Genomic DNA, 121,896 nt, shown 5'->3' with positions numbered 1-121,896 from the left:
AGGAAAACAACAGAATGGGAAAGTCTAGAGATCTCTTCAAGGAAATTAGAGATACCAAGGGAACATTTCATGCAAAGATGGGCACAATAAAGGATAGAAATGGCAAGGACCTAACAGAAGCAGAGTAAGAAGAGATGGCAAGAATACACAGAAGAACTGTGCAAAAGAGATCTTAATGACCCAGATAACCATGATGGTGTGGCCACTCACCTAGAGTCAGACATCTTGGAGTGTGAAGTCAAGTGGGCCTTAAGAAGCATTACTGTGAACAAAGCTAATGGAGGTGATAGAAATCCACTGAGCTATTTAAAACCTTACAAGGTAATGCTGTTAAAATGCTGCACTCAATATGTCAGCAAATTTGGAAAACTCAGCAGTGGCCATAGGACTGAAAAAGGTCAGTTTTCATTCCGATACAAAAAAAAGGCAATGCCAATGAATGTTCAAACCACAGTATAATTGTACTCATTTCACATGCTAGCAACGTAATGCTCAAAATCCTTCTATCTAGGCATCAGTAGCACATGAAAAGAGAAATTCTAGATGTACAAGCTGGATTTAGAAAAGGCAGAGGAATCAGAGATCAAATTGCCAACATCCATTGGATCATAGAAAAGCAAGGGAATTCCAGAGAAACATCTACTTCTGCTTCGTTGACTATGCTAAAACCTTTGACTGGATCACAACAAACTGGAAAATTCTTAAAGAGATGGGAATACTAGACCATGTTACCTGTCTTCTGAGAAACTTGTATGCAGGTTAAAAAACAACAATTACAATTGAACATGGAACAATGGACTGGTTCAAAATTGGAAAAGGAGTACATTAAGGCTGTATATTGCTGCCCTGCTTATTTAATTATATGCAGAGTACATCATGACAAATATCAGGCTGTATGAATCACAGGCTGGAGCCAAAATTGCTAGGAGAAATATCAACAACCTCAGATATGCAGATGACACCACTCTTATTGCAGAAAGTAAAGAGGAACTAAAGAGACTGTTGATTAGGGTGAAAGAGGAGCATGAAAAAGCTGGCTTAAAACTCAACATTCAAAAAACTAAGATCATGGCACCCACTCCCATTGTTTTAAGGCAAATAGATGTAGGGAAAGTGGAAACAGTGACAGATTTTATTTTCTTGGCTCCAAAATCACTGCAGGCAGTGACTGTAGCCACAAAATTAAAAGATGCTTGTACCTTGGAATAAAAACTGTGACAAACCTGGACAGCGTAGTAAAAAGCAGAGACATCACTTTGGCAACAAAGTTGAGTATAGTAAAAGCTATGATTTTTCCATTAGTCATGCATGGATGTGAGAATTGGACCATAAAGAAGACTGAGTGCCAAAAAACTGATCCTTTTGAATTGTGGTGCTGGAGAAGACTCTAGAGGGTCCCTTGGACTGCAAGGAGATCAAACCAGTCAATCCTAAAGGAAATCAACCCTGCATAATCATTGGAAGGACTGATGCTGAAACAGAAGCTCCAATACTTTGGCCACCTGATGTAAAGTGCTGACTCATTGGAAAAGACCCTGACACTTAGGAAAGGTTGAAGAAGAGGGCAAAAGAGAATGAGATGGTTGGATGGTATCACCAACTCAATGGACATGAGTGTGAACAAATTCTGGGAGATAATGAAGGCCAGGGAAGCCTGGTATGCTGCAGTCCAAGGGATTGCAAGGAGTAAGACAGGACTTAGCGACTGAACAATAACAACAAATCAACAGTGAGAGTATTGGCAAAATGCAATTGGCTGGGGTTGATAATTCCATATGCCTCTTATCCTTATTCATCAGAAGGCAGACAGAATGAAGACCACAATCACAGAAAACTAACCAAATTGATCACAAGGACCACAGCTCTGTCTAACTCAATGAAACTATGACCCATGCTGTGTAGGGCCACCCAAGACAGACAGGACATGGCGGAGAGTTTTGACAAACATGGTCCAGAGGGAATGGCAAACCACTTCAGTGTTCTTGCCTTGAGAACCCCATGAACAGTATGAAAAGGCAAAAAGATAGGACACTGAAAGATGAATTCCCCAGGTCAGTTGGTGCCCAATATGTTACTGGAGAAGAGTGAAGAAATAACTCCAGAAAAAAATGCAGGGACAGAGCCAAAGCAAAAACAATGCCCAGTTGTGGATGTGACTGGTGATGGAAGTGAAGTCCAGTGCTGTAAAGAACAATATTGCATAGAAACCTGGAATGTTAGGTCTATGAATCAAGGTAAATTGGAAGTGGTCAAACAGGAGATGGCAAGAGTGAACATTGACATTTTAGGAATCAGTAAACTAAAATGGACTGGAATGGGTGAATTTAATTCAGATGACCATTGTATCTACTACTGTGGTCAAGAATCCCTTAGAAGAAAAGGAGTAGCCCTCACAGTTAACAAAAGAGTCCAAAATGCAGTACTTGGGTGCAATCTCAAAAATGACAGAATGATATCTTTTCATTTCCAAGGCAAACCATTCAATATCACAATAATTCGAGTCTAAGCCCCAAACACTAATGCTGAAGAAGCTGAAATTGAACAGTTCTATGAAGACCTACCTGAACTTCTAGAACTAACACCAAAAAAACATGTCCTTTTCATAGGGGACTAGAATGCAAAAGTAGGAGTTCAAGAGATAGCTGGAGTAACAGGCAAGTTTGGCCCTGGAGTACCAAATGAATTGTACAAAGGTGAATGCTAACAGAGTTTTGCCAAGAGAATGCACTGGTCATAGAAAACACCCTCTTCCAACAACACAAGAGACGACTCTACACATGGACATCACCAGATGATCAACACCGAAATCAGATTGATTATATTCTTTGCAGTTGAAGATGGAGAAGCTCTATACAGTCAGCAAAAACAAAACCAGGAGCTGACTGTGGCTCAGATCATGAACTCCTTATTGCCAAATTCAGACTTAAATTGAAGAAAGTAGGGAAAACCACTAGACCATTCTGGTATGACCTAAATCGAATCCCTTATGATTATGCAGTGGAAGTGACAAATAGATTCAAGGGATTAGATGTGATAGGCAGAGTGCCTGAAGAACTATGGACAGAGGTTTGTGACATTGTATAGGAGGCAGCAATCAAGACCATCCCCAAGAAAAAGAAATGCAAAAAGGGAAAATGGTTGTCTGAGGAGGGCTTACAAATAGCTGAGAAAAGAAGAGAAGTAAAAGGCAAAGGAGAAAGGAAAAGATATACCCATCTGAATGCAGAGTTCCAAAGAATAGTAAGGAGAGATAAGAAAGCCTTCCTCAGTGATCAATGCAAAGAAAAAGAGGAAAACAATATACAATGGGAAAGACTTAAGATCTCTTCAAGAAAATTAGAGATACCAAGGGGACATTTCATGCAAAGATAGGCACAATAAAGGACAGAAATGGAATGGACCTAATAGAAGCAGAAGATATTAAGAAGAGGTGGCAAGAATACACAGAAGAACTATACAAAAATGATCTTCATGACCCAGATAACCATGATGGTGTGATCACTGGCCTAGAGCCAGACATCCTGGAATGCGAAGTCAAGGGGACCTTAGAAAGCATCACTACAAACAAAGCTAGTGGAGGTCTTGGAATTCCAGTTGAGCTATTTCAAATCCTAAAAGATGCTGCTGCTAAAGTGTTGCACTCCATATGCCAGCAAATTTGGAAAACTCAGCAGTGGCCACAGGACTGGAAAAGGTCTGTATTCATTCCAATTCCAAAGAAAGGCAATGCCAAAGAATACTCAAACTACTGCACAATTACACTCGTCTCACACGCTGTTGAAGTAATGCTCAAAATTCTCCAAGCCAGACTCCAACGGTACATGAACCGTGAACTTCCAGATGTTGAAACTGAATTTAGAAAAGGCAGAGGAACCAGAGATCAAATTGCCGACATCCGTTGGATCATAGAAAAGCAAGAGAGTTCCAAAATAACATCTATTTCTGCTTTATTGACTATGCCAAAGCCTTTGACTGTGTGGATCACAACAAACTGGAAAATTCTTCAAAAGATGGGAATACCAGACCACCTGACCTGCCTCCTGAGAAATCTGTATGCAGGTCAAGAAGCAACAGTTGGAACTGGACATGGAACAACAGACTGGTTCAAAATTGGGAAAGGAGTACTTTCCCAAGGCTGTATACTGTCACCCTGCTTATTTAACATATATGCAGAGTACATCATGAGAAATGCCAGGCTGGATGAAGCGCAAACTGGAATCAAGATTGCTGGGAGAAATATCAATAACCTCAGATATGCAGATGACACCACCCTTATGGCAGAAAGCAAAGAAGAAATAAAGAGCCTCTTGATGAAAGTGAAAGAGGAGAGTGAAAAACTTGGCTTAAAACTCAGCATTCAGAAAACTAAGATCATGGCATCTGGCCCCATCACTTCATGGCAAATAGATGAGGAAACAATGGAAACAGTGAGAGACTTTATTTTTGCGGGGCTCCAAAATCACTGCAGATGGTGACTGTAGCTATGAAATTAAAAGATGCTTGCTCCTTGGAAGAAAAGTTATGACCAACCTAGACAGCATATTAAAAAACAGACACATTACTTTGCCAACAAAGGTCTGTCTAGTCAAGACTATGGTTTTTCCAGTAGTCATGTATGGATGTGAGAGTTAAACTATAAAGAAAGCTGATAACCCAGATAACCACGATGGTGTGATCATTCACCTAGAGCCAGACATCCTAAAGTCTGAAGTCAAGTGGGCCTTAGGCAGGATCACTATGAATAAAGCTAGTGGAGGTTATGGAATTCCAGCTGAGCTATTTCAAGTCCTAAAAGATGATGCTGTGAAAGTGCTATATTCAATATGCCAGCAAATTTGGAAAACTCAGCAGTGGCCATAGGACTGGAAAAGGTCAATTTTCATTCCAGTTCCAAAAAGGCAATGATGAAGAATGCTCAAACTACTGCACAATTGCACTCATCTCACATGCTAGTAAAGTAATGCTTAAAATTCTCCAAGCAAGGCTTCAACAGTATGTGAACCAAGAACTTGCAGATGTTCAAGCTGGATTTAGAAAAGGCAGGGGAACCAGAGATCAAATTGCCAGCAACCATGGGATCATAGAGAAAGCTAGAGAATTCCAGAAAAATCATCTACTTCTGCTTTATTGACTATGCCAAAGCCTTTGACAGTGGATCACAACAAACTGTGGAAAATTCTTCAAGAGATGGGAATACCAGACCACTTTTCCTGCCTCCTGAGAAATCTGTATGCAGCTCAGGAAGCAGCAGTTAGAACTGGACATGGAACAACAGACTGGTTCAAAATTGGGAAAGGAGTACCTCAAGGCTGTATATTGTCACCTTGCTTTTTTAACTTATATGCAGAGTACATCATGTGAAATGCCAGGTTGGATGAAGCACAAGCTGGAATCAAGATGGCCAGGAGAAATATCAATAACCTCAGATATGCAGATGACACCACCCTTATAGTAGAAAGCGAAGAGGAACTAAAGATTCTCTTGAGGAAAGTGGAAGAGGAGAGTGAAAAAGCTGGCTTAAAACTCAACATTCAAAAAACAAAGATCGTGGCATCCGTTCCCATCACTTCATTGCAAATAGATGGGGAAACAGTGGAGACATTGACAGACTTTATTTTCTTGGGCTCCAAAATCACTGCCAATATTGACTGAAGCCATGAAATTAAAAGACACTTGCAGCTTGGAAGAGAAGCTATGACCTGCCTAGACAGCATATTAAAAAGCAGAGACATTACTTTTTCAACAAAGGTCTGAATATTCAAAGCTATGGTCTTCCAGTAGCCATGTATGGATGTGAGGGCTGAACCATAAAGAAAGTTGAGCACTGAAGAATTTATGCTTTTAAACTGTGGTGTTGGAGAAGACTCTTGAGAGTCCCTTGGACTGCAAAGAGATCAAACCAGTCAATCCTAAAGGAAATCAAACCTGAATATTCATTGGAAGGACTGATGCTGAAGCTCCAATACTTTGGCGACCTGATGTGAAGAACTGACTCTTTGGAAAAGACTCTGATGCCAGGAAAAATTGAAGGCAGGAGAAGGGGACGACAGAGGATGAGATGGTTAGATGGCATCACCGACTCGATTGGCATGGGTTTGAGCAAACTCTGGGAGTTGGTGATGGACAGGGAAGCCTGGCGTGCTGCAGTCCATGGGGTTGCAAAGAGTTGAACTCGACTGAGCCCAAACTGTTCTGCTAATAACGGAAAGTAGATGAAGGCTGCTTCAAGGACTCTATACAATTTGTGCTGCTTTTTCATGTTATTGAAAATTCCCGTTAAAATGAAGTCTATCCATACGGGGTTCCTATTGAAACCAGATGAGGGGAAAGGCAGGGAAAGGTCTGGGGAAGAGGGCTGTGGGTGCCAGAACTGAGGCCTGAGACATAGCTAGCTGAGCTTGTTGATTGAAAGAGGTGAATTGGGGGGTGATGTCATGGGCCCTGGGAAGGGGTGTGGGCTTTATTCTATCACGGTGAGCCTGTTGAAGGACTGGCTGGGTCCATGTGAGTTTGGACACAGAGGCAGCAGGATCTGCAAATGGACTGGCTGTGGGATGAGAACAAAGAGGAGTCAAGAATGATGTGCAAGCTTGTGAGCAAAGTGTTTGGGTGGGTGTTGGTACCTTTTATGGACACTGGGAAGCCTGAAGGGGAACAGGGCCTCTGTGTTTGTGCTTGCTCTGTAGTTTTGTGGGAGCTGTGAGGTGGCCCTCAGAAGCCTCGGACAGTCCATAGCTAATAGCTATGGAGCCTTCTCTCTCCTGAGCCCTAACTCTCCTCACATCTCGACTGTCGTTATAGGTCAGGCCTTTCCCACAGATTGTTCACTTTCAGGTGACCAGCTTTTGGCCATGACTCAGTTCTCAGATACCTATGAACTTCTGAACTCTTTTCCCCTTCAGTGGTGCTAATACTGAGACTAATCACTAATCACTATATTTACAGAGAAGGATTAGTGTCCAAGGGGTAGGAAGATTGGGATTAGTTGAAAAAAATCATAAAGAAATGTGCTGTAATCTCCTTAGCATTCACACAGCAGGGAGAGTGAGGTGATGGCAGGCACCTCACATAATGAAGACCAAGAAAATCATCGCTGGCTGCAAAATTTTCTTTTCTTTTCCTTTTAATTGAAGCATTGTGGGGTTTTTTTTTTATAACAATATTATACTCCTTTCAGGAGTATAGCATAGTGATTTAAAAATTTTAATAGATTATACTGCACTTAAAATCATTACAAAATATGGCTACATTCCTTGTGCTAAACAGTATATCCTGTAGCTTATTTATTTTATACATAAGTTTGTATCTCTTAATCCCCTACCAAAGGGCTTGCTCCTCTTCCCTTTTCTCTTCTGTCTGGTATCCAGTAGTTTGTTTTCTATATCTCTGTTTCTGTTTTGTTATATTTAATCATTTTTTAAATGTTTTAGACTCCACGTGGAAGTTAGAACACACAGTATTTTCTTTCTCTGACTTATTTCACTTAGCATAATACCCTCTAGGTCCATTCATGTTGCTGCAAATTGTAGAATTTCATTATTTTTTATGGCTGACTAATATTCCCTTGTGCGTGCACGCTTGTGTGTGTGTGTGTGTGTGTGTGTGTGTGTGTATAAGGGTGTATATTACTTCAACTTTATCAGTTTATCTGTGATGGACACTTGGATTGCTTTCATATCCATAAATAATGCTGCTGTGAACATTTGGGTACATATATCTTTTCCAATTATTGTTTTTGTTTTCTTCAGATATATACTCAATAGTGGAATTGCTAAATCAATGGCAATTCATTTTACTTTTTTGAGCAATCTTATTGCCATTTTCCTTACTGTATGTACCAGTTTATTGGTACAGTACATTCCCACCAACAGCATTCTAGGGTTTTCTTTTCGCTACATTCTGGCCAACATTTGATAATAGCCATTTTGACAGATGTGAGGTGATAAACTCATTATGTTTTGACTTGCATGATTAGTGATGCTGAGCATCTTTTATGTACCTGTTGTCAATTTGTATATCTTCTATTCAGGTTTTTTGCCCATGTTTTAACTGGGTTCTTTGTTTTTTTCAAGTTTTCAAGTTGAAGTTTTTGAGCTATTTATATATTGAATATTGAATTATCAGTCATATTTTTTGCAAATATTTTCTCCCACTCAGTAGGTTGTCCTTTCGTTTGGTCCCATTTGTTTATCTTTGATTTTTTTAACCTTTGCCTTAAGAGACACATCCAGAAAGGCATTGCTACAATTTATGTCAAAAAATATTCTGCCTATATTTTCTTCTAGGAGTTGTATGGTTTCAGATCTTATATTAACACATTTAATGCATTTTAAAAATTGAAGCATAGTTGCTTTGCAATGTTGTGTTAATTTCTGCTGTATATCAAAGTGAATCAGCTATATATACATATATATATATACACCAGTAGCATATTAAAAAGCAGAGACATTACTTTGTCAACAAAGGTCCATCTAGTCAAGGCTATGGTTTTTCCAGTGGTCATATATGGATGTGAGAGTTGGACTATAAAGAAAGCTGAGTGCCGAAGAATTGATGCTTTTGAACTGTGGTGTTGGAGAAGACTCTTGAGAGTACCTTGAACTGCAAGGAGATCCAACCAGTCCATCCTAAAGGAGATCAGTCCTGGGTGTTCATTGGAAGGACTGATGTTGAAGCTGAAACTCCAATACTTTGGCCACCTGATGTGAAGAGGTGACTCATCTGAAAAGACCCTGATGCTGGGAAAGATTGAGGGCAGGAGGAGAAGGGGATGACAGAGGATGAGATGGTTGGATGGCATCACCAACTCAATGGACATGGCTTTGGGTGGACTCTAGGAGTTGGTGATGGACAGGGAGGCCTGGTGTGCTGCGGTTCATGGGGTCACAAAGAGTCAGACACGATTAAGTGACTGAACTGAAGTATAGGAGGGTTCCCTTTTCTCCACATCCTCTCTAGCACTTATTGTTTAAATGCAATTTTATTTATTTTTTGGTATATGTTGTGAGAAAATATTCTAATCTCATTCTTTTATGTGCTGGTGTCCAATTCTCTCAATATCACATATTGAAGAGACTGTCTTTTCTCCATTGTATTTTTTTTACCTCCTTTGTCATAGATTAATTGACCATATGAACATGTGTTTATTTCTGGGATCCCTATGCTATGATTTATGTGTCAATTTTTGTTTTGATTACTGTAGTTTTGTGCTATTGTCTGAACACAGGAAGCATGATACCTCTAGTTTTGTTCTTTTTCCTCAAGATTGCTTTGACTATTTGTGGGGTTTTTTGTATGTGTGTGGTTCTGTACTCATTTTAGGATTATTTATTTTGTTGTTGTTCAGTCGCTCAGTCATGTCTGACTCTTTGCAACCCCATGGACTGCAACATGACAGACCTCGCTGTCCTTCACCATCTCCCGAAGTTTTCTCAAGTTCATGTCCATTGCACTGGTGATGTCATCTAGCCATCTCATCCTTTGACATCCTCTTCTCCTTCTGCCCTCAATCTTATTCAACATCAGGGACTTTTCCAATGAGTCAGTTGTTTGCATCAGATGACCAAAATACTGGAGTTTCAGCTTCAGCATTAGTCCTTCCAACAAGTATTCAAGATTGATTTCTCTTAAGACTGACTGGTTTGATCTCCTTGCTGTCCAAGGGTCTCCCAGGAGTCTTCTCCAGCACCACAGTTCGAAGGCATCAATTCTTCAGCTCTCTGCCTTCTTTATGGTCCAGCTCTCACAACCATACACGACCACCGGGGAAGACCATAGCCTTGACTCTATGTACCTTTGTCATCAGAGTAATGTCTCCGCTTTTCAACACACTGTCTAGGTTTGTCATCGCTTTCCTGCCAAGAAGAAAACATCTTCTGATTTCAAGGCTACAGTCACCATCTTCAGTAATTTTAGAGCCCAAGAAGAGGAAATCTGTCACTACTTTCACTTTTTTCCCCTACATTTGCCATGAAGTAGATCAAATTGCCAATATCTACTGGATCATCGAAAAAGCAAGAGAGTCCCAGAAAAACATCTATTTCTGCTTTATTGACTATGCCAAAGCCTTTGACTGTGTGGATCACAATAAACTGTGGAAAATTCTGAAAGAGATGGGAATACCAGACCATCTGACCTGTCTCTTGAGAAACCTGTATGCAGGTCAGGAAGCAACAGTTAGAACTGGACATGGAACAACAGACTGGTTCCAAATAGGAAAAGGAGTACGTCAAGGCTGTATATTGTCACCCTGCTTATTTAACTTATATGCAGAGTACATCATGAGAAACGCTGGGCTGGAAGAAACACAAGCTGGAATCAAGATTGCCAGAGGAAATATCAATAACCTCAGATATGCGGAAGATACCACCCTTATGGCAGAAAGTGATGAAGAACTAATGAGCCTCTTGAGGAAAGTGAAAGAGGAGAGTGAAAAAGTTGACTTAAAGCTCAACGTTCAGAAAACTAAGATCATGGCATCTGGTCCTATCACTTCATGGGAAATAGATGGGGAAACAGTGGAAACAGTGGCAGACTTTATTTTTGGGGGCTCCAAAATCACTGCTGATGGTGATTGCAGCCATGAAATTAAAAGACGCTTACTCCTTGGAAGGAAGGTTATGGCCAACCTAGATGGCATATTTAAAAGCTGAGACATTACTTTGCCAACAAAAGTCCGTCTAGTCAAGGCTATGGTTTTTCCAGTGGTCATGTATGGATATGAGAGTTGGACGGTGAAGAAAGCTGAGCACCAAAGAATTGATGCTTTTGAACTGTGGTGTTGGAGAAGACTCTTGAGAGTCCCTTGGACTGCAAGGAGATCCAATCAATCCATCCTAAAAGAGATCAATCCTGGGTGTTCATTGGAAGGACTGATGTTGAAACTGAAACTCCAATACTTTGGCTACCTCATGCGAGGAGTTGACTCATTGGAAAGGACCCTAATGCTGGGTGGGACTGGGGGCAGGAGGAGAAGGGGACGACAGAGGATGAGATGGTTGGATGGCATCACCAACTCGATGAACATGGGTTTGGGTAGACTCCGGGAGTTGGTGATGGACAGAGAGGCCTGGTGTGCTGCGATTCATGGGGTCGCAAAGAGTCGGACACGACTGAGTGACTGAACTGAACTGAGTGGGGCCGGATGCCATGATCTTAGTTTTGTTTTTTGGTTTGTTTTTTTTTTATATATATTTAGCTTTAAGCTGGCTCTTTCACTCTCCTCCTTCACCATCATCAAGAGGCTGTTTAGTTCCTCTTTACTTCGCCATTAGAGTGGTATCATCCTCACGTCTAAGGTTGTTGATGTTTCTCCCACCTTTCTTGATTCCAGGTTGTAACTCATCCACCTGGCATTTCTCATGATATGCTCAGCATATAGATTAAACAAACTGGGTTTGTTTATTTATTCTTATTCTATTTCTGTGAAAAGTGTCACAGAGTTTTTCCTAGGAATTGCATTAAATTAGCGGATTGTTTTGGGTAATATAGACATCTTAACAATATTAATTCTTCCAATCCATGAATGTGGCCTTTCTTTTCATTTGTGTTTTCTTCATTTTCCTTCATCAATGTCTTATAGTTTTTAAGTGGATGACTTTCACCTCCTTGGTTAAGTTTATTTTTAGATATTTTATTCTTTTTGATGTAATTGTAGATGGGATTGGTTTCTTAAATTCTCTTTCTGATAGTTTATTATTAGTGTATAGAAATGTAACAGATTTGTACTTCCTAAACTTTATTGAATTCATTTACTATTTTTAATGGTCTTATTGGTGGAGTTTTTATTATTACTTTCTGTGTATAGTATTATACATCTGCAAATAGTGAGAGTTTTACTTTTTCCTTCCTATTTGAACATCTTTTATTTTTCTTTTCTGCTTATTGTCTCTAGGCCTTCTAATATATGTTCAATAGAAGTGATGAGAATGGACATCTTTGTCTTGTTCCTGACTTTAAAAGAAAAGCTTTCAGCTTTTCACTGTTGAGTATTATGTCAGCTGTGTGTTTGTCATCGATGGGTTTTATTAAGTTGAGCTGTGCTCTTTCTGTACCACCTTTGATAAGGGTTTTTTTTTTTAAATCATGAATGTATATTAGTTTTGTCAAATGCTTTGTCTATTGAGATGGTCTATAACTTTTATCTTTTCTTTGTTAGTATGGTGAATTATATTCATTGATTTGTGGATATTGAATCATTCTTCCCATCTCTGGAATAAATCCCACTTTATTATGGTGTTTGATCCCTTTTTATATATTTTTGAATTCAGTTCACTAATATTTTGTTGAGCTTTTTTCCATCTGTATTCATCAGAGATATTGGCCTGTAATTTCTTTCTCTGCAGTGAAAAAGTTTTCACTTGTTTTCCTTTGGTAGCTGGGTAATGGTGGCTTTGAACAATGATTTTAGGAGTGTTTCCTCCTCTTCAATATTTTGAAATAGCTTGAGAAGGATAGGTATTAGTTCTTTTGTGTGAATTTGGTAGAAATCCCCTCTAAAGCCATTTCTCTTTGGACTTTTGTTTGCTTGGAGGTTTTTGATTACATATTCAATTTCAATTCTAGTGGTTAGTCTGTACAGATTATATATTTCTTCCTGATTCAATTTTGGAAAATTATAAGTTTCTAGGAATTTATGCATTTCTTTTTCATTCAATTTGTAGGCATATAACTGATTATAGTATTCCCTTATGACTTTTTGTATCTCTGTGATACCAGTTGTGATTTCTTCTCTTTCACTTCTTTTTTTATTTCAAGTCTATTTATTTTCTTAATGAGCATGGCCAAAGGATTATCAATAATGTTTATTTTTTCAAAAAAGGTGCTAAAGAACATTATTGTAAACGGTGAAAAACTGAAAGCATTCCCCCTAAGATTAGGAACAAGACAAGGATGTCCACTTTCACCACTTATTATTCAACATAGTTCTGGAAGTCTTAGCTACAGCAATCAGAGAAGAAAAAGAAATAAAAGCAATCCAGATTTGAAAAGAAGAAGTAAAGCTCTCACTGTTTGCAGATGATATGATGCTGTACATAGAAAACCCTAAAGATAGTATCATAAAATTACCAGAGATAATCTGAATTTAGCAAAGTTGCAGGATACAAAATCAATACACAGAAATCACTAGCATATCTATATACTAACAATGAAAAATCAGAAAGAGAAATTAAGGACTCAATCCCATTCACCATTGCAACAAAAAGAATCAAATATCTAGGAATAAACTTACCTAGGGAGACAAAAGAACCATACACAGAAAATTATAAGACACTGATGAAAGAAATCAAAGGTGACATAAACAGATGGAGAGATATTCCAGGTTCCTGGGTAGGAAGAATTAATATTGTGAAAATGACTATACTACCAAATACAATCTACAGATTAAATGTGATTCCTATCAAATTACCAATGGCATTTTTCACAGAACTAGAACAAAAAATTTCACAATTAACATGGAAACACAAAAGACCCCAAATAGCCAAAGCAGTCTAGAGAAAGAAGAATGGAGCTAGAGGAATCAACCTTCCTGACTTCAGATTATACTACAAAGCTACAGTCATCAAGACAATGTGGTACTGGCACAAAAGCAGAAATATAACCAATGGAAGAAGATAGAAAGCCCAGAAATAAACCCATGTACCTATGGGTGTCTTATTTTTGACAAAGGAGGCAAGAGTATACAATGGGGTAAAGACAGCCTCTTCAATGAATGGTGCTGGGAAAACTGGACAGCTACATGTAAAAGAATGAAGTTAAAACACTTCCTAACACCATACACAAAGATAAACTTAAAATGGATTAAAGACCTAAATGTAAGACCAGAAACTAAAAAACTTTTAGAGGAAAACATAGGCAGAACACTTGATGACATAAAGCGAAGCAAGATCCTCTATGACCCACCTTCTAGAGTCATGGAAATAAAAACAAAAGTAAACAAGTGGGACCTGATTAAACTTAACAGTTTTTTCACAGCAAAGGAAACTATAGGCAAGGTGAACAAACAACCTTCAGAATGGGAGAAAATAACAGTGAGTGAAACAACTGACAAAAGATTAATTTCCAAAATATATAAGCAGCTCATACAACGCAATACCAGAAAAACAAACAACCCAATCAAAAAGTGGGAAAAAGACCTAAACAGACATTTCTCCGAAGAAGACATACAGATGGCTAACAAACACATGAAAAGATGCTCAATATCACTCATTATTAGAGAAATGCAAATCAAAACCACAATGAGATATTACCTCAGACTGGTCAGAATGGCCCTCATCAAAAAGTCTACAAACAATAAATTCTGAAGAGGGTGTGGAGAAAAGGGAACGCTCTTGCACTGTTGATGGGAATGTAAATTGATACAGTCACCATGGAAGATGGTTGGAGATTCCATTAAAAAAACTAGGAATAAAACCACCATATGACCCAATAATCCCACTCCTAGGCATATATCCTGAGGAAACCAGGGTTGAAAAAGACACATGTATCCCATTGTTCATTGCAGTACTATTTACAATAATTAGAACATGGAAGCAACCTAGATGTCCATCGACAGATGAATGGATAAAGAAGTTGTGGTAAATGTACACAATGGAATATTACTCAGCCATAAAAAGGAAGGCATTTGAGTCAGTTCTGATGAGGTGGATGATGAGGTTCTCCTAGAACCTATTATACAGAGTGAAGTGAGTCAGAAAGAGAAAGATAAACATCATATTCTAACACACATATACAGAATCTAGAAAAATGGTTCTGAAGAATTTATTTACAGGGCAGCAGTGGAGAAACAGACATAGAGTATAGACTTATGGACATGGGGAGAGGGGAGGAGAGGGTGAGATGTATGGAAAGAGTAACATGGAAACTTACACCACCATATGTAAAATAGATAGCCAACAGAAATTTGCTGTATGGCTCAGGAAACTCATACAGGGGCTCTGTATCAACCTAGAGGGGTGGGATGGGGAAGGAGATGGGAGGGAGGTTCAAAAGGGAGGGGGTATATGTATACCTGTGGCTGATTCATGTTGAGGTTTGACAGAAAACAACAAAATTCTGTAAAGCAATTATCCTTCAATAAAAAATAAAGAAAAAAAACTGAAGAAAATAAAAGGTGCTAAGGGATTGATTATTTTCAGGATTTCCATATGAAGGGAGAGTTAACCAGGCTTCCAGCCAAGTCCCCCCTCCACTTGTCAATTTTGCCGCTATCATTAAAGTGTCTACAGTGAGAGGGCAGCAAGAACTTTGAAGGCTTTGTTGGGTGAAGGGAATGCAGTGTGTTGTGGCATATTTCTTACTTGGAGGTATCAAGGGACTTACTTACCATAGACTTTGCCGGAGCCCAACTGATATCTGCAAACAATTTCATCCTTCCTTTTTTGATCTAGGTCAGATGCAAAAAATGTCACTTCATAGGCAACTGCAAGAGTAACATCCAAAGGTCTGTGTTAGAAGGGCCTCAGTGCTGTCTTCCCTCTGATCTCACAGTTACAGAAGTTCACCCAAAACTGAACTCCCAAGTGACTTCTATGAGGAAGCAGCTCTGTCTGAACCAAACTCCAGTTACCTCTTGGGCAAGATCCTCACTGAGCGTCCACTATGAGGCTACTGGGCTGGGCTTTGAAACCTTGAGGTGCTGCTACAAACCCTTCTGAACAGTTGAGCTAAAAGACACCCAGTCTCATACCCTCCACAGGGGAAAATCCAGACCCTGAAAAGCCATGCTCTTCCCTAAGTGGTATAGACAGTGCTGGCCACTGAAAATCACAGAGGAACCAAGACAACACAGGCTGAAGACAATCCTGACCCTTGTCTGAGCTAGGTGCCTGTGGGACTTTCTGACACTTGGGAATCTGTTCCTCCTCCCTGTATTTCTCTGTGCCTATGGCAGGGTGCTGACTCCAGGAGCAAAACCAGGTCCTGGGTGAGGCATGCAATGAGACAAAGACCCTGCACAGGAGAATCCCCCCTAGAGGGTGAAATCCTGTCTTAGCTGTGGTTCTGAAGTCTCCAGTGATTATTCTTCCCCTCCTTCTTCCTGCCCCTTCATGTGCCTCACACAACGTCCTACCCCCACCACAGAGATTCACCAAGCACTTCCTTTGGCCAGGGTGGTAGACACTGATATGCAGTTCTGGGCCATAGCCCCTCGCCAGACTATTGGGTCCCTAGTGGTGCTTCCTGGCAACTGAAACAAATACCAGGGGATCCAGAGAGGGCGGGTCGGGGGCCGGCCCCTGGGGAGCTGGCCAGGATAAGTGCAGGTCATCCTACTGCAAGTCCATGGTATTTAGCCTCCACCCCTGCATCCTGGCAAAGGTTGGCTAATTCCAATCGCATATACTTGATTTGCCCAAGATCAATTAACTTGAGAAGCATTCCTCAGAAGTGCCAGCACAGCCTTGGACAAGGCAGTCCTGATTCTTTCAGCTTTAGGTGTTCCTGCGGCTCCCATCATATCAAGGTGGGGTTTGCAAATTCTCTTTTGAAGTAAACAGATTCTTGGCCAGTTGGCTGACACTAGCCTGCTAACATGGTATGACAGACGTTTTTTAAGCAGAAACCCTCATGGGGGACCTAGTGGTCCCAGCTTCATGGTGAAGATTGAGCCCAGCCTCTTCCTCCATGTGGAAGACGAGGAAGGGCAGCAGCAGAGATCAGGGCCAACTGACAGTCCAGTGCACAGGCCATACTGGCTTTTGCCCTCTGCCTGGGTGCCTTCCTTCCTCCTTGGATCTCCTTCTGCCATCAACCCAGCTCAGGTGCTGCTTCACCTTTGCAGTGGAGTCCCTCTGTCCCAGGCATTGCTGCTTCCAAAGGAGGGCTTATGAACTCTGGCAAGTCTCCAAAGTGGAAAACAGGGTGATGGTTTTAATATTTCGGCAAAAGAGACTTAAAGGTAAAGGACTTTTGCTTTATCCAGAAAGCTGCTCCTTTTGTTTCCTAAACTCCTACCTTAGCACCCCAATTCTTCCAATAGTATCAACCACAGGAAGAAAATAAAGTGACAAGAATGTCTAAAATCAGCTTCCAGGGCTACGTTTGCTGCATTTCCACATACAGTCCACTGCCCACCAGCTCTCATGTGGCAGAAGGACTGACAGGCTCTCGAAGGAAGACTAATCCTTTCTGGAATGGAGAGCTTTCTCTCTGAAAGAAAATGTATATACCAGTCCACCTGGAGGCTCCAATGAGAGGAGCTGGAAAGGCAGGCCTCTTCCTGAGAAGGCTGATGGAGACGAGCAGGAGATGGAGATGAGCAGATGTCCAGGAAGAGGGCATCTGACTTGCTTGAGACTGACTAGGGTACACAGATCGATGTGACCTGCCCTGGGGAGGGCAGGTCTTGGAGCACCACGTGCTACTTGGGACAGCCACTTTGAGAGAAACTCGACACTGACCAACTGTGACCTGACTTTCCCTTATGGCGGCAGGTCAACTTCTGGTCCTTTCCCAAGCTCACAGAGAGGTAATTATCAAGAGGGTCCTACAGTATGACTTCTAGTATCTACCAATTAGGAACAATCTGAATATTGACCAAGGGAGAGTAATGAAATAAACTGGTCCATCCACAAAATGAAATACTGTGTAGAAGGTTGGAAAACACTATGAACTACAAGATGCCATGAATGTAAAAATGTCCTGGTCAAGTATAGTTACGTAGGAATTTACATATAAAAGGGCTTCCCTAGTGGCTCAGTTGGTAAAGAATTGACCTTGTAATGCAGGAGACCTGAGTTAGATCCCTGGGCTGGGAAGATACCCTGGAGAAGGGACTGGCTACCCACTCCAGTATTCTTACCTGGAGAATTCCTTGGCCAGAGGAGCCTGGTGAGGTACAATCCATGGGGTTGCAAAGAGTTGGACACAACTGAGCCACTAACACTTTCACATAAAAGATGAATTCTTTGTGGTTAATTCTGGAGACAATGGGATGGGACAAGGAGGGACCTTATCTTGGAGGAGGGGCAGCCTCTACGCAGGCTGGTTGCAGGAGTGTCCCTGTCGGCACAGTGTGTCCATCCTTCCTACTTCAGGTCCTCCTGCCCCACACAGCCTGCCCCACCCACCCCCACAGAGGGTATCCAGCCATGACGCAGAGTTGGACGCTGGACCTCAGAAGGAAGCCCTGCTCTGCACTGGGTCGTACTATGGGCTTCACTGCTCGTCTTCTCGAGGACACCCAGTCTGGTCTGGTCACATACAGTAAAAAGAGTAACCAGGTGCTGCCTCCAGCACCCCTTCCTGGGGTCAACGTCTGAGCAAACCCAGTAACACACAGGAGGGATGAATCCTCAAACCGTGGTGCCTAGTGCCCCAGAACAGAGCCCATGCTTACCCCTTGAGAGTCACTGGGGAGAGGTTCTAAAGCAGCAAGTTAGACTGCAGAGGAAGGAATCAAGGAGTAGCTGCCTCTGGGGGGTGGGGGCAGGGATTGCCCGGGAAGGGAGCTGAGGGGACACTCTAGGTGCAAATGTAATTCTCTGAATCTTCGTGGGCTTCGGTGCTGTGTGCATTTGTCAGAACTCATCAAATGATACACTTAGTTCTGCTGCATTTCAAAAACAGAAATCTTAATAAAATTGATTCCCAATTAAAGATATGTGGTGTAGTAGTCTGATGACTGTAGTTTATTTTGAAATGCATCAAAAAATAAGATGGACTGATAAAGAGAGACACAGAAAGAGAGCCAGATAGATTAATATGAAAGGGAATACAGTTAGATATTAATTGCAAATCCAGCTGGTGGAGATCGGATTGCCCACTAAACAATTGTTTCTACTTTCCTGGGGGTTTGAAATGATCCACAATAAAATCTGAAGCAAAAGAATTTACTAATGATAAAAATAAAGATGTGAACATAGCCAAGCAGAAGTCATGCTTCATACTGGGTGAGAAGCGACTAATGAGAAGAGCGATCAAGGGCTGTGGGAAACCAGGGGAGCCAGCTACCGAGGAAAAACTTCGGATTAAGGTGCTCTGAGAGTGAAGTCTCAAAACCTGGGTGGTCTAGATCCTGTAAAGTTAAATGAGGTTTTCCAGAAAGCCCAGGCCCATACCTACCAGCCTCTGCAGCAGGTGAACTTAGAGCAGAGGCTGGTCCTTGGAGGGTCTGGTTATCCAGCTTGGGGGCCTCAGCCTCCATGGTTAGGTGGGTTAGGGAAGTGGCCTTCTCAGCCCCTAATGTCCTGTGCAGAGGATGAGCTGGAGCACAGGCCTGGAGGCAGGGAGGCCAGCAGAGGTCTCTATTTAGTCCTGGAGGGAGCCTGAGAGGCTGAAGAAGTGACATGTCTCATGCTCACCCCCTCCAGGCTTCCTCACACCCAGCCCACTGACTTATTCAGAGTGACAGATTCTACTTTATTTAGTGTCCAGGTCCCTGCCTTGAGCTTTCTATCTCAGTGACAGTCATGCTGTGTGGCAGCTTTTGCAAAGATGGCAGCAGTTGTAAAGGTCAGGGCAGCACTGCTGGGCCTCACCGGCAGAGGGTGTGCAGCAGGTACTTGTCACCCCAACTAGGCCACCACAGGGCATGAATGACAACAGGCATCCTCCCCTGAGGTCTGCAGGCCCGTGTGTGTCCTGGGGACATAATCAGAGAATGGAAGCTGTCAGGTTGCAGCAAACTTGGATGTGCAAGAAAAGACCCTGCACATGTGTGGGGTCTCTCTCCATGTCCACACCTTGCATAGGTCACAGGGTCAGAGACAGGAGAAGTCAGAGAGCTTCCACCCACAGTGGGCTCCGCTGGAGATGCTTTCACCCTGGGTGTTCTTCCCTCCCCAACCTGAGCTCAGCAGAGAGGGGATCAGAGAAGGGCAGAACCAGGGGTCAGTGATGAAAGTCTTAGTACCAGCTCCTGTTGGTGAGGGCCACCAGTTTCTAGATCCTGTGCAGTCACCGTGAACTCCATTGCTTCTATGTCCCACTGCAGATCTGATAGTGGGTGGTGGGTGGTGTTATTTCGACTTCTTGGAGATGAAATTGGAGCTGGTAGATACTCCATAATTTGCCCCGGTTTTGTACCCATGAGCAGCAGAGCTCAGATATGAGTACTGCTCTGTCTGACCACAGCCTTCTGCACTGTGGTCTTGTAGTTCAGAGCACCACAGCCAGGACCAGCTTCCTGGGTCTATATTCAGTTGCATCCAGCTTGGTGCTGTTACCAGTGGGAGCTTGTGCTTATCACCCAACTCAACTCTACAAATCCCAGTGATATGAATGCACAAACTGGCATGCACACAGCTCATTCAGAGAGAGGGCTTCTAATAGAAACACAACTGCACAGGATCATCCCCACACTGATGGAGAGACCCTCTCAGGGGAGACATGGCTTCCTTGGATGCTTTTGTTAGGCTCTGTTACTAGCATGACACTGACCATGAACTATGTCCAATTCTTTTCTTTATCCACTGAAATAATCACGTTTTTCTTCTCCATTTTTTCTGATGGGGAAAATCACATTGATATTTCATATATTGAATCAGGCTTGCATTTCTGGTGTGAGCCCTAATTAATCTTGATGTATTATGTTTTTATGGGTAGTTTGAATTCATATGCTAAGTATTGTTGAGAGTTTTAAGCATCAATATATGTTTAATTTTTTAAAGAAACTTTTTGGTTTTATATTTTAAAAACTAAATTTATTTATGGTCACCTTTTTGCAATATATGTATGCAAGTCTGTACCACTATGTGGTATACCTTAAAATCATACAGAACTATACGTCAATAACCTCTCAATCAATTTGTGAGATAAAAATAATTACACACATCCACACAAAACACCTGGCATACATATGTCATACAGTCACGCATGTATATATCAACGCATACTCCCATGCTGGACAGATTTCCATACAATCGTGTCATATATACACACACATCACACACTCACACAATACTCGCATGCACACCACACACACATACCATGCACAATCCACTCAGACCACATAGACACCACACACACAATCAAGCCACATACAGAAACACACTAATACACGTATGCCACAATCAGAACACCCACACCACTTGAATGCATCACATACACACACAGATCACACACACACATACACACACACAAGCACTTCTGTTTAGATTTGTGACGTGGGTCTTACCTCCTAAACAGACAAAGTGTATGTCCCCAGCCATGGTTTCCATACACGAATTTTCCACGAGCTGGAACGGAGGGGTGGCAGGGTCAGGGAGATTGATAGCAGGGACATGGGGAAAAGACAGCCCACCTCCCTTCTCATGTTTAGCCCACACTCACCGACGTTACAAATGTTTCTGCAGAAATGAATTCCTCTGTCCCATACATTTGGTCCTTTCTTTCTACAATATCATTCAACTACAAGAGAGAGGAGATGGTTGTCACACAGCCAGGAGTTGAGAACACAGCAGCCTAGTCTCAGGAGATAGACTCTTGTCTCCTGCCATGTTGGACTCCAAGAGCCACACCCTGGTGTCTGTCAGCAGCCCACCCTCAAAGAGTGGAAAACTCTACCCATACCTCTGGTGTGTAGGTTTGCACAACACTTGCTATTCATCTGCTGTGACTACCTGTTGTCCAAACATTTGGGCTAGGGTAGAGGGCCATTGTCTGGGTGACCTTGGGACAGCTGCCTTTGAAAGCTTTTCCCAGCTGGGCTCAAATGTGGCACTTGGTTATCTGTTCTGAATTACCTGATCTTTCTCATAGTCCTTTACACCCACGCAGTAAACCTTGGCCCCCATATCCCGAGCCTGTTGAGCCTAAGAGAAAAAAAGTTTTGAGTGGAAACATCCAAACACATGGAGTACAAAACTGGTAATGGTGGACAGGACTCACTTCCTTCTTTGTGTCCTGTAACGTCCTTGGTAGCAGTGGCCCCGCAGTTAGGGTGATAATCAGGCTGGAAGTATTCCTGTCTAGAGAGGAAGCAAGGGATGGCCTAGTTAGCAAGGCACCTGGAGTGACATGCCTCAGGTTGTCAGGCCTGCAGCTCTGCTCCTGTACCTCCTCCTCCTGGGGAGAGGCCACCCTGACCCCAGAACTGCCACCCAGAGTGCCTGGAGGGACAGAGGACTTAGCCTAGGACTTACTTGAAAGATGAGGAGCCTGAGACTGGTTCAGAGTGCTTCCTAGTGGACCCTCACTAGGGGCAGGGGCACAGCCTTTATCCTGAATGGCAACTGCAGCTACTTCCCTGGCGAGGACAAGCCTCTCCGCTGAGCTCAGGGAGGAGCAGCCAGACTGACTGCCAGAGGCTTGAGCAGCGGCCCCTGCCCAGCTCCCTGCCTTTCCCCAGCAGCCTATGCATCTTTCCTGACGAGGGCTGCAATGCTACAGTCTACATGCAGATGGTTCTGGGCCAAGAACAGCCTTTCCCACTGTTGGAAACACAGTCACAAGACGAGAGGAGAGAGGCTGAGGGAAAGGAGGCAGAGCCAGAACCGCGGTGGACGGAGTGTGGGCAGGCAGGGGACACCAAGGTCTCTGCTCCCTAAACTGAACTCTGTTTACTCACTCACTGTCCCTGGAATTTCTCTTCTTTTTCATGCAGCCCAACTGTGGGTCAAGCACTTGATATCTAGTAAGAACCAGGAATGTAATGGATGACCCCATGTGGTTCTCAGAAACATCCCTGGTGGAGCTTTTCATCCTCACTGCAGGGAGGAGGAACCTGCAGCACAGAGAGGGCAAGGAACTCGCTCCAAGAGTCAGCGCTAGGAGCTGGCCAAGGAGGGTCTGCACCAGCCCTCGCGGAGGCCTGGGCCTGGCTCTGTCCCACCTGAGCCCAGTGACATCAACAGGCAACTTACTATTGGAGTAAACGCTTTCAATCTGCTCATTTGCCTGCAACAAATTGAAAGAATGTTGGCGGATGAACCAATAATACTCTTAAGAACTTGACAAAGCAGAATAAATTTTCAGAGTTGTCTTGTACCTTTTTTAATCCTTCCTGCATGTTTGTGGCTCCTGTAGGCACTATATCCTGAAGTCTTTTAAGACCATCACGTATTTTTGCTCTAAAAACATATCAGAAAAGAGGATAGAGGGGGAATAAGGGTTGATGGCTACAAAACAGCCCCAGCTGTCCTGGCACCAGTCCTACTTGAACTGGAGAGGATACAGCTGATCCTGTCCTGACCCTTCTGCCCATGTCTTTGATGCTGACAGGACTAACCCTAATCTTTCTTTGTCCCCTACTCAGTGAGTGTGGAAGATGCTGCTTTGTTGGTCTCATGAATATGGCTGCCTTTCAACATGCTCATCCCTGTCTCAGGTATCCAAACCTCAGAGACTCAACAAGGACCCTGCTTTGACTATCCATGGTGAGAGGGAACACCTATGGATATGGCACTCCCATCATGACTGGCCACATTGCTGGCATATAAGGGGTCCCTAGTAAGGTCATTATCTTCCAACAGGGAAGGCTGAGTTTGGGGAAGTCCCTTTGCTGATACTCCTGCCCCGTCCCCTCCTCCCCTGCCGCAGACCCCTGTAGTGGACTTGGTCCCTCCAAGCCACTTCCCTCACTGGATCGATGTTAAGGGAAATAGTCAAGTTGTTCCATTAGAGTCTAGGGCTCCTGGGCTTCATGTGCTCCTGAAGAAATAGGCCATAAATGGGGAAGAGGCCTGAGGAGTGACCATGCAGGCTGAAGAGCAGTGACCCCAGGCTGCCACAGGGATCTCTGTTGGCCTCTGTTAATGCAGGTTACAGGGGATGGGACTGGGACATGCCAGGGGGTAGGGCTTAGGTTCAGGTTTATCCTGTGTGATGGACTGACCTGTCACAGCAAGTCTTAGAGAACATGGCACCTGAAGGCTGGTTCTTGCCTCAAGCAGAAGGGATTTTGCCATGAGCTGAAATCTGAGAGCCCCTGGTCCTGCCCTGCCTGACCCAGCACAGGAACTGAGGAGGCCTGTGACCAGGACTAGTGGAGGCCAAACCAGGCCCTGCCCATCCCACCCTTCCTGTCACTTTTGGGAGGATTTCTGTTTCATTGACAGCACCTGCAAATATGCTGGAACTCGCATCCACCAGCCTTTTCCTTAGACTGCCCTCCCCGCCGCCTGCTCAGTCTCGACTCCCAGCTCCATGTATGGAGAGGACACTAGCCTGCTTATATCCCCATGAAGCCCTTAACTTCTTAAAACTCCATCACCCTTTTCCGATCCCCTCATCCCACTTCTCTTCTGACACTTTCCCTTGAGAAAGACAGCCTCACCTCCACTCTCCAGAGAGGACTGGGAGCCCCTCAGAGCCTCCCCCACAGGTCCCTTGGTTCAGACTGAATCCTCTGCCTAAAGCAGTCAGCAGTCCTCCTCTCCCCCATGGGCAGCTCCTCTACCAGAGGCCCCCGTCTCTCTTTTTGCTACTTGCCTGACAACTCCCCACTCACTTGCTGCTTGGACCTCACACTCACTTAGGTTGTTCTCTCCAAAATGCAGAACACAGGGACACACAAAACCATACCTTCCCCAATTCACTGAATAGGAAGCCCCAGTCCCTGTTTCTCCTGGGAGCCAGGCCTGGGGAGTGCTGTCTCCACGCACTGGCACCACCACACTCTCTGGGTTTCAGTCATTTGCATCATGAGCATCTTAAGCTCCTGATTACTTGTGAGCTCCGTATCTTCCACCTCCAGGCCTTTGGGCACACCTAGGATGCTGGTGTGTCACGCTTTCCTCCTGACCCCAGCACAGCCTGGTATTCAGTCCACTGAAGATCTAGCACTTCATCATGCCCATCCCTGCCTCCTGGTCTGATTCTGCCTCCCCACTTCCCCCACTGGCCCAGAGCAGAGACTGACACAGAGCAGGAGCCAATACAGGACAGTGTTCACAAAGGGCCCGCACATCTGCTCCTCCAGGTCCCAGGAGTCCTCATAGTGAGCCAGTTCTAAGAAACGAGAAGAGGGCTGAGAGGACAGGACAAGTGGAGGGCTGGGCTTAGCGGAGGTGGAGATATCTAGCAGCATGCAGTCTACCAATGCCAGCTCAGCCAGAGGTCAGTGGGAGGGAGCCAGGATTGGGGGTCAGAGCAGACACTGACAGTCCAGGATGGCCTAGTCTGCACCTAGTGGGTCCTTATGATGTCTCAGGGAACCCTCAGTTCCCTGGCTTTTCCTGTGACCCCTCCCACCATGCCTGCCTTGGGGGATTAAAAGAGCACTTACCTGTCTGAGGTGAGCTTCATGACAATGTTGCCCCGTGTGGAGTAGGTGATGAAGGACATCCGCAGGTCAGGGCTGGAGAAGAAGTATGCAAACGAAGCCAATGAGCAGCCACGAAGGGGGTGCTTGCCAATTTCTCTGCTCCCATTCCAACTCTTTTGCTTTGGGGTTATTTCCTGAACCCTGTAGGTTCCTATAACTTAGTGAAGGATTCTGAGGCCTCTGGAGATGTGGGACCTTCTTGCTCCATCCCTATACTTCCATCCCCACTCCAAATCTCCTTCTGTCTCTCTCTCTCTCTCTCTCACACACACACACAAAGGCATGCACATGGCATGTGCACCGAAAGATAGGCACTTTTGCATGAGCCTCTCAACTGGCCTCTTTTCTACTCTAATATTCTTTGTAACTTCACTCCTTTTCCCTCCTTGCCCACCTTCCCATGTCCTGGTCATATCAAAGAAATTATTCTACCTCTTTTCAGCCTTTCACACATCTCTCCCTTCTCTCTCCTTCCACTGTCTTGTGGTCCATTGACCCACATTATTTTTATTTTATTTGCTACCATAGGTCCCTAGCTATGCTCTTTGCTGCTCTTGGTTTTTGTTACAAATCATTTTAACCACTGTTAGCAGACTTTTGTACCTGGAGGACATCATGCATCATATTAGACACTTGCTCAAGGATCAGCTTATAGCTCCCAAATGCTCACAGCAGGAATTTTAAGCCCCTTGGCTTGGCATTATGAACCTTAAAGGTTTTGGCCCCATGCTGACATGTCCCAGTTCACCTTTCAACCTTCCCCATGGTTAACTGTACTCTCTAGTCAAACAGACCACTCATTTGACCAGAAATCTGCTATTTGTACACATTACCCTGTCTTTCCCCATTCTTCAAATCTAGTCCAAAATTTCAGATCCCCTAATAAGTCACACTTGACTTTCAAAAAAGAAGAATACTTGCTTTTTCCTTAAAGTTGGAAGTAATTCTTTTGCACTTTTCTTTTAACCCTTGGCATCATTTAACTCGGTATTTGGTTACTGCTTTGCCTGTTTCTTAATCTGTGAGGTCCTCAAGGGCAGACTGTGTCCCTTACAATGTGGCCTGACTCACAGGCAGGAACCAAGAAAGCTGTTAAGACCTGATAGAACCAGATTGTTCTTTCTGCTTCAGAACACCCCTGCTCCAGGCTCTGTGCCCCTGACCAAAGGGACTTCTATGCCCACCAGATCTAGAGAGCTATGTACTCAGCCTGGAAGAGGAAAACACCAGCCGTACTTTGTGTACTTCATCGTTATTTCACCCACTAGTTGGCAAATGTCCTCCCAAATATCTTTTGCCTTCTGTGACCTGAAAACAAAGAAGACCTGAGTCAGAGACATGAAGAGCATCCATCCAGTGGATAGAGTTTCTGCCTCCCCAGATTCCAGTAGAAACTTTGGCAAATCCTTCCCATCCCAGGTAGTGCAAGGCTGCCACACTCCCTCAGTGACCTCAGTGGGTCACCCTAGTGGTGACTTTCATCACTGTGAGTGCTGGGGAGGGTGACCAACCAGACCCATGTGCAGGGGGATGAAGAACTTCGGGTGGCAAACCAGGAGGGTCAAGCATTTTACTTAAGGCTTCAAGACAAGGGAATAAGGAAAGATGCATTGAAAAATTCTGCTTTGTTGGCTTTCATGTCCCTCACTTATGGGCATCCAACAGGCACCACGGCCTCAGGCCAAGGAGAGTGTTACAGCATTTTATTTCCATTTTCTTCTCATCAGCTTTAAAGCTGAGCCACTCTGGACACTGAAGGCCTTTTCTGGGACCACTGTCTGGGGAGGGGCTGAACATGGCCTGGGACACTGCTGTCCTGGCATCATGATACCCAACCAGCAGGGAAAGCTTCAGGCCCTTCCTGGTTCTTCTTCCAGTTGCTCCCTTTGTCTTTAACTTCAGTGCCAGGATGGAGACTGAGGACGCTTAAGACAGTGGGGCCTGAGGAATGTGCCGTGCTTTCAGATAAGTCTGGCCTATTCCACTGTAGCCATATTCCAGACTTACGTCTCACTGATGACCTGGGGTTGAGAAATGGGTGTGTAGGGCTCTTTCTTGGAAACCCTCAGCTCATTTTCCCATTTGTAGAATCCAAGATTCAGTCCTGTTATTCTCACCAGCCTCTGGACTACTTCATCCAATGTCTAGGAGCCTGTCCTCTTTCCAGTTGATTACAAATGCAAATATGTTCCCTACTCTACCTCCATATGTTTTAAAGATAGCAGATGTGCATTAAAGGAATTTGGGGACTGTAAAGTGCTTCAGTGATATTGAGAGTCATATCATTGCTACTACTGAGTGAATAAAATTTATTTATTTTTCCTTTATGACAATATCAAGTGTCATGAGGAATGTGAAGCTAGGAAAATCTAATAGGCTCTAGGGAGAAGTATACCAGATTTCTTCAGTTCCAAAACACCATTTATTTCCAATACTCCATTATTTTAAGTACCACCCCAAAAATGCTTTTGATCACTTCTAATGTTTATTTTGCATGTTGAAAGATCTAGACTTATTAGAGAAGGATTTTTAACATAGATCACTCTTCCTTTATGCACATGAAAATGAAGAAAATAAAATAAATTGGTTAAGTTATTTCCAAAAAGCTTTAAATTCACATTCTTAGCTTTTTAATCATTTTTTATTTAGACTTGTGTATGCCCACATAGAACAGAGAGAAGCCATTGCCACTCAACCTTCTTTAATGTGACTCAATTTGGGTTAATTTGCTACACAGGAGAAAATAACTGAAAATATCCCACATTCACAAAGAATTTTGACATCTTTGCAGGCCTTCTTCCCCTTCTAGATCCTTCTATCCATCCACTGGGTCACACAAGTGACCACTGCAGCACTCCAGGCTGCCAATTTTTGACCTAACAGTGATGTCCTTATGTAAATCACGTCAGCCGCCTTCTTTCAGTTGACAAAAAGACAGGCTTTTTGAAGGAATTATGGTCTCAAGGAAGCCCTGGGCTTCCTTGGTAGCTCAGATGGTAAAGAATCTGCCTGCAATGCAGGAGGCTTGAGTTCAATCCCTGGGTCAGGAAGATCCCCTGAAGAAGGGAATGGCAACTCACTCTATTATTCCTGCCTGGAGAATTCCATGGACAGAGAAGTCTAGTGGACTACAGTCTATGGGGTCGCAAGGAGCTGAACATGACTGAGTGATGAACACACACACACACACACACATCATCAGTCCCACAGAGGTGTTGAAAATGGATCCAAGGCAATCTCCCCAGTCTGAGGACCTGCCCTTCCCTTTCCTTCCTTGATTGCCAGAAGATACTTAGTAAGAGGCCCAGGTTTCCCAAGGTCATAGGCAGACAGACCAAACAGTTCAGAAAGTGCACACAAACATTCACGTGGGTGTCCAAATTATCAAAGAAAGCAACAAAACATTTAGAAGCTGCAAATCAAAGGACTTGTAAGCAGTGACACCCTGAGAATGTTTAACAGATGACAGGACAATCTCTCTGCAGGCAGTAGAAATAGAAGTCACTGGGGTAAATAACAAAACAGAAACAAAACAAATCCAGAAATCACAATGAGCTTCTCCCAAATGCTGAGAAGACAGCACTTGGCCATCAGCTGCCCCTCCAGCTGATTAAGGGACATGCAGGTCACAGATCCAGGTCAAGCTGATGGAGAGACTGACAGCCATCCAGAAACCCTGTGGTGTTTTGTTTACTTTCCAAAATATAAATGTCCCAGGGGACAAAGGCCCAGGGCACTTCTAACTCAGGAACAAGGAGGACACAGAGGTCTATTCCTTAGGTCTAATTAAGACTGTTCTTGTCTCATCAGTGGCTCTGCCACTGCCATGAAGTGGTCCTATAGACAGAGGTTCCCTGAAGAGCACCTGGGCCAGGTGGGAGAGCCACTCACGCGTCCACTATGAAGTACAGGTCAAAGGCACCCTTGCAGGATTTCAGCTTCTCCCAGTTGCTTCCGTGATGTCTGGTGCCCAGGTGGAAGCTTCTCCAGCTTGGGGGTTGGTGCAGGAATCTCCCTCGGCTAAGCGGTAGAGGCTGCAGCCAGAGCATCAGAAAGAGTATGGAGCCCAGCATCCCAGGCCCAACATTCCCCATTTTCTTTGGCACCCGCCGTGGTCCCACTGGACCCTGGCCACTTCAGGCCGTCTCAGGCCGTGGCGTCTGCTACCTCTGCTGGTTCCCAGGGACCACCACTCCTCCACCCTTTCACCAAGGTGTACTGCTGCTGTAGGCCCGCCTGATATCTGCCTGAGTGCAGAAGAGGCAAGAGGCTGGCCTTGGGGGACGGTCCCACTATTTGCACAATCCTCCTCCACCCCAAGGAGGCAGAATTTGCTGTGATGTCCCTTATGAGGGACAGGATGGTTGGCATGGTGACTTTGTGACCCGTAGGTCTGCTCAGTGTCCTGCCTACTAGCAATCCCCATAGGGAGGCATGGTTGGGGAGTAAGATAAAGCTTCCATTTGTTCTTTATCCCAAACATTCTCAGGAGGCCATAATTCCTTCAAAAAGCCTGCCTTTTTGTAAACTGAAAGAAGGCAGCTGATGTGATTTACATAAGGACATCACTGTTAGGTCAAAAATTGGCAGCCTGGAGTGCTGCAGTGGTCACTTGTGTGACCTAGTGGATGGATAGAAGGATCTAGAAGGGGAAGAAGGCCTGCAAAGATGTCAAAATTCTTTGTGAATGTGGGATATTTTCAGTTATTTTCTCCTGTGTAGCAAATTAACCCAAATTGAGTCACATAAACAAGAACTATTTTATTATGCTCCTAGGTTCTGTGACCAGAAATCAGAGAAGGTTGAGTGGCAATGGCTTCTCTCTGTTCTATGTGGGCATACACAAGTCTAAATAAAAAATGATTAAAAAGCTAAGAATGTGAATTTAAAGCTTTTTGGAAATACTTTAACCAATTTATTTTATTTTCTTCATTTTCATGTGCATAAAGGAAGAGTGATCTATGTTAAAAATCCTTCTCTAATAAGTCTAGATCTTTCAACATGCAAAATAAACACTAGAAGTGATCAAAAGCATTTTTGGAGTGGTACTTAAAATAACTGAGTATCGGAAATAAATGGTGTTTTGGAACTGAAGAAATCTGGTATACTTCTCCCTAGAGCCTATTAGATTTTCCTAGCTTCACATTCCTCATGACACTTGATATTGTCATATTTTATGTATTTTCCGATCAATTTAGCATCTCTTTGTGGTCATCATTTGTATTCCCCTCATTATGATGTGATTGATCTTTTTGAGATTTAGTCCCCTGTCTGAAGGAGACAACACGTGCCAGAGCCTTTTCCAATTAGTTCTTGAAAGTCTATGTGCTTGGTAAGCCTGGAATGTGAACCTACATGTGGTCAGCAGCCTTTTACAGAGAATGTTCATGTGTTAGGACCCCATGTCTTAGTACCTAGAGTTGAAAGTCCCAGTCATGATTTTTCTTACAGCCCTGTCCTCATCAGACACTTCTTGATGTTCCTGAGAGAGGACTTTGATCAGAAAAGCAACTACACAGGATCCTCCCAACAATGATGCAGGCCCCCTCTCAAGGCAGAGATGGCTTCCTGGTCAAGTTTCAGATCTCAGAGAGACACCATCCCCATTGAGCACTGAGTGTAATGTTAGTTGTGAGAATGCATTTTGTGTGGATGCCTTTTGTTAGGCTGTTCCTATTGTGATGGTGAACTTGAACTGTTTCCAACTACTTTCTTCCTTTTTTGAGATAATCATGTTTCCCTTCTCCATTTTGCCAATGTGGTAAATTATATCGATACTGCAAACCTGAATTAGACTTGCATTACTCCTTGGCAGGAAGGTTAAGGCCAACCTAGATAGCATATTTAAAAGCAGAGACATTACTCTGCCAACAAAAGTCCGTCTAGTCAAGGCTATGGTTTTTCCAGTGGTCATGTATGGATGTGAGAGTTGGACGGTGAAGAAAGCTGAGCGCCACAGAATTGATGCTTTTGAACTGTGGTGTTGGAGAAGACTCTTGAGAGTCCCTTGGACTGCAAGGAGATCCAATCAATCCATCCTAAAAGAGATCAATCCTGGGTGTTCATTGGAAGGTCTGATGTTGAAGCTGAAACTCCAGTACTTTGGGCACCTCATGCGAAGCATTGACTCATTGGAAAAGACCCTAATGCTGGGTAGGATTGGGGGCGGGAGGAGAAGAGGACGACAGAGGATGAGATGGTTGGATGGCATCACCAACTCGATGAACATGGGCTTGGGTAGACTCCAGGAGTTGGTGATGGACAGGGAGGCCTGGCGTGCTGCGGTTCATGGGGTCGCAGAGAGTCGGACACGACTGAGCGACTGAACTGAACTGAACTTATGGGGTGAACCATAATTAGTCTTGATGTATTGCCCTTTTTGTACTTTATTGGATTTCATTTGCTAGTGTTATTTTCAGGGTTTAAGATATATATTTTCTTATTTTTTAATTTTAATTTTGAGTTTTAAAAAAGTAATTACTCTAGCTTCATCCCAGCTCTAGTTAGGCACTGGTAGATCTGGAAAGGACTGTGAAGATAGTTTAACCCAAATTCAGCATAATGATGAGAAATTCAGTCTGAGAGAGGTAAGTGATCAGTTCAAGGTCACTCAGTACAGTGATGTGTCTGCCTCTGTCTCTCTTCAAGGAACATTGGCCAGCACTAATCTCAGATGTCAACGGCATCCCCTTTGAGGAATCAGTTTGGAAATAATATTAGGAGAGGCTCAGATGCTGATGGTGGCACAGTGTGGATATCCTTTCAGGATGACAAAGCACATGAGACCCAAAGACACATATTTGGGTGTCCTATATCTCCTCAGGAGCTGTTAGAAGTGCGAGGAAGTTAGACAAATAATCTGACTAGTTCATGGAGTAAATAAACACTCAGGAGAAGTTAGAGTTAAGGTAGGAAAGGATGCTTAAACTCTCAGTGTGCCCTCATTTGGTGTTTGGGTCACATGGTTAGTTTGCTATTCATCACAGGGGGCTCTGGGAGGGTAACATGGCCAGTGCAACCAAAGCAGGCTTTGGGGACACACACTTGAGTTTCAATCCCAGTTGCGCCTCCTCCTTGCAGGGGACATTGGGCAGGATGCTTAGTAAGGCAGGATCGGGGCCCTCCTCATCTATGAAGGATGATGATGACCCTCCAGGTATATGGAAGATGAAAGGAGGTGAAATATGCAAAATATATGTCACAAACACTTGTGTCAAGATAGTGAGAAGGGCAGGTAGTTGTGATGCCTCTTACGGGTGGGGCAGGAGGCAGGGCAAGAGGAAGAAGCTGAGTTGAACCTAAATGATGTCCCTGTGAGGAAGGAGCAGAGCTGCCCACTCCTCAGGTCCTCCTGGGCTCAGGACACATATTTCATAATGATAAAAACTCAGAACACTCAGTGGAGTGTGGTCCAGCAAACGTCTCACAAACTGAAGAAACGCTTCAAGATGGGTATGCTAGCTTCAAGAACTTGCTTGTGGAGTTGATCAGGGAAAGGCAGGGATGAATGCAATGCCATCTTTAAAACAGTCTCAACAGAGATTGCATTGAAGGCATAGATGGCATTAGGGAGTCTGGACACTTTACCAATATTGATTAGTCTGATCCATGAACATAAATCATCTTTCCATTTATTTATGCCTTCTGCAGTTTCTGTTATCAATGTCTTATACTCTTAATATACAGATCTTCCATCTATCAGTTAAATTTATCTTTAATTATTTTATTGATACTGTTGTGTATGGGATTGCTGTCTTTCTTTTTCAAATCCTTCATTGTTACTCCATAGAAACGCTAGTAATTTTTCTGTGATCTTTTTATTCTGCAACTCTACTGAATTTGTTGATCATATCTAATGTTATTTTGTGGAGTCTCTAAGATTTTTCTGGCTCAGTGGTAAAGAATCTGCTGGCAATACAGGAGATCTGGGATCGATCAACATCAAAGTTGATGTTAATTTGTGAACAGTCATATATGGACTTTTTTGTTGAGGTAAGGTCCTTCCATACATGTGTTGAGAGTTTTTATCAGTAATGGATGTTGAATTCACTTAAATGCATTTTCTGCATCTGCTGACATGGACATATGACTTTTTTCTTTCAATCTATTAATGTGACATCACATTTATTGTTTGGTGTGTGTTGAACCATACTTGCATTCTACTAACTTTGTGCTTATTTAGTTCCTTAGGCTGAACTATTTCTTTTTCCTTAAAATAGTAATTTACTTCTATAAATGTCATCCTTAGAAATGTTTTTGATGCATACCACATGATTTGGTTTACTTTTTCATTTTTCAAGATATTTGTCTATTTTTGTTTTGAAAATGTCTTCTCTGATCCATTGGTTACAGATGTGTGTAATATGTAATTTTCATGTGTTTGAGGATTTTCCAGCTTTCCTCATGATATTCATTTCTAGTTTCATACCACTGTGGTTGGAAAAACTACATGCCATGATTTTGATCTCCTTAAATTTATCAAGAATTACCTGGAGCCTAAAATATGATCTACTTTAGAAAATGGTCCATAGGTGCTTAAGAAAATTGTGTAGTCTGCTGCTATTGGATGAAATATAATGTATATGGCTTTTAGGTCTGATTTTATTCAAATCGGCTGCTTCCTTATCAATTCTCTATTGGATGATCTTTCCATTGTTTAGAGTGGATGTTAAAATCTCCACCTATTACTGTATTATTTATTTCTCCTTGCGTGCATGCTAAGTTGTTTCAGTCATGTCCGACTCTTTGCGACCCTATGGACTGTAGCCTACAGGCTCCTCTGTCCAATGGGATTCTCCAGGCAAGAATACTGGAGTAGATTGCCATGCCCTCCTCCAGGGGATCTTCCTGACCCAGGGACTGAACCTGCAACTTCTGCATTGCAGGCGGATACTTTACCACTGAGCCACTGGGGAAGCCCTTATTTCCCCATGTGTTCTGTTAATAACTGCTTTATATATTTAGATGCTCTGATGCTGGGTGCATAAATGTGTGCAATTGCTGTTTTCTTGATAGATTGACTTTTTTTTTATCATTATACAATGACCTTTTTTCCTAGAGCATTTTTAGCTTAAAGTCTATGTTCCCTATAAGTATAAGGTATAGGTATTGATGTTGTCTTTTGCTTACCATTTGCTAGAGTCTCTTTTCCCATTCCATCACTGTTAGTCCTTGTGTGTCTTTAAGGCTAAAGTAATTCTCTTATGGGCAGCATATTGCTGGACCTCTTTTTTTTTTTGTCCTTTAAGCTATTTTATATGATTTTAATTGAATTTATTTTATGTTTAATTATTGATATGTAAGTACCTACCATTGCCATTTCGTTAATTTTTTCAACTGTTTTCTAAATCCGTTTTTCCTAGCTTCTTATTGTGCTGTCTTTTGTTATTTTATAACTTTTAGTAGGGGGTATGCTAAGATTCCTCTTTCATCTTTGGTATATCTACCAGAGGTGATTTCTTTGTGGTTATCATGAAGCATACCTAATATATCTGATATTTATAATGTCCTATTTTAAACTGATAGCATACCTAAATTTTTCCTTCATTTCTTCCTCCTTCATGTTTGGTTATCAATATGACAACTCATATATTTTATGTTTTGTGTCCAGTAAGAAATTATTGTAGTTATGGTTGTTTAATATATTTTTTAACCTTTTCACTGGTATTCTGAGTGAATTATGCACTATCATGACAATATTACAGGATTGGCCATTACTGGTGAGTTTTACAAACTTCTTACATTTTCACGATACTAATTATTATTCATTTATTTGTGCTTGATGAAATTTCTGCAGCATTTCTTATACAGCAGATTTTCTGGTGATGAACACTTCCAGCTTTGTCTTGTTATTGTTTCTTTGGTATGTTTTCAATATCTCTTTCATTTCTGAAGAGTAGATTTCCTGGATGCAATATTCTTCCTTGACAGTTTTATTTTCTTTCTATATCTGAATACATCATCCCTCTCTCCTGGTCTGCAAAGTTTCTATGGAGAAGTCTCTCTTGAGTGTTATGATGGTGTCTTACATGTGGTGACTCATTTTTTTATCTTGTTGCTTTAAAAATTGCTTGTATCTTTCACCATAGACTATTTATTCACAATGTGATTCCCTGTAACCACTGCAGGCTCAAGCTATTTGGGATTCTTTGGGCCTCATGAATCTGGATGTATTTCTTATTCCATGTTTGGTAAGTTTTCAACCATTTTGTTTCCAATATACTTTTCTTTTCTCTCTCTCGTCTCATATGGGACTTCCATAATTCACTATTGTTTCTACTGATAATGTCCCAGAGTGTATTGTCATTCTTTTTAATAATTTTTTTCCTTTTCACTCCTGTGACAGGATAATTCCCAATGATCTACCTTTTAGTTCACTGATTATTTCTTCTGCTTGCTTGAGTTTGTTGTTAAAATACTTTATTATATTCTTCAATACAGTTTTTTTATTTTTCAGCTCTAGTTTTCAGTCATTCTTTTGTTTTCTTTGTTGAACTTCTCATTTTGTTTATGCATTTTCCCCCTGAATTTCATGTAGTTGTCTGTCCATGTTTCTTGCATTTCACTAAACTACTTTAAGAGGATTGAATTCTTTATAAGAGCGTTCATAGATCTCTATTTATTTAGAGAGTTTTATTCATTTCTTTTCATTATCTCATGTTTACTTGATTCTTAATGGTCCCTTATTTGTTGCACTACTATGTACACATTTGAGCTAGTAGTCACTTCTCATCTTGGATTCTTTGGTCCAGGGTGTTGATTCATCTTCATAAATATGTTGTGTGATCTTCACAATGAATTCTTGTCTACTGATAGTCCTCTAGCACGTAAGTGTGCAAAAAAAAATCTGATCATGTCTTCAAAGGCTTCTTCAAAAGGGATCTGGAAAATTGGGAGGTCTGTCTGTTATCAGAGGAGCTGATGGTAAATTGGAAACTAGGAATTACCTTTATGAGAAAAATTAAGGTACAGGAAGGGAACTCACGTTTGTGAAGGACATAGTAAGTATAAGGACCTTTTCTGATGGTATCTTGGAGATTACATGAGTGGTGGCCTTTGATGTTAACTTACATGTGATTAACAGTTTTCAGAGAATTCTCATGTGTGCCAACCCTTTGTCATGGTATCCAGTGCTTAAAGTTCTAGTCATGATTTTTTCTAACATCTTTTCACTCACCACACACTTCCTGATGTCTCTGAGCTCATCATCGTCTCCTTCCCTGGGGAAGGAGAGAACACCTTAAAGACCTGGCCGCTGAGTCTTTACAAGTGATCTGGCCTTGTGCTGAGCAAGTTGCAGCAGTTACTGTCGCCCTCTTTTTAGAAGAGACACCATTATCCACATCTTTTCAGTAAGGAAACTGAAGTACAGGGGGATTAAGTAACTCACCCAGGAGATTAAGTAACAGCAAGCGAGTAATGGACACCAGACTATTTTCATATATCAGATATTTTGGGCTTTCTTGAAAGAGCATATTTCGTCTAACACCGCCTGGATCTTAACCCTTGGTGACAGATGGAGATCTGTCTTGCGGGAATGGGACTCATCATGTCTACATCTACAGGATACCAGGGTGACTTGTCCTGATAGGAGAGTACAGTTGCATCTCATACAGAGGAGCAGTGCTCCCCAGGTAAGAAACTCTCCTGCTGATCAGAAACTAATTCCAACTCCTTTTGACTATAATCAAAAACATAATATATATATTGTATTTTATATATATATATATACGTCTAATTTGCTACAAAAGGGGCTCTTAATTTTTCAAGGTTAAGTTCTTTAGATGCTGAGCTATGGGGGTGGGAGAGATACAGTATTTCTGTAGACCTCTGGGGGAGGGATCAGTGGTAACATCCTGGACGGTGGCTGAGAGCATATCGGTGGGGGATGTTGACAACGTGAGCAGCAGATATTGAGAGGGAGGTACTCTTGACTGGGTTGAAGGCAGATCTCTGAGCCACAGAGCATTGGCATGCAGTGAGGATTCATTAAGGCAAAGTCGATGCACCTCTCCTATATGAAGAAGAGTAGAAACAGAATATCACTGAGAAGCCACTGAAATTGGGAGCAGAAGGCTGTGGTTTCCTTGGTTTAAGGAGATCAAGCTCAGTATCCCCTTAGGATTCCCAGGGTAAGCCTTTGTTGATGCCATTCCTCTTTCTGGGTGTTGGCCTCCAGTCTTCAGTCCTATTTCTAGACTCTGTTCAGACATTGGAATCTACTTTCCCTTCTCCCATGGAGTCCTATTTTTCTGACTTTGGACCCCCTTTGCTCTGGTATTGAACTTGTCTGCTCCCCTGTGCACTGGGGGCCTGTGGAAGGATAAGTGCTGATTGCCACAGCAGCCCCAGCATTGACCAGGCTCTCTTGGTGACTGTGTGCTCAAAGGATGAGTCCTCACCACAACCTTCAGTCTGAGCTCTGGGCCCACAGGGCAAGGGCAGACAATGGTGCCCTCAGTTGGGTGATGGGCTGTTAAGGCAGCAGCACATACAGATCTTTCAGTGTGGGTTGAGATTGCCATAGACCCTTTGGGACAGCATAATCTGCAGTATCAGTTGCTTCTAGCTTTGCCATCATCTCTCACTAGTCCCCTGCTGAGAGTCCTGGATGTGACAAGAAGGGTAGCCTCAGCACACTGACCAGCTGACACCAACTCTGGGCTGCTTAGGATGAAGGCAATCAGATTAAAATCTTTCTTGGAACAACTTAGGTTACCATTTCTAAGTTATTATATAACTTAGAGATAATTGGCTATTATCTATCTTTGGAGTATCCTTTCTTACCGTGTTTTCCTTGCGAGCTCCTAATCACCTTTTAAGAATCACCCTAAGCCCAACCTTTTCCATGAATCCCCTTAACTATCCCCCTAACTTCATTTCCAACAAAAATGACTATTCCTACTCAGTCTATCTTATAAACCTTGCATGTTTCTTTTCTAGCAAGATGTCTGATCTCTGAGATTCCTTCATTACTTGTCTGTCCCTGGAGTGTTGTGACAACGGGGGAGTGGGCAAGGTTGAGCTCCTGACGTCTGACCTGGATGGCCTGCAGGCTGAGGAGAGGCCTGTCACAGTGACCACTACATCACATGGTCCAGTTCAACAAAAGACTGGACCACGATATGAAACAATTTCCTGCAGAATAAATCCCCCTCATTAATTGTCTTCTTGTTTGTACTTATTTTAAGGCACAGGTTTGAGACCATTATGTCTTTAGCACAAACTGGGCCCTAGCAGGAAGCCTTTTGAAGTGTACTGGAAGGCTGAAGCCCATAAGTCCATCCTAGCTTTGTTCATCCTCCTTGTAACTCATCACCCTCAATGCAATAATTGATTAAGCGTGTGGGGGAGGTACAGTAAGAGCCAGGAAAGGGTGGGCCCTTATCATCCTCAACTTCTTCCTGAGCAGCAGTAGGGTCTGTGATGATACTGAGAGGAGACCACCTGTGCTAGTCATTGTGTGAGGAAGAGGAGGTGACAGCTATGGGCTTCGAGGGTCTAAGCGACTTGCTAACTGCTGACCACTTCACCTCTCCCCATGGTTTCCACCAAGCACAATGCCAGCGCTCTGTCTCCCAGTTATCACCTCCTTCCAGACATGGTCCAACTCAGACCATGTTTTTTCCATTTCCTTCACTTTTAAGATTCTCTTCCTTCATTCCCATGAGCTCCACATTCTTTTTCATGCTAGGTGCTTTCACACACCATATCTTTTTTTATTTCTTAGGAAAAAGCCCTACAAGAACATAGGCTGAAATACCACAAATTAGAATATAACGCCTGGTGATGGAAGACTTTTCTGGGGTGGGAGATAAGTTGGTTCCCTTTCCCACTGTGAGGAGGGAGGTTAGGACAAAGTGGGAACCCAGAGGGCAAGTTCTTCTCCAGAATGGGAGGCGGAGAGTGGGTCCCTTTCTCCATTATCCTCCCAGCCAAGCACTGAGAGGACATGGGCATCAATGAACGTGGGAGATTCTAGACGTGCTACTGTTCTAGTGAGGTTTGTGTGAGCTAGAATGGGGAGCCAGAGTCACCCCTGTCTATAAGGATGCCACAGTGGTAACTACCACCAGATGTAAAATTTGGTAGGTAGCCATGGATCAGATTTGTCAATGGAACTCCAGGACCTCTGGACTCTGGATTATTGAGACTCACCTGAATCCTCCCTTGCCCTCACCAAAAATACACCTAACATTGTTCATAAGTGCATTATTGTTGGTTCAGTGGTATTTTATTATTTTATCCCTGTTTTGAGATGCAAATGGTAGGTCTTAGAACATTTAAGAAACTAAGTTTGCAGACTTAGTAGCAGGTTGAAGTCAGTAACTCCAGAAAAGGCCACAGGGACCTTTATTCATCCCTGCATAGTGCCTTGTAAAGCATATATCTGTGCCTTATTTCATTAGATCCCAAATGCTTATGCATGTCAGAGAAATGGACTAAAGCATCTAAAAAGAAACACATATGACTGGACGTGTCTATTCATTCATTCACCACCAGAGGACTCAGTGCATGTGTGGACCACATACAGTCTGGATTTGGTGCTCCTGTGATGCTCTGATCTGCAGGGCTGTTGCTCATCTGTTCCCCACACACCATAGGGTGACACTGGTAACCTGGGAGTATCTTGACCATTGGATTGATGAGAACAGTCCTCAGTTTCCAGCCTTTCGATTCTCCAGGCCTAACAGACCCAGGGCAGAAGCGCTGAATGTTTGCTTTGTTGGGAAGGACTTTGGATTTTCACTTCACCAACTCCTTTTTATCAATTATTTCTTAGCTTAAATGTCACCCTGTCACAGACTGTGATCTGGCCAAGCAGGCTCTCACTGATATATTCATGACTTTCAAGTCTCTAGAGAGCTATCGAGAGATACGTGGAGAATGGAGCTTCTGTGTAAGCAATGCTGGGACTGAGAGCTCTATTCTGATCCACAGCCAGGAGCCCAGCTGCACCCTGACACCTCTGTCACCAGAAAACGTCTCAGTTGGGCGTGAGCATGCCTCAGAGGTGTCCTCAACAGTGTCCAGAGGCTTTCAGGCCTGTCCAGAGCTTCTAAACACCCACCTGACCAGCCACCAACAGCCAGTGTTTGCCTGATTCAGTGTATATAATCAGTGCAACCCTAACTACAACCCTAGAAACAGAATATCCTCCAGACCCCTGGCCCAGTCTGTACAAACGGTCTGTGCATGAGAACACCCAAAAATGTGATGCCCAGGTGCTTTCCAGGTGAACCAGGAGCAGTACCTCTTTGAATCTGGAGGCTTGAGGAGGGCAGATCTCTGGTGGCTTGGGAGTAACCATTATGAGACTATGAGTACTGAACTGAAAGGGGGCATAGAGCAGTGAGAAGGGTGAAGCCAGGCTCAGAATTCAAGTCTAGCTATGCCCCTCTCAGCCTCTGTGACCTGGGTCAAGTCACTCAGCCTCTCTGTGGGTCAGTAGCCCCTTGGTAAAGCTGGGATAATAGTACTGGCACAGTTACTGGGAGAATTAAAGCATTGAAAACATTATTGGTTTAGCAACTGACCCACGGAAAGGATGCATCATTATTATTCATCATTATTATTAAATTCCAAGGAAGACAACTGGAATGATTTGGCTTCTCCCATTGTCACAGACACTCACACAAGGAAGGCATCTTTACAACCTGGTAAATGCAGTCAGTGTTGGCCAGACAACATTGGGGAGAGGGTGTCACCATGTCCACCACTCCTGGTACCTGAGCGACCATCCCAGGAGGGTCTGACGGATGGGGTGCAGCCAGCAGTCCCACAGTGGTGGGTAGGTAGTGGGGAGGGACGATGGATGGGAGGCCAATAGGCCTCATAGCCCTTTTTATTCAGGATTGGAAGTTCTCGGCATTGTTCTGGAGAAAAAAGATCCTGATATCCTTGAGATGACCATGCGGGGAAAATGCATGGGCACAATGTTGAGAATTATCTGGAGGCTCATGATGTCCAGGTCTCCATATCTTGGGCTTTCCTCTTAGTAGATGCCCCCAAAAGGCTCTCTGAACCACAGTCACAGGCAGTAACTGTCAAGACCCAAAACAAGACCCCAGCCCATGGGGAGCACCCTGTACCCAGCTTACCCTGGGTGGACACCACATCCATGGCACCAGGCTGCAGCGCTGAAGAAAGTTATAAAAAACATCCAGTTTTCCCTGAAAAGCAGATGTGGTTGTGAGGAAGCTACAGGCAGACGCTGCCTCCAGATGAGCAGCATCGCCAGCATCTCCCACAAGTCCCCAGGGCTGTGTCCCCACACACTGGCTGAGGCAGCACTGCAGGCTTCACCTGGGGCAGGGGGGTGGAAAGCCTTTTGTGTTTGTTGGGAGACAGTCTCTGTGGGTCACAGACTGTATTGGATTTTGGAACAAATCAGTGCTTTTGGTGTAGGAGGAGATGTTGGGGCTGCTTTTGAAAAAAAAAAAAACGTCAAAGGTTGGAGGAGGTATGCAGTAGCCAAGGAGAGGTCCTCAAGGAGAAACATGGTGGGCATGGAGACCAGGCAGGAGATTGAAGGAAGGGGAAGAGGGTCTGCATTTGGGGACACAAAGGGAGAAGGCAGGGAAAGACCCACTCCCTGCTCAGGGGGAAGGGTCCTGACACTGGGGAGAAAGAGAAAGATGAGGAAAACTAAGAACAGGCAAGAAAGTGGACCTGGTGGGAAGAGGATGCGGAGCCAGTCCTCTGAATGGGAATAAGTCCCTGGCTGGTGGCTTCCTCCCTCTTGGAAGGTGAGCTGTGGCTTTCCTGGGCCCCCACAGTGACTGTCAGGGGAGACATGGGGCTGGCCTTCCAGCTGCCATTTGAAGCTCCCAGGAGGAAGCAATGGATCCCACAGGGACAGAGGCAGGACCAGGAGGAGGAGGGCAAAACTGAACCCAGAAATCGTGGTTCTTTCTTCCTCACACCTGCCACCTTGGGCCCTCCCTGTCATCTCTCAGCCTCTGCCAGTGGGGATCTCAGTCACCCAGGGGAAGGAAGTGTCCTCAGGTTCTCTCCTTCTTCCTGTCACCCCATCTCAGGTGCCACAAGAATATGCAGTGAGCTCTCTGCCTCCCTCATTGAGCAGACAGGAGCGGTGGGCACTTCTTGGTATTTTAATGGTGGTAAGATCTTGGCTCAGAAGTTTCTTTTTAATTTTTTCTGACCTGTGAGTGGCTGTTTGTCATTATTTCTTTTCACTCATCCAGTCACTCTCTGGTGAAACTCAGGACATTGTCAGAGGAGATGACAATCTCTGTGAGAATTAGGAATTGACCGGCTGTGAGTCAGCCACCAACATCCAGAATCCTGGGCCTGTTCAAGGGGAAGACCCTGGTGCTGGGGCAGCTGGAGGCAGTGAGTGCCTGAACATTCAACTCTTTGTCTCACCCTGAGCCACTAGGGTGGGAAGAGCTTCTGGATTTGCTCTGTCACCAAGTGGTGGGAGACCAGAGCCCATAAAGCTCATCTCCATCCAAGCCAGGTCTTTTAGGCCCAAGCTCATGTGGATTGATTGGCTCCCCTGCTCCTCCAAACCCCCAGCTTTGAGGGGGTCATCCTTCCCTTCCTATGGGTCCTTCTCACCTCCATCTGTCTTATCCTGTCTTCTTGGCACTCACAGCAGGAGACAATCACTGTGGTCTGTACAGGGCACGGCTGTGAGAAAGAGAAATAATGGTCTGAGTCCTTGTCTGGCGGCTTCTGGGTGCAGATACACGACATCTGTTGCCCTGGCACCTGTCAAGTACTGGCCACTCAGCAAATGTTTGTTGGAGAATCAAGGACAAATGAGCAGCACCCGGCACGGTAAGAGAGTGGCCTCCGTGTGAAAACACACCAGCTCCATTTGTTCTAAAGATGGCTCTTCTCCAAACATCAGCAAACTCTATCCTGTCTCCTTGGTTCCCAGGGGGTGCCCTTGTAGGAGAGGCTGGGTGCAAGGCTGTGCCATGTGATGGAGGCTGTCAGGGGTGTAGCAGTAGCAGGTGACAGGGCTGCACTCACCTGCCTCTGGCAGATCCAGCCCCTCCAGGCCCCACTGCAGCCAGTGTTGATGCCAGCCCTGGCAGAGACCCTGTTTGCCACTAGATCTCAGACCCAAGTCTCCCTTTCTTGGGACATGAGCCCCTTCTCTACTTCTTATGGGCCCTGGTTTAGGTCCCCACCCTGGGTCAGTCACAGCATTTTTTCCTAACCCTTTGTCTCTGTGTTCATCTGGGCTGTGCCCCCCTCACAGCTCAATGCCAGGTAAGACTCCCTCCTCCTTCTTTAGTCCCCAGTCCCTAAGGACCAACCCTGCCAAGACCTCCACCCTGAAATGAGATTGAGAAGATCAGGGAAACAGAGCACAACATACATCAGAGTGCGGGGAGAGAGACCACGTCCCCGAAACCTGAGGATCCTTTTCCAAATGCTCACCTGTATCCTGGAAGTACCAACCTATAAACACTCCTTTGGGAACTGACAAAAAGCTCACTGATTCCAGGAGGGATCATAGGTGTTTCTAAAACAGGCTACCCCACATTGCTAATTCATTGATAAAGGCCCTATATCAGGTGGTGTTGGGAACTGGGAATGATGTTTTGCGGGTGACATATTGTGAGTCCATTTCTCATCTGCATCCCTCTCTGCCCACTGTCACCCTCTTCTTTCTGCCAGTTCTCTCTGCTCAGATAGGTGGGAGATGGAAGGGTCGGGGGGCATAGCCCTATACACATCAGGGGGCCTCACTGTGCAGGGGAGTGTGTGCATCAGGTGTGCTCTCAACATCAGTCAAACACATCACTCACCTTTTTTGGATTCTGGGCTGATGGTGGCTCCTTGATGACCTAGGATGTTAAAGAGACATAATTAATGTGGAAAGGGCATGGACAAGACTGGCTCAGCCATGCAGACATTGGGACTCTGCTCTGCAGCATTAAGTGGTCAAAAAACCGGCTTTAGGGTATCTCTTAGGTGCTCATGACCTGTGATTATCTTCCTAAGCCTTAGACTTCTCAGATTTCAAAGGGGAATCAATACATCCATGTAGGGTCAAGGTGGAGAAAGGCAGATCAAGGCCCCTGGCCCCTGGTAGAGGCCGCACATGGGAGTTTTCATCAGCAGCCCTGACATAATATGAAGACAAGAGAACACTCCCCACACCCCACCCACCTCCCCTCTTCTCCCATCCCCCTGTTGCCCTCCCTGCCTCCCAGCCCTCAGGGATGATGGTCCACCTCCATCTCCCCATGCTTTCTCTCCTCACTTCTCATCTCTTGCAGAAATCTAATCTGCTAGCTTCTATGCTGCTTTGCTTATCCTTTCTCAGCTCTGCGTTTTCCTCTTCTTCACCAGCTCTGGCCTGTGTCTTTGCAAATCCAGCTGGCCATCCCCTCTGTCTCCCCTCCCTCCCCAGGGCCAGTCTCTACTCTTTTCATTATCAGGGTTCCTAACACACCCTCTTAAGGTGACATTTACCCTCAGTGCCCCCCAGTTACCAATACCAGACCAGACACTGGGCAATGAGCTCCTGTGGGCAAAGGTGGCAGCCACACATCCTGGTGACTTATTATGACTGATGAAGGAGTGACAGAAGGTACCAGAGATGGGCAGGGATCCATGCTGCTTTCAAAGGCACAGCTATCTCTGAGGTTAGCACTCTCCAGGCCAGCATCCTTCTCCCTTTGGGCCATCAGTGCCCATGCAGACCCCTCTTCTTCCCCCAACAGCAGAGACTTCTGGGGCTTTGGTCTACCTGAGTCCTTCAGGAGTCTGATTGCTGTGGGGCAGCCTTGGTCTCAGGGGTCTGGACAATTCAAAGGCCCCTTCCCTGTGAAGTTAAAGCATGAGGCAGGTGGCCCCCTAGAAGCCCAGGCTATGTCTATGCCCAGAATGGGAGGATAGAGTCTGCACCTCATTTGCTGGTGTGAGGGCACTGGAGCTGACAGAAACCTTCCCATAGGCAGGGTTCTGGGGCTGGCACATGCCCTGTCCCTCAGGGGGTTGGTGAGGGCTGTGCAGAGGCTGTGCAGGCAGGGGTCACTCACCCTCTTGTAGCAGCAGATGCAGATAAGCAGCAATGGGATCACAGCCAGGGATGGGATAAGTGTAGGGTACAAGAGAGGAACCGGGCTCTGGGTGACAACAATGGACACTGTAGTCTCTGGGACAACTGTACTTTCTGTGGTTGTGGTGGTTGTCATTGTAGTGACAGTGGTAGGCACTGTGGTGGTTGTCGTCATGGTAGTCGTCGTCGTTGTGGTAGTCGTCGTCGTCGTGGTAGTCGTCGTTGTCGTGGTAGTAGTAGTCGTCATTGTTGTAGTCGTCGTAGACGTTGTTGTCGTTGTCGTCCTCCTTGTTGTTGTTGTCGTCTTCCTTGTTGTCGTTGTCCGCCTTGTTGTGACAGTGGTAGGCACTGTAGTGGTGGTAGTGGTGGTTGTCGCCGTCGTCGTCGTTGTCGTCGTTGTTGTCCTCCTCGTTGTTGTTGTTGTCGTTGTCATCGTTGTTGTCGTTGTCGTCCTCCTTGTTGTGACAGTGGTGGGCACTGTGGTGGTGGTGGTGGTGGTGGTGGTGGTGGTGGTTGTCGTCGTTGTCGTAGTTGTTGTTGTTGTCCTCCTCGTTGTTGTTGTTGTCGTCGTCGTTGTTGTCGTCATTGTCGTCCGCCTTGTTGTGACAGTGGTAGGCACTGTGGCGGTGGTGGTGGTGGTGGTGGTGGTTGTTGTTGTCGTCGTCATTGTCGTAGTAGTTGTTGTTGTCCTCCTCGTCGTTGTTGTCGTCGTCGTTGTCGTCCTCCTTGTTGTGACAGTTGTAGGCACTGTGGTGGTGGTGGTGGTGGTTGTCGTCGTCGTTGTTGTTGTCGTAGTGACAGTGGTAGGCACTGTGGTGGTGGTGGTGGTGGTGGTGGTGGTGGTGGTGGTGGTCGTCGTCCTCCTTGTCGTTGTTGTCGTTGTCGTTGTTGTCGTCGTTGTCGTCCTCCTTGTTGTGACAGTGGTAGGCACTCTGGTGGTGGTGGTGGTTGTTGTCGTTGTCGTTGTTGTCGTAGTGACAGTGGTAGGCACTGTGGTGGTGGTGGTGGTGGTGGTGGTGGTGGTGGTCGTCCTCCTTGTCGTTGTTGTCGTTGTCGTCGTCGTTGTTGTCGTCGTTGTTGTCCTCCTTGTTGTGACAGTGGTAGGCACTGTGGTGGTGGTGGTGGTTGTCGTCGTCGTCGTCGTCGTTGTTGTAGTGACAGTGGTAGGCACTGTGGTGGTGGTTGTCGTTGTCGTCGTCGTTGTTGTTCTCCTCGTTGTTGTCGTTGTCGTTGTTGTTGTCGTTGTCCTCCTAGTCGTCGTCGTCCTTGTTGTTGTTGTAGTCCTCTTTGTTGTTGTCGTTGTCCTCCTTGTTGTTGTCGTTGTCCTCCTTGTTGTCCTCCTTGTTGTGACAGTGGTAGGCTTTGTGGTCGTTGTGGTAGTTGTTGGGATAGTTGTAGGCTCTGTAGGCTCATACTGTAGAGAGCACACATGCCAAAGTCCTGGGGTTAGCCTGAGTGACCACTTCTTGTGCACCCAAAATGCACTTCCCACACTAGACCCTACAATTCCCCTTCTCCTTAGGTTCCCTCATCTATAGGGACCAGAGTTGGGCTAGGAGGAGATCATGGCTGGTACCCAGAGAGCCACTGTGGAGCCCTGGGCCACAGAACCCCATCACTGGCCCTGCTCAGAAGCTCTCCCCAGAGCCCTGTCAAGGAAGCCCAGTCCTCCAAGGAGTGACAGCCCAGCCCTCACTGCCTGCTTTGGCTGAGAGCACTGGGGTTTTGCGAGGACCACAAAAAGCTATGACACACAGATGTGTGAGGAGGGCTGCGGGGCCTCTGAGAAGTGGGGGTTCGAGAGAAGAGGCAGGAGACCTACCCGTAGCTTCTCTTCCCTACTTCCCAGCTCTGCAACCTTGGGTAAAGCTACTCTCTGAGGCTCTATCTCACATCTGTGGTGAGGAAGTGTGGGCACTTGAAAGCATTAGAGAGGGGCTTTAGAAAGTCCAGTAGTACAGGACATGTTCACATGGGAGCTTATGGAGTGAGTTCTGTTCTCTTGTTCATAACCAAGGCTGCGTGTGCTGCATACATGGACCTGCACTGCCCAGCTCTTCCCCACATCAATTGCTCTGCTGGAAAGAAGCAGAAGGGAAGGGGGCAGAGAAAGCCACTGTCCAGGAAACAGGGCTGCTGAAAGGAGAGGCCCAGTCAGGCTGAGAGTCACCCTTGTTGGGCATGGAGCCACAGGCACCTCCAGAGTTCTCTTCTCAATGTGCCCATGGACAGACAGCAGTTAGGTGGAGGAACTCCTGGTGGAAAATGTGGAGATTCAGGCTCAGATCCTCAGGAGGATGTGAAGGGCCCAGCAGAGATGGACACATAAGGACCATCACACTGAGGGAACCCTCACCAGCTGGGACTGGACACAGGGGCAGTGGCATTAGGCACAGGGATCCCTCCTCCCAGAGAAGTCTCACTCCAGGCCGACAGGCTCTGCAATCCATCCTGGGCTGCCCCAGGCTAAGCAGCCTGGATGCTGTAGAGCTTGGAAAAGCAGACCCCTGGGAGCAGCACTTTCTTTCCAGCTTTGTCTCCTTGTGCTGAGCCCCAACCTCCCCACGACCCTGCCAGCTCCCCAGGAACAGAGGGCAGAGTCCCCCTGCAGAAGTCAGAACCAGTTTGCAGAGAGGGGCAGAAGAGGAACATGAGAAATGAGGAGAGGCAGAAGGGAGGCTGATGACCTCTGTAAAGTGATTGCCTGTGTTCCTCAGTCTTGGGAGGCTGGGATTGTGAAGGTAATGAGTGGGTTCAGAGCCCTACCTGCTGCTGCACCAACTCAGTGAAGACACACCCTGGGCATGGCCACAGCTGCTCCCACCCTCCAGACCCCTGTGCTTGGGACTCCAATTTGGAGGGCTTGGGGGTCTCAGAGGGCCTGGATTCTGTCTCCTAGTATGCAGTGTCCCAGCCTCTTACATTTACTCCAGCTGGAATCCAGGCTGGAGCCTGGAGTTACCCACCACAAGCCCTGGGCCAGGAGAGGTGGCAATGTGGGTCCAGGGTGGGCAGAAGCTCAGAACCATTTTTGGAGTTGCTTCGAGCTTGAGTTGGTTCCTTGCACATACCTTCAACGATACTTGGTTCACAGAGAAGGCAGTTTCTGTAGGACCCAGATAGCCAGCTGTACCCCTAAGAGACTCATAGAAGCATCCCAGTGAATTTCACAAGCCAGAGTTGTGGGGACAGCTCCCTGATAAAGAACTCAGGCACCAAACTGGCTGTGAAATGCTACCTGAAGTGCATGTCTGCACAGATTACTTGCTGGCCCTTTCCCAATGATGTTATTCCCCTGTCCTGCATCCTTGGTTGTATCTTCCTCCCAAGCAGATTCTCTTACAGCCCAACATTCACTCACACAGTCCTTGCTGGTAATTTTCAGGCTTCGCTCACTCCAGGTATTTTCCCTGTTAAGAGAGTAATCAACGACGACCACCCTAAAGCACAGAAAGGGCAAATGGTGACAAGGTGACAAGTGACAGTTTTTGCACTTGTCTCAATCTGTTTTTCCCAGATCTCTTTATTGTAATGACTTCAAGCATCAGGCATTTGGAGCTTCCAGGGAGCAGGAAGCATGGGCAAGGAAAGCTCATGCCCGGACAACATGAGATTGACCTCTGAAATGAAGGCAGACCAGGCAATGAGGAGCCCTGCATGGGGTTAGATGTCCTCACGACCATGGACTAAGTGACTAAGGATGGCTGTATGTGTCACCATCCCAACTCTCTATGTACACAGCATGTTGGCTTCATTTGGAAAAGCTTCCTGGAGTAAAGGTACCATTCCTAGGACACACCATCTCCCACATCCTGCCCTCCTCAGCAGAGCCTGGGTCACAGCCCACAGCGGATCCCTGAACACCTCAGGGGATTATCAACCAGGACAGGGGTGGAGGATGCCTGAGCCCTCCTGGAGACAGACATGTGCTGCCCTCAGTAAATGGGGTATCCTGCACTCTGGACTCCTCACAGTGGGGAGACCTGCCCAAAGGGCCCCGGAACATAAACACTTACTGTCCAGCCTTAAGAAAAACATGTCCTAGGCAGACTAATCTTTCTCCAGTCACTGAGTCGGGTGGTTTAGCTAAAAGACAATCATATGAAAAGAGTGTCAATGGGCTTGTCCATCCATTCACCCCTCCCTTTCTGCCTGCCCTTGGTAAGCAGAGCTACCGCTCTGGCAGAAGCAGCTTCTCTTCTCTGCCTTCTTCTGACACCTACCATGCACCAGGCTCTGTGCAGGGCTCTGGTGTTTAACGGGAACAAGGCAGACCAAAGCCTTGCTCTTAAGGGACTGACATTTGTGGGACTGGAGAGGGAGACGGACAATAAAGTAACAAACAACAAAATGAATGCCAGAGAGAAAAGTGCCATGATGTCAACAATCAAGGGAAGGAATATGAAAGGGAGTGGAAGGAATAACTGCTTAGTCTTTTAGAGACACAATTTCTCTTTAAGAGAAAATGAAATATTTACACAGGACATGATGGGATATCTGGGATTTGCTTTATAATAATCAATGGTGAAAATATGAGCAAAACCAGATTAGCCAGGGATGATAATTAATGAAAGTAGGTAAGGCTGCTTCAAGGGCTCTATACAATTTTTGCTACTTTTGTATGTTATTGAGAATTTTCACTAAAGATAAGGTCTCTCTGAGGCAATGTTTCTGGAGCTGAAACCAGATGAGGGGAAAGGCAAGGAAAGTTCTGAGGAAGAGTGTCCAGGCTGTGGGCACCTGTGCCATGGCCTGCGGCATAATTAGCTGAACTTGTTGACACAAAGAGATGAGTGGTGGGAAACTCGTGGACCCTGGGAAGGGATGTGGGCTTTATTCTAAGTACAGTGAGTGTGTTGAGAGGCTGTCCAAGTCCAGATGAGTTTGGACACAGAGTCAGAAGGACCTGTAGGTGGCCTGGATGTGGGATGAGAATAAACAGGTGTCAAGGACAACATGCAGGTTAGTGAGCAGAGCATCTGGGTGGGTGGTGGTGCCATCTGTGGACACAGGGAAGCCTGAGGGGGAACAGGGCCTCTGTGTTTGTGCTTGTTCTGTAATTTTGTGGGGGTTGGGAAATGGCCCCCAGGAGCCTCCGACAGTGCATAGTGAGTAGCTGTGGAACCTCCCCTCTCCTGAACCCTAACTCTTCTCATACCCTGACTGTGCCCACAGGTCAGGCCTTCCCTCTCAGATGGTTCCCTTCCCAGTGACCAGCTTTGGGCCATAACTCAGTTCTCACATTAGCTACAAAGTTCTGAACTGTTTTCCCCTTCATTGGTACTGATATTAAAAAATTAATCACTAAGTTTATTTAGGGGGAAGGATTTGTGTCTGAGGGGTAGAATGGCTGGGATTAGGGTGAAAAAAAATCACAAGAAAATGTAGTATAATCTCCACAGTGCTCACACAGCAGGGAGAGTGAGGTAATGGCAGCCACCTCATATACCGAGGGTCACAAGAACAGCATGTATAAAGATTTCTTAATATGTGAAATCATGACACACTTAAGATAGACAATACAAAGCATTCAGAAATATTGGTTTTAAAATTAATCTTTGTCAAGCTTTTCTGTATTTACTAAAATGTTTTCCCAGATGTTTTAATCAGAGTAAAATATGATGAGAGACTACCAAATGAATCCTCATTGGCGCTCATGGCAATCCTCAGGGCTCACGGCAATAAATAGTGCTGATCCACCACTCTGGTCAGCCTCCAACCACATCCAACATGGCGGTCAGCAGAGGAGCCCAGAACTGTGGGATAAGCTCTCCCATGTGAGATCTCTGTGCTGGTCCACCTCAGAGAGAAACTGATGACACCATGGGTGAGAAGACAGTATAGCCACCAAACCCAGAAGTGTCTGAATACATTTATTGGATGATAGGTTGTTCCCAACCTTTTTCAAGAACTGTCATCAGTAAGGCCAAAGACCCAGACTAGGCGGTCAGATCACCTGTGTTTGCTTTCCAGCTCTTGCTGCATCAGCTACATATAATTGGGTCTCATTTGAGAATTAACTGAGATAGTGCATATAAGCCACTTAGCACATAACCTGATGCAGCAGGTGCTCAATACACATAAGCTCTCCATACAAATGATTTACTCAGTACGAACCACTCCTGAGCAAGTACAGGCCATTTACACCCTGTGTGGTGTGCGAATGTGGAAATGGCAGAGCCCTGTCCATTCTATGCACTCATGTAAGGAGACAAGGTCCAGAAGTGTGCTGGTGGAGGGGACTCGCTCTGGGTTTATCAGGTGGCCCTGGAATGAGGAGTCATAGAACATAATATAATCATATCCAATCAATGTATCAGGGAGCTAACTGGAGAGCTGAGGAGGAAGAGGAAGTCTAACTGTCCCCAGGCACTCTCTGGGAGTGATCAGATCTACCTCAATGATGAGGGCACATCTCCTGCCCATTCTGTGTACTTTCTCAGGCCGCTCCCCCATTGTGGAGGAACATCTAGTGCCTGAATATTTCCAAATAGTAGCTTTATGTATACAATAGGGCTTAGTTAGTGCACCTACCCTACTGACCCCATTTTACAGTACAGATAATAGAGGCTGAGAACAGAACATTCATTCGGTCAAAATCACACATGTAAAATGGGTCTGAGCCAAGATTCCAGGGCCCAGGCCTGGCCATTGGCATCCTTTCTCAATCCCAGTGACCCCACTCTCCTGGGAGAGCTCAGTGCACCTTGCACAGACTCAGGGCCCTGGGGCTACCTCCACTTCTCACCAACAGACTCATAAGATCCAAGTCCTTTCTCTCAAGGGGAGTGAGTGCCAAGGAAATTGTGGGAGAATGTAGCAGTGAGGGCAGAACAGCACCCCAAGCAGGGGTGAGCCTTTGTAGGGATAAGCCCTGATCCAGGACTTTCTTGACTTGTTGGGGATTGATCACTTCCCAGCATGAGATGAAGGGCAAGGTGGCCAAGTTTCCTAGCCAGGTCCCTGCCTCCACTTGTCCCCACTACTTCTATCCTCAGAGTGTCTAAGTGAATGGAAAGGAAGGGATCTGACGGCTTGGTTGGCTGAGGGAATGTAGTGTGGTGCGGAAAGTTTGTCATGTAGAGGCACCAAGGTGGGTTACTTACTGTAGACTTCGGTTTTCTCCAATTTATATCTGCAAGTATATTCATTCATTCTGTCTGGACTCAGTCCAGGTGTATAAAATCCAAGATGGTAGCTTTCTGCAAGGGCAACATCCAAATTTTTGTGTTAGGAGTGGTTGAGTCCTGACCTCCTTCTGATTTCACAATTATTACAGGTCACCCCATAATTGCATTTCCAGGGAACACCCCTAAGGAAGCAGGGTCTGAACAACCCGTTTGTCCCCTGGGCTCACCTGTTGTCACTGATGGTCCACTCTGAGGCAGCGGGGCTGGGCTATGAGAACTCAGGATGCCTCTCACTACTTCCCCTGACCCATCAAACTCATTAAGGGCACCCAATGTCATCCCCACCACAGAGGCAAATCCAGTCATGGGTTTCTGACCCACATGTCCCAGAGTCTTCTCTAGGAGTTGCAAGCAGTGCTCTCCACCAGGCCCTCCCTTACACAAAGAACAGGAACCAAGATAAAGCAAGCTGAAGATAGATCTGACCCTTGTTTGAGCTGAGCACGCAAGCCTGGTGCTTGTGGTACTTTCTTGCACTTGGGGTCTATTCCTCCTCCCTGTGCTTCTCTGTGCCTATAGCAGGCTGGAGACCTCAGGAGCAAGGCCAGGACCTGGGTGAGGCAAGCAAGGAGGCAAGGACCCTGCACAGGAGAATCCCCCATGGAGGATAAAATCTTGTCTTAGATGTGGTTCTGAAGTATGCAATGACTGCTCTTCCCTTCCCTCTTCCTGACTCTTCATGTTCCTCACACAATGCCCCCAGGGTTCACCAAGCACTTCTTTTTGCCAGGGTGAGAGACACTGATATGCTAAAGTGAAGTTCTGGGCCATAGCCTCTCTCCAGGCTGCTGGGAGGAATTTCTGGTCCCAGAGGCAAATACCAGGGGACCCAGAGAAGATGGCTTCCCTGGTGGCTCAGTTGGTAAAAAATCCACCTGCAGTGCAGGAGACCTGGGTTCAATACCTGGGTTGGGAAGATCCCCTGACGGAGGGCATGGCAACCCACTCCATTATTCTTGCCTGGAGAATCCCCATGGACAGAGGAGCCTGGCAGGCTACAGTCCATGGTGTTACAAAGAGTTAGACATGACTAACTGGCTAAGCACAACAACCTGGGGAGTTCTCCAGGATAACATGCAAGTCTTCCTGCTCTAAGCCCAAGGTCATTAGCCTCCACCTCTGCCTCCTGGCCAAAGTTGGTGAATTTCAATCCCAGATACTTCATTTGCCCAAGAAAGTTAACTTAAGGAGCATTCCTCAGAAATGCCAGCACAGACTTTTATCTGGCAGTCCTGATTCCTCCTGCTTCAGGTCTTCCTGCAGTTCCCATCAGATCAGGGCCAAGTTTGTGATTTCTCTGCTTGAGGAAAATATATTCTCAGCCTGTGGGCTGAAGCTGGCTTGATGATATATTTTTTTTAGGTTTTCAAGGGTTCTCCAAAAATTGCATCCCATGTTTAAAGACTTTCTTGACACCAAATAAAAATTTTTGGAGAAAGAACAGAGCTGGAGGTTATTATGTTTCCTATTTTTGGACCATACTCCAAAGCTACAGTAACCAAAACAGTATGGTACTAATACAGGAAGAGACACATAGGTATAGACAGCCCCAAAGCAAACCCATGCACATATGGTCAGTTGAACTATGACACAAAAGTCCAAGCACCTTCACTGCTCACCAAGACATGGGAATCTGTATTTGTCCCGGAAAAAGCAGTTGGGACTGTGTCTTGCACACACACCTTTGCCAGCACAACTTGGTCCACCTGAGCAGGGCAGCTACCCCTCAGTCTCACAGGGGATTGCTTAAAATTTACATTTTAGGATTACTTTTTGCAAAGAAGCATAGCTCTAAACTAATAAACCATATTGTAAGTAGATACAGGCAGAGAAAGGAAACCTTAACTGCCAGAATATGGAGAGGTCAGGCTCTGCTGCTGCTGCTGCTGCTGTTGCTGCTAAGTCGTTTTAGTCGTGTCCAACTCTGTGTGACCCCATAGATGGCAGCCCACCAGGCTCTACCATCCCTGGGATTCTCCAGGCAAGAACACTGGAGTGGGTTGCCATTTCCTTCTCCAATGCATGAAAGTGAAAAGTGAAAGTGAAGTCGCTCAGTCGTGTCCAACTCTTTGCCACCCCGTGGACTGCAGCCTACCAGGCTCCTCCATCCATGGGATTTTCCAGGCAAGAGTACTGGAGCAGGGTGCCATTGCCTTCTCCTGGTCAGGCTCTAGGTGAGGCAAAAATAGACAGTGTAGCCTTCCTTCCACAAACAAAAAGACAAGAGGACCAGAAGTGGGAAAATCCATGCAAGGCACTACCTGCTGTATTCATCCAAAATGATGTTCTCCACAAGCAAGCATCTACAGTGCGCCTATCAATCTTTACACTTCTTCCTTTAAATCTCCTGAATCCACAAGGTACACATGATCTACTACTCCCAATTTTACAGAGTGAAATTGGAGCTAAGATAGGGCAAGAGGTACCCCCTACCCCCTGGCAGGTACAGGGCCAGAATCTGAGCTCAAGTACATAACCCAGCACCCAACTACGCCACCTCTGCTCCTGTCTTGAAGTCACTCAGTCGTGTCCGACTCTTTGCAACCCCATGGACTATACAGTCCATGGAATTCTCCAGGCTGGAATAGTGGAGTGGGTAGCCGTTCCCTTCTCTAGGGGATCTTCTCAACACAGGAATCGAACCCAGGTCTCCCGCATTGCAGACAGATTCTTTACCAGCTGACCCACCAGGAAAGCCCACTCCTGTCTTAATTCTGAACATCTATCACCCTCCTCTCCAGGGACACTTCCTCTCTGATACTCTGATATGTGGATTTTCAGCTCATTGGACTGAGTTGGAACCAGAGAGCCCCGAAGGAGGACCTGGCCAGTCCCAGCCTCATGGTAAAGATTGGGCTCCACCTCTTCCTCTATGTAAGTGACAGGAGGAAGGGCAGCAGCTGAGGGCAGGGCCAGCTGACAGCCTGGAGCACAGACCATGCCAGCATCTTCAGGAGCAGTGCACACTGCCCTCTGCCTGGGTGCCTTCCTTCCTCCTTGGATCTCCTGCTGCCTTCAGCCCCAGTCAGGTGCTGCTTCACCTTTGCAGGAGAGCCCCTCTGTCCCAGGCAGCACTGCTCTCAAAGGAGAGCTTCTAAACTCTGACAAGTCTACAAAGTGGAAGGCAGGGTGATGGTTTCAGATTTTTGAGCAGAAGAGAGTTCAAAATAAACAAGTTTTCTTTGTCCAGGCAGCAGTCTCTTCTGTTTCCCAACATCCCATATCCTAATTCCTCTAACAGTTAGCCCCACAGGATGAAAATGAAGTTGCAAGAAGAAAATCAGCTCACAGGGCTTCATTTCCCATGCACAGTGCAGCTGCCCACCAGAGGCAGAAGGACCAACAGCCTGAGGGACACTGATCCTTTCTGGAGCAGAGAGCTTTCTCTCTGGAAGAAAAGTTACACATCAGGTCACCTGGGGCCTCTGGACAGAGTTATGGGTAGGCAGGCTCCCTGAGAAAGCCAGATGGAGAGGAGCTTGAAGAGGGCATGCAACCTGAATGAGACTGACTAGGATGCACGGATAGAGGTGACCTGCCCTGGGGAGGGCAGATGGTGGAGCATCACATGCAGCTTGGCACAGCCATTTTGAGACAAACTGGACACTACCCACAGTGAGCTGGGTGGCCCCTTAAGGTATCAATTCTACTTCTGGTCTTGATCCCAGGGATACTCTGACCCAAGAGGAGTAACCATCAGGACAGTCCCTGCAATGTGACTTGTAGTATACTTATTAGGAATAATCTGAATATTGACCAAGGGAGACTAATGAAATAGATTGGTCCATTCATGCAATGGAATACTGTGCAGAAGGTTGGAAAACATTATGTACTGCAAGATCCCATTAAAGTAAAAATATCTTTATAAAATATATTTAGGTAGGAATTTACATATAAAAGCGGAACTCCTCGTGATTGTTAACTCAGGAGATAGTGGGATGGGACAAGGGAGGACCTTATCCTGGAGGAGGGGCAGCCTCTACCCAGGCTGGTTGCAGGAGTGTCCCCGTCGGCACAGTGTATCCATCCTTCACGCCTCAGGTCCTCCTGCCCCACATAGCTCACCCCACCCACCCCCACAGAGGGTCTCTGGCCATGATGCAGAGCTGGACGCTGGACCTCAGAGGAAAGCCCTGCTCTGCACTGGGTCCTACTATGGCCTTTGCTACTGGGCTTCTTGCACTCACTCTGGTCTGGTCACATACAGGAAAAAGGGTGACAGGGTGCCGCCTCCAGCCTGCCTTCCAGGGTCAAATCCCAAGCAAACCCAGCAACGCTCAGGGTGGGTGAATCCCCAAACCACGGTGGCGAGTGCCCTGGGCCAGATCCTGTGCTCATCCCTTGTGAGTCACGGAGGAGAGGTTCTAAAGCAGCAAATTAGTCTGTAGAGGAAGAAATCAGGGAGTAGCTGCCTCCAGGGGGTGGGGGAGGGATTGCCTGGGAAGGGAGCTGAGGGGACACTCTAGGTGCAAATGTAATGCTCTGAATCTTTGTGGGCTTTGGTGCTGCGTGCATTTGTCAGAACTCGTCAAATGATACACTTAGGTCTGCTACATTTCAAAAAGAGAACTCAACCAAAAACAGTTACCAGGTAAAGTTATGCACAATGAAGGGTTTGGAGGTGAGGTAACCTCATGATAAATGATAATAGAAATGCTGTCAATCCAGGTAGTGGAGACAAGAGTGTCCATTGTACATCTGTTTTCACTTTGCTATAGTTATGAAAATTTCCATAATAAAAGGTAGGAAAAAGTGAGGTGAATGATAAAAAATAAAGCCATGGACACAATGAAGCAGAAGTCATGGTACCTAAGTGACAAATGACAGAAAGACATCAAAGCTGTGGGAAGCTGGAGTGAGTAGCTGACCAGGAGAGGCTTTGGGACTGAGGCACCAAGAGAATAACATCTAAAAGGGTGGTAAGCTGAACCCTGTAAAGCTGAGGGAGGTTTTTCAGGAAGTTCAGTCCCCTGACCCCACAGCCTCTGCAGCAGGTGAGCTTACAGCTGAGGCTGGTCCTTGGAGAGTCTGGTTATTCAGCTTGAGGGCCTCAGCTTCTGTGGTCAGGTGGGAAGGGAAGTGGCCTTCTCAGCCCCTCATGCCCTGTACAGAGGATGGACTGGAGCACAGGCCTGGAGGCAGGGAGGCCAGCAGAGGCCTCTACTTAGTCTTGGAGTAGAGTCTTAGTCCTGAGTGGCTGAAGAAGTGACCTGCCTCATGCTCACCTCCTCTAGGCTTCCTCATACCCAGCCTGCTGACTTATTCAGAATGACAGCTTCTGTTTGTTTCAGGTCCAGGTTCCTGCCTTGAGCTTTCCTCCAGTGACAGTCATGCTGTGAGACAGCTTTTGACAAGATGATGGTAGTTGTAAAGGTTAGAGCAGTACCACTGGACCTCACTGGCAGAGGGTGTGCAGTGGGCACCTGTCACCCCTGCTGGGCCACCACAGGGCATGAATGACGACAGGCATCCTCCCCTGAGGTCTGACAGGGCTGTGTGTGTCCGGGGGACATGATCAGAGAATGGAAGCTGTCAGGCTGCTATACAGCTGGCAGTGACACCAGAAAAGCAGGAAAAGACCCTGCACGTGTATGGGGGTCTCTCCTCACATCTACATTTTGCACTGCAGGTCACAGGGTCAGAGAGAGGAGGAGGCAGGGTCAGACATGACCTACAGTGGGTGCATCTGAAGACGCTTTCATTCTGGGTGTTCTGTAACCATTTCCTCCCCCAACCTGGGCTCAGCATTAGAGTGAGGGCAGAGCCAGGGGTCAGTGATAGAAGCCTTAGTACCAGCTCCTTTTGGTAAGGGCCACCAGCTTCCAGATACTGTGCCAGTCACTGTGAATCCCACTACATCTACATCTTGTTGCAGATGTGATAGTGGATGTTTGTTATTTAAACTCCCTGAAGATGAAATTGGAGCTGCCAGATACTCAGCAACTTGCCCTAGTTTTGTACCTGTGGGCAACAGATCTCGGATATGAGCACTGCTCTGTCTGACCACAGCCTACTGCACTGTAGTCTTGCAGTTTGGAGTACCACAACCAGGACCAGTTTCCTGGGTCTGTGTCCAGCTGCATCCAGCTGGGAGCTGTTTACCAGTGGGAGCTTGTGCTTATCCATGCGCCTCAGCTCTACAAGTCCCAGTGATGTGGATGCACAAACTGGCACACACAGCGCTCACTCAGAGAGAGGGCTTCTAATAGAAACCTGACTGCACAGGATCCTCCCCACACTGATGCAGGGACCCTTTCAGGGGAGAGAGGGCATCCTCGTCAAGTTCGAGACCTCAGAGAGAGATTATCCTCATTGAATCACGGGGTATAGTGTTGGCTGTGAGAATTTGTGTGGCTGCCTTTGTCAGACTTGAACTTTGTCCAATTCTTTTATTCATCCATTGAAAAAATATTTTCTTTCTCTATTTTGCTGATGTGGTAAATTACACTGATATTTCAAATACTGAATCAAACTTGCACTTCTGAGGTGATCCTTAATTAGTCTTGATGTACTGTCCTTTTTGTATATTGGTGGATTACATTTGCTAGTGTTCCATTCAGAGTTTAAAAATAAATTTTCTTATTACTTAAAATATATTTCTTATTAATCTGTGCTTTATTTTTCTTATATCTAAGTAAAACTTTTTAGTTTTGAATTTTAAAAAGGTAATTAGACTAATCTTACTAGTGTAATTATTTCCCAACGCATGTATGTGAAGTCGTTTGGTGGTATACACCTTCAATTTATACAGAGCTGTAGGTCAAGTATATCTCAATAAAACCAGAAGAAAAAGTAATTACATCCAATATCTACACCATAATCCATGGCAGACATGACTCACACAAACACACACTTACTTAAATACTCAGCACACAATAATATACCCGACATATTTCTGTAACAACACTCCATGCACACACACACACACACACACTTCACACTTACACCAAAGATACACACCACACTCAGACTCAGGCACATTCACACCACACATACACAAATGTCATTTACTCTCAAACAGTGACCCCAGCACGTACCTCCTACACAGGCATAGTAGGTGTCCCCACCCATAACTTGCTTACAGGAATTTCCCACGAGCTGGAAGAGAGTATAGTAGGTGGCAGGGTCAGGAAGAGAGACACGCATGAGCGTGGTGAGAAGGTACCCCGATCTCCTTCTCACATTTATCCCACACTCACCGATATAATAAAGCCTTCCATGTCATTGGGTTTGGGTACCTCATATGCCTGGGTCTTTCCACCCACAATTTGAACCAACTACAAGGAAGAGAAGATGACTTGGAAAACAGCCAAGGGTTGAGAACACAGCATTCTGTCCCAGGAAATAGGCTCTTGCCTGCTGTCGTGTTGGGCTCCAAGCCTGGCATCTGTCAGCAGCCCACCCTCAGGGAGTGGAAAGCTCCTTCACCCACACCTCTGGTGTATCGTTTACACAACACCTGCTGTTCATCTGCCGTGACTACTTGTTGTCCAAATACTTGGGCTGGGGTAGAGGGGCATCCACTGGGTGATGCTGGGACAGCTGCCTTTGAAAGTTTTCCCCAATCGGGTTCAAGAGTGGCACCTGGTTACCTGTTCTGAATTACCTGGTTTCTCTGAGAGTTTTTCATACCTATGGCGTAAAATTTGGTCTTAAAATTTGCAAACCTGCCGGACTAACAGAAAAAAAGACTGTGAGTACAAAATATACAACTAGATGGGACACAAAGTTGGAAATGATGGACTGGACTTACTTCTTGCTGAGAAGACATTACTGTCCATTGGTCCAGTGGTCCAGCAGTCACAGCATAAACCATGCTGGCGGCTTTCTTGTCTGCAGAACAAGCAGGGAGTGGCTCAGCAAGCACCTGCCTCAGGCTGTCAGGCCCACAGTGCTGCTCCCACATCTCCTCCTCCTGGGGAGGGGCCACCCTGACCTGAGTACCCACCACCCAGAGCACCTGGAGGGAGAAGGAGCCTTCGTCTAGGACTCACTTGACAGATGAAGAGCCTGGCTCAGAGCGCTTCCTAGTGGACCCTCACTAGGGGCAGGTGGACAGCCTTTGTCCTGAATGGCAACTGCAGCTACTTCTCCGGTGAGGACATGCCTCTCATTACAGCTCAGGGAGGAGCAGTCAGACAAACTCTCAGATGCTTGGACAGTGGCCCCCGCCCAGCTTCCTGCCTTTCCCAGCAGCCTATGCATCTTTCCTGACGAGGGCTGCAACCCTACAGTCTACATGCAGACGGTTCTGGGCCAAGAACAGCCTTTCCCACTGTTGGAAACACAGTTACTGGAAAAGAGTCTACCAAAGGGAAGAGGCTGAAGGGAAAGGAGGCAGAGCCAGAACTGTGGTGGATAGAATGTGGGCAACAAGGGGAACACCAAGGTCTCTGCTCCTTAAACTGAACTCCATCTGCTCACTGTCCCTGGAATTTCTCTTTTCTTTTTCATGCAGCTCAACTGCAGGTCAAGCATTGATATCTAGTAAGAATGAGGAATGTAATGCATGATCCCATGTGGTTCTCAGGAACATCCTTGAGGGAGCTTTTCATCCTCACTGCAGGGAGGAGGAAACTGCAGCACAGAGAGGGCAAGGAGCTCGCTCCAAGAGTCAGCGCTAGGAGCTGGCCAAGGAGGGTCTGCACCAGCCCTCACTGAGGCCGGGGCCTGGCTCTGTTCCACCTGAGCACAGTGATGTCAGCGGGCAACTTACTAGCAGAGTAAATTTTCGAAATCTGATCAGCTGCCTGAAACAAAATAAAGGAAAGGTGGGGGAGGACAGTGAGATGACCGAATAATTCTTTAAGAACTTGACAAAGCAGAATAAATCCTCTGAGCTATAGAGTCCATACCTTTCTCAATCCATCCTGCAATCTTCTGGATCCTGAGGGCCTTACCTCCCGAAGTCTTTTAAGACTTTGTTTTAGTTCATTTCTGAAAACAAGTCGAAAAGAGGGTAGAGGAGGAATGCAGGTTGATGGCTATAAAACAGCCCCAGCTGTCCTGACACCATTCTGTCCCGTGCAGACCTGCCTGGACCAGAGGGCACACAAGTGGCCCTGTCCTGACTCTTCTGCCCACGTCTCTGCCACTGACAGGACTAGTCCTAACCCTTCTTCATTCCCGACTCAGTGAGTGTGGAGGATGCTGCTTTTCTGTTCCATAAGTAGGACCTGGTTTTTAATATGCTCATCCCTGTCTCAGGCATCCAGACTTCAGGGGACTCAGCAAGGGCCCTGCCTTGACCATCCATGGTGGGAGAGGAGCACCCATGGATGTGCACCTGTGGATCTGGCACCCAGAACGTGATTGGTGGTATTGCTGGCACCCAAGGGGTCCCTGGTGAGGGCCCATTATCCTCCAACAAACAAGGCTGAGTTTGGCGAAGTCACTCTGCTGATACTCCTGCCCTGTCCCCTCCTCTTCAGCCACAGATCCCTGAGGTGGACTTGGTCCCTCCAAGCCACCTCTCCCTCTGGACCAGTATTAAAGGAAGTAGTCAACCTTCTCTATTAAAGTCTAGGGCTCTTGGCCTTCATCTATTCCTGAAGAAACAGACCATAAGCTGGAAAAGCGACCTGAGGGCTGTCCATGAAGGGGGAAAGAGTAGTGACTCCAGGCTGCCATGACAATGGGATGTCGTCCTCTGCTAAAGCCAATTGCAGGGGATGGGACTGGGATACACTAGTGGGTGGGGGCTTAGGTTCAGGTTTATCCAGTGTGATGGGCTGAGCTGTCACAGCAAGTCTAAGGAGTACATGGTCCCTGAAGGCTGGCTTCTCACTGCGGGCAGAGGAGTTGCTCAATGTGCAGTGAAATATGAGAGCCCCCGACCTACTCAACCTAGCCCATGAGAAGAGGAGACCTGGGACCCATTGCCAGGGCAGGTCAGAGCAGGCCTTGCCTAGTTGAGCAGAAACACATGTCTTGGCACTTTCTAGAAGATTTCAGTTTTGTCATTGACACCTCAGAATATGCTGGAACTCAGTGCTCGCAGTCTCCTGCCCAGGACCCACATCATCAGGCAAAGTTTTCACCTGAGTGGCTCTCTTTTCTGCTGCCCTTCCAGCTCTTCTCATACCATGACACTAGGCTTCTAGTACCCTCAGCAATCCTTCCTGCTCTAAAAGTATCCCACTCATACCACAGGAGCTCCTGAACCTCTTCCCAGTTCTCACCCACCCCCACCAGCACACCTGAGGCTTCCTAGCCCCGTGCTGTCTGGCTTCTCCAGCACCAGAGCAAGGCCTGTGTGGATGGTGCCCTCTCAGCCTGCTCTCCCTAGTGGACAGGGCTCAGAAAGCACCAGCCCTAGTCCCAGTCTTGCCCCAAATCCTCTGCAGACCCACTAGAGTCACACCTCTTATCAGGCTCCCTCAGCCACTCTGGACTCACCTTGTATAGCAAGACCCACCCCAGCCCTCTGCCACATCCCCCTAAATGCCTAGGCAGTTTTGGAAATACCCAACCCCAGGCTGAGATCAGCTCCCAGCAAGATTCTGTGGGGTACTTCTGAGCTGGAAGCATGAGGGTCATGGTTGATGCTGACCTGTTTTCCTAGGTATGTATTCCCCTCCCCACCCAAACATAGACACACACACAAAAACACACACACAGGATTTCACTTCTTTTCCTCTCCCTTGAGCTCCATTCCCTCTCCTGAACCCTCTTGTCATGGAAGATTTCTCTCCTTCACTTTCCAGAGAGGACTATGGAGGCCCTCCATGAGCCTCACCAAACCTCTCTTGGATTAGGCCTTGAGCCCCATGCCTTGGAAGAGGCAGTTGTCTTCCTCTCCTCCATGGGCAGCTCCTCCCCCAGAGGTATGTTTCCAGTCCTCACTGGACACCTCTCTGCCACCTGCCAGTATCCCTCCCCATGGACTTTCTCCCATGTCAAATCCACTCTGCTCTCTTCTAAACTCAAACATGCACAAAACCACACCTTCCCCAGCTCACTGAACAGGAAGCCTGGTTCCTGCTTATCCTGGGAGCCATGCCTGGGGAGTGCTGTCTCCATGAACTGACATCATCACACTTCTTCCCTTGAAACCTTGCTGTTCTGTTCAATCTGCTTCTCATGGCTTCTCTCCAAGGTCCTGAAAAGGACGCTGTGCCACAAATCCTGGACCCACTTAGTTCTAAATAACCTTAACCTCTCTTTGGTATTTCACCCAGTGAACTGGGTTCAGTGCATCAGGAGCATCTTTACCTCCCTGCTACTAGAAGCATGTCTTTTCACCTCCAGGCTTTTCGGCACACTTAGGATGCTGGTGTGTCGTGCTTCCCTCCTACACCCATTTCTGCCTGGTATTTGGAACCACACTCATGGGCTCCCTTGTCTCAGATCCACCAAGGGACCAAGCTCCCACACACTGAAGCTCCAGCACTGCAGCATGCCCATCGTTGCCTCCTGGTTCTGACTCAGCCTGCCCTCATGCCCCATGGTCCAGAGCAGAGACTGACACACAGGGGACGTGCCCAACACAGGCCAATGTTCACAGATGCCCCACGCATCTGCTCCACCAGACCCCAGGAGTCCTCACAGTGAGCTAGTTCTAAGTGATGAGGGCTGAGAGGGAAGGATGCGTGGAGGGCGGGGCTTAGAGGGAGTTGAGATGGTCCAGTAGCACAGGAGTCTGCTAGTGTCAGTACAGTTAGGGGTCAGTGGGGGCCAGGGAATTAGAACTGGGGTCAGAGTGGGCACTCAGGAGAGCCCAGGCTGGCCCAGCCTGCACCCAGTGGAGATCCTCAGCTCCTTGGGCCTCTCTGTGACCCTGCCTACCAGGCCTACCTTGTAGATTTAAAATGACACTTACCTGTCTGAGGTGAGCGGCAGAAGGACATTGCTGACTGAGGAGTAGGTGATGAGGGAAATCCTCAGTTTAGGGCTGGGGAAGAAGATAGGGCTCATAAGAAGCCATGAACACTGGTCAAAATTAATATCAGTGAACAGCCAGAGAGGCAGCGGTGCATATCAATGTCCGTCCTACCCATCCCAACTCGTTTGCTTTGGTGTGCGTTTCTCTAATCCTGAAAGTTTCAATACTTTTGTGAAGGGTTCAGAGGACTGTAAGATGTACAAGCTTGCTGAAAGTTGGTGCTAAGATGTCACCTTGGTCCATTTCTATATCCCCCCCACCCCAAGCCCCCAAAGTCCCTTTCTCTCTCTCTCTCAAACACACACACGCAAGCACACACAGAAACATACACATGCTTCCTGCATGCACAAGAAAGTAGACACTTATGCACTTGTGCATGAGGGCCTCTCCATGGACCTCTCCTCTAATGTAAAATTCTTTGGACCTTACCACACTTTCTTCCTCTCTTGTCTTCCATGCTTGCCTTTTATCTCAGGGAAATTTTTCTACCTCTCAGCAGCCATTCATACACACATCCTTCTCTCTTTCCCCCACTGTCTTCTGGTCCATTGACTCATCTTTTCATGAAATTGTTACCTAGCTGGGTTCCCCACTTCTCCTGGTTCAAGTTCCATCTCATTTAATCCATAATTATCAGACTTATCTCCTGGAGCACAATCTTGATCATGTCAGATCCCTACCCTAGAATAGTCTATAGCTCCCTATTGCTCACAGCAGGTAATCATAAACCTGGCACTATGAGCCTCCATAACTGTCTTGTTTAGCCTCATCTCTCAGTCTTCCCTTGAGTCAACCCTGCTTTCTAGCCAACAGACCACTCACTACGGAAGAAGTCTCTTGATGGTTTCCGTTACCCTGTCTTTCCTTATCCTTTAAGATCTAGTTCAATATCCCACAGTCTCTAGGAAGTCAAGCTTGCCTTCTTCTTTTTCTAAGAATACTTGCTTTTGCCTTAAAGTTGCAAGTAACTCCTTTGTTCATATCTTTTGGTCCTTGGCACCCTTTAACTCAGTGTTTAGGTATGTGACTTGCCTGTTTCCTAATCTGTGAGGTCCTTAAGGACAGAGTGTGTTCTCTACATTGTAACCTGATTCCCAAGCAGGAGTCAAGAAAGATGTTGCACATGTGCTTAGTTGCTCAATCGTGTCCGACTCTTGTGACCCCATGGACTGTAGCCCACCAGGCTCCTCTGTCCATGGGATTCTCCAGGCAAGAATACTGGAGTGGGTTGCCATTTCCTTCTCCAAGGGATCTTCCCAACCCAGGAAACGAACCCAGATCTCCTGCATTGCAGGCAGACTCTTTACCAACTGAGCTATTGGGATCTGGTAAAATCAGTGTGATTGGTAATTCTTTCTGCCTCAGAACACCACCTAGGGCTCTCTGCTCCTGAAACCAAAGGACTCCCATTTTCACTGACTGTAAAGAGCTGTGTACTCTGTCTGGTAGAGAAAAACACCAGCCATACTTTGTAAACCTCTTCAGCAACCTTTCTGTTAAATCACAAATTTCATTCCAGGTGTTGCCTTCGCCGTTTGACCTGAAAACAAAGAAGACCTGATTAAGAGGGATGAGGTACCTCCTTGTGGCGGGCAGATTTTCCGCCTCTCCAGTTTCCAGCAGACTCTTTAGCAACCTTCCCCCAACCTGTGTAGCTGAAGGCTGTCATACTCCCTTAGCAACCTCAGTAGGTCACCTTGGTGGTGACTTTCACCAGTGTGAGTGGTGGGGAAGGTGACCAACCTGACTCATGTTGGGGATGAGAGACTTTGGGTAGCAAACCAGGTTGGTTGACACACAAGGAATGAGGGAGGATACATTGGTTGGAGAAGTCTGAGCAATTCTAATACGTTTGCACCCCTGGTCCCCTAATTTTGACACACCAATAAGAGCCGTGGCCTCAGGCAGGAGAAGGATGTACTAGTTAGATGATTTTATTTTACTACTTTCTTATCAGCCTGCAAAGCTGAGCCACTCTGAACGCTGAAGGCCTTTTCCTGGGAACACTCATGGGGAGGGGCAGAACTAGGTCCAGGATACCGCTATCCTGGTGTCATGACACCACACTAGCAGGGAAAGTTGCAGGACTTTCCTATCGCCGCTTTCAGTTTCTCACCGCCATTGGCTCTGACTTCAGTTACCTGAATGGATAATGAGGAGGCTGGAGAGCCTCATGACCCCTTATGTCTAGGTGGGAAGAACTTCCATGTGCCCTGCTGGCCAGGGCTCAAAGGTCCTTGTAATCCCACACCTCTGCAGGCTGCACTCCAGGTTACGGAGGGCAAAAGTGGGTCTCTCTGGCTAATTGTTTTGTCAAGATTCTGCACATGGTAGTAGTGAAACTGAGGCTGGTGCCTTGTTCTGGGCTCTTCCTTGGTGAATGTTGGCTCATGTCTTTGATATGGATTGTGAGTCTGAGAAAACCACCAGGAGCTCCTTCTTTTTACCTGCAGTAATCACCATGCCCATAAATATCCTGAATATCATGTTTAAATGTGTAATTCCCATATACCCAAGAGCATCTTTCTCCTCTCTACTATTCCTTCTGACTCCTCTTGGCTGTATCTAAAACTGTTAAGAGATGGTAAGTAAACTAAGGATATATAATTCTAACAATACTATAACTATTATTCATGGAGTATGTATATACCAGACACATTACATGCATGATTTCCAATGCTAAACACTTCTATGAAATCATCATTATTTGCATTTTACAGATGAGAAAACAGAAGTTCTTACAAATCAAGGAATTTGCCAACATTTCCATGGATGTGAACCCCAAGAACTAGCTGTAAACCCCATGATTTACCCCCTCAACTTAGCAGACCTGGGAGACACTGCTGTGTGTGACCACTGTGGGTGACAAAGCATGAGACTGTCAACCTACCCATAATACGTACTTTGTCTTGGGAGCTCCTATACTTTTAGTGCAAGGCAACTCCTTTCCTAACTATTCATACCACATTCAGCTTTCCTTCTCATTACTCCTCTCCACTGTGTTCTCCCTCACTGAAGAGGATCTTCCAAAGAAGATAGCAAGGAAACTTAGGTCTTTAACCCACCCACCTACTCTGGGAAAAGGTTTCAGTGTGGGATTGTTTTGAATGAAGCTTTAGATTCTAGAATGTAGAAGAACACCGGTGTTTATGGCAGTGGAAAATGCGACAGGGAGTTTCAGGTCCCTAGGAAGGAGGCACTCTGGAACTGAGCAACCACATGGGCTTCTGACAAACCAAATTTCAATCATGACTTAGTGTCCTCCTCTTAAATGAGAATGGAGAGACAAGGATCACCAGCAATTTGAGGATATCTTTGATATTATGCTTGAGACCAAAACATCCTACTGAGATAACTATGATGGGACATTGGAAGTTGTTGGGGCAGGGTCATGTAGGAGAGCTGAACTATAAGAAAGCTAAATTTTCTTCCTTCCCTAATAAGAACTCAGTAGAGAAGGTGTAAACCTCAAAAAGCAGGAAACAGTAGTCAGTACAAGCACAGAATTGGAAACATGATCATATTATCAGAAGAAAAATCTGGAAGATTTTTCTTGGAAGTGAGATCACTTGGCAGCCTCTTTGGAAGTGAGATCAAAAATGGGGAGGAAAGGGTTAGGAGCCTCAAGACTTTTGCTGTGAACAGTAATAGTGTTTGATTTAAAATTTGTGTTCAAGTAGTTTCTCCCAAATGTGAAAATAAAACAGCAAACAAAAACTTATAGCAATGTATGGCAAAAACCACTACAATATTGTAAAGTAATTAGCTTCCAACTAAAATAAATAAATAAATTAAAAAAAAAAACTTATAGCATGAAGGATGTCATCAAAATGGCAGATTCTGAAAATCTAAGCCCTCATTCCCCTAGGGCCACACTGAACAAACAACCATACACTATCAGCATCAACTTTCTAGGAGCTCTAAAAAACAAAAATCAATAATAAAGCAAATGTGCAACCAACAAATAGTTCATTTCAAAATGGTAGGAAAGTTCTCTTGCATATTTCATCACATTTCTCCCACACCTTCTCTGGCATGGTGACATTTGATCACTGACTTTGTCCCATGTTGTCTTTGATCCAGAGGGAGGAATGTTGACCTTACTTACAAATTATTTTGTAAAACTCACCTTACCTGGCTGGTGTCAATTAGGATGTTTAAAATCAGCTGTGGGCATAGGTGAATTTAGAAACAGACACATATGCACAGCCCAAGAGAATGCTCAGGAAAGTCTTGAGAAGACTTTAAGTTTTCATCTCAGGCTGGTCCCTAGGCTCAGTGGTAGTCTGGCTAAGTGCTAAAGAAATGTCCTAGTAAAGAAACATTGTACAAAGAATGGTAGAGGTGGCTTCTCCCCACCACTCCCATGTCTTTTTACAGTTTTGTAGTGATTTCATGTTTGTTTCACACACACATACACAAACATGATATCACTACAAAACTGTAAAAAGACATGGGAGTGGTGGGGAGAAGCCACCTCTACCATTCTTTGTACAATGTTTCTTTACTAGGACATTTCTTTAGCACTTAGCCAGACTACCACTGAGCCTAGGGACCACAGAAGAACTGTACAAAAAAGATCTTCACGACACAGATAATCACAATAGTGTGATCACTCACCTAGAGCCAGACATCCTGGAATGTGAAGTCAAGTGGGCCTTAGAAAGCATCACTACGAACAAAGCTAGTGGAGGTGATGGAATTCCAGTTGAGCTATTCCAAATCCTCAAAGGTGATGCTGTGAAAGTGCTGCACTCGATATGCCAGCACATTTGGAAAACTCAGCAGTGGCCACAGGACTGGAAAAGGTCAGTTTTTGTTCCAATCCCAAAGAAAGGCAATGCCAAAGAATGCTCAAACTACCACACAATTGCACTCATCTCATATGCTAGTAAAGTAATGCTCAAAATTCTCCAAGCCAGGCTTCAGCAATACATGAACCGTGAACTTCCAGATGTTCAAGCTGGTTTTAGAAAAGGCAGAGGAACCAGAGATCAAATTGCCAATATCCGCTGGATCATCGAAAAAGCAAGAGAGTTCCAGAAAAACATCTATTTCTGCTTTATTGACTATGCCAAAGCCTTTGACTGTGTGGATCACAATAAACTGTGGAAAATTCTGAAAGAGATGGGAGTGCCAGACCACCTGACCTGCCTCTTGAGAAACCTGTATGCATGCAGGTCAGGAAGCAACAGTTAGAACTGGACATGGAACAACAGACTGGTTCCAAATAGGAAAAGGAGTACGTCAAGGCTGTATATTGTCACCCTGCTTATTTAACTTATATGCAGAGTACATCATGAGAAATGCTGGGCTGGAAGAAACACAAGCTGGAATCAAGATTGCCGGGAGAAATATCAATAACCTCAGATATGCGGATGACACCACCCTTATGGCAGAAAGTGAAGAAGAACTAAAGAGCCTCTTGATGAAGGTGAAGGAGGAGAGTGAAAAAGTTGGCTTAAAGCTCAATGTTCAGAAAACTAAGATCATGGCATCTGGTCCCATCACTCCATGGGAAATAGATGGGGAAACAGTGGAAACAGTGTCAGACTTTACTTTTTTGGGCTCCAGAATCACTGCTGATGGTGACTGCAGCCATGAAATTAAAAGACGCTTACTCGTTGGAAGGAAGGTTATGGCCAACCTAGATAGCATGTTTAAAAGCAGAGACATTACTTTGCCAACAAAAGTCCGTCTAGTCAAGGCTATGGTTTTTCCAGTGGTCATGTATGGATGTGAGAGTTGGACGGTGAAGAAAGCTGAGCACCGAAGAATTGATGCTTTTGAACTGTGGTGTTGGAGAAGACTCTTGAGAGTCCCTTGGACTGCAAGGAGATCCAATCAATCCATCCTAAAAGAGATCAATCCTGGGTGTTTATTGGAAGGTCTGATGTTGAAGCTGAAGCTCCAATACTTTGGCCACCTCATGCGAAGGGTTGACTCATTGGAAAAGACCCTAATGCTGGGTAGGATTGGGGGCGGGGGGAGAAGGGGACGACAGAGGATGAGATGGTTGGATGGCATCACCGACTTGATGAACATGGGCTTGGGTAGACTCCGGGAGTTGGTGATGGACAGAGAGGCCTGGCGTGCTGCAATTCATGGGGTCGCAGAGAGTCGGACACGACTGAGCGACTGAACTGAACTGAACATGTTTGTTTCAGATCCTGGCATTTGGGAAATCTCTGTCAATACATTCAGTGAATCAGAGTTACAGGAGCAGAAACTCTAGTGATCACACACAACAATAAGGAATATTCTTTGCAAAAGTAGTTTTGAAATGTTTCAGAATAAATGGACTATTACATGAGTCTATAAAAGCAAATACAACCCAGTGAGCTATGGTGAATTCTGCTTTCTAGATGTACCGCATTATAATAATAAAAATCCTAATTTTCAACAAAACAATCATAAAACATACAAAGAAACCAGACCATTGTTCATTCAAAGGAAGTAAATAAAATTACAGAAATCATTCCTGAAAAAGCCAAGGCATCAGACTTACTAGACAAACACTTAAAATCATCTTAAATATACTCAGACAGTGGGAAAATAAAGACAAAGAAATAGAGGAAATCAGGATAGAGATACATGAGCAAAATAAATATCATGAAGAACAAATTATTAACAAATCAAGGAGGAATTTTGGAGCAGAAAAGTACAATAATAAATTGAAAAAATCATAATTAGGGTGGTTCAATAAAAAATTTTACTAGGCAGAGAAAGGAATAAGCAAAGTGGAGGACAGGACAATTGCTACTGTCTAGTGTTAGGAGCATAAAGAAAAAAGAATGAATAAAGGTGGTCAGAGTCTAAAGGACCTGCAGGACACACTTAAGCAGAACAATATACATACTATGTGAATTACTAAAGCAAAAAGAAAAACAAACATTATTTGAAGAAATAACATCTAAAAATGTCCAAAATTAGATAAAATATATGATCGTGTAATTCCAAGGATCTTAAGTCCAAAAGAAATAAAATAAAGAGATTCACGTCAAGACACATTATAATCATACAGTTGAAGACAAAGACTAAGACTCTGGAGTTCAAATTCTGGATCTGTGTATTCTATACTGAGGCTTTGGTAGGTCATTCATCCCCAGGCCTTGAGCAGTCTCCTTGCCTCATGTGTAAAATGGAGATAATAATATTTATTCACATTATGAAGAAGACATGATGAAGAAATTGCTTTCCTCTCCTACCCCCATCTCCAATCTAGCAACATACCTGGCTCCCCCAGCCGCCTACCATCCACACTCTCTGGAATCCTGTAGCCTCTGATTTCAAAATAGCTCCAGAATCTGTCCACTCATCACTGCCACCCATATCTACTGGTCCACACCACCATCATCTCTTCCCTGGATTCCTGCACTAGGCCCCTACTTAGAAGCCTCTACTCTTTTGCCCTTCATCTGTGACTCTTTTAAACATGATCCAATCACACACCTCCTCTGCTCAAAAGTCACCCAAGTCTTCTTGACACCTTCTCAGTCTGTCAGTATAATCTTTCCTGGGTATCTCTTTAGAACATCCCTCCCTCAAAACTTCTCATTCTCCTGTCCTGATTTTCCCCCTGGTGTTTATCCCCATCTAATACCCTAGCTCCTCTGATTTATTTCTTGCCTCCTAAAATGAAAGCTCTATGAGGAAAAGGACTTTTTCAAGTTGTGTTGTCTTTGCTGCCTTATCTCCATTGCCCAAAACAGTGACTTGTGTATAGAAGTTTTCCAGTAATTATTTCAGTGAGTGGATAAGCAAGGGAACATGAGAATGAATAAGACTGCTCACCAATGGATGAAAGATTCAGACAACTTTGGGAGTGCCATCTAACCCGCACCCCACATCCCCACAAAGAGCACGTGAGAGAGAGTGAGCTAGGGAGTCAGGGCTGGATCAGGGGCCCCTGCAGTCCTGGGGAGTTCCCAGGGTGTGTGACTCTGCCTTCTGTTTATTTTAATGCCCATCCTCCATGACTTCATCTGACACATGCTAGGAAAACTATACTCCCATACTCCCAAACCAGACTCCCAAACCAGACTCCCATTCATCCTCATCACAACCTGGTGAGGTAGGTATGAAGATCCCATTGTACAGATGGGGATGCTGAGGCAAAGAGAGGTGAGGTGACTTGCCCAAGCTGCATGATTGATGAGTGGAGTCTGCTTGACTGCAAAACTGGAGCTGCCTCCTCAGTGGTTATTATTCCCCTCTCCCCAAGAGTAGCAGGAAGCAGCCACAGGAGGAAGGCGGTCCTCATCCTCCAAATATTCTCATCAAGATGGCTTTGAAGGCACCAAGGCTTTCTACAAGTGGACTGAGTGAGCATGGTTCCCAGGGAGACAAGGTTACTTCTCTGGGACTCAGAAAAGCCTCTGGTTTCAGAAAAGCCTTGCCTGGCCCACTGTAGACGTGCTCTAGGCCTGAGGCTGGGGAATGGGTATGTAGGTCCCTTTCTTGGACACCCTCTTCTCCTCCACCCATTTGCAGAATCCAGCAGGATTTGGTCCTGTCACCTCCATTGGCCTCTGTCATACCTCATCCAACCTCTAGGAGTCCATTTCCCTTTTCCAAGAGATTGCATAGGCAAATACATTCTTACTCTGTCTCCTAGGATTGTCTTGAGGATGACAGATGCCAGTGATGAGCTTTGGAAACCGTAAAACGTTTCTGTGATACTGAGAGTCAAGCCACTGTTACTACTAAATAAGTAAAGTTTATCCTCAGTCTCACAGAGGAGTTGAAAATGGAACCAAGCCAATCTCTCCAGCCAGAGGATTCACCCCTCCCTTTCCTTTGAGGGTCAGAAGGTACCTGATGCACAGCCCAGGTTTCCCAGGGCCACAAGCAGACAAACCAAACTGTTCTTAAGGTGCACACAAACTAAAATGTGGTTCCCCAACCTTTCAAAGAAAGCAGCAAAACAGTTGAAACCAGCAAAGCAAAGGACTTTCCAAGCAGAAACACTACAAGAATGCCTAACAGAGGACACAGTAATCTCTCTGGAAAGAAAATGAAACCAAAATGCACTGTGAGCTTCTCACAACTGCTGAGAAGGCAGCGTCTAGAAATCACCTGCCACTCCAGTTGTTTAAAGGTCATGCATGTGCATCACAGATCCAGGCCAAGCTGAAGAAAGAGAGACAGAGCCACTGAGAAACCTGATGGTGCCCTTTTTCCTTTCCAGAAGTAGAAATCCCAGGAAATAAATGCCTGGGGCTTTCTTTTTGCCTAGGAACAAGGAGGCCACAGAGGTCTATTCCTTGGATCTGACCAAGACTGCCCTCACCTCCTCTCTCACAGAGCCTGGGGATCCCTTGAACCCCTTCTTCCCGTCAGTGACCTTGGTGACAGAGGCGCCTTGAGAGTTGCAGGGGGCCAGATGGGAGGGCTACTCACGCATCCAAGACTAAATAGAGGTCGAAGGCACCTTCGCAGTCATGCAACTTGCTCGCCTTGCTCCTGATGCTCCTGTGGAGGCTTCCCCAGTCTGGGCTGAGGTAGCGGTGAATGGTTTTCCAGCCAAAGTCCAGGTGGCGGACATTTCTCCAGTTCAGGACATCATGCTGGAAACTCCCTGCACTCAGCAGTGGAGGGAGGAGCAACAGCAACAGGAAGAGCCCGGGGCCAGGTATCCAGGGCCCACTGCTCTCCATTTACCTGGCCATACATACGGCCCTGTTGGACCCTGGCCACTCCAGGCCCCCTCAGGCCGCAGCCTCCACAACCTTCGCTGCCCAGGGGCTTCCACCCCTCTAGCCCTCTAACCACAGTGCACAGTGAGCCTCCCCTGTTACCTCCCCTGAGGGTGAAGAGGCAAAGATGGTTTGCTTTGGGGCCCTTCCCCCACCCCAAGGAAGCAGAATTCCTTGTGATGACCCTTATAATGGACAGGAAGGTTGGCATAGTGACTTTATGACCTGCAGTTCTACTCAGTGTCCTGCCTGTGGACAGTCCTGGCGGGAGGCAGGGGATCTCTGGAGGGGCAGTAAGGTGAGACCCGTTTGTCCCTCATCCCTCTCATGTGACCGTTAAACTCCTAGAGAAATCCTACTTTTTTGTCAACTGAAAGAGGGCAGCTGAGATGGCTTAGATGAGGACATCACTGTTGGGAGGAAGTCTGGAAAGTGGAACTGTAGAGTGTTGCAGTGGTCACTCTTGTGACTCAGTGGATGGAAGGATCTAGAAGGGAAAGAAGGTCTTGCAAGGATGTCAAAGTACCTTGTGAATGAAGGACATGCCAGTTATTTTCTGTTGTTTAACAAACCACCCCAAACTGAGTGACATAAAACAAGAACTATTTTATTATGGGGCTTCCCTGGTAGCTCAACCTGCAATGCAGGAGACCCTGGTTTGATTCCTGGGCCAGGAAGATCCCCTGGAGAAGGAATAGGTTACCCACTCCAGTATTCTTGGGCTTCCCTGGTGGCTCAGGCAGTAAAGAATCTGCCTGCAGTGTGGGAGACCTGGGTTCGATCCCTGAGTTGGGAAGATCCCCTGGAGAAGGGCATGGCAACCCACTCCAGTATTCTTGCCTGGAGAATGCCATGGACAGAGAAGCCTGGCGGGCTATAGTCCATGGGGTCACAAAGAGTCAGACATGACTGAGCAACTAAGCACAAGCTTTTATTATGCTCATAGTTTTTGGGACCAGAAATCAGAAAGGTGTGACTTGTGTCTCCATAGACTAACCTTGGACATACACAATTCTGAGTCAAAAGTGTTTCAAAAACTCAGATTGTGAAGGTAAACATTTTTAGAAATAATTTTACCAATTTATTTTCTCTTGTTGGCACAAAAGAAGAGAGAAATATGCTGCAAGTTATTCTGTAATAAATATAAAATAGATCTTCAAATATTTATAACAAAAATACAAAAACTACAAATGTTTATGCATTGTGTTGAAGATTTTTGTAGTTCTTGTTGTTGTTCAAGTGGTGTTTTAAATAATGGAATATCTTAAATAAATGATATTTGGAATCGATGAAATCTAGTATAATTCTCCCTACAGCTTATTAGGTTTTCTTTGCTTCACATTCTTGCTATTGTCATATTGACACTTGCTATTGTCATATTTTTATATTGATTCAACATCTGTTTTAGTCTGAAGGGATTGATAGTCTGTTCAACAGATTTTGGGTAATTCATTTTCCCTCTTTTGTGAAATGCCTGTTTCTGCATGTATCCATTCTCCAATCTAGTTGTTTCTCTTTCATATTGATTCCTTAACATTCCATGTTTATTTAGGATACTAATGTTTTATCAATTGTTGCAAAGATCTTCAGTGTGTGGCTCTCTTTTTACTCTATTTAATGCCTTTTAATAAAACAGAAAATTTTGGCTTTTATAAATTGAAGTATAGTTGATTTGCAATGTGGTAGTTTCAGGTGTACAGCAAAGTGATTTATATATGTAAATATATGTATTCCTGAATAAGTGTGTATATATATATATATATATATATATATATATATATATGTATGCATGTATTCTTGTATTCTATGTATACATATGTACTCTTTTTTAAGTTCTTGATTTTAATGTAGCTGAATTTTGTCACTTTTTAGAAGCTGTTAAGTTTTGCATGGCTTATACCTTATTTAAGAAATTCTTCTCTGTTAAGGTGAAAGAGGTTTTACCTTAAAAGTTTTAAAGATTTGCCTTTCACACTGATGTCTTAAATCCACCTGGAATTAATTTATAAGTGATTCTTGCTACGGATCTGATTTCATGTTTCCCATATATAGAGCAAATTGTCCCCACATCACTTGCTGTCTGCTCTATTTTTTCCTTCATGATTTACACATCACCTCTGATGTGTTCAAAATCCATATGGTTGTGGGCCTGGTTCTGCACTCTCTGTTCCATTGCCTTTATCCATCTATTGGTTTATATCGAAAGTGTTGATACCACACTGTCTGAATTATTATCATGTGAATGATTGTATTAGTGCTTTTCACTGTCCCTTCCTCTCGTAGAGGACTGCTTCTCTGCCATATTCATGGCAGGCTTGGACTTGATTCCACTGAGGAAACATTAATAGAAGTTACATGTGCCACTTCTGAACAGAATGTTTAAGAATCCAGGTGTGACTCAAGTGGAACCAACAGCCTAGTAGCTGTGTGAGAAGAGCTGCTCCCTCTCAAGAATCTGGGATGGACATGTATATGTGGGACAGTGAGATATATAAGAGGGAAGTAAAGTTTGTGCTTTTCAGCTGATATATTTGGTGGGGTTTGTTATAATCTGATACACACAGCGTTCGATTATTATACCTAGCCTAACATACACAGAGAGCTAGAGAGAGCCTTGATAGTACAAGGTAAAACACCCATCGCATTTTTCTTAGGGTAATTGTTGGCCATTTGTTTGTTCATGCACATTTTAGAATCAACTCTTGATTTTAGAATTGACTCTTCACTCCACCAAAACCCTCTTGATAGTTGTTTATGATTCATTTTGAGGTATTTGAATCTGCAGTTGGGACTCCTCTTCTCAGTGAGCATGGGAATGTTTTCATTTATTTAGGTCTTTCTCAATATCTTTCATTTCCCTATGAAGATCTTCCCTTCTTCTGTCAAGTACCTTCTCTAAATAGCTTATTTTTTGCTGTTAGTGTAAGCAGTGCTTTTAAATAGAGTTTTAAGTTGTTTACTGGTATTGTGAAGGTACTTATTGATTGATAGAGTCACTCAACTTGCCAGGCTCTCTTATTTTAAAAATTTAACTATAAAATTCAGTGGGTCAGCACAAAAATAAAAAAACCAAAAAAAATATTGTCCTGACTACTCCAAAGAGTAGATCTATGATGGAGGTGTTCTTGATTTTTAAGAGAATGACTCTAACACATCACCATTAAGAATGATACTTACTGAAAGCTTTTGGTAGAAATACTTTATCAGATAAAGGTATTTCACTAATATTCTTGGTGTGCTAGATACGAATGAATGCTGAATTTTAACTAAATTTTTTTGTATATTTTGTGAGAAACATATTTTTCCAGTAATCTATTTATATGGCTAACTAAATTAATGTAGCTGAAACAACATTAACATATTGTCAATAGATTCAAATTGGCCATGATATTTTTTAACTGCTGGATTGAATTTAGTATTAGTTCAGATTTTTTTGCCTATGCTTACGTGAGAGGCTAGTCTGTAATTTCCTATTTTTGTGCTGTTCTTACCTGGATTTGCTATTAGGTAAGACTAGCCTCCTAAAATGCACTTGGGAGGGTTTTACATTGTCTTTGGAAAGATTTTGAACATGATCACAATGATTTGCTTCATGAATATTTGATATGGTATCTCCTATATCTGGTATTTTCTTTGTGGGAAGTCTTTTAAGTACTGATATAACTTACTTGATATTTACTGAGTGCTATGAACTGAATTGTGCCCTTACTGCCAAATTCATATATCAAGCCTTAATCCTTAATGGGACTGCATATGGATGTTGGGTATTTAGGGAGGTGACTAAGGTTAAATGAGGTCTTAAGTGTTGGGCCTAAGCCTAGCGTCCTCATAAGACAAGGAAGAGACACCAGAGATGTCCTTCAAACAGTCACTGTGAAAAGGCAGTGTTGGGACACAGAGGGAAGGTGGCTGCCTACAATTCAGGAAGGTTTCATCAAAAACCAACCCTACTGACATCTTGATCTTGGACTTTCAGTCATTGTTTCTTGAAACTCTCTTCTTTCATCTGGGTTCAATTTCCTTCCTTCTGAAACACATTCTTTAGTAGTTTTTTCACCAAGGTTGTGAGGGTGTTCCACTTAGGCTCTGTATTCCTGAAAATATCTGTTTTGTGCTCACTCTTGAATAATAGTTCGGTTAGATACAGAATTCTAGGTGGACAGATTATTTCTGAGGTTGTCCTAGAAGTCCTGTAATTCCATGAAGGCTGACTGAGCTGCATATTAGAGATTTGATTTCTCGTGTCCATATTAATTAATGGGCTCTCTTTACAGAAGAAAAGTTTTGCTTTGGGGACCGGTACCAGAACTCTGATGTCTGTTCTGAATTTCACTTTGCCCATCTCAGACTCATCATAATTTTGTTCCTTTACAATCTTGCCTTGTGCAATAGATGCTCCCAAATCTTTGAGAAAAGCACAGAGCTTTGTCACCTCATGAACCCACACTCTCCTTTCAGGGGCATCCAGAACAGTTATCGAGTGGCTGAAGGAAGGAAGGAAGAAGTGGGGACTCAGGGTTCCCTTTAGTCCCTCAAGGATTCTCTCTTCCCCTATCTGATCTGCTCTGCCTTTCTGCTGGGCTCAAACAATGTGACCCATACACCTGGATGCCACTGCAACCATTCAGGTTACCTGAGTCTCCACTCTCATCTCCTCTCACCCTCACTCCAGGGATATGTCCTATTTAGTCCACTATCTGGCATGAATGCAGTCACTTAGAAGGCATTTCCTCTTGTCCCCAACCCGTTAAGTCCTGGCTTCTCCCACCCTCCGTGGGTAATTAAGCTCCCTGACACCTGTGCATCCTGTGAAGTCACAGAACTCACCGTTATCTGGCACAACGCTGCCATTTCAGAACTGAGGCGGCTCAGGAAAGGCTGAGAGGCCGAGGGTCAGCTCCAGTGAAGTCTGGGAGATTCTCAGGGAAGCCACAGATATGGAGCTTGCACGGCCGCTCAGCCTGGAAGGGAAGGAGAGTCCATGCTGATGGGGGTCTCTGGGCAGGGCACAGAGGATCCGCAGCCGCATGGCACGGACCATCTGTACTGAATGTCTGTCGCCTGGGTCTCAGAGACCTAAGAGGGTAGAAGTCGCAGCACACAGATCAAGTAAGCCTCTGCCGTGGTCCAAGTGCCACCTCCAAAGGCAAGCCCGCGCGCCAGGACACCCTCCTCGGTCCTGAACTTGCGAGGCATGGGGCAAGACCTGAGCCAGCGGGGACTGCCGGTCGAGATAGGCGGAGCGGGGCTCGCGGGCGGGCTAGGCCCCGCCAAGTGGGCTAGGTGAAGGCATGCGGAGCGGCGTCCGGATCTGCGGCGGGCGGTGCCGCGAAAGCGGGTCTCCTAGGCCCCCCTTTCTGAGGACTCAGCCCACTCGCAGGCCCTTCCCAGAAACCCTTCTGCCCCTTACGGGCTGGACCCGAGGCCCCGCCTCTGGGGCGGGGCAATCCGGGGAGGCGGGGACAAGCCGGCCCCCACGGCTCGCGCGCCAAGCTCAGAGCCGCGTGTCACGGCCCCGACCGGGAGGCGGCCGGGGCTGCCAGCGCGTCCCCAGCGCCCAGCGCCGCGAGAAAGCCGAGGTGAGACGCGCTGTCCTGCCCCCGAGATGGGGCCACGAATGGGCGTGGGGGTCGGGAGTCATCTTATTTCTACTGGCCTTACCCCAGGGCAGGTTCTCTGTCCTGCCTTTAACTGCCCGGTTCTTGCCTCTGTCACCAGCTTTCTCCATCGCTCCTTTTCTCCCCACTCCCGTGCGACTCCTGTCCCTGCCCTCTGCCTCTGTCTTTTGTCTCCTGCTTCTTTCTGTATTTTTCTCTCATCTGTCTCACCTTTTCTTGTCCATCGTTGTTTTACCTGTGTCCCGCTCTGTCCTTTTCTCCTTCTCTCTCTCTCTCTCTCCCCTCCTCCTCCTCCCTTCTTCCCCTTTTCCTCCCCCCATCAAGAATTCCACCTTGGATTTTTTTTTTTTTTTCTCCTAGGTTGACTTTTTGGGCTGCAATTCTTTTAATTCATCCCTCCAGCCATTCACCCATCCTCTGCCGCTCCGTTATTAGCCAGAGTTTGTTCTGGGTACTAGGGTAATAATGATGCATTTGTTTCAGATCCTTTCTCCAACTGATTATATCAAAGATCTAGGCACGTAACCTGTTCAGTGCCTGTCGTGGGAAAATACATAAAGGATCAAGTTATAAATCTCTGAGTTTTCAGGATGAGCTGAAAAAAATACTTGGCTTGAAACAAGGCATTGATTGAATCCTTTTCTTGGCATTTGGCCTTTAGTAATAGACACACACATCACCAGGAAGCTAAATTTTGCAGGAACATTAAGGAAACATGGGGGCCCACACCATCCTTCCGTGCAGGCAGTACAAGGCCGGGTTGGTGGGGAGGGCGAGGGTGGGATTCAGAGAGCAATTGTGGGAAGACAATAGGCCAGAGCTTTGCATGGGAAACATTTGGGTGAGAGTTGAAACAGGAAGTTAACTGTAAATTTATAAAGTGTATACTTGTCAATGCTGGTGGTGTGCAGAAATTAGGTTTCATAATTACTGTTGAATGATCCAGACTTTTTATAACGATTATTGTGACATTGGAGAGTAATGGTTTTGTGCACATGAGGTAAGACCACAGTAGAAAGGTTTCATTTTCATATCCAAGATACTAAATGAAGAAATACAGAAAAACAAATCTGATTCATTTTTGAGAAATGAAGTAGAAAATATTATATAGCAAAGAAGTTTTTTGCTTCTTAAAAATTTAATCAGACATGGTTTCATTATTTGATGATATTTTTGTGGCATGTATAGCTATATGTTCAAACATGCACATACACATACGTAATATATATATATATATATATATATATATAAAATTGTAAAAAGGAAACTTACTTGGTTTTAAAGCTGCTAATTACTGCCCAACACTTGAGGCTTTTGTTTTTCATAGTTAATTTAACCTGCCCTTTGAGTTTGTTATGATTTTTAGTGATAATTCAGCTTATTTAACTTTTGGTTGATATGCAAAAGGAAATTTGTTAGTTCATAAATCACACAGAATTGAACAAAAATTAAAAATGATGGAAGAAGATTTCAGTGTGCTTATTGAAAGAAGTTTTTTTTTCCACTTTATATCAAAGAACATCGGACACTTTCGTAGGTATAAGCATGGCATTTTGATTTGGGAGACTGTTTTCTGGACTGAAGAGTTAAATTGTCTTTTGCATCATTTAACCTCTGACTTCCCAGGTATTAGAATTTTGGGAGGGAGGGGGAAGGGATGCTTTTTCAATGATATAGAACCATCATGTCTGCTTTGATTAGCAGATTTCTTTTTCAAAAAATCTAAGAGGTGACAACTTTTCTTTAAAACAGACGATCAAGTAATTTTTTTTATTCTAGGCAAAATCTTGAGCTGCAGTGCTTTTGAATTTCTTTTCCTTCTCCAATAGACTGCATCTCTTCTTCTTTCTAGCCAATGATGTTCTTGTAGGGTCTGACTGTGCAGTCTATTGTACAAACCATGGACTTTTCCTCTGAAGACTGCCACTGGAATTGGCTAAGCTGTGTTAGGACTGCAGCTGACCTCACAGTGGGCCTGGGAGCTGGCTACATCCTGGGAATCCTGCATTTGGTTTTGCTTGATCATAGCAGGCATTGCTACTAGAGGGATGTAAGCATAACTGAATGTGGAGCCTTCGAGGGCTGGCTGAGAAGTCCTTCTCTTCTTTCCCACCTCATGGCACCAGTAGCCAGCCTCCAGGAAGGCCTGGACAACTCTGCAGTTTTTCATTTTCTCAGGGTCCTGTGGATAGGAGGATGTCTAGAAAACATGCATGTGTCCCTTTTAGGAAAACCCAGCACCACACAATCCACATGTAGAAGAGGTAGATAGATGATTATCCTTAGAAATCTTCCAAAAAAGTATGAGAAGCATCTCCAGAGTCTGAGGAAACCAAAGTCTTGGGCACAGAAGACTTTTTTCTGTTCTCATTTGTTTTAGCTGAAGAGGAAGCAGTGGAGAAAGGCACTGTTGGTGGAGATGGTTTCACTGAATAAGGCCTAGTTTCTGAGCTGCAACTTGGGAAAATTGGAGGCTGGCTGGCTAGCTTGGGGTGGTGAGTATCTTCAGATATCAGTAACATGCTATCATTCAGTTGCTTGAGAAGAGTTCTTTTTCCTGTAAATGGAGGGGGAAGGTGGAAACTGCCCAGGCCATTTGGTCCCTTATTAAACACTATTGTGTGCTGGTCCCTAGCGGGGAGGGTCATGAGTGGAGGGAAGGCAGCACTGAGCCTGTCTTTAACTTTCAGAACTAGTATGATAATAAATTACTAGTATGATGGCAAACCTGGGCTTCCCCGGTGGCTCAGACGGTGAAGAATCTGCCTGCAATGCAAGAGACCCAGGTTCGATCCCTGGGTTGGGAAGATCCCCTGGAGAAGGAATGGCCACACGTTCCAGTATTCTTGCCTGGAGAATTCCACGGACAGAGGAGCCTGGCAGGCTACAGTATATAGGGTGGCAAAGAGTTGGACACGTCTGAGTGACTAACATTTTCACTTTCACATTTATTGAGGCTGGCTCTTTAGCACTCTAGGTATGTTAATCCATTTAATCTTCACAACCACCTCATGAAGTGGGCACTGAGGTGATCCACAGTGAGACAACAGAGGCAGGGAAAGGATCAGCACCTTGTCCAGGGTCACGGGATTGGCAAGAGCAGAGCTGTGTTTGACCTAGGCATTCTGACCCTAGAAACCCACACACTTAAATTCTCTGTGAATGTGAGGCTGGGAGTTTCCTGGGACAGCCTGGTTAGAACCTGAACAGAAACTTAGAATGTGACCAGTGCTGCTCAGATGAAGGAATGATTGGAGTCTGCAGCCAGTGCCCCAGCAGTAGATAATAAACAGAGAAACAAGCGCTTTTACACTATGGGGCAGGTGAGGCTTCACCTCTCAGAAAAGTTCATGTTTTGGTCAGTAGAACCCTGGTTGGTGGCCCAGAAGGACTGAGGCCTGAGAGAGAAGCATTCCCAGTGGTAGGGGAGGATAGACATGGTCAGACCAACTCTTGACTTGGGAGGCTCAGTTTCAGAAGTCTGCCAAGATCATTACTTCATCTAAAGGCTGGGAGAAGGTTGGAGAGTCTGGGATTGAAGTCAGATTGTTTCAACAGGAAGACCACAGGTGGTACTGAATGATGTCTGTATGGCTCAGAGGTTTGTCTTGCTGAGCTCAGACTGAAAGAACCAAGGAAGGCAAGAAGAGTCCCTTCTCAGGACACACACAGCAGAGTGACAAGGATGAGTAAATAGTGTCGGGGATCAAGAGCCCGGAATGGACTTAGGCTGTTGAGGGGTGTGGAGGACAGCAAAGGTCCTTTAATACTGGATGGGAGGGAAAAATCAAGGGATGCATAGATCCACTTGCTGCCAGAACAGCTGGTTTCAGCGGAAGGAGAAAGAGGAGGGAGCAGCTCTGCTTTGCTCAGTGATTGTCTGGACAGAAAGCCACCTTCCAGTTGCAAAGGGAATTGGTAGGTCCATGTAGGAAAGGGGGACAGAAGCAGCAGTGAGTGGCTGTGCCTGTGGTCCCCTGACCCCGAACAAGCCACAACAAACTCATATCATTTTTCATTTGAAAGACTTCCTTCTGGTGATTGTCACAGATGCAGTGGACCAAGGTTGGATGGGTCCCCAGAAGGAGTTTGGTAGGATGTTCTTTGCACTTGCCTGAGTGACCTTACCTGGCAGTGCAGCTGCATGTGAGAGTGGTGACCCTCAGGGAGGGTGGACAGCATGCTAAGGTCTTCCATCAGTTCAGCACCTTGGTCTCCACCTTTTCTTCCTTCTCCTCCTTGTTCTCATTATCACTAAGAGTTGGATGATAACACTGACAAGTGATTTTGGGTGGATTCAGTAGTTGACAGAATCCAGATCTAGAAGAATCTCAAAAAGCTGGAGTAGCACCGAGTTTATTGATATGGCATCTGTAGGTTGTAGATGAATACATTTGGATTGAGACCTGCAACATTCCTCATGTAGTTGTTGTGAAAATGCCATGACATATGATGTGTTAAGCTCTTGGCATCTCTGGGATGTACATTTATGTAGTCAATAAGTGTTGAGATGTATATTTATAGCATGAAGCATTCTGGTAGCAAACATTCCATCCTGTAGGAAAACGGCATGTTCCAAATTTTATAGCTGAGAAGGTCGTCTCATCTGTCATTCAGAACACTGGAAGTTCTGTCAGTGGGGTCTACATAGCTGTGGTTGTACAACGTTGCTTGAGCTGTGAGGGCAATGCAGAGGGGCTGTGTGCAGAGGGGTACAGGGGTGCAGCCAGACCTCGGTCAGCAAGGCAGCCTCCTGCCCAGCTGTGGGAAACATATCAGGTGGTTCTAAACTGTCATCTGGAAAACAGTGAGGGACAGAGAGTGAGAGAGAGAGAAAGGGGGAGTTTGTATGAGGGTGTATGTGCATTTGATTGTGTAATAGTGTGTATGTGTTTGAGTGTATGTGAGTATGTATGTGAGAGTGTATACATGTGAGATTGTGGGTGTATATGTATTGTGAACATATGTGTATGTGAGGATGTGAGTGTGCCTGGATGTGTGTGTGTGTGTGTGTGTGAGTTTATGGAAGCTCAGCAACAGGGCTTCAAGCAGACTGCTTATTCTTTGATAAAGAGGGAGAAATGGCTTCATCCCAACTGGAATCACACATGGTTAGATCTGGAAAGGACTGTGGAGGTAATTTGGTCCAACCCCAGTTGATAGGAAATTGAAGCCGAGAGAGGTAGGAAGGACAGCTCAGGGTCACTTGGTGCAGTGATATGGCCACCTCTGCCTCTTCAAGTAACATTGCTGCTGCTGCTGGTGCTAAGTCACTTTAGTCGAGTCCGACTCTGTGCGACCCCATAGACGGCAGCCCACCAGGCTCCCCCGTCCCTGGGATTCTCCAGGCAAGAACACTGGAGTGGGTTGCCATTTCCTTCTCCAATGCATGAAAGTGAAAAGTGAAAGTGAATTCGCTCAGTCGTGTCCAACTCTTCTCAACTCCATGGACTGCATTGGGCGGCACTAATTCTGATGTCAATGGCATCCCCTTTGAGGACTCAGTTTGGAAAAGATATTTGGAGAGGCTCAGCTCCCCCTGGTGGCCCATCTTGGAAGTCCTTTCAGGATGACCAAGGAGGAGACCGGAGTCACACTGGAGTGGGCTGAAGGGTAGGGCTGGCATGTGTTTCCTCACGAACTGTTCAAACTTCACAGGTTAAACAAAGAATCTGACTTTTTGATTGGGTAAAAGCTTGGGAGAAATTGGAGAGAAGACAGGAAAAGGAAGCTTAAACCTTCTATATACCTCCCTTTGGTATTTGGGTCACATAGCTGACTTGGTTGTTCATCAGTGGGGACTCTGGGAAGGCGACAGGGCCGGTGCAACCAAGCAGGCTTTGGGGGCACACACCTGGGTTTCAATCCCAGCTGTGCCTCATCTTTGTAGGGGACATTGGGCAGGATGTTTAGTATTGCAGGACCAGGGCCCTCTTCACTCATGAAAAAGGATGATGACCCTCCAGGTGTATTGAAGATGAAAGGAGGTGACATATGCAAAACACATGTCACAGACTTCTGTCACCAAGATAGTGGTAAGGAGAGCAGGTATCTGTGATGCCTTTTACAGGTGGAGCAGGAGGCAGGCCAAGAAGAAGAAGAAGCTGAGTTGAACCTAAATGATGTCCCTGTGAGGAAGGAACAGAGCTGCCCACTCCTCACAGTCTCTCTGGGCTCAGGACACATATTTCTTAATGATAAAAGCTCAGAACACTCAGTGGAGTGTGGTCCAGCAAACCTCTCACAAGCTGAGGAGACACTTAAAGATGGGTCTGCAAGCTTCAAGAATTTGCTGGTGGGCTGATCAGGGAAGAAGAGGGATAAATGTCTCCCCAGCAGGGCTGATGGCTCCCTCTCCTTCCAGGTGCCATCACATATGGCCATTGTGTGTCTCCCCTGCAGCCATGGGCACCTTGAGGGCAAAGCAGAGGCTGATTTCCCTGTTAATGCCAAGTAGGTTGGCACAAGAAGACCTCTGACAGTTGCCAGGTGAGCAGAGGAGAAGCAAGTGGATGAATGTATGAAGAACAAGTGTAGTCAGGATAGTGGTGAGGGGAGACCCACACTTGTTGCAGGGTCAGGGCCTGGTAGAAAGGTGGCTTCCCCCAGGTGTGGGAGCAGGGGCCAGGAACAGCTCCAGACCCAACCTGCCTTGCCTGGGTGTTTATTGTCCAGCTTTTACCCTCTGGCCACCTGTGCTGCAGAGTTCCTGTCCTCAAGTGCTTGAAATGTCCTGGTGTGTGATGATTTGGAAGAAAAATTATCACACTGAGCAGCAAGGAACAAAAACTGCTGTATATCAGGGTACGGATATGTTAGAGTGTCAACCAAGTCACAACTGACTTGTGGTAGCCTTGTGCTGTTGTTAACACAGCAGCTCCTACCTGGATGCTGATAGATGCAGGGCAGTACTGCGTCTGGCCTCTGGGTGGCAGCATTGTGCGCTGTGGTCCTTCCTCACTGAAGGAGTCCTAGTGTTGAAAACGTTGTGCTCTGAGTCAGGGTGAGTTGCTGCATCTGTAGTAGTCAGGATGCTTTGGGTGCAAAGGAGGAAAACTATTTCTGGCCAAGTTAGCCGAAAAGATTAATTAGAAGGGTAGCTCGTCTAACATCACACAGCTGAAGATTGGCAGAATATGGACTCACATGGACACTTGTCTGCCTTCAAGTTCATGCTCTTATCAGCAATTGGGCCAAGATACCAAGGTCCCAGGTGAGGGGAGGAGTTCTCTAAGTTCCTACAGCCTGCATGCTATGATATGTCCCTGAGTGAAGAGCACACTTTTCATGGCCTGTTGCTTCCTCTCTCTGCAGAGCCCTATGGTCCAAGTGTGCTGGCCCAGGCCCCAGGGGAGCCCTTCAATCTCACAGCCACTCCCTGGGCCAAGCCCTCCAGAAATTCCGGGGACTGACAGCTGCCGGAGGATCCACCTTACTCAGCTGGCTCAGGCCCTGTGGCCCCCATGGCTACTGGGAAGGGAGTTCTGTGGAGCCCTTCAGCTGAAAACAGATGGCGGCTTGGTGAGTCTGAGCAAGGCTGGGGCCAGAAGCCGGTGCTACTGGAGAAAATAAACCGCCTGGGCTCTGAGACTTCCCTGAGCAACAGTGGCCAGGATGAAGCTTGTGCCGAGATGGTACTGTCAGTGGCCCCAGGTAAGCTCAGGCTGGGAAAGCTGATGCCCCAGGAGACTTGCTGGGAACAGGGGCAGAGTGCCTTCACGGAGGTGCCTCGGCTCAAGAAGAGACTCGGGGGCGGGCAGGCCCAGGACAGGGAGCACAGTGGCCCTGCAGGCCAGCCTGGCCCCCAGCAGCTGACCCTCGATATCCCCAGGGACCTAACTGGAAGCACCTGTGTCTCTGTGTGGCCCAGTGGAACCCGCAGGGAACAGAGAAGTGCCTTCAGCAAGCCAGCCAGGAGTCCAGCAGGGAGACTGGGATCAGCCTGTGTCTTTCAGGCGGGCGAACATGCAGATACCTTGGGAGAGCTGCTTGGACTCATCAACATGGTTGACGTCACTTGCTGGGGTCGACTTTCCAACTCCAAGCTTTTGGTGGGTGATTTCTGGAACCTGCAAACGGTGCCACCAAATGCTCCTCTCTGCGGCACTTTCCTGGGCACCCCCACACTGTGGCTCAAGCATGCCACGGTCCAGATCCCCACACCCCCATCGTCCTCCTCCACCAACTCTTGGGCCCTGCTGCCCCCCACGCTCACCTCCCTGGGCCTGTCCACCCAGAACTGGTGTGCCAAGTGCAACCTGTCCTTCCGCCTGACCTCCGACCTTGTCTTCCACATGAGGTCCCACCACAAAAAGGAGCGTGTGGGGCCTGACCTGCATTCTAAGAGGCTGAGAGCAGAGGCCCTCACGTGCCCCATTTGCCACGAGTACTTCCGCGAGCGCCACCACCTCTCTCGGCACATGACTTCGCACAGTTAACAGGTGGTTTGCAGCAAGCGCTTGGCCATGAGGCCAAGCTGGCTCACAGGGCCTTCCTCTGAAAAGGCTGGTCACAGTTGTCTGCAGGGCTATCTCCTTGGGCATTTGAGGATGAACAGCTCAGTCATAATTGGAAAAAGACAACCAGTCCCCATGATGTGTTCAAAGGAAATAAAGTTGTAAAACAATGCACTTTGCTAATCACAGGGTATGGTGAAGAATAGGCACCGAGCGTTTCTGACATTTTCAGGAGTGGGGGCTCTTCTCCTGTCAACATAACTTTTGCTCCACATGGAAGCAAGATTGGCACACAACATGGGCTTTGGAGGCAGACAGACCTGGATTGGGATCCTGGCCCTTTCACGTACTAGCCCTGAGCTTGGGCAAACTGCTCTAACTGTCTGAGTCCCAGCATTCTTATCTATAAAGTGGAGATGGTGACACCTGTGTCTGAAGGATGTTGTCAGGATTGTACGGGAAGATGTGTGGGAAATGGCCATCACATGCCTGGCAGTGTCATCACTAAGTAAAGAGTGCAATTATCATGGTCCAGATTAGTCAACTGTTGTTAACTGACAGAATTTCAGTGGCAAACAGTGCAGGTCCCCTGTTTCTCGGTCAAGGGTCTGTGAGTTGGCTGGGGTTGAGCTGGGCTTGGCTGATCTTTGTTCCAAGTTGCTTTTTCTCTCAGGACTCATGAGCTACCACATCATGCTTCTCTCATGGTTATGCCAAGAGCACAGTAGGACAAGTCCAAATACACAAACACATTTCAAGCCTCTGCTTCTGTCACTTCCACTAACATCTGCTTGGCCAAAACAACTTGATGGCCAAACCCAAAGTTAAAGGGTGAGATGTGCATGGGGGCCAATAGGGAAGTCATGAGTGAGTGTATAATCCTACAGGGGCTGGAGGAATTGGGACCAGTAATTCAACCAACACCTGTTCCATGGTTATTCACATTCTGAATATGTGAAAATGGGAAAATGAAACAACACACACATACACCCCTTAGTTCTCAGGAAGCGATCATAAAACCTTAAGGCTTGAAGCACTGTGAGGACTGGGAGAGTTGTGGGTACCATTTATTATCTAATGCACGTTGTTTCAGTACCTATGCTGTTTTATTCAGTACCTATGCTGTTCCTCCACATTTGTCCTTATTCCTAATAATGCAAAATTCAGATCATAAACTCTGCTATAACACAAGCTAGTTTGTGTGAAAGCCATTTGTTGGAATCTCTTTCAAGTCAGTGCAGTTCTTTTGATTGGTTTCCACTTCACTTTTAAGATTTGCTCATTTGACCTGCAGACCTCAGTTGCAGAACTCAGGCTTGTGGATAGAAAGGAACTGGTGGGGGTCTCAGCTGGTAGCCATCCATCTAAATACCCCTAGACGTCACCTCTCTCCATCTCCACGTCTGGCTCCCACCTTGCCCGAGGCAGCTGCTTGTCCCTCCTGCCCACCCTGCCCCATCCCTCTCTTTCCCACTCCCCCCACTTCCCACCTACCCTCCCATCCACTCTCCATAGCCACCCATATATTCATTCATTTCTTGACCTCCTTGGGTACCTGGGCTGTGCCAGATTGTGTGCCAGGCCCTGGTAGGGCCACAGTGAGTTCGACTCATGGTCCTTGTTTGGAATGTGAGATGATGTGGGTGCATCATGACAGATGCAGAACAGAGAGGCCTGTGCTGGCACTGGGTACATCAAAGGGTATGACCAAGTCAAAGCTATCAGTAGGGGTGGGGGTACCCCTACCCTGAGGAGTGGGTGTGTAAGCTGAGCTGTAGAGTCCAGCAAGAGCTGGTGATTCAGAAAGGGTAGGAAATGCTAGGGAGAAGGCGGTCCTGAGTTATAGGTATCTGAGGCTTCTGCAAGGCACAGGTGGGCAGACAGAGTGAGGATGTGACTCTTGGAGACGCAACGGTAGGAAGGCATTGAAGGAAAGGAGTTTGAGCTAGGGTCCTGGAGGGCTGGCTCTGAGAAGCCCTTCCAGGGGGCCTCTGGCTGCAACAGGTAAAGTGGGCTGGAGGAGTGGAGATGTACCTCCTGAACCATTTCCTCTCCATCTGGAAGGAAGAAGCAGGGTTCCCTAGAGGCACCAAGGAAGCACCCCCATTTCTACAGAGAGACTTGGAGCCCAGGAGCCCTGCAGGCTGAGTCTCTTTGGAAACTGCATGGAGCTAGAATTTGCCTGCAGAGAGGTTCTGCCTAGAAGGAGACTGAAGCTTTGGGGAGCCTCCGTCCCCTCCTGTCCCATGCAGGGCAGGAAAGGACACCTCATGAGGTTGGAACCTGAGACTCCACATCGTGCAGCCACATACATTGTGTCATTTAATTCGCATGATATGCCCTGAAGATGGATACTTAATTCCCATTTTACAGCAGAAGAAACTGAACTCCAAGAGGTCAACTGATTTTCCTATAAGACTATGGGTTCTGGAGAAGCAGTACGAGAGTAAGCACCCAGACTGCCCCACTTGTGCTCACATCCTTCCCAGCCTGCCACGTGTCTGCTCAGCCCAGCCGGGTCATGTGGCATTGTGGACAATTGAAAAACTGGGACTTAGGACCAGGCATCGACTCCCTGTCTAAAAATTCAACTTGTACCCTGCCCTCCCCAACATTTTCTGTTGCCCTTCTCTTGAGCACTTTTCATTCTCTTGCATACTGTTTTTACTGAATTATCTTGTTTATTGTATCTCCCATCACTAGAATGTAAGGAATTTTTGCTGTGTTGTTTACTGCTGTGTCCCCAGCAACTAGAACAATGGAGGCCAATAGCAAGTGTTCAACAGACCTTTGTTGAAGGAATGAATCAGATGCCTGGTCTGGCCTCACCCCTGACAAACCAGCTTCTCACAAGGGTTTTGACATCTGTTAAACTGCATGCACAGCTGTCTTCCTCTGGCTTGTTGGATTACTCCATAATTTCTTTGGAATCAGTTTGACAGGTGTAAGTACACTAAAATAAAAAATTTTTTCTAAATAGAAATTTAGAATTGTAAGGGATTCTGCATTTCTGGTCCATCCCCTCACTTTATAGCAATGAGCAATGAGGTCTGCCAAGAGCTGATGTGCAAAGTGATGCAGGGGCAAGGGGTGGTGAGGTCAAGGCTGGGATGTCTAGACCAGTGTGTTGTCCCTGGCCCACCCATACTCCTCTGGGAAACTTGGCTATGGTTGCTAACAGAATGGTTACTAATAGTGACCACATCACTCATAAGCAAGAGAAACATTTTGAAAAAAATTTAATAAAGTTAATTTAATGAAGAAGCACAAGAAAACATCTCCCAACTTAACTTTTTAAGACAGAGTTCATTGTGGTAAAAATTGATGTAGATGCAAGTTGTTTTGCTGACATTCAAATTGACAGACTCCAAGATGACTTATGGAGGTGATGCCTTACAGTTTATTAATATGGCATTTCCTCCTTGTCACTAGGCTGGGTTCCCAAAGTCCCCATGGCAGTTGAAGACTGTCTCGTCCCTTTTCTCTCCCACCCTCCTGTATCTGCTGGAGAGCAGTCACTTTTAATCACAACTTTGCTTACACTCTCTGCCACCTTCCATCCTGGTTAAGAGTTGGTGGGTGAAGTTGCCACAAAACATCACATCAGCAGGTATGAATTTCACTTGACAATTCTGGAGTAAGAATGGCCACATTCCTTAAATTCTCTTTATATAATTTAATCTGTTCTTCACCCCAGTCCTATTCTGGTAGTATAGGCTGTCTGTCTTTTAAAAATCCCTCCCCTGTCTCTCCAGTTTACAGCAAGTTCCACAGCACCTCACACCTAAGAATACCCTCTCAGCATCAAACAGCCTCCGCATACTGTGCTGGTGTCTTTGCCTCTATCCTCCAATGTGCTGTGGATCTTCTCCCTGGATCTCAGCCCTGGTGGTTTTCTGGCAATGCCAGCATTAGGCAGGTAACACAGGAATCCCTGAGCCAATAAACAAAGTCTTGGCTTCCTTTTTGGACAATGGGAGGGAAAATATCTATAGTGGCTGGAAAAAATAGCAAATTATATTTTAATATGTGATCTTCCAAATAGCAGCCGTTCATTAAGGTTTTTAAAAGTCCCCCAAGTGTGCTAATGAGGCTAAAATAAGACATTCTGAATTCACATCCATTTTAGCTCTCAATTTTGACCAAGATCTGGTTGTCTTTCTGCTTTTATCTGGGAGAAAAGTAAAACCTTAACAAGATCAGGGTCCCCGATTTCTACTTCTGGCCATTTCCTGAATCTTAGACCAAGGAGTCTAGCTAAATGGCTATAAAATTAGGTTAAAGAAAGTGAGTGAAGCCCATCGGTCTTGGGGGAGGGTGGCAAGGGAAGAGGAGGTTGGGGAGGCCCTGAAACCTAGAGTGCGTGATTTCTGGGTGAGGGCTCCTTAGGGCCAGGCTGAACACAGGCCTCAAGAGAGGTCAGAAATCGGGACTGTATGTGACGTTAGTTATCATTTATCCAGTTGTCTTTTAAAAACTGATGGTCAAAATGGCACGGGGTGAAGGAAGCACATAAGTGGTGGTGGCAATGGGGAGAGGCAGGAACCACCAGATGGAGACCCTTAACTCTACTATGCTCCCAGTCTTTGAATCGACTAGGTGCTGGTCCTAGACTTGTAACCTTGCAATACCGCCCTGTTCCTCTGGCCAGAGAGAGAGACCCCTACAGAGGGGTGAAAGTCAGCAGGAGTTGTCCCAAGGTGAACCCTGTATTCTTTCTTTCCTTGGGAGGTGCTGGTGCCCCCTGGTGGCAGCAGGCCTCCCCTGCAGGTCACTTCTCTTAAGAGACTATTTGTATAATTTTTTTTTTTTTCTAGTAGAAGTCATGTGGGCGGTCTAAAGATCATATAGTAAGATATGAAAGCAGTAGAACGAAGCTTTTATTTAAAAAATAAATTATTCTCCAATGTGTTTTGATTTGTGCCACGTCCTAGAAAAGAATTTTGGAAGGCGATTTTGAATAGGGGTTGGGGAGGCAGTGCTTTCTGCAAAGAGGGTTGCCATTCTTTATGTTTAACCTTTTGTTCCCCAACCATCTCATGTTTTCCTGGAACTGGAGACAGGAAGCCAGTGGCCTCTGATACCCTTATTCTAAGCTGCTTGGATTATGCAGCTATTTTCACTGCCAGCCCCCCTGATCTGCAAGGTAGTAAAGAGGTCCTTAGGCCAGGTGGCAGCTAATCCTAGAGAAACCAGGAGGTGGGAGATGGGTGCCCTCCAGCGGGGACCTTGGAGGCAGGTTTCCTTGCTCATGACCGTGTTTCGGGCTGCATCCTTTTACTTTCTGAACTGTATCCTCTCTTTGCATTAAAGCTGTGTGTGTGGTCATGACCCTCCCTGAAACACAAACATGTTTGTCTGCTTCGTGTTGGGCTATTTGGCAGATGCAGGCACACAGGAAGCAGGGGGGTGAGATGGGAGAGAAGCTGGTATCCTATCCTCTGGTGCTTCAGCATGGTGCCTGAGACCTGGGCCCAGCAACAATCCTGATGGTGAAGGTCCAGAATGTCTGTGACTGGGTATATCTTGGGAGAGGGGGTACACAGCCTCGCCTAAACCCTCTCACGGCACATCAGTGGGTGCCTTGAGGGCTTCTCAAGCAGTGGGAAATGTGAGAAGATTGCATGGCAAAACAATGGCCCTGGCTACAGGCGGGATACAGAAGTGGAGCAGAAGGCTGGTGGGGATTCGGGCACTGAGCCAGGACCTCAAGACAAGGGAGGGGGAGGGATGATGCAGTTCATTGTATGAAAACAAAGTCTGTGTATGGTTGAAGCAGAAAAGGTTGTCTTGAGAGGAGCCAGGGCTTCACCTGGTGTCGGGTGGGCAAGCTGGTGGCCCAGGATGAATAGTAAGCAGAAGCAAGGAGCTACTTAGCAAGACCTCAGCTGTGGTCAGGCACAGGAACTGCCTCTGGAGGGTGCTGCCACTGCCCCTGATAAGTTGGGGCATGGCCGTGCTGCCCTGCACGCTTGACAGCTGGCCATCACTGCTACCCAGCTTCCCTGAGTCACTTGCTGCAGAAATTAAAACAAAACAAAACATCCTGTACAGGGGCCTCTGATTGGCCCAGGCAGGAACACATGTCTAACAGAGAGCTGGAAAAGTGCACTTCCAGGGTATCTGGTTTCTTGGTGGAGGAATGGTTATAGTGGACATTGGCCAAGCATGAGATTAACTCATTCAATGTACACAGCCCCAAAGGTGCTAATATCTTGCCCATTGCATGGAAGAGGAAACTGAGGCACAGAGATATGAAGTAAGTTGCCCAGAGTCACACAGCTGGCCTTCCCGCCTGGGCAGGCTCAAGCTGGAACCTGGGCTCTCAACCACCTCTCTGCTTCTGAGTGAGCCTGTTTCCCACAAGTTCATATGGAGCAATTCTCTGAACACCCAATGTGGGTGTAAATGCTGGTGGCCTAAAGGAGGGCAAACAGCCACTGTGCTAGATGTGTGACTGCCGGTGAATAACCGCTGATGTCTATGGCTCTGAGGCAGAGTCGACTCTGTGGAGATGGTAATAATAGATGTCCAGGTGGTGTGAAGCTTGGGAGAGAGATCTATGTATGTCACTCACCCCAAGAACTGCTCCACCCCTTCCCCTATTTAAGACATTTAAGACCCACCAGGATCTTTGCCATCTGCAGACCCCACAACGCCTAGAAGACACTTTAAACAAAATAAGCTATAGTAAATGTCAGTGGTGCAAATCAAAGAAATCCCAGTGACGTGAAAGGAAAACTCATAAAAGATAAACAACTGCTAATGATCACTATGATAGTAACTCAGTTATAGAATTTATTTTATCTTATTATATTTTTGGAATAATGACTGCTGCTGCCTAAAATAATGATATATGCTAATCATAAGAATTTAAGAAAAAGAGAAAGTATAAAGAAGAAGAAAGTTAAAATATCACCCCAAATACTACCATCTAGAAGAAACCATTGTTTGCTTTAGGTAATCATCAGATAGCTATATATATAATGTATATGCATGTATATGTGTGTATGTGTGTGTGTGTGTGTGAGAGAGAGAGAGAGAGAGAGACAGAGAAGAGGGAGGAGAGAGATTCCTAGAGTGTAAGCATAGAAGGTGATCATACATTTGTCTGGATGGCAGTAGGTCTCACGAAGAAAAAGGTTAGATCACAGTATATGCTAAGTCGCTTCAGTCGTGTCCGACTCTGTGTGACCCCATAGACGGCAGCCCACCAGGCTCCGCCATCCCTGGGGTTCTCCAGGCAAGAATACTGGAGTGGGTTGCCGTTTCCTTCTCCAGTGCATGAATGGGAAAAGTGAAAGTAAAGTCGCTCAGTCGTGTCCGACTCTTAGCGACCCCATGGATTATAGCCTACCAGGCTCCTCCGTCCATGGGATTTTCCAGGCAAGAGTACTGGAGTGGGGTGCCATTGCCTTCTCCGATCACAGTATATATGATACTACTAAAATTCAATCATGCCCTGAATCTTACTTGAATTTAGCAGGAGGAAAAAGAGCTGGAGTGAAATCTTGCCTTCCATGAGGGCTTTCCAGGGCTGGTTTGAGGTCTTCTAGCAGAGAAAACCCCTAGGGATTGGTGGTGGCCCAGATTCCCCAGATCTCTGAGGTCGGGAGAGGGGACTGATGAAGTCCAAGCTGTTCCTAGCCCCCTGGGGAAGTCACTGTGGCAATCGCAGCCTGGACTCACTAGAGGGCAGGGCAGAACTTCATCCTCAGCATGCAGTCCTGGAGCCTGGGATTCCAGGAGCAGGGATGGGGCACTGGGAGCTCCCTGTCCTCCTGGCCTTGTCCTACCACGACTTTGAGCAGGGCCTTGGAGGTCTCTTATTTTTGGGTCCCTGTGACTCTAGCAGAGCAGGGTTGCATGGTCCCAGGACATCAGCTAGAGGTGTCTCATTTCCCCAGGCCACCCCTGGGCTCCAGGTCTCCTCCCAGGGCTGGCCCAGATCCAGGGGAGTTCTTGGGCTCTGCCTGCCTCACACTTCTCACCCTGTTAGGAGTCAGCTTGGTTGTCAGAGCTGGCACAGTGACAGGCTGCACTTGGACGAGCTGGGCAGGTCCCCAGACTGCCACCCAGGGCCACTCTCCCCTGTGACAGCAACACTGCATGGTGGGAAGCTTCGTGGCATCAGAGCTCACTTTTGGGTCCTTGGCAGAAGCAGGAGAAGCGGTCATGGGAGGAACATGAAGGAAAGATAGACTTGCCGTGTAGAATTGGATTGGGAGGGTTTGGGGCAGAGAGGAGAGGATTACTAAGTGAACCTGAACCTGTCTTCGAGTGTCTGAGAGCAGCTACCTGGAGGAACACGTAGTTTTTCAGCTTGATAGGCATGTGTGTTCATTGCGTATCCACTGCCTGTGTCAGGTGCCATGCCAGGTGGCAGCAGTAGGAGACGAGATGAGCAGGACATTCCTGTCCCTGAGTGCAACATAGCATGATGGGGACAGACATCGCCCCAGGGCAGAGTGAGAGAGGTGCTCTAATGGGGAAGATGCAGGTGCAGGGAGGACAGAATGGGGACAGTGTGGAGAGGGAGTGGGGGCTTTTGACCTCTGGGCCTGCAGTGTCCCATATGGGGGCCACCAGCTGCAGGTGGCTGCTGTGAGCTAGACTAATGTGACATGTGCTGATGAAAATGTACTGCAAGCATGGGCCACATACCCAATCTCAAAGACTTGGTGCAAAAGCATCTCAATTCATAATAATTTTTATATTGAGTATACATTGAAATGATATTACTGCGAATACAGTGAGTTAAAGTACACTATTCAAATTAATTTTACCTGCTTCTTGATACTTTTCTTAAACGTGTCTACCAGAAAATGTACATGTGCCTAGCATCTGTGCCGCATATTATGATGCAATTTGACTGAGGTGCTCTAGTTGACAGCATGAGGACCAGGGGTTGGTGATTAAGAAGCATGGGAGGGGATAGATTTGGACTTCACTTCCCTGGAGGGGATTGACTTCGAAGGGGATGAGCTTCCTGTCCCTAGGTGTTTCAACAGAAAGGACGCTGGCTGGCAGTTGGGAAGAGACCAAATGTATGAGCTCCAAGGGTAGCTGTGATTCTAAACCTAACCAGAGTGCAGCAGGCCCCTTTTCTGCACATTGGGGGCCTCAGTCAGGACCTCATGCCTGACTGCCCCTTGGTTGCGGCCCAGAGATCCTACCCTTCCCTGGCTCTGCCTATGGTGGCCCTTGCGGCGGCCATGCAGGCGTGGGCTCCGCCTCGCCCTTACTAGAGTGTGCTGGAGCATCTCCTTGGCTCTGGTAAGGGCTGCATCTGCAGGAACAGCCACGTCAGGTACCACGCCCACCCCTTCCCATGAGCTTCCGTCGGCAGCCCCCACTGAGCGGGCGGTGGGGATGGTGATGTACAGGTCAGTGTCGTCCACGTGGTAGGTTTGTGGTGGCTGGCAGCCCCCACTGGTCACCTCCCCGATGACCAGTGCTCGGCCCAGCCTCTTCATGATGTAGGTGAATTCCTCTGCGGCGCCAGCAGTCAAACTGCTGGTCAGAATGACCATACTCTTCTTGGAGCCATAGCGTTCACCTGCAAGATACAAGACCCTTCAAAATAGGAAGTCAAATCCCCACGTTGGGTACTTGTCTTCTCCAGACTGCCTAGACTCAGAGAGAGGAGGGTTGGCTCTGTATCCTCATGTCTGCATGCAATTCACTCCACCTTTCTGAGCCCCAGTTTCTGCATCTATAAAAAGAGGATAAGGATGTGTGCCTGATCCTGAGCATGCAAGTGCTTGAGAGTTTTTTTCACCAAGTGATGGGAAAAGGCTTGACTGACTTACCTGAGAGAAAGGCTAACCTGAACAGACTCTCTTTTCACTCTGGACCCCCAGAAGAGCCAAGTTTGTGATTTAATGATGACAACCTCTAGGACAGTGATGTCCAATAGGAATGCAACACAAGCCTAAATGCAAGCCACCGATGTCATTTCAAGTTTTCTAGAAACCACATTAAACAAGTAAAAGGAAATTGATAAGATGAATTTTAATACTGTTTTATCTAACTCCATGAATCCAAAATATGCTCCTCTCAAAATTTTTCAACAATAAAATTTTTGATATATGTTACATCCTTTTATTTCATAAAAAGTCTTCAAAATCTTGTGTGCACGTAACACTTTACACATTCCAATCCATGCGTGGCATGTGGCTCCCATATTGGACATGGCAATTCCTGGGCTCCATGGTCTGCAGATCTGGTTTTAACTTCCAGTCTTGAATATCTATTTAAATTGAGAATTCCTCTGGTCCTGATTTTTGTTTACATTTAGTAATATTATTGAATGTGTATCTTGGAAGATTGCCCCCAAATGCTTATGTGATAAGAAAATGCACAAATGAAAATGGCAGAGTGCTTTTCTGATTAGATGCACAACCTCCATTGGTTTCCCAGCCCCTTCGTGTCAGATGGGCATCCAGATTCCTGGATTTTGCAAGCTAAGCAAGGGAGACAGAGCCAGGCTATCCCCTGGGATGTGAGTGGGACACCCGTGGTTCTGTAAAGCATAGGGCCTGTACTGCCTCCTCCAACTATTGCTCTGGGCCCTGGGCAGGTAACAGAAGGTTCATTAGAGTTATTAACTTTCTTTAGGCAGATGTGCTGGGCAGCTGCTGAGAGTTCAGATAAGGTGGAAAACCACTGGAAACCCACTGGGATTTGGTTACAGGCAGAGGATCCTTTTAGCTCTCCATTTGTCTTGCAGACTGATGATTGCCATGGCAAGAATGGCAGGCATTTTGGTTTTAGACAAACCAGTGTTCAAATTTTGGAACTATCATCAGCTGAGTGACCTTAGACAGATATTTGACTTAGTTAGAACTCATTTTTCTCATCTAGAAAATGGTCATAATGGTAAATGTTTTGCAGGGATTGAAGGTCTCATATACAGAGTACATGGCATAGGACAGGGGTTTTATATTTTAGCTACAATTACTTTTACTTGAAACCAAACTGTCTTTCCTTGATTTCTCAGGAGCTTCTGGAATAATAGGAAGGAAAGCCTTCTGCACGCACCTTCAAGCTGAGTAAGGGTCCAGAGCTCACTGACAGAGTCATTGGGCCGGTTGTAGATTTTGTCCAGCAGAATAGGTGGGCCTTCGTCGAAAAAGTAAGAGCACAGTGCAGAGATGGAGGAGGTGGGGCCACCGATGTTGAACCTGAAGGAAGGGAAAAGTTGCTCACTAAGGGGCGGAACCCACAGGGAAGCCCTCGATGCCCCCAGGGGGCCCAAATGCTTGTCCTGTGGAGGATTCTTAATTCCAGGCAGCCTAAGTATGGTGCACTTTCCTTATCTTACAGAATTCTTTGGTTGGCATTTCCCGGAGTACAAGATTCTTGAGAACAAGAGACTTTGTGGTCAAATTCATTTAAAAAAATACTACGTCACATGTAAAGTTAAAAAATAGAAAATAAACTAATTAAAAAAAAATACTACATCACAGACCCATTCTTGTGATACATACTGTATGTTATATTAAAGGCTCTGACAAGTCCTGCAGCTTGGAACTTGTTGATAAATTTCCCCAGCTTACTAACCATGGACTGCTCCCCTGAACTCATGCTGCCTGTGAGTGGAGCACATTTTGAGAACACTATCTTCCCAGTTTCATGCTTTCTAATTTCACAGTACCCACTAGGCATCTTAGTTGAGATGTCCTAACATGGCACTTAGTGTGGTGGAGTCTATCCTTGATTGGTGGTGTTCAGAGCTGTGGGACTGCATTGGGGTAAGGGAGCCTGTGACCATTCCAGGCCATTTGTATATGTCCCATTCTGTGACTTCTCTGGCCCATGTTTCCTTATCTGTGAAACAAGGAATCCAACAAGGAATGCCAACAACTGGGTTGGCAGTGTATTAGCAATCTCTTCTGGTTGATGGTCTAGGAAGGCCTGGATGGGGTCAGGGCCCATGACTTCAGCATCTGAACCTCCAAACTGGTTTGGAAGGATCTTTAAGCAAAGCGTACCTGTGGTCTGGGTCTCCTCTGTAAAAAAAAAATGTGGACTATACTGTTAAGCTGGTGAAGGATGGGCGGCCTGGTGTGCTGCAGTCTATGGGGTGGCAAAGAGTCAGATATGACTGAGCGACTGAATGACAAACACAGTTAAGCAGAAAAAGATTTAGCATGAGGGTCATTTGGATGTTCAATAGAGCGTTTGAAGAATAAAGTCATTAGAGATGCCACAAGAGTCCCCAAGTTTAAGTTCTGGACATACCCAAACCCAAGCCCTGGGAGATGGGTTTATTTCCAGGGAGGGGAACCCACCTCTGTGATCCAGCGCCACCTAGTGACAATTAAGAATCACAAGAGTATTACAACCCAGCAACCAGAGTTCTCTCTTAGTCAATCTAGCAGCTGGGGATGGGGGCAGTGTCCATTTCCCCGGGGAGCAGGCTTCCCTCTTCCCAGTTCCCGTGGAAGGTGCCCAGGGCAAGTCCACTGATGGCCCTCGGAGTGAGGAGAGGGCTGGCCACTACACAAGGGCATTCTTCTACCCATTACCCTCCTAACTCCCCTCCCCCAGCTCTAGGAAGGAAACTCACCTTGTATGAGGCATACCTTCACAGAAGCAGATGGGAGGTCTAGCTGAAAGCATCCCCTCAGCAATCATTTTGTGATGTAAAGAGTTCTTTTTGCAACAATAGTGGCTGAACTGTAAAATTCTGACTGGGCCATTGGCTTTATGATTCTCATGACCAGGGTTGTCCTGCGCTGATTTTGTAGGATATGAGGCACAAGCATAGGTGGAGGCCTAGCTCTCCCACACATGGCTGATCATCAGAGTCACTTGGACAGTGCTTGTCAAATATACTAGTCACTGGGTCTCACCCCTGGGGCTTTGGATTCGCAGGGATTTGGATTCAGAAGGACCCTGGAATCAGTGTTTTTAAGGTCACCCTTCCCCCTCTCTCTTCACTTAATCCCAAGACCAGGGACATTTGGGGACCACCAGACTAGCCCAGTGCTTCTCAGCCTGGAATGCACACTGAGGCCATCTGAGCTTAAAAAACTACCAGTAGTGGGGCCCCATCTGGCCAATTAAACCAGAACCGCAGGCTAGCTAGCCAGAGCCCTGACAGCCAGGTGTTCCCCCTTGGTCTTCTCCTGTGTCCCAGAGTCCTTTCTTCCCTACCAGGCTCATGGCTTTGACTGTCTACAGCAGCTGCCCAGGCCCACTGACCTCATGTCAACAATCAGAGCATCCGTGTGTACAATCTTCTTCCAGACGTGCTCCACCAGCAGCTCGGAGACCTGGGTGAGCAGCTCACAGTCCCCAAACATGTCAAACCTCAGGTAGCCAACATTGCCTTCCAGCACATTAGTGTGGAAGGAGAACTTGATCAGGTCTTCAAAGACTTCAGGGGAAGGGATCTGAAAGAGTGGGAGGTCAGCTCCATGTTAGGAAAGGAGAGATTTGAAAGCTCACTTTTTTTTTTAGGGTTTTGATTACTTTATTTCTTTATTTAGTTCTTTATTTCATTACTGATCATGGTACTTAAATGGACAACCACCTCCGCTAAAGAAGAAAGTCCAGGTCCAACTCTTCCATAGCTGTGGTTCCCTGTTCTGCCAAGCCCCATCCAGCATCTACTCCCTGTCACTTCTGCCAGATACAGTGAAAGCTCAGATTTTAAAGTGGGTACCATGGAGTTCCTTTACATCATGAGAAATATTGATGGCACAGGAAGGGAGCTAACATTTTGTAAGGAAGTAGTAGGTGCCAGGGCCTTTCCTGATGGTACCTGGAAAGTTAAAAAGGTAGGGGGCCTGGGATGTGAATCCCATGTGTGATCAGCAGCCTCCTTACAGGGAATGCTCATGGGTACCAACTCCTCAACCTGGCATCTGAGTGGAGAGGCCCAGGCATAGTCTCCACTCTGACTCCCCTGAGCTCCCCAGATACTATTTGTCTCTGAGTTCATCATCCTTTCCCTCCCTGAGGCAGGGAGAGAAGACATGAACTACAGGGCTCTTGAGTCTTTACTAGGGATCTGGACCTGGGCTGAGCACATTGTAGAAGTTACTGTAGAGAAGACACTATTATCTTCATCTTTTAAATGAAAAAAAAAAACAAAAACAAAAACAAAAACTGAAGCACAGAGTGATTAAGTAACTTGCTCAGGGTCATACAGCCAGTAAGTGGTAGAGCCAGGATCTGAATCCATACAAGGTGACACCAACCCAGGAACATCCCTGCTGTCTTCAGGACACCTGCCTTCCAGACCTTGAGCTGACTTCAGTCACAAATTCTTTGGCTACAGGCCACTCTCCTGTGTACTCCTCCAGGCCTCAGTTCTCCTTTTGGTAAAATGAGATAACAATTCAGTAGTAGATGCTTTTGGTGCCCTCAGCCATCTGATTTCAGCCAAGGGCCCTGCCTCTGGCAGACCCTTGTCTTTTTCTACTTAAGGATCTTCTCCAAGCTGCTCCAGAGCCTGAGCAAGTTCATGTTTGGGGGTGATTTTCAGCTAACAGAGGATGGAACTACTGAGTCCCATCTGCAGAGGGACAGCTCCAGGAAGCACTCCTCACACTGGTCAGTGTGCTATTGGAATCTTCAGAAACAACAGCCTCAATAATGGACTCACCCATTCCATCCAATTCACCCTGCTCCCTCACTCCAGCTTCAGCAACCATCTCCCACATCAACTGCCTGCATGCAAGCCCCTGTCTCAGGTCCTGTCTTCAAAGGAACCAGGACAAATGCTCCCTGCTTAAGTGTTGTGGCCATGCAGTGAAAGAGTAGATGATAAATGCCTTGGAGAGGTGTTGTGAAGCTGTTTTGACGGAGCTCTTTGCTGACAGGAGAGCTTGCTGAGTCCTGAGGCGTACTTTGGCCCCTGATCTGCAGAATTTTTCTCTCATCCACCCTGCAGCAAGCCCCCTTAGCCTTGATTTACCCAGATCTGCAATGCTGACTTCAAATATTTTGACCACACTGCTTCACTCAGAATTTCCCATCCTGTTGGCCCCTGTATCTAGGTGCACACTCACCCAGCATGACACCTTTGGGAGACAGTACTTGGCATTGGGGGAGGGGAGAAGGCAGTCAGTGCTCCACCAAGGCAGCCTCACCTCCGGAGTTGTCTAGTCTGGGCACCAGCATTCCTGGGCCTGTCCCCAGGCTCCATGTTCTAGCTTCAAGGCAAATGTGAGGCCAGGACCACTGCATGATTCCCTGTCTCCATCCCCCTGACTCATTCACAAAAACTGCAATTCCCCCAAGGCAGACAGGTGACATGGATGGACGCAAACCCCACATTTCTAGGAGAGGAACTCATGGGGACCTCATGTGACTTAGCAACCTCTTTCTCTAACACCAACAAAGAGAAGTTCTGCAAACTCTTGCCTTCTACCCAGACAAGAGTGAAGCTCCTTCTGTACTAGAGGTTTTCAACCTGAGCTTCTGTGGGTACTGATGTTCTACAGAGGTGCTCAGGGACCTCATGGGCATGAGGAGTGGAGGACAGGCTCAGAGAGAGGAAAAGATTTGACTGGTGAAAAGTTTAACATGGAAACAAGTCTGGAAGCCATTGCCTTGAACCCTGCACAGAGCCCTGGATGTGTGGACAGTTGATTGACTTCCTCGTGGGACCACGTGGGACCAACTCTCCCTTGTGACTCACCTGCATGGGTACAATTCCAGGAATGCGGTCTTTAGCATCCTCAGGGATATGGGCTGTCTTCAGGTGTGAGTCTCCGGACAGCACCTGCAGGTCAGCCTGCAGCATCTCAGCAAGGGCGGCTTCTGAGGTCACCCTGGCATAGCGGCTCTGCAGACCACTCAATTTGGCTGCCATCTTGACTCCCAGCTCAGGGGAGGCGTAGTTATCTGCTACGAGCTTCCCAGCTGTCTGCAGCACAGTGGGCACCTTGGCACGCAGGGTCACTATGTCCCGGGCTGTGGAGAGGGCCACGCTCATGGGCACAGTGATGTCCGGCTCCACCCCAGCCAGATCCCAGGCCTCGCCAGTGCTGGCACTCATGGCCATCTGCGTGGGCATGGAGGCATATAAGGGGCTGCTGCCCACCTGGTAGATGCCCACAGCGAGTGCCCCTCCGGCCGTGGGCTCCCCGATGATGGTGGCTCGCTGCAGATCCTGCATGGTGTGAGCAAAAGCCTCAGCTGCTGAACCGCTGGTGTGGCTCACCAGAACGTAGAGGTCCTTGTGGGAGCCGTAGCGCTGGCCTGTAACGTGGGGCAGGGTCCATATCTCTGTGACCCTTGACGTGGCCCTGTCAAAGACAGAGTAGAGGTGCTGGCGGGGCTCTGCATCGAAGAAGTAGGAACAGAGCAGCGGCACAGCTGTGGAGTAGCTGCCGGGGTTGTAGCGCAGGTCAACCACCAGTGCGGCCGTGTCTACCAGCTTTTGCCACACCAGCTGCACCAGCTGTGGCCCGATGGCCTTCACCGTCTCCAGCTCAGCCATGGCATCGAAACGGAGGTAGCCCAGCTGGCCAGGCAGCACCTCGGTCTTGAACAGGGCCTCGATGAGATAGGAGAGCTCCTCCAGGGAGGGGACAGCGGGAGGTGGTGGGGGCACCTCCTCAGCCACCATTTCACCGGGGCTGTGGAACACCAGCAGACGGTGGTCCCCAGACATCTCCTGCAGGTCGGCCGTAAGCTGGGAAGCCAGAGACTCCAGGTCCACCGCTGTGCGGTAGGCTCCCTGGGACAGCTTGGCTCGCAGCAGGGCACCCATCTGCCCCACAACCTCTGGGCGAGCGTAGTGGGCCTCCAGAAGGTGCCCTGTGCCCTCCACCAACTCCCCCAGGCTTCGGTGGAACTCTAGCACCTCCTGGGCTCTGTCCAGGGCTTCCTCGGCCAGCACGATGGCATCGGGGACCACACCGCCCCCCAGCCAGCACTCGCCATGGTTGTCGATGAAGGTGAGCACAGGCACCGTGAGCGCCAGGCCACCCTCGGGCGTCTCCAGCAGGGATACTGTGTGCGTGTGCAGCAGGCTGCCCGCGGTGATCTCGCCCACCAGCGTGGCCCAGCCCAGTGACTGCATGAGGAAAGCCAGCTCCTCGGCCGCGGTGGCAGTGCGGTGGCTAGTGAGCAGGTACACACCACGCTGGGTGCCATACGGCTGGCCCAGCAGCTCCGTCTGGCTGAAGTGCTCCTGTGTGACATTGGTGCGCCGGTCGTAGGTGGTGAAGAGGCGCACGGGGCTGGCATCAGAGTTCTGGAAGTAGGAGAGCAGCAGGGGCACAGAGGAGGACGGCCCCCCGGGGTTCTGCCGCAAGTCCATGATGAGGTGCTCTGTGTCCTGCAGCGGCTCCCACACCTGGTGCAGGATGTACGGGCCCAGCACCTCCAGGACAGAGGCATCAGCAAAACTGTCGAAGCGCAGGTAGCCCACGTTGCCCGGCAGCACAGACACCTGGAACACGGAGTCCACCAGAGCCCGCCGGACAGCCTCATCCTCGGGCACTTCGGGAACCGTCTCTGGAGGTTCTTCAGCTTCCCCCTCGGGCCCAGAAGAGGCTTCTTTGGATCTGACCACCTGTACCTGGAGCCTGGGGTCCTCAGACACAGCCTGCAGGCCAGCGTTGAGCTTTGTGACCAGATCCTCCTCGGAGACCACTGAGGACAGGTCCATGTTAGCCAGGTGGTGCAGCAGGGCGGGCACACGGTCCACCAGCGTGTAGTATTCGCGCAGGGCCTCCTGAAGCCGTTGAATGACTCCTGGCAGGGCACGGCGCAGTGTGAGAATGGCCAGGGCTTTCTCCAGGGCCTGCTCGGCTGGTGTCCCCACACAAGGCAGCACCCCGCTGCCCTCCCACGTCTGGCTGCCCTCACCCAGGGGCCCCAGGGATCTGGACACAGGCACAGTGAGAAAGAAGTCGGACTGGCCTATCCTCAGCTTCTGGAGGTCCAGAGCCCCCCCAACAGTCCGCTCGCCCACCACGATGGCCCTGCGTATCTGTTTGAGGATGTAAGCAATGTCCTCAGCCACGCCCCCCGTGCGGCTGCTGGTGAGGACCACCACATCCTTGTCGGCACTGTACTTCTCTCCCAGGGCTTCAGGCAGGGTCCAGATCTCAGTGGTCGTATTGGAGGGGCGGTCGTAGATGGTGTCCACGTGCAAGATTGTGTTCCCCGGGTGCAGGTAGGAGATGACATAGGGGATGCCAGAGATGTGTCCCCCAGTGCAGTGCCGGAGGTCCAGCACCAAGGCGGAGGTGTTCATGAGCTTCCTCCAGACGTTGGCCACCAGGAAGCTCCTCAGCTTGCTCATCACCTCCTGGCCCGGGATGTCGTCCACCCTCAGGTAGCCCACATTGCCTTCCAGAACCTCATGGCGGAGGCCATCCTGCAGCCCTGCGATGATTTCCTCTAGTGTGAGGTTCGTGAATGCTGGAGCTCGCGGGGGAGCCTCGAGGGTGCTGGGCTCATAGGAGATGACCAGGCGAGGGTCATTCAAGGAGCTCTGCACCCCAGCTGTTAACACATGGGCCAGAGTCTGAGGGTCTGAGATAGACAGAATCTCATGACTTTTGAGGGCCTGCTCGATGGCTTCCTGCATCCCCATCAGGTTCTCTGGAAAGCAGTAGTTATCCAAGAGGACCTGGGCCATGTCCAGCACCAGGCTTGGCTGGAAGAGGTGTGCAGGACCAGTCAGGCCGCAGAGCAGCATGGGCAGGAGCAGGGCCCATTTTCTCACCATGGGGATCCAGAGGGAGGGCTGGCTCCTGCACAAAAGCTCTCTTGATACCATGCGCGAGGCAACAGCACTACCCTGTGTATAGCTGCCTTTCTCCCTCGTCCTTCTCAGCAGGTGGACAGAAGGTCTGGGGCTAAACACAGGAGTTGGGGTGTAGCTCCCAGCCCCGGTAAGCCTTTAATCCTGTCTAATTCAAGCTCATCAGCCCTGGGGACTGGGGAGAAGGGGCGGAAGTGGTTTGACCCAGAACGTATGTGGGGGTCTCCTCTGGCTGCATCACCTCTGATAGAATAACATGAATAACTTCCATTTGAATTCCTGCCACATGCCAGGCACTGTGCTCCATACTTTATGTGAAGATGGTTTTCATCCTGCAAAGGAGAGTTATTAATGTGCAAGTAAATAGCATTTCCCCTCTACACTGGATGACCTACACCACTGGAATTAGGCACAACTCACTAGAGACCTGGTTCTGCCACCCTCTACTCTGTGGCCTTAGGGAAGTGTCTTACTTATTGTATAGACTAAGTGAGAAAATATGTGTAAGGTGCTTAGCATCAGGCAAGAAGGAAGCACTAAATTACTGATAAGGTTTCTGTGTTAGATAGTCTCTCTATTTTGTAGCTGAATAAACAGAGTTCAGTAGCTACTAGAAGCCCACCGTCCTAGGTGTGAGGGGGATGTGAGAGCAGCCAGAAGAAACCAGTGGGGCCACAGTCACTCAGATCATGCCGAGGTTGAGTCTAAGCTTCCATCTACCTCACAGCTTGAAGTCATTCCCTTGTATAGGGAACTGAAATGGTGCCCCATGACAGCTTTCATGTGATAGGAATGAAATGTCTGGAATTCATCACAGGGCATGGGGAATGGGATTGGTGATTGCAGGGCAGGAGAAGTTAGCTCTGAGATATAACAAGCATCCATTCTCCTGACTAAAGAAGACTCCCCTTCTGGTTGAGGGCCCAGCCCACAACCCTCTTCTTGCAAGGAGAATTGAGTTGGAGGACTTAGGTCTCTGAGGTCCAGGCCCCACAGGTATCCAAATCATTAGTCCCCAGTAAACAGCTGGACTTCAGCTCCTTTGCATAGAAGTGACATGGGTCCATCTTATGACTGATTTATCACAGATTTCCAAGAATACCTACTACGGAGCCTAGACCCTAGAACCCCTGCTTTGTCTCCCCATCCCTCTGGGTGTAGGCATTTCCTTCACTTAACAGTCTGGATGATTATGGCTCAGAGTGTGGTCCACATAGCCAAGGAGAGTTGCCAGGCTCCACTCTCTTCTCTTAGCCCTGTTACTGCCAGTGTACCCTCCTGGGACCAGGTACGTATGTGCTTCAGGCAGGCACGTATGTGCTTCAGCAGGCAGCCGGAGGAGGTGGTCTTGGGGCGGGGGGCCCTTCTCAGCACACTTGAAAGCCACAATCCGCTCTCTGGAAATCATTATCTGAGGATGTTTACCAAGTGGTTGATGAAGGCCAAAGAGGTCAATTAGCTAAACAAACATATTCTTAGCTCATGAGGATTTGTTTAATGCCCAAGTGACATATGGTCACATCACTCCACCATTTGCAGCCAATCAAGTGAGACTGATTTATCATAATAATAAGGCCTCCTTAGTCCCCACTGGGAAGGCTGAGCCCTCTGCTCCACCTCCACTTGGGGAATCACAACTCAGCCTCATCCTCTGAGGACACTTTTCTATCATTGCTTGAGCCCAGGCAGAGCCTCTGGACTAGGAAAGGTGGGATGATGAGCAGAAATAAGAACCACTTTGGAGAAAATGTTTCCCTTGAATTCTTATTAAAATGAAGTCTTGGAATGGGATGCCTGGAGCTGGTGCCGGGCTTTGATTTGTGCAGATGGCCCAGAGCCTCAAGGAGGATGTAGAAACAGGACAGGGTCTGTGGCAAGTCCCTGAAGTGCTGAGTTAGTGCCTGTGAGGGGACATGATGTGTCTTCCTGTGGATGTGGCCCGAAGCCAGCGGGACAGTTCTGTCCCCAGAATTCCCCAAACTCTCCAGGAGGAAGGGATGTCCAGGCCCCCAGATAAAGGGGATACAAGCAGGTGGTAGTGGGCTAAGGTGAGCAGATGGGAACCAGGAGGATCTTCCCATCCAACCCCTCCCAGTTTTTGGCCCAGGGGCTACAGAGAGTCCTGGAGGTGATCTCCGGGGCTGTGTTTGGCATTGGGATGCAGTTATAAGCCTCTGCCTCCCCCTCACTTGTACAGCACCCATGTGAGCAGAAGGGTCAAGAGTTATCTCCAAACCCTACTGCTTTCTAAAGTATAGACCCCGATTAGGTGACCTGACTGGTTTTTGCCCTAGCTTCCTCAAAAGGGAAGTAAGATAAGAAGAGACTCACAGTATTGTGGTGACAGTGTCGGCACGTGTAACAGAGAAGTCAAGGGGGCTGTTCTTTGTCTTATTATTGATCAAGTAAGAATTATTTTGGCGATTCTAAATGTCTTTGCCTGATGTATGTGTTGCAAATTTTTCTCCTAGTCTGTGGCTTGCCTTTTCATGTCCTTAACAGTGTCTTTTGAAGATTAAAAGTTCCTATTTTTGATAGATTCCAATTTATCATTTTTTTTCTTTTATGATTCCTACCCTTGGTGCTGTATTTAAGAAACCTTTGCTTATTCCAAGGTCACCCGTTTTTCTTCAGTATTTTCTAGAAGTTTTTACATTTATAGTTCTTTTTGAATTAATTTTTTTGTAGAGTATGTTAATTTTATTGTATGAGGAAGGGGTCAAGATTTATTTTTTTCCATGTTGATATCCAGTTGATACAACACTAGTTGTTGAAAAATCTTTCCTGTTCCATTGAATTCCCTTGGCATTAGGTCAAAAAGTGATTAACCACATACATGTGGGTCTATTTCTGTGCTCTCTGTTCTGCTGCATTCATTTGTTTGTCTTTTTTACCAGTTCCACACTGTCTTGGTTACTATAGTTTACTATATGTCTTGAAATCATGTAGTGTAAACCCTGTAACTTTGTTATCGTTCATCAAAACTGTTTTGGTTATTCTAGTTCCGTTGATTACCCATATAAATTTTAGATTCTGATAATTTTTTTTTAAGAATCAGACAACTGATTTGAATTGAATTGAAGCTATAAATCAGTAGGACCAAAAATTGATATCTTATCAATACTGAGACTTCCAGTCTATGAAAATGGTGTATATCCATTTAGGAGAATTGAGATGAGGAAAATTCTCTTATATTCCTAGTATTTCAAGAATTAAAAAAATATTGAACAGATGTTAAATATTGTCAGATGCATCTATTAAGATGACCTTGCTTTTCTTTTTTAGTTTGTTAACATGGTTGATTACACTGATTGGTTTTCTAATATTTAACCAACCTTGTGTTTGTGAGATAAGTCTCCATTGGTCATGATGTATTATTGTGTTATATGCTGTTGAATTCAATTTTGGAGGATTTTTGCACGTTCATGAAGAATATCCGTATGTAGTCCTTTTTATTTGGCTTTGGCTTCTAGGTAAAGCTGACCTTATAAAATGAGCTGAAAAACATTTATATTTCTTAATTTTTCTATTTCATGGAACAGTTCATGCAGTATTGGTATTATTTTAAGTAATTAAGGCTCTAAGAAGTACTTCTCTAGATAAGGAAGGAGGGCTGGTTCTGTTTATTCCTTATCCCTACTTCCCAACAGAGCATTCTCACAGTTTTGTGCCATGACAGGAAAACTATAACTGGAGTTCCAGAATAAATAATCACTCCAGCTGTTTATCACTCGCGTAAGTGTTCACTGCCCCCGAACAACGTTTGCCTGATGGGAAGGCAGAAAAGAACCGGAGTAACTATGGGTGCATCTCTCAGTATCACCTCCAGGGGATGCTGTGTGTCAGGCTATGACCCTGGCAGGGCCAGGTGCGGTGGGGGAGGTGATTTGAACTGGAATCAGTTTGGAGGTGTGAGTTGTGGGGGTGGGAGGGGAAGGTTCTCAGAGTGACCAAGGTCCTAAGAGCAGTGGGAGTATCACCCACGTGCTTTCTCTGCAGGCAGGGAACCTCTATGAAGCAAGGCTCTCTAGCCTCTTCGCTGCATTAAATATTTTCTGTGCAGTGTGGGCAGAAATTCAAGTTTACAGACAGTGAGAGTAAGTTGTGGCCAGAACCCGCCTAGAAACTGTGCAGGGCCTAAAGAGGTTCTGGGAATGAATGCTTTTCTTTCTTTCTTTCTTTTTTGTTTTTCACAAATAAATAAGATTTATTTTAAATTAAATCCAGAGAGACTTAATGCCTAAGTAGTCATTGTTACCAGAGAGATAAAACCATAAAAGTAGTAAACAAGGGTCAAGTGGGTTTCCTGCCTAAGTCGGCAAGGCCTTGTGCAGTATTTGTTCATGATGATGCCTTCATTCATAGGTCTTGTTCACATCCTGCTTCTAAGATGATTTCTCCTAAACCACTCTTTCTCCTCTTTTATGGGTGAGGATGCTGGGGCTTGGAGGGATAATAGGACTTGCCCAGAATCACAGGGCTGAGGAGCAGTGGATTGACTGAAGGAAGGGAGGATACTGTCATCCTCTGAAGATTCTGCACACACTTACCTGGGCTTTGGTCCCTGAATCCCAGGCATGCACTTGTGGTGGGAGGTGGGGGGTAGGAACACGATCAAGGCCTAGATTCCTTCTGGCTTTAGTAACTCCAACAATGCTGTGTCTCCGTAACTCCAGGGCAGTCTGCTGGATGCTTGGGTGAAGCCTGAATCCAGCAGAGGGAACACCATCCCCTATTCCATGGGAATCCACAGGATAAGATGGGATGACACAGATGAATGGGAACGGTGAATGGAACACAGCCTTGGAAATCTAAGAGCAGATCCACCTGGCAGGCCTGGGAACAGGTTGCAGGGCACACCTTGGAGGGCTTGAGGATCTGCTCAGGTTACTAGGCTCAGCTGTTCCCCACCTCTGATGTCCCCTGAGCATATCTGTTCCCAAAGAGGGCTGCCTCCTCTCCTCCCCTGTTCATTCCTCTCTCTCTCCTCCTATCACCCTCCCAAGCCACTAAACAAAGGTCTTCCTTTTAGCTCTCTCCGGGAAGACTGGGGAACTAGCATCCTTCATCTTACAACCAGATCAGCTTTCGCTCTCAATGGTGCTCTTCGGCCTGGTTTACCTGTAGTCTATCCTTCCCAGGACATCTTGCCTGGGGTGGCCTCACCTTGTGTCTGGAGTGATCAGTACATTGCTGGTGAGCAGGGCCTGCCCTCCAGATGCTGACCTCACTTTTCCTCCATGACTTAACCATTCTTGCATTTTTCTCTTATGTTCACCAGACATGTCATTACACATATAAACCCCAATAATTAACAGGTTTCAGGATTTTCTCCATGAGACCTCTGGGTCCAGGCAAATCAAGGAAGTAGAGAGTTGTCTTTGCAGTACCCAAATATGTGGTTACATTTCAGGTTTGAGTGCCCAGCACCAGAGGACCTCTGGTGTGTGTGCCTGGGAAGAGGACATGCAGGCAGAGGTGACTCTTGCTTCCAACCCAGGTACAGGTAGGAAGGCCAAAGATATTGGCAGAGCATGGGGAAAAATGAAGAGGGGGGAAATCAACAAGATAACGAGGAAAGAAATGAAGATTTCAGGGTGAAAGAGAATAATAGAAGGTAACAGAGTGGCTCTAATATTTTTCTAAGCATTACTCAGAAAGAGAAGCAAGACCTCAATAAGCTTTTTCTAAGTACCCAGGAAGCATTTGCACTTCGGGGGTTATAAGCAAGGACATAAAGACTCAGTGACCATTGATGTGACTGTGAACTAGTGAGTGACCTGGTCAGGACCTGAGCCCAGGCTAGGCAACCCCACACCTGGTGTGCTTCCAGCCAACCTGCTGCTCCTAACTGTCCTCTGTTATTATTGGGATTTATATATGTAATGACATGTCTCGTGAACATAGGAGAAAAATGCAAGAATGGTTAAGCCATGGAGGAAAAGTGAGGTCAGCAACTGCCCTGAGCTGGCCCTGACTATGGATACCATATGCCCTTTCATCCAAACAGGATCCCTAGTTATATGTGGACAACATGGATTAACCAGGACCATCCCAGGCAAACCAGGGTGATGGTCACTCAGCCAGAGGAAGAGGCTGGTTAAGCAGCATCTGGCAGGACTATTTCCAGGCAAAGGAAGGACAGTCTGGGCACCAACATGGATGACCCTGAAGGCAATGGAGGTGGGGCCCTGCAGGTGGGGCCCTGCGTGGCCCCCAGAATGCAAGCGTGATAGTGGGACCATGAGAGGTCCCACTTGAGAGGACCATGAGCCCACACACTCACTGTCCAGCAGAGACTTCATTCGCACATGCCCACCCCTCTCTGTGCTCCTCCCTTCCACCTCCCCTCAGGGAAAGAAGGGCCTGGAGGGAGGAATGGACAGGGTGTGGGGCTAGGGGACCATCGGGCCCAGGTCTCACACTCAAGAAAGACCACAGATTAGACATTTGGCTTTATTTCCAAGTGAAATTTTGATGCAGGCACAGAAACATACCACAGGGACTAAAAGATGTTTGTTATCCATCCTTATGATTGAGCAACACTGTCATACCAGGAATTAGCATCTTCTGTAACTCCAGTAATTAAACAATAAAGCTTTATTGTGTTTTTGGTATTAAAGCTGTTCATTGGTTCCATGTAAACATTTAACACAAGCCATTAAAAAAAAATATTCTGGGAACTTCAACCAATGGGAATGACCTGGGTCTCTCCAGGCTTCTTATGGGATCTGCCCTGGCCAGCAATCAGAAGGGCCATGGAGTGGAATCTTCACCACTTCCAGACTCTTCCTACTCCACCCTCTTCCATGTGTGACTCTGAGAGTCAGAGGTCCTCTCTTGCGGTCAGTGGAGATGAAGTCTCATCCCAAGGCCCAAGACCAGGACCGGGACTGGATGCACATTACTCAAAACAGCCAGTGAGTGCAGCCAGAATCAAATGTGGCCAATAAGGACCTGAGTGCATCACTGGCGGGAGCCCTCAACCCAGGAAGACTGGATGTCATCACCTGAGTACCTGGAGTAAAAACAAGGATGTTGCAAATACCAAAGCAAGAATGCATTTATTTCAACAAATTCAAATCCAGGTCTTGTCATCCATGGAGTCCTTGTGGGACAGGAGCCCATGGGTTTGTGATGGTGGTGAGCTGGTTATACTAAGTAACTGCAGAGACACAGGCCATGGGCTGCCCGTCCCTCAGGGTAAACACAGTGCACCTCTGCAAACCATCTTGCAGTCTGAGTCCATGGCAGCGAGTGGCCCTGTATGAACCACTGGTCACACAAGCTCTGTGCCAGTGGGTCAAAGTTCCTCTGGCCACAGCATACACTACAGCCTGAGGGCGTCCGTCCTGCATTTTCTCCATCCTGCAGCTGGTTTAAGGGACAGTTCTCAGTGACTCAGGGATATCTTAAAGAGCACTTGGACACTGAATCGACACAGTCACAGAGCAGTCAGAACGTACCCTAGATGTGACAAGTAGCCCAGTCTTCCTGCTGGGTACTGGTCGGACTTAGTTCAGTTTGCCCCCCAGTCCCCACCTCCCAAAGTCTAACTGTCTTCAGTTATCAGGTGTCCTGCTAAACTGCAGCAGGGTACTTGGGGAGGTCCTCGGCTTTGGTGACTGATGGACCTGTGGAGATCCCCGGATTGGAATCATGCCATTGACTGTTGCTACTTGAACTGTTGCTATTTGGGCTACTTGAGCCCAAGTTTTGGCTCCCATATGTGTGAATTGGGAGTCATGACGCCCATCTCATGAGTTGTGGGAATAATGTGCAGTGGGTGTGGCACACGTGGGCCATTTCTTTCCCCCTTATGCACTGTGGTTATTGCAGTAAATCCTGTCCCTCTCACTTGCTTTAATTTCCATTAATCTGTGTGCATCTCGCGTTTAGACTTCTCGGCCTCATTTTTGCTCAGTTTTCTGCTGACTCTGGATTATTCTTTCTCTTGTCCCCATCTCTTCATCTCCCCTCCCACCCCAGCAACCCTTCCAGGCTTTCCTCTTCTCCCCAAACCCTATTGCCCATTGGCATCCCCTCCCCTGTAGTTTAGCCCAGTGGTGTGTGCTTGGGGTGGGCCCTGAGAGGGAGAGCAGGTCTTTACCTCAAGGACCTGGTGGCTCCCCTTCCTTCTCCAGATTGGCATGCAGGTGGACTTGGTCCCTGTCATGCTCAGTGGGACACAGGACCTGTCACTAGGAGCCTCTCCACCCTGCCTCCCCCGCCCACAGGCCAGCACTACCTGCACCCACACTCTGCCACACTCATCCCTTCATAGTGGTACTTGAGGGTGGGGACCCCCATGTCATCCTTGTAGAGGATGGAGATAGGGCTCAGTTTGGTGGGCACACAGCAGGCCTTGCCCACCTTCATGGGGAACTTGAGATGCACCAGGGTCTTCACGATGGCATGTTTCGTTGGGGTCACATCGTCAGCCAGGGGGAAGAAGCAGCCACCTTTACATTCAAAGGCATCGTACTCCTTGGGCGCAATGATCCAGCTGTCCCAGCCGATGTCCTCGAAGTTCACCCGCAGGGAGGTCTTTTGACAGTGGTTGTTGGCCCCAGCACTCCTCTTCCGTCTGACCAAAGATGACTCCATGGTCATGTGGCTTTGCACATCCTCCTCCTCCTCATCTTTGTTCTCACCTGCCTCCACCACAGTGTTCTTGGACAACTTCTTGAGCACACTCTCCTGCTCATGGCCAATCATCTCCCTGAGCTCCAGCCTCGTTTCCTTAGTCCCATTGCTGCGGTCATTGGAGAAGACAACAAAGAAGGGCAGGTTTTTGGATCCTGGGGGGACGCTGATATCCAGCTTGTCACAGCCCTTCCTGTGACTCTCCACTGTCACTTCCAGTTTATTTTTGCTCTTGTTGGAGTCTGCCCGGACCCACCGCTTCACGGCACTGGACACCTCAAAGGTCTCCCAGCCCTCATCCCGGATGTCCTGAGACACCAGGAAGGTCTTGGTTCCCCCAGGAGCATCCCAGACCTCAGCTCCATCCAGAACGTCATAAATGACCATGTTTCCTTTCAGCTCGTGAGAGGAGTCCATGTGACTCTGACAGGAGAGGTAGAGTCGGAGCTCGGCCCTGGTGATCTGCTCATGCCTGGGAATGGAGATATTGAAGAGCAAGATGTGCTTCTGGAAAGGGAAGTCTTCTGTGGTGGCTACAGAGACAGCATCTGAAATGCAAATATACAGTCGTCTGCTGGGAGGGTCTGTTTTCACAATACCAAACCTGAGACTCATGATTTATATGAAAGGGCACTGAGCATGACACTGTCTGTCTCTAACAGGTCTCGCTTTGGTTTCACTCAAGACGTTAATGTAGTAGAGTATTTCAAAGATACATTTGACATCTCCCAAAGAAAAACAGAGGCAGGAGATGTCTTGCATTGAAACTCACAGCTCCAGCTGTTTACTGAGCATCTACTATGCACCCACCTTTGCATACTATATTTTACATTTCTCTTCCCATTGACCCAAGGCAGATCTAATTATTATTACACTTTTCAGATGTGGAGACTTGGATTTAGCGTGTGCAGCTGCCAAAGTGCACACATCCTGTAAAGATCCTCACTTAAAAAAATAAAAGAACCAAATAAACAAAACATCAAAGCACACTATCAGCCTTAGAGTGCAAATCCTGAGTATACAATATTAAAGGGGAGATCCTGGGAGGGGATGGTGAAATTTTATTACTACAGTGTTAAAAATATCACCTAAATCATGGAGAAAATCATTCAGAATTATAACTTATGAGCAAAATGAAGGTGGTTTGCTTTTTTTTTAATGTGTGAGGAAAAAAATAGATTAACCTCAATGGCTTGGTCATGTTAGACATATATGGAGCTTGCCTTTTAGCCACACAACTGTCTCTCTTCCCACTTCCCTGGCTGACTCTCAGCCATTAGCACATCTCTATTATACCATGGCCTGGTCACAGGAGGGAAAACAAGTTGTGTTTTCTGAGCCATACTATGTGCCAACATGAGGGGAGACTGTGTGCTGTCATGAAACCTGGCAGCATCTGACAGTCTAAAATTCCAATCCTGACTCTCCCTCTTCCAGGCTTATGAACTGGGAGAAGTCCTGAGTCTCTCTGGGCCTTAGTTTCCTCATCTGTAGACTGGGTCTCCATCCTACCACCTTCCCAGGGTTGGTGTGAAGCTTTGACAAGAAGGCACATGAAACCTACCCAACACTGTCCCTGGTTCACAGCAGATGCTCAACCAGTACTTCTATGTCCTCCCCAGAAACTGTGCATGCTCCACTTTACCTGTGCATGCTCCATTACCCCAAGCACATGGCCTTTCACACAGCTCTCTGTGTGCCCTCACCCAGCATGGATGTGCTGTTTTAGTTTCTGTACCATGTGTTAAGCCCGCTCATCATATGCGAGTAGTGAGTGGGATCCATGAGCAGTGCATTAACTACTGGCTGTGCTCTGAGGCATGCCTTGAAAATTGTCAAGGGACGACATCAGATATCTAGAGAACAAGTGCTCTCTCTGCCTGAGCCACACTCGGGCTGTTTGTGATAATGATCACTGCCTCCACAGCAGTACTGGCCACAGGCAGAGCTGGGATCAGATCAGAGCACTTGCTTCTGGGACACAGACAATGCTGGGAGTAGGGGAGCAGGGAGGGGTCACTGAGATGGATCCCAACACTGGACTCCAAGACTATAGGATTTGGTGATTAAGGCCAGCCAAAGAAGCTCAGCCTTTCCCTAAAGCAGGGGTTACAGACATGTCCCATGGGCATAGTGTGATGCTGGCAGTATCTATATTACCTGAAGACTGCATTAAAAAAAAATTAAACCCATCTTTTAGAAATAAGACAGGTCCACATTAAATCTAGATTTTTGTTTTCCTTTGGGGCCATCAGGGGCCTCCCTGGTGGCTCAGATGATAAAGACTCTGCCTGCAATGCAGGAGTCCTGGGTTGGATCCTTGGGTTGGGAAGATCCTCAGGAGGAGGGCGTGGCAACCCACTCCAGTATTCTTGCCTGGAGAAACCCCATGGACAGAGGAGTCTGGCAGGCTATAGTCCATGGAGTCACAAAGAGTCAGACATGAGTGAGCAACTAAGCACAGCACATGGGCCATTGGAAAATACAGCTTTGCCAGGCACACTACATGACCACAGCATCTTTTAGCTAGGGCATACGGTTAGGAGTCTGCAGGCCTCAAGCTCAGGAGGGAAGAAGTCCTGTGTGCCTGGTTGGTTAGAGGCTGCAACTGCAGAAAAAGCCTGAGCTGTGCAAACAGGTGAGAGTGGGTCAGAATCCAGCTACTTAACTAATAAGTGAACTGGGAAAGTTCCCTCAGGGTCTGCAAGCCTTGGCTCACTGCTCACAAGATCATGTCACCTACATGGTGTGAATTAGAGGACATAAGCCCTAAGTTGACATTCGTTATCTTCTAATCCTACTTAATCAGGGAAATTATTTTATACTTAGAAAATAATTACATTGTCTTTCAGTGCTTCTTAGAGGAATTTATCTGAATTTTAAACACCTTTTGATTAGTGAGAAATGCAGTCTTTCAGTGTTTAAAAAGACGCCTGTTAGTTAGAGGCTAAAGTTGTCTGTGTTTAAGTAGGAAGGAGACAGGATGGGAAGGGAGAGGTAAGGAGGGGATGGAAGAAAGCGAGCAGGCATTCCTTCAGCACCCACTGTGTTAATGTGGTGCTAGGCCCAGAGAGGGAGAATTTTCTAGAGCAGAGCTGTCTGGTAGAACTGTATGCAATGATGGAATTGTTCTACAGTCTCCATTTCCTATAGGGTAGCTAGGCGTGATTGCTGAGCACTTGCATCCAAGCTACTGAAACTAACTAAATTATTAATTTTATTTCATTTAAATTAACCTAAATTGAAACAAAGAGTCCCATGTCTCAAGTGGCCGCCATATTGGGCAGCGCAGCCATGGACCGACCACTGAGTCCCCCCGCCCCCACCCGGGGCGCCCCATGGAGCCGACTCTACCTTCCACACTGAAGCTGCGCACAATGTTTGACGCAGGGGTGGACGTCTTGTCGGTGGTGTATCTGTTGTATAGATCGATCATGTACTGCGGTGGCTCGGCTCGGGTTCTGTCCTGAGAAGGGACCCCACTCAGGTTGAGGTTGCGCAGAAAATCCACCTTCATGTTCTCCAGGAACATCCTCAGGTCGAAGGTGACCCCCTCCTGCTCACCGCCCGGCCCCCCTAGCAGGCGGTGGGCATCTCCCCCAGTGGACGGCCGCCCCCGGTTCTCCAGTGGCTTCCCTAGGGCGGAGCAGGCCAGTAGGGAGAGCACAGGCAGGGCCATCCAGAGCGCCCCACGGCCCATCTTGGGATGCTCTCGCCCTGGTCTGGAGACTGCGGCAGCCGCGGTGTGTTAGCGGGTGCCGGGAGGAGTCCGGAAGGAGCCGGCCTGCATTGTCCTGCCCACAGCTCTGTACGGCGCACCCGGGCCAGTTCACAGGCTCTCACCCTGCTGCTGTCCCCGAAGTGCCCTCCACTTGTTCTTATCTGGCCCTTGATGCTGTTCAGGCCTCTTATCTAAGGGGGCTCTCTGTTAATGAAGGCTCTATAAACATCTGACAAACACACAGGGCTAATGGGAAGGACACGGCCTGCTGCAAAGAATCCGAGTTTCTCCTTGGGGTTATTGCCCCCTAATTAGGATGGATCCTTTCTCATTTCCTTGCCAGCTCTCAGAAGAATCTTGAGACAGGGTGACATATGCTCCATCTCCTGGGCCACGGAAACAAAGAATCCAGGAAAGAAATAAGACCCAAAAGTCCTCCAAATATGGAAACAGCATTACAAAACTCCCAGAAGCCCCTCGGCTGACCACTGGGGTGGGGATGGGGGGTTAGTAAGAAGCCTGGTTCCTGTGGAACTGGAATGTGCATCTGTGGCTCAAGCACTTGGTGCCTCGATTTCTCATCTGTCAAGTGAATTCCTGAGTCTTAGAGGTCATGGGTAAAGGTGGCACATATAATTTAGTGAGGCCCCAATCGGGTGGGTGGTTGCATTCTGGCTGCAGCTTCTCTACCCTGGGTCTGACCGAATGGGAGCTTGGGAAGAATCCCCAGAGGCCCTGCACCTGCCTGGCCTGCTCTCTAAAAACATTACTTACACATCAAGGCCTCCTGGCCCTGGAACCCAAGAACAGCTCTGTCAGTGGTCTGGGGGTGATGGTGTGGTCTTGATTCAAGTCATCTGGGCGGTTGCCTGGGCCACACTTGTCAGTCAGGAGAACCATATAATCTGGGAGACAACGGAGCAGGGAAGCGCTGCGTCCAGGGCATGCCCAGGAGATGTTTCCCCTGCCTGAAGAAGCTGAGAAACTGTGGCCCAGTTGAGCCCTGCTAGGCTTCAGGGTCTGTGTTATTTTAAGAACAGCAGGCCCACACTTAGATCTGTCCATTTCCATTGCATGTGGGTTTGACCATAGCAAAGAATAAGCATAAAATATTCTGGGAGTCTACTGTGAGGAGGATTTAAATATGAGGTTTTTCCAAGCTGGTGAGGCTTCTGAAGGTGGGGGTGGGGGGTGCAGTGAGCTAAGCAGAATCAGGAAGATGAACAAGGGGCCAGGGCAGGCAGGGTCAGAGATCCCGGGTGTGCATCCAGCTTTTCCCCACCCCTAGTGAGGGTGGGCTGAAACCAGGAACCCGCAGTGGCCAGGCCTGGACAGGACTTGCTGTCCCTGTCTTTTGGGGACTCTGCCAAGGAGGATGGATGGGAAGGGTGCCGTTTCAGAAGGGCTGCTTGCAGAGCCGGTAGGAAGCATGCTGGGCTTTGAGCCAACTCAGCTCAAGAACTCCGAGGCAGGGGAAAGATGAATGGGTGCACGGCCCCCAGAAGTGGGGCTGTAACTTCCCAGCAGGGAGTGGGCTGGGAGGAGCTGGGGAGCTAGGCAGGCACCCCCCAGGGTGCTCCAGTCCCTGGAGGCAGCCCAGGAGCCTGTCATGTTCAAGAGGTGGAGCCAGGGGACTCAAGGGGCGGGGGTGGCCTGAATGTGCTCTTGAAGCCAGAGGAGCTGCTCTTCGATGTTTTCTTAAAAACATGACAGATTGCTATTCTGATGATAAGAGTACTATATATAGTGCAGATAATTTTGGAAATGCAAAGCATTAGAAAGAATATAAAAATAACCTGCAGTCTCACCATTTTGAGATATATGCAGCTCCACAATCCCCTATTTAAAACCCTTGTGGCCAGGAGGGTTTTGAAGTTCAAGAAGCTTCAGATTTGGGGAAGTATATACAGTATATGGAGTGGATACTGTCATATCCCCAATGGGGACAACATATTGGTATTTCTGCAGTGAAACAAACAAAAACACAAATCTCCTTTCAGGCCAGGTTTTGTCTTGAAAGGAGTTGAAATAAACTTCAGGTTTTCTAATAGTTTTGGATTTGAGGATCTCAGATACAGGACTGCAGACCTGTTTACATATGGGGTCATCACATCCAGTCACGGAGGCTTCACAGAAACACTGTCTGGAGGTCCTGGTCACATAGACTGTGATGAGGATGGCGCCTGTAGACCTGTGCCTCTGTGTGGAATGATCTGCCCCACAAACTCAGAATATCAATATGTCCATATCTCCTTTATTGTTTTTAAGTAATTGCATGAGACTTCCTGATCCATATTACTGGAAAGTCTGCTTTTCTTTCTCAGAGCATCCCTTTCCTGAATTGTCCAAGGGCTCTATAGGTTTACTTAGTCCAGAAGAGATGGAGGGGGGATGGTATCAGTCCAGATTCTAAGGCTGGAAAGGGAAATAAGGCTGGGATAGAGGTCCTGGCAGGTCCCACCCACCGTTGCTTCTCACTGACACACAGCTTTGCTGTTGGGATGGGTCCCACACAGTTTATAGCTGCTGGTGCACAGCTGCTGGGATGGCCTGGCAGCTCCACATTTCTGCTCAGGTCCCCACGATGTCTCCTCTTGGGCACCAAGGTAACAGTTTTCTTAAACATCCTCCCAGGCTTACCCTTTCTCCAGAAGGCACTCTGGTGGCAGGTGGCTGGGTGGAGAGAA

General features: G+C 46.6%; 5 protein-coding genes and 1 long non-coding RNA gene across 13 annotated transcripts; 2 read left to right on the top strand and 4 right to left on the bottom strand.

Moving 5' to 3' along the window:
- Positions 1 to 22,534: 22,534 nt before the first annotated feature.
- On the bottom strand, positions 22,535 to 29,323 carry LOC145539700 (anthrax toxin receptor-like). The gene is made up of 6 exons (XM_081573698.1): positions 29,099 to 29,323; positions 26,444 to 26,515; positions 25,169 to 25,240; positions 22,931 to 23,012; positions 22,806 to 22,839; positions 22,535 to 22,666 (listed from the first exon to the last, which is right to left on the bottom strand). The coding sequence occupies exons 1-6, from the start codon at positions 29,299 to 29,301 to the stop codon at positions 22,647 to 22,649; spliced, it is 483 nt and encodes a 160-aa protein (XP_081429824.1). The 5' UTR covers positions 29,302 to 29,323; the 3' UTR covers positions 22,535 to 22,646.
- Positions 29,324 to 36,967: 7,644 nt separating this feature from the next.
- On the bottom strand, positions 36,968 to 66,450 carry LOC145538242 (uncharacterized). The gene is made up of 6 exons (XM_081569965.1): positions 66,445 to 66,450; positions 45,235 to 46,504; positions 43,996 to 44,034; positions 42,791 to 42,862; positions 41,308 to 41,379; positions 36,968 to 37,220 (listed from the first exon to the last, which is right to left on the bottom strand). Exons 1-4 carry the CDS (start codon positions 66,448 to 66,450, stop codon positions 42,822 to 42,824), a joined length of 1,356 nt encoding a protein of 451 aa, XP_081426091.1. The 3' UTR covers positions 36,968 to 37,220; positions 41,308 to 41,379; positions 42,791 to 42,821.
- A 7,805-nt stretch (positions 66,451 to 74,255) lies between these two features.
- Positions 74,256 to 88,270, top strand: ZNF488 (zinc finger protein 488). 8 transcript variants are annotated; one of them, XR_014077914.1, is made up of 5 exons: positions 74,256 to 74,324; positions 82,025 to 82,139; positions 86,009 to 86,133; positions 86,959 to 87,297; positions 87,476 to 88,270. XR_014077914.1 is itself a non-coding variant. In XM_081573694.1 (4 exons), exon 4 carries the CDS (start codon positions 87,108 to 87,110, stop codon positions 88,080 to 88,082), a length of 975 nt encoding a protein of 324 aa, XP_081429820.1. In that variant the 5' UTR covers positions 74,256 to 74,324; positions 82,025 to 82,139; positions 86,009 to 86,133; positions 86,959 to 87,107; the 3' UTR covers positions 88,083 to 88,270. The 8 variants fall into 8 exon arrangements, 6 of the variants coding, with proteins under 6 accessions (XP_081429820.1, XP_081429822.1, XP_081429823.1 ...); XR_014077913.1 differs by lacking the exon at positions 74,256 to 74,324 and adding an exon at positions 78,881 to 79,605; XM_081573694.1 differs by having other exon boundaries at positions 86,959 to 88,270.
- An 8,524-nt stretch (positions 88,271 to 96,794) lies between these two features.
- On the bottom strand, positions 96,795 to 106,806 carry RBP3 (retinol binding protein 3). The gene is made up of 4 exons (XM_081573690.1): positions 103,759 to 106,806; positions 101,313 to 101,503; positions 99,144 to 99,286; positions 96,795 to 97,659 (listed from the first exon to the last, which is right to left on the bottom strand). Exons 1-4 carry the CDS (start codon positions 106,804 to 106,806, stop codon positions 97,181 to 97,183), a joined length of 3,861 nt encoding a protein of 1,286 aa, XP_081429816.1. The 3' UTR covers positions 96,795 to 97,180.
- On the top strand, positions 100,846 to 102,899 carry LOC145539696 (uncharacterized). The gene is made up of 3 exons (XR_014077912.1): positions 100,846 to 101,023; positions 101,268 to 101,387; positions 102,543 to 102,899. It is a non-coding gene; the product is annotated as an uncharacterized LOC145539696 (long non-coding RNA).
- An 8,280-nt stretch (positions 106,807 to 115,086) lies between the features above and the next one.
- Positions 115,087 to 119,188, bottom strand: GDF2 (growth differentiation factor 2). The gene is made up of 2 exons (XM_081562491.1): positions 118,843 to 119,188; positions 115,087 to 116,036 (listed from the first exon to the last, which is right to left on the bottom strand). Exons 1-2 carry the CDS (start codon positions 119,186 to 119,188, stop codon positions 115,087 to 115,089), a joined length of 1,296 nt encoding a protein of 431 aa, XP_081418617.1.
- Positions 119,189 to 121,896: the final 2,708 nt, after the last annotated feature.

Source organism: Giraffa tippelskirchi, chromosome 2, assembly GCF_054371585.1.
Source record: "Giraffa tippelskirchi isolate mGirTip1 chromosome 2, T2T-mGirTip1v1.2.pri, whole genome shotgun sequence".
Classification (NCBI taxonomy): Eukaryota; Metazoa; Chordata; class Mammalia; order Artiodactyla; family Giraffidae; genus Giraffa; species Giraffa tippelskirchi.
The sequence above is the reverse complement of the archived record's forward strand: the minus strand, read 5'-3'. Positions and strand labels throughout refer to the sequence as shown.

What these genes read in the sequence shown, in the direction of transcription:
- LOC145539700 (XM_081573698.1), bottom strand. Translation starts at nt 29,301, where the DNA reads ATGGGGAATGTTGGGCCTGGGATGCTGGGCTCCATACTCTTTCTGATG. An exon ending in ATAACGATGAAGTACACAAA is followed by an intron (nt 25,241 to 26,443) that starts GTACGGCTGGTG and finishes CTTCTTCTCCAG; the next exon opens with CCCTGACCTGCGGATGTCCT. An exon ending in TGCAGGAAGGATTAAAAAAG is followed by an intron (nt 22,840 to 22,930) that starts GTACAAGACAAC and finishes AATTTGTTGCAG; the next exon opens with GCAAATGAGCAGATTGAAAG.
- LOC145538242 (XM_081569965.1), bottom strand. An exon ending in GCATCTGCTGCTACAAGAGG is followed by an intron (nt 44,035 to 45,234) that starts GTGAGTGACCCC and finishes TTAACATCCTAG; the next exon opens with GTCATCAAGGAGCCACCATC. An exon ending in CAGCCCAGAATCCAAAAAAG is followed by an intron (nt 42,863 to 43,995) that starts GTGAGTGATGTG and finishes TCTTTCTCACAG; the next exon opens with CCGTGCCCTGTACAGACCAC.
- ZNF488 (XM_081573697.1), top strand. Translation starts at nt 87,108, where the DNA reads ATGGCTACTGGGAAGGGAGTTCTGTGGAGCCCTTCAGCTGAAAACAGA.
- RBP3 (XM_081573690.1), bottom strand. Translation starts at nt 106,806, where the DNA reads ATGGTGAGAAAATGGGCCCTGCTCCTGCCCATGCTGCTCTGCGGCCTG. An exon ending in CTGGAATTGTACCCATGCAG is followed by an intron (nt 101,504 to 103,758) that starts GTGAGTCACAAG and finishes CCACTCTTTCAG; the next exon opens with ATCCCTTCCCCTGAAGTCTT. An exon ending in GCTCTGATTGTTGACATGAG is followed by an intron (nt 99,287 to 101,312) that starts GTCAGTGGGCCT and finishes CCCTTCCTTCAG; the next exon opens with GTTCAACATCGGTGGCCCCA.
- GDF2 (XM_081562491.1), bottom strand. Translation starts at nt 119,188, where the DNA reads ATGGGCCGTGGGGCGCTCTGGATGGCCCTGCCTGTGCTCTCCCTACTG. An exon ending in GCGCAGCTTCAGTGTGGAAG is followed by an intron (nt 116,037 to 118,842) that starts GTAGAGTCGGCT and finishes TTTGCATTTCAG; the next exon opens with ATGCTGTCTCTGTAGCCACC.